This window comes from Oryctolagus cuniculus, chromosome 8 (assembly GCF_964237555.1).
Source record: "Oryctolagus cuniculus chromosome 8, mOryCun1.1, whole genome shotgun sequence".
Taxonomy (NCBI): Eukaryota; Metazoa; Chordata; class Mammalia; order Lagomorpha; family Leporidae; genus Oryctolagus; species Oryctolagus cuniculus.
In genome coordinates this window covers 50332372-50476550 of record NC_091439.1, presented here as the reverse complement: position 1 = coordinate 50476550, position 144179 = coordinate 50332372, and the positions used below count along the sequence as shown (strand labels likewise).

Below are 144179 nucleotides of genomic sequence, written 5' to 3'. Positions count from 1 at the left end.
AGAGGAAGATACAAAAAAAAAAAAAAAAACACAGAAAAATCTTCCATGTTCATGGATTGGAAGAATGAATATCATCAAAATGTCATTACTACTGAAAGCAGTTTAAAGATTCAATGCCATCTCAATCAAAATACCAACGACACTCTTCTCAGATCCAGAAAAAAATGATGCTAAAGTTCATATGAAAACACAGGGGACCCTGCTTAGCCCAAAGTATCTTATACAACAAAAACAAAATGGAGGCATCACAATATCATCTGGGAATTTACTCAGATGAAAAGAAATCAGCTTATGAAAGAGTGATTTGTATCCCCATGCTTATTGCAGCTCATTTCAGAGCAACTAAGATATAGAATCAACCCAGATGTCCATCAACTGAAGACTGGATAAAGAAATTATGGTAAATATCCACTATGGAATATTACTCTGCAATGAAAAAGCCCTGTTTGCACAAGATGGATGCAACTGGAAACCATTATACTTAGTGAAATAAGCCATATGTTTTCCCTGACCTGTGGTAACCAATAGAATTTCTTAGAGGTAATCTATAGGAGTGAATTTGACAGTTTGAGATGGGGTGTTTTTTAACAGCCCTTGACTCTACTGCTGAGGAACATTGTACTTTTTCTTCATACTATTTGTTGAATTCTTTACTTAATGTAGGGTTAATCTTATGAGTATAAAGTTGACTGAAATTGATCTTTGTAAAAAATAATAATGGGAATAAGAGAGGGAGGAGGAAGAAGGTTGGGAGCATGGGCAGGAGGGAGGGTAAGGTGGAAAGTATCACTATGTTCCTGAATCTGTATATAGGAAATACATGAAATTTGTATACTTTAAATAATTTTTTAAAAAGTAAAAGTACAATTCAATGACTGCAATGTTTATAACTATATATAAAACAATATGGCATTGTACATTTTTATATTCTATATATCCCACATCAGAAAGAAAACAGAATTTGCTTTCTGTGTGTGATGTATTTCACTTAGAATAATGATCTCCAATTCCATCAATTTTGTTGTAAATGTCTGAGATTTATTTTTTTATGTGTAATATGTAATATGTGTATGTAATATGTTTATGTATGCTATATCTTCTTTATTCCATCATCCATTGAAGAATATATAGGTTGACTATCTTTGCTATTGTGAACTGGGCTGCAATAAACATAGGACTGCAGGTATCTCTTTCATATAATGACTTCATTTCCTTTGAATGTATTCCAAGACTTGGGACAGCTGGGTCATTTGGTAGATCTGTTTTTAGTCTTTTAAAGAGTTTCCACATTGCAGTTCATAATGGGTTGTACTGCTTTTCATTTCTGCCTACAGTGTATTAGGGATCTCTTTTCTTCATAACCTCATCAGCACTTGTTGCTGATTGAATTTTGTATAATGCCATTGTAATTGAAGTGAGTTGATACCTCATTGTGTTTTTTATTTACATGTCCCTTATGGCTAGTGATCCTGAACATTGTTTCAAGTTTATGCTGGTCATTTTCATTTCTTTCTTTGAAAACTTTCTACTCATATCCTTTGTCCATTCTTAACTGTGTTGTTTGTTTTTGTTGGTGATTTTGTTGGGTTCCTTTTATATTCGGGATATCAAATCATTTATCAGATGCATAGCTTGAAAATATTTTCACCCATTCTGTTGGTTGCCTCTTTACTTTGTTGTGCCCTCTTTTGTACAGAAGCTTCTTAGTTAGATTTAATCTCATTTGTCTATTTTTGGTTTTATGTCTTGAGCATTTGGGGTCTTACATAAATATCATTTCTTATGTCAATGTCTTGGAGTGTCTTTCCTATGTTTTCTTCTAGTATTTGGCAGTTTCAGGTCTTACATCTATGTCCTTGAACCATTTCAGTTGATTGTTGTACAGTGTGTAGGTGGAGATTTTCTTTTTTTTTTCATTTTTATTTAATAAATATAAATTTCCCAAGCACAGCTTTTGGATTACAATGACTTTCCCCCCTATTACTTCCTTCCCACCCACAACCCTCCCATCTCCCGCTCCCTCTCCCCTTCCATTCACATCAAGATTCATTTTCAATTCTCTTTATATACAGGAGATCAATTTAGTATATATCAAGTAAAGATTTCAACAGTTTGCACCCACACAGAAACATAAAGTGTAAAATACTGTTTGAGTACTAATTATAGCATTAATTCACAATGAACCACACATTAAGGACAAAGATCCTACATGAGGAGTAAGTGCACAGTGACTCCTGTTGTTGACTTAACAAATTGACACTCTTGTTTATGGAGTCAGTAATCTCCCTAGGATCTTGTCATGAATTGCCAAGGCTATGCAAGCCTTTTGAGTTCGCTGACTCTGATCTTATTTAGATAAGGTCATAGTCAGTGGAAGTTCTCTCCTCCCTTCAGAGAAAGGTACCTCCTTCTTTGAAGACCTGTTCTTTCCACTGGGATCTCACTTGCAGAGATCTTTCATTTAGTGTGTGTGCGTGTGTGTGTGTTTTTTTGTTTTTTTTTTTTTTTTGCCAGAGTGTCTTGGCTTTCCATGCCTATAATATTCTCATGGGCTCTTCAGCCAGATCGGAATGGGCTGATTAAGGGCTGATTCTGAGGCCAGAGTGCTGTTTAGGACATCTGCCATTCTATGAGTCTGCTGTGTATCCCACTTCCCATGTTGGATTGTTCTCTCCCTTTTTAATTCTATCAGTTAGTATTAGCAGACACTAGTCTTGTTTATGTGATCCCTTTGACTCTTAGACCTATCATTATGATCAGTTGCAAACTGAAATTGATCCCTTGGACTAGTGAGATGGCATTGGTACATGCCACCTTGATGGGATTGAATTGGAATCCCCAGGCACGTCTCTAACTCTACCATTTGGGGCAAGTCAGCTTGAGCTTGTCTCAAATTGTTCATCTTCTCCCTCTCTTTATTTCCACTCTTATATTTAACAGAGATCACTTTTCAGTTAAATTGAAACACCTAAGAATAATTGTGTGTTAATTACAGAGTTCAACCAATAGTATTAAGTAAAACAAAAAAAAATACTAAAAGAGATAAAGTATTAAGTTGAACATCAACAGTCAGGACAAGGGCCGATCAAGTCACTGTTTCTCATAGTGTCCATTTCACTTCAGCAGGTTTCCTTTTTGGTGCTTGGTTAGTTGTCACCAATCAGGGAGAACATATGATATTTGTCCCTTTGGGACTGGCTTATTTCACTCAGCATTATGTGTTCCAGATTCCTCCATTTTGTTGCAAACGACCGGACTTCACTGTTTTTTACTGCTGTATAGTATTCCACAGATACATTCTATAACTTCTTTATCCAGTCTACTGTTGGTGGGCATTTAGGTTGATTCCAGGTCTTAGCTACTGTGAATTGAGCTGAAATAAACATTAAGGTGCAGACAACTTTTTTTCAAACTTCCATATGTGGAAATTCAGTTTTCTCAACACAATTTATTGAAAAGATTGCCCTTTATTCTAGGAATGCTTTTAGTACAATTGTCAAAGGTAAGCTGTTGTAGATGTCTGGATTTATTTTGATGGTTTCTACTCTGTTCCATTGGTCTACATGTACATGCTCTTTTAGTTATAATAGCCCTATAGAATTTCTATTGAAATCTGGTCTTGTGGTATCTCAAGCTTTGGTTTCATTGTTAAAGATTTCTTTGGCTATTTTAGGTCTTTTGTCTTTCCAGATGAATTTATTTTATTTATTTGACAGGCAGAATTGGACAGTGAGAGAGAGAGACAGAGAGAAAGGTCTTCCTTCCATTGCTTCACCCCCGAAATGGCCGCTACAGCCGGAGCTACGACGATCGAAAGCCAGGAGCCAACTGCTTCCTCCTGGTCTCCCACCCTCCACTGCCCTCCTGGGCCACAGCAGAGAGCTGGACTGGAAGAGGAGCAACCGGGACTATAACCTGGCACCCATATGGGATGCCAGCACTGCAGGCGGAGGATTAACTAAGTCAGCCATGGCGCCGGCCCCTTCCAGATGAATTTTAAAATAGCTTTTTCTGGTTCTATGAACAACATCATTAGAATTTTTAGAATTTTTATAGGGATTGTGCTGAATTTGTAAATAACTTTGGGTACTATGGATATGTTAATAAAGATCTCTGTAATAAAACATGTTGGAAAACATGATTATCTACATAAAAATGAAATTTCACCTGTTTCTTATATCATTCCTACACACACACAAAAAAAAAACCTAAAAATCAATTAAACATTTAAACCTTAGTGTAAAACTCCTAGATTTAAATAGGGGAAATGCAGATCATAAACATATTAGTTAAGGGTTAATCTCCAAAACATGTAAGAACTTCACTAATTCAACAACAAATAAAAACAAACAAACAAAAAACAAAATAATATAATTTTAAAAATGAGTGGACAAAGAACCTGAAGAGATATTCCTCCAGAGAAAACGTACAAATGCCCAATGGATATATGCAAATGTGTTCAGGGATGAGCATTATGAGGGTTAAGCTGCCACTTGCAACACTGCATTCCTTTAAGAGTGCTAATTCAAGTCCCAGCTACTCTACCTCTGACTCTGATCCAGTTCCCTTGTAATATGACAGAAAAACAGCAAACAATGGCTAAAGTGATTGAGGCCCTGCCACCCACGCAGGAGACCGAAATGGTGTTCCTAGCTTGTGGCTATATCCTAGCTCAACCATTGCTGTTACAGCAACTGGACAGTGAATCAGCTGATGGAAGATCTCTCTCCCAACATTTCTCTTTTTTTTTCACTATACCTTTTGAATAAGTAAATAATATATATATATTTTCAAAAGTTGTTCAACATCAGTAATCATCAGAAAAAAACAAACAAACAAAAGAACTATAATGAAGATATGACCTGACACCTGTTAGGGTGATTTTAGTAAAATGTCAATGCAGTTGTGGAGCAAAAGGAGTGCTTGTACGTTACTGGTGGGAATGTCAATTGGCACAGCCATTATGGAAATCTATGAAGGAGCTTCCTCAAAAAAATATTACCACCACATGGTCCAGCAAATGTACTTCTGGTTGGAATTATTATTCTGGTTGGAATCTCTGTCTCTAAGAGATTCCTTTGCTCATTGTAGCATTATTAGATATGGAAAAAATCTAAGTGTCAGTGGGATGAATGGATAAAATAATGTTATGTATGCATAAAATGGGAAATTATTCAGTATGCCGAGTGAAATAAGCCAGACACAGAAAGACAGATCCTTCATAGTCTCAGTTTTATGTGGATCCTATAAAAGCTAAACTTCTAGGAATGGATGGTAGAAGGGTGGTTGCCAACTCCTGACAGGTAAGCAAAAAAGGAAGAGGCTGGTCAAAGTGCACAAACTTGCATTTACTAGATCAATAAGATCTGGAGACCTACGGTACAGCATAGTGACTCTAGGTAATGTAATATATACTGGAAATTTGTTAAAGAATATATCTTAAATACCCTTACCATATAACACGAAGGTAATTGTGTGAAGTGATATATATGATTCATTAACTAGATTGTGGAATTTATTTTACAATGTAAACATATAAACCTCATACTGTATGCCTTGAATACACATAATTTTAATTGGTCATTTATATCTCAATAAAGTTGAATACAGGTCCATTAAAGATATAATCATATAAGAATATAGGAGTTCAAGCAAGGAGCATTTAGTTTGATTTGTATAATCCAGAGAATTTTTCCAGAGAGGGCAAATTTCACTGTTATTTACTTGGGAGCAGTGAGGAGGGCAGGGTAAGTCGATTGGAAATTAGCTAGGCAGAAAAAATGAGATCTCATTCTGGGAACAAATAAACATACCATAGGCAAATAATTGCATTTTTGTCCATGAGAAAAGAGGAATTAGGTCCAATTATTCCAGATCTCATCAGACAATCTAACATAGGTTGGATGAGGAAGACAGTAAAATAGGATCAAAGACTCATCAGGTGTCCACACATCTGTGAACTGATCATCTAGCAGTGGAGAATGAAGTCCATAGCTGTGGACCCTTCTCAGTGTCATTGCTATTCGTTGCTCCCCTATGCCTGTGCTCATTTCCATCTAATTCAGGGACCTCAGTCTCCACTGCTCTTTACTCATTTGAATAGCATCCTTGGTAAAATGCCTTCAGTTAGCCCTCTCAGTGCCATTTGGAATTATCTCAAATTACAAAACGAACCAGAATCAATGTAAGGCGATGTAAATCCCCAAGATTTTTTGTTGTGTTGCTGCCCTCCTGTGTGTTCTGTGGAATCTTTATAAATACATGTTTGTTTTCCTGTCATTTTGGAAATTTAAGCTCACTGTTACTAAGGTCATATTTAACATAAATACAATATTTTGTTGATTCTCCCTAAGTGTTAAATACTAAACACAAGGAGATAAAGCACAAGAACAAGAAGGTAATGAAAGTAGATCCTAATAGGCTTGAGCTGCATTAGAAACACAAAGAGGAAAAGGAAACACTTCTCATCAAAATGTAAAACTAAAATTATTTCTAGAAAAGCATAGGTTACTTAAAATCATTAGATAGTTTTGAAATGAAATTATTTAAAAGAGCATAACAAAAAAAGTAGTTTTCAGATGCTCCTGATACAATACTGAGAGTATAAAATGTATTTGACTTATAATATGAACTTTTGAACACTCCTCTATGATCAAACTAGAATGTGAAGTTTTAGTTCCCTTTGTTTTAGATAATCTTTTAGTCAGGTAATGAATAGTACATGGTACTGAAAAAAATACATATACATTTTAATCGTAGGTTTTCTGAAGACCCATTGTTCATTTCAGGCTGTTTTACTGAGACTCCTTGCACTAAACGCCTCTGTTTGCATTCCACTCAAAACAAAGGCATATTTTAGGGATGTACCTCTCACAAAGAGGTATTGATGGACCAGGAATCAGACTTTGGACAAATGAACATTTCATTATAACACAGCCTAATTGTTAAAGCTCTTCTTATTGAAAAGAATAAAAATTTCATTAGTCATCACAGTAGCTCAGCACAAACTCCTCCTCCTTTTCCCCACAATGCACAGAAAGAATGGCAGCTTTAAGCTTATCATTGAACACTTGGAACTTTTGGCCCTTTCTTACTTTTGCTAAATATACCAAGAAACATTTACTAACAATTAGAAAATAAATATACTAATATTTTAAGCTAAATTTTATATATATATATGAGAGGATTTCAAAAGTCCAAAAAGTTCATGGTAAATTGAATTAAAATATATTTATTTTGATGAAAAAATTTTAAAATCCATGCATAGTTTTATTTTAATAATACACATATTTCTATGAACTTTCTGAAGAGTACTCATATTTGCTATACCTGCCCCTCCTCCCCCCTTACAAAAAAAGTGGTATTCACAAGCATGTTTACAAGTTGTCTAGAGGGCATGTTCTTTCATGTTCAGGCCTCTACAATCATTTTACGGGATGATTAAGGATTTATAGGGCTATCCTGAGGCTCAATTCAGATAAAGACAAGAGTACTCTGGAAATTGTGAACTTGATATAAATTAAGGAAATAAAATTTGCACTGGTAACTTTACCACCACAGCAGCTTTTTTTAATTAATTAATTTATTTATTTGAAAGTCTGAATTACACACAGAGAGAAGGAGAGGCAGAGAGAGAGGTCTTCTATCCGCTGGTTCACTCCCCAGATGGCCACAACAGCCGGAGCTGCCTCAATCCGAAGCCAGGAGCCAGGAGCTCCAGGTCTCCCACATGGGTGCAGAGGCCTAAGGACTTGGACCATCTTCCACTGCTTTCTCAGGCCACAGCAGAGAGCCTGATTGGATCTCGAACTGGTGCCCATATAGGATGCTGGCAAGCAATGGCTTTACCTGCTACAGCACAGAGCCAGCCCCCAACAGCAGCTTTTAATTTAAGTATCTTTGCAGCTTCTAGGAAAGATAGATGTTGATCATAAACATTGAAAGGGGAAAGACCAAAGAATAATAAAAACCAGAAGTCCTGTTGTAGATCATTGTATCCAAATGGGAGCAAAAATGTTTAGATCAGATAAGGAACATAAGCACATAATAATCTACAATGCTGGGCCGGCGCTGTGGCTCAATAGGCTAATCCTCCGCCTTGCGGTGCCGGCACACCGGATTCTAGTCCCCTTCGGGGTGCCGGATTCTGTCCCGGTTACCCCTCTTCCAGGCCAGCTCTCTGCTGTGGCCCGGGAGTGCAGTGGAGGATGGCCCAAGTGCTTGGGCCCTGCACCCCACGGGAGACCAGGAAAAGCACCTGGCTCCTGGCTTCGAATCAGCGCGATGTGCCGGCCGCAGTGCACCAGCCTCGGCGACCATTGGAGGGTGAACCAATGGCAAAAGGAAGACCTTTCTCTCTGTCTCTCTCTCTCTCACTGTCCACTCTGCCTGTCAAAAATAAAAAAAAAAAAATTTAAAAAAATAATCTACAATGCTTATACTTGGGCAAACTTTGCTACTTCATCATAGAAGTGTTTCTGACTGAGAGAGGGTTTGGTGTCTGAATCTTTGCCAACATAATACCCTAAATCAGACTTTGCTCACTGTGTTTAGACCCTCTTAACAGGTTGGGACAACTCTTTCAGTGTTTCCTTTTCATGTGTGGGAGGCTACAGCTCTCATCTGTGAAATCAGATAAATCATATCACAACTCTGCTCAAAATCATCCAAGAAACTCAATTCTCATCCTGAGTAAAAACCAAAGTCTTTATCTGCCCTAACACATAACCAAATCTCAACTTTATTGCCCTTTCTCTTTCTCTCCTACCTCCTTCTCTCACACTCAATCTGCTCCACTCACACAGGTATACTGTCTGTTCTTCACACACACCAAACCTGAACCTACCTCAGAAACTGAAATGACTGGTCTCTGCCTAGAATGCTCTACTCCTAAATATTCATATGTGCACTCCCACATCTCCTTCTAACCTCAACCGTTCAGTTATCTAAATGAGGACCAAAAAATTACGCTGTGTAGCCCACAAGGAAGAATGATGTTCACATTTTTAGCTGAAGAACAGAATTTTAAAAATCATATTATACCACACATGAAAATCACTGAAATTTCCTTTTTTTTTAAAAAAAGATTTATTTATTTATTTGAAAGTCAGAGTTACACAGAGAGAGAGGAGAGGCAGAGAGAGAGGTCTTCCATCTGATGGTTAACTCCCCAGATGGCCGCAAAATCCAAAGCCAGCAGCCAGGAGCCTCTTCCGGGTCTCCCACGCGGGTACAGGAGTCCAAGGACTTGGACCATCCTCTACTGCTTTCCCAGGCTATAGCAAAGAGCTGGATAGGAAGTGGAGCAGCCGAGTCTAGAACCGGTCTCCCATAACGGGAAGCCGGCACCTCAGGCCAGGGCATCAACCTGCTGTGCCACAGCGCCAGCCCTGAAAATCACCAAAATTTCAACACTCAGTGTTAGTAAGTAAAGTTGTTGAAACACAATCAGACTCCTTCGTCTTGGTCTATTCTTGCAGCCATAATAAACTACCTTAGACTTAATTAATGTTTAAATAATAGAAAATTCTTTCTCATGGTTCAAGAGGTTGGGAAGTCCAAGATCAAGAAACTAGCAAATTCAGTATGTGATGAGGGCCCATTTCTTACAGAGGGTGCCTTGCTAATATGTCCTCATTTGATAGACGATATAGAAGGGCCAGGTGGCTCTCTTGATGTTTTTTTTAATGTCATGGATAAGGGCAGAGACCTCATGGCTGATTCACCAACCAATGGCACTAACTTTTAATATCATCTCCTTGTAGTTTAAACTAAAATGCAAACGTCTGCATTTTGGAGGGCACATAAATTCAAATCATAGCACCATTTATTTACATATTGTTGATGGCTGCCTTTGTGTTAAAATGGCTGAGTTGAATAGCTGTGAAGGGGCTGGCTCTGTAGTGTAGTGGGTAAAGCTGCTGCCTGCAGTGCTGGCATCCCAGTTGGACACTGTTCAAGTCCCAGCTGCTCCAATTCCAATCCATCTCTCTGCTATAGTCTGGGAAAGCAGTGGAAGATGGCCCAAGTCCTTGGGCCCCTGTACCCACGTGGAGGACCTGAAAGAAGCTCCAGGCTCCTGGCTTCAGATACGCACAGCTGCAGCCATTGCAGCCAAATGGGGAGTGAACCAGCAGATGGAAGACCACTCTCTCTCTTTCTCTCTCTCTCTGCCTCTGCAACTTGACCTTTCAAATAGAATAAATTTTTAAAATAAATAAATATTATTTGGTATTATATGGCATGCAATGTCTCAGATTTTCACTATCTGGACTTATCATTTTGTTAAAACTTACTAGAAGCGTGACATTCGTGATTTCTTTTTTGTCTCAAAAATATTTTTGATGTAGATGTTTTGATATGCCTCAGAAAGTATCTGAGTGTAAATTTGTTAATCTGCTTGGTCATGAAGATACTTTCTGTTCTTTTGTTGTTGTTATTCCATATTTTCATATTTAAATTTGAATTTTTACATTTTTACTACTGTTAATTTAAGTATAATTTGTTTAATGGTTAAAATTGGATTGTCAGTGAAGAAACTTAAAAATAGCCCTCTCATGTAACTGCTTAAGTAAAAACTACATTTTGTGTTCTATTTCATACACTTTTAATGACTTGTATTTCTGTTTAAATATGTGATTATGTTTAGATTTTGTTCCTGTTTAGCAAGGCTTTTTACCATTGATTAAATGAAGGAATGTATCTTTTTGAGGAGATTTATATTCTGTAAATAAAAATTGGTTGAAACAAAAAAGTCAAATTATAAGATTATGCAAATATATTGCATATTATGTATATTTATTTTCTGTCTATTCATAAGAGCATAATTTATATGAAGACAGAGAACTTTGTCCATTTTATTCCCTGACAAAATCCCTAAATAGTATCTGGTACATAGTAGGTACTCAATAATACATTTTTCAAGTAAATTATTTCTATGGGTGATACCTGCATTAAGTAGAAGTAGATTAGATAGATTAGCCAGAGAATACTTCACAAGAAGATGGTATGTGAATATGAAAGTATACTAAGGCTTTAGAATGGTGAAAATTTTTCCTGAAAGGGATACTAAATGAACAAGAGAAAAACAGTATGCAAGAGTCTTCAGAAAACACGTCTAGAGTTGATGAAGTGGATGGGTGGTGAGCAGCAGGTTGAGCCTAGGTTGTCGAGAGTCTGGAATGTCCAATTAGGATTGATACTTGAGTTTAATCCTAAAAAAAAAACAAAATCAATTGGGTATTTTATAAATGTCTGTTTTATAATACATAGAGAAAACATATCCAAAGATACATGGTAATGCCTGAAATATTTCTGTAAAAGTGATAATATGATAATAAATATTTTTTAAAGATTTATTTACTTTTTTGAAAGAGTTACAGAGAGAGAGAGAGAGAGAGAGAGAGAGAGAGAGAAGGAGCTTCCATCTGCTGGTTTACTAACCAGATAATCTCATCAACCAGAGCTGTGTCTGGCTAAAAACAGGAGCCAGGAGATTCATCTGGATCTCCCACGTTGAACTGGCACCCATATGGAATGCCAGCACTATAAGCTGTAGCTTTACTTACTGTGCCACAATGCCAGCCCCAATATGACATAATTCTCTAACTTGAAGAAAAAAATGCATCTTCATTGCATTTATGTAAAATTTTATATTTAAAAATGAGATTTTAAGCTATGTTCTCTTCTCCATGTTTTCTGTATTGCTTGACTTGTTTTACATTGACTATATTATTTTTTACAGTCACAAAGACATAAAGTTGTTTTCAATAAGCTGGAAGAAAAATGGTAGTAGGTTAAATGTAGTACTAAAAGCTATCTAGTTTTGTCTTGATAGTAAAGATAGATTCATGTTACATATAGCAGGTAATGTTCCAATAAGCTTTATTTCATTGAAAATAGGTACTGTGATGGTGGCCTTTCAAGATTAGTTGTGGATTCAATCCCCCAAAATCAGTAATCTGCAACTTGTCTTATCTTTAAAATGAGGGGGTTGGCATGGTGGTGTAGTGGGTTAAGTCTCTGTGATACCTGCATCCCATTTGGGTGCCAGTTCAAGTTCCAGCTGTTCCATTTCTGATCTAGTTCCCTGCTAGTGTGCCTGGGAGAAAAAGGTATCTGACACATCACCTGAATGATGAAACACCAGTTGTGCAGAGAAAGAAAATGTAAGAGAAGGGAATTCTGGGAAGAAGGAATATCCAGTAAAAATTATTTTAGTGCGGGAAAAATTTAGTTAAATGAAGAGAACTCTTTAACAGTGTAGTTAGAGAAACAGAAGGAAGATGGTAAAATAGTAAAGTCAGAAAAGCATCCTCAGTTATAACCTTGAATATGAGTTTCTCATTGTAGCAGAAAATAAAGTATTCTTCCATTTCCAAATGCAAGGGCTTAACTCCATATTTTAGAAAACTTGTAGTTATATACTATACCTAATCATTAATCATGTGATTTGTTTATTTATTCAATCAACAAACATTTCTGAACCACTATCAAGAACAAAGCCTTTATGAAATTTAATCCATAGGGGAGCTCAGGAGTTAGTTCTAATGCAAGCAGAGAGAGATCATATCTAGCTGGGCAAATCTGAAAAAATTTACTGATTGAGCAGGCATTTGCAGTAGGGTGGCTGGACAGGATTTAGATATTTGAACTATTGATGATGTTAAGAGGGCCCAGTAGGAATTCTAGGAACTAGAGTGGATAAAGGCATGGAGATAAGTTGTTTTGGCAATAGCATGTCATTTGAAACTCTTATTTCAAAACGCATTTGGATTTTAAAATTCAGTAGGTCATTGCTAAAGCTGAATTTGACCTCATCACAACTTTTGCTGCTTTTCTTAGCAAGAAATTGTATGCATATTAAACAGAAGGCTGTCAGATACATCACAGGTCTTCTAAATGCATGAGCTTTAGGGGAGGTGTATTGGGTAAGTCCTGTTTAACCTATAGTATTGCTAGGTCTTCTGTGAGTGAGTGAGTTAAGTGCAATGGAGGGAGAAAAAAGGCTAAACATGACACTCATTGACAACAGAGTTCCACAGAGGTCCAGGGGATTTCCAATGCAATAAGTCACAGGGCAACTTGGTGCCCATTTAGTGCTAGTAAACAAAGAAGTGTTGTTAAGAGAATGGAAACAGATTACTTTGTATGAGTTTGTTTAATCTGTTCTCAATTTGCATCAGATGGTCTACTTACAACACACCTGCATTCACAAGTGAGGTTCTTAGTTTATGAACTTCATCTTTTTTATTTTTTGAGACACTGACTGCATATTAACCCATTTACGTAGCAGCCTTCCTAAATCTTACCACTTGTCTCCATAAATTGTCTTCAACTGTTCATAAATTTCATTTCACAACATTACCTACATGTTTGCTCTGTAGTATATCAATTTTGTAGTAGGTTTTCATTGTAACATTTCAAGTTGACTAGTGTGAGATCAAACAAATAGTTGGCCATAAAACTGATGACTTATGGGTAGGGTGGGGCTGCAGAGAGTCACCAGTAGATGAAAAAGCTGAAGACACTACAAGATTATCTTTGTAATAGAGTCACGGAGTCTAAGGTTCCTAAGTAAAAGCACTCCCTTAGATGCATCTATTTAAACAACTTGCCTTCTTCTACTCTCTTGTACTTGCCAGGTACCTATCATATTAAATAATAAATTTTTAATACAGATAGGGCTGATGTTTGTGCCAACTGAATAAGGGAAGTTTTTAAGACTTGATCTTTTGGGGCCAATAGTAAGGGGGCATGGTTTTCATCAACACTATTTTTCTAAAATTTCCTTTTATTCTGTCAGTGGGAGCAGAATTCATCCATTTATAGATACAAGGAATGTTTACAGAAGATTTACATTGTAACATCCGCTAAGCTGGAAGTTAAAGACCCAAAGGGGCAAAAGTAGAGAGACCTTCTATCATTGATCTACAGGAATGTAAACAGCTACAATACAAATGATAAGGTAACTTCAGTGATCAGAGAAGGATCCAATCCAGGTTTCAGGTAACAAGAATGGCATCCAGAACAAAGTATCCTGTGGGCTGGGATATTGATGATCTGATATTTTGATAATCTGGTATTTGTGTGAACTGTTAGATAATGAAGAGTTCCACAGGTGCAAGAATATAGCTCTTTTCAGGAAAGTTGAAGGAGGGTATCAGGTTTGGGTTCCCTGGGTGACCAATCTCAATCATTTATACTGCTCTCTAATATTCTTTCAATGTGCCTTCTACTTTTCCTACACAACATTTTAAAAGTATTTATTCACTTTTATTAACATGAAAGAGAGGGAGAGAAAGAAGGAGAGAAAGAGAGAGAGATATTTCCCATCCACCTATTACCCCACAAATGCCTTCAAGAGCAGGGAACACCATCCAGGCTCCTATATGGGCAACAGGGGTCCAAACACTGGACAGCAGCAGACCCATCATTTGCTGCCTCACAGACTGCACAATAGCAGGAAGCCAGTTATGAAGTAGAAGCAAGACTAGATTCTAGGCACTCCAATAAGGGATACTGGTGCCTTAAGTGGTAGTTTAATTCACTGTGACACAACACCTGCCCTTCCGACACAACATTAAACACAACATGCATTTTTTCTGTCTCCTCATTTCCTGTTTTATTCATCCAACTTTTTGGCATATAGTAGGCCCTCAACATTTGTTTAATCAGTGAAAGAACTAATGTCTGAGAGCAACAGAGCAAAGAATGGAAAAGACTCTAGACATCTGGGTAGGGTTTTCTTGGCTGTCTTAAGTTCTTAATTTTTTCTAAGAGTGACAGGAGATAAAGAAAGGATTAAAACTGAAGTTTGTACTTCATAAACGATTTTAACTACAATGTGAAGAATGGATTGGGAATGAGTGGAAGTCAGTCTGTCAGCTGTCTGAGCAAACAGGGATGCTACCATGGAGAGACAGGAAGAGAAATTGCTAAGGCTTATATGTGAGTTAGATGAGGAGAAGAATAATGGAGTTCTCCAAGATGACCCATAGGTCTCTGAATTGGGCAGCGACATAAATCATGAGGGAAAGCAGTTCTTTTTGCGTTTGCTGATGACGGGAGAAAGAATGACAAATTCAGTTTAGAGCTTGTTGTTTTTAAAGTGCTTGTCAGTCAACTAAGAGATGTCCAAAAGGAAACTGAGAATGTTCAAGTGAGGAGACTTATGAAAAGACCACACATGGATTTCAAAATTCTTTGTGCCAAAATAAAATTATCTTCTTAATTCACTTTTCCACAAACTTGTTGAAGTTCTCTGTGAATTCCTAAAGGTCACAAGAGAAATCTTGGTAGATGCGGGAGATGTGTGGGCCATCAGACTATCTGTGATAATCACAGAGCTTTCACTGCTGCAGCTGAAAGCGCTCTTGTAAAACTTGTCCCTGTTGCCAAACTCGTCAAGGTTTCTCTTCTAGACTGACTTCATCCAGCTCATGAGCTGATAAATGAATCACAGGAGATAGTTTATAATTTTGAAAAATCACATGGTCACTCTTTCAGACATTGTGAAGGTCCGTTTGATGGGAAAACCAATAAAGCTGGACCTACTAGGTCCTTATACCTTCATTCAAAGCCTTAAATATGTTTCATCTATTTTGTTATGACAACAATGTTTTAAAAATATTTTAACTATTAGGTGTTATGCTTGTTACAACACAAGCATGTCAACATCAATTGTCTTTTCATCCTACATTAATGCTTAATGCACACCCTCTGAAACATTTTGTTAGATAAGATCTACAACAAAAACAGAGAAAGGCATCAAAGTAAAAAGGAGAAGGAAAGATAAACTAATGGGTGTGTTGGGTACTGCAAGATGAAATATTTTATCACAACCTTCCTGAAAAGATTTTAAAAAATTTAAATGGGTTTGCCGTATTCCCATGTAGACCAGACAGACAGAACAGCATAACTAAAGAAAAGCATAGATAAATTAAATACTTTCAAGGCTGGCTAGGCAGTCTGGTATTAAATATGTATTTTTTTAGGTAGTAACGAAGAACTTCAAATGCCATGGTAAGGATTTTAACATACTAGGCACTGTGAAGTCAGTCAAGTGTTTGTACCACAGAAAAACATGATTTGGACTTTTGTTTTAGGGAGGGTTATCTTGGCAGTAGTATGGGTCATGGATTTGAAGGCAGTAAAGCCCCCAAAATTATGTCACTTTTCATGGCATTAATATTACTTAAATTCAGAATTCAGAACACTAGTAAAATTCTGATCTAGTGAAATTTTGAACAGAGATTTGTTCTGCTCTTTAAATTCTCCTAGTAAATACAACCCTCTAACAGCACTAATAGCTCCTCAATCTTTCTTATTTGCCAGACCTATTCTTCCTCCTGGCTTTCCTTGAATCTGTATTTAGCCTGAAATACATGGATCAACATTTCAACTGTGACATCTCAGATTCCTTTTCCCTTTGCCCTGAGTCCTAACTTTCTGTCAATTCATAGTTCAAGGTACACTGAACCAAATGTCCTGTCCATTGGCCCCAAAGGCACTATCTTTTTCATCCATTAAATTCCTTACCTGGTTATAAAACCATTTAAAACCACATTTTTAAAACTTTCATTACCCAAGTTAAAATGACTCTCTGCATTTCCCAGAAAGGATTTCTTTTCAGCATATATTTGTTATTTGTTTCCCTGTGTTTTCTATTCATTATTTTCCAATCCATGTCCTTTGAGAGGAGTCCTCTGAAAATAAAGTGAGGATTGTTCATAAAAGCAAGTATGATAATCACTGGGTTACATTGCTCTTTCTCAAACTTGATAAATGAATGCATACTGGTAAAATATCTTATAGTCTACTTGCTTGAAAGTATTTTTTACTACATGTATCTAAATATAGACAAAAATAAACCAAGTACAAATAAATCTACAAATGAATTATAACTGTACTTGAAAATTCCAAAGAAATAATGATATATACTAAAATCAAGTCATGAGTTCATGAGTGCTGGCTTTAATGATAGAAAGATATAAAATCAGATTTAAAATATTTCTGCTTTTCAATTTCAATAGTGCTAACACTTTTTTGGAGCATTTACAATACACAAAGTACTATTCTAAATGTTTTTCATTTATCACAAATTTAAGCTTCACAACAATCCTATGATGTTGAAATTGCTATCATTTTATAGATCATGAAACTAAGACACATAAATGTCTAGTAAGTGATCTAGACTAAAGAGAAACAAGATTTGGGTCCCATACATCCTGATTCCAGAGCCTAAGCAAAATCAGAAAGCTTCATTCCATCACTATGTTTGCTAAGTCTCTGTATTCAAATCTCATGCTTAATCAAACTCAATTGCCCTCGAGCCATCTATAAATGATAATTTAATGAAGTATTATTTGAAAACTGTCTTGGAATATCTTATTCACTTACAGGAGAGTATCATGGCAATTATAAGATCCATAGGAATAGAGTATCTTATCCATAGAGTTCTGGAATAGGGAACAAAAGATATTTTTTGCATGTTTATTGCCTCATCTACAGGCAAAGTAATTTTGCAAGACAACTGCAGAACATGGTGGATAAATAATAAAAAGCAAGACATTAGTCATAGTGCTACCACTTAAACTATTTTAACTTGTTTTGTACAAAGAATTGAATTCAAACCAGCTAAAATCACAATTACAGTAAAACTATATTTTGGCTTCTAAACAGTCAACATACTGAATAGGACTCAATTATGCTTCCAGTTTCCTTTATTTGAACTGCTGCAAAATGTTTCATCCATGGCTTTCTGTGTTATTTGACTTCTGGTCAATGACACACACCTATGAACATAAACATGAACAAGTGAGTATTAACCAAGTAGTGGTACAGGATTAGTGATATTTGAAAACTTCAGAATTCACTAAAATTAATTTTAATTTCTCTTGAGAAATCCTAGAGTACCAAGAATTCATAGCAATTGGAGAGTTTCTGGCCTAGATGGAAAAAACAAATCAGGCCATTCTCAGAAATATAAACTGGTGTTTAGGAGGCCTTAACATCACAGAAGTTATGGTAAAACCAAGGCAAGCAGATGTAAGGAAACAAAGGTCAAAGGAAAGTGTCATGTCTTTAAAAGCTAGAACACAATGTAATCATGTCTTTGCCTTCCTGACTTAGACCCTTCCCGGAAAAGACTCAAGGGATGGAAATATAGTAAAGCCATTCAAAGGGCACAACACAAAGACTTTGATACTTCAGAATCTTAATGAAAACTCCATCTTCAGCAGTTTTCTTTATCTGATTTTCACCATCTCAACACTACCCTTCCTCAATGTGAGTGAAGATGAGTTTTAGGTAGTCCCAAATTACTAGAGCTTAGTGTTTAATACTAGTTAGCCAAAAGGTGTGTGGGTTAGAAGCGAAGACAGGAGTCATGGAAACTAGAAAATAATGCAGTATGTGACTCCAAGCCAACTCAGTTAATTTCTCTGCTTATCAATTTACTCTTCTTTTAAATGTGGCAATTAAGCTAGATCTTAAGCCTATGTTGTCCAGCTCTGTTTTAAGATCTCTTGATTCTCTGAGATGGTTGTAGACTACGATGGATGAAATCATAAATAAGCTTTTCTGGAACTGAGTCTTAATGCTGCCTTGATGTGTGTGTTGTTAGATGACACTGAGATTTGTAGGCAAACTCTCTGGCCTATTGGATAGTGTTATATTTGGCTGACATCCATAGAATATACACTATTCTCATGTGAAAAATTTTACTGAAGTTAGGGTGCTACTTTTTCTTGTTAGGAACAGGTTGCTCCACTGTGAATTTTTAAGAGCTTGGTCAAAGTGATGAATAAGTTGAAATAAGGAAAAGTAATTTTAATCATATACCCTGAAAAATCATCTTCTAGGGAAGTTATATTTTATTACATTAGTAAGTAGCAGTAAATATTATTGAGACAATATTTGTCACTTGTATGTTTAGTCCTTATTTCACAAGACAATGGAAGAGATGCTTCCACTTATCATCTATCTATCAAATATTTATGAATAATTATATGAAACAAATTGATTGGGCTAAGGGATAACTATACAGCTGATAAAACAAAATAGCTGAGTGTCTTCTGGAAAGGTGTTTTTGGGAGGGATTAGAATTTGAATTGGTGGCCGGTGCCGTGGCTCACTTGGTTAATCCTCCGCCTGCAGCACTGGCATCCTGGGTTCTAGTCCTGGTTGGGGCACCGGTATTAGTCCTGGTTGCTCCTCTTCAAGTCCAGCTCTCTGCTGTGGCCCGGGAGAGCAGTGGAGGATGACCCAAAGTGCTTGGGTCCCTGCACCCACGTGGGAGACTGGGAGAAGTGCCCAGCTCCTGGCTTCGAATCAGCGTAGCGCTGGTCGTAGCGGCCATTAGAGGAGTGAACCATTGGAAGGAAGACCTTTCTCTCTGTCTCTCTCACTGGGTTTTTTTTTTTTTTTTTTTAACAGGCAGAGTGGACAGTGAGAGAGAGACAGAGAGAGAAAGGTCTTCCTTTGCCGTTGGTTCACCCTCCAATGGCCGCCGCTGCAGCCGGCGCACCGCACTGATCTGATGGCAGGAGCCAGGATCCAGGTGCTTTTCCTGGTCTCCCATGGGGTGCAGGGCCCAAGCACCTGGGCCATCCTCCACTGCACTCCCTGGCCATAGCAGAGAGCTGGCCTGGAAGAGGGGCAACCGGGACAGAATCCAGCGCCCCGACCGGGACTAGAACCCAGTGTGCCGGCGCCGCAAGGTGGAGGATTAGCCTATTGAGCCACGGCGCCGGCCATCTCTCACTGTTTATAACTCTCTGTCTGTCTCTCTTTCTCACTAACTCTGCCTGGCAAAAGAAAAAAAAAAGAAAAAAAAGAAAAAAAAGAAAAGAAGAGAAAAGGAATTCGAATTGGTGAACTTTGGTGAACTGAGCAAAGCAGATAGCCTTCCCTAACGTGGGTGGCATCATCCAATCAGCTGGCTAAATAGAACAGAAAGTAACTAGAACAAAAAGGCAGAGAAAGGGTGAATCACCTTCCCACTGAGGCTGACATCCATCTTTTACTGCCCTCAGACGTCCTCACTCCTTATTCTTTGGCTTGTGGCCTAAGACCAGACCTTACTCACAGGCCTCTGATTCTCAGGCATCTGGATGTTGAATGAATTTCATAGCTAGCTTTCTTTGTTCTACAGTTTACAGACAACAGATTGTGGGACTCTCAGTCTCTATAACTGAGTAAACCAATTCCTGTAATGATCTCTCTTTCTCTCTCTCTCTTAAAGATTTATTTATTTATTTGAAAAGCAGAGTTACACAGAAAGAGAAGGAGAGGCAGAAAGAGACAGAGGTTCTTCCATCTACTGGTTCACTCCTCAGTTGGACGCAACGGCAAGAGCTGCACTGATCTGAAGCCAGGAGCCAGGAACTTCTTCCATGTCTCCCAAGTGGGTGCAGGGGCCCAAGGACTTGGGCCATCTTCTACTGCTTTCCCAGGCCATAGCAGAGAGCTGAATCAGAAGCGGAGCAGCTGGGACTTGAACTGCTACTCATATGGGATGCTGGCACTGCAGACAGCGACTCTACCTGCTACACCACAGTGCAGTGATCTCTTCTTACATATATCTTACATGCATCCATATCCTATTGTTTTTATTTCTCTGGAGGAAACCTGGATAATACAATCATATGCACAGTCCCTTTATGTGTGGGATTTTCAATAGATTTATGGAAACATGTATTATGAAAAGTCTACACATGGATTTAAAAATTTTTTACACCAGAATAAACTTATCTTTTAATTCAATTTCATATGAACTTTTGAAGTACCATATATAAATTTATAAGTATGTAAAATAAAATTTTGGTTACAAAGATAGGCAGTTTGAACTAAACAGTTTCTTCTTAATTTCTATTTTCAAAAAAAAAACAATGCAAGGCCATCTCCTTGTACTATACATTACGAAGTTAGCCAAATGTGACTGGTTCTTTCCTTAAAAAATCTGAAACAGATACTTATACACCAAATTTAATAGCTTTCAAATTTATATCTATAAGAATCATATATGGCTTTTACTAAAATCACCAGTTTGTGGTCAGCAAATGATTTTGGGAGTCAGCCTAATCAGTCTCTAGCACAGTGGCTCAAAACCTTGATGGCATATTGAATTCACAGTGCTTTAAAAAATAGTCATCCCTGGGCTGTGTGTGTAGATTTTGATTCAGTTTGCAATGTAGCTTGGATATCTGGATTTTTAATGTTCTTCAGATGATTATTAGCAGATAAAGTCAAGAACCACTGCTTTATCAGAGGAAGCCACAAATTGAGCTTGACAATATATCTGGGTGACTCTTATCATCAGTCACTTTTGGAGAACAATGATATATTTGTCAAATGTCTTCAGAGCCCATGTGAACTTAATTTACACTATATTCTATATCGCATATATCCCACATACCACATCATCTGCTGGTTCACACTCACTGTAATATACTGACCTAATCTTCAAAGCTTGAGAGCTTTCTGATTTGTAGTTCTCCTTAAAAAAATTCATGAGACTTACCCCAGACATAATCTCTGAGGTTGGAGATCAGAAATTTGTGTTTCTAGTAAGCCTCCTGAGTGATACTTGGATACACAAAAGTTGCAAACTACAGTTTTTAGGATTGTGGAGTTTGGAGCAGGGAAAGCAATGAATCATAGGAGCCCAAGAAATAGGAAAATCCTGCTCTCACTTCCTTCCAGTCACAGCATCTTTCATAGAGTGAGTGGAGCCAGTGGGTAGTGACATGACCATGTTTAGTGTATGGGCTGTAAGAACTGCATATATGAAATGTAGCTATAACTCCTAAGTCCATGTAATTGCAGTCTGTTTTTCAACAAATGTAGTTGATATATATAGACATTTAAGTTTGGAAGCATGACCTAAACTTAGAGAAGGTATAGCCACCAACCCAAATCACTTTTTCATTCCTTGATCTTTCATAATGAATTTATTTGCTAGAAAAAAAAATTTACAAAGTTTTGCTTACCACCTTTCAGTTGAATATTAGGAGATATTTTCTTATTTTCACCAGAAAAAGAAAATAGCAGTCCAAAAAAGATCTCAGAAAAAAAAATCAACATAAAATTGAATACTTTCTATAGAATGCCAACTTATTTATTTTTATAGATTTATTTATTTATTTGAAAGACAGAGTTATAGAAAAGCATAGACAGAGAGAGAAAGAGAGGCCTTCCATCTGCTGATTCACTCCCCAGATGGCTGCAATGGTCGGAACTGTGCCGATGTGAAGCCAGGAGCTTTTTCCCCGTCTTCCACACGGGTACAGGGGCCCAAGGACTTGAGCTATCTTCTACTGCTTTCCCAGGCCATAGCAAAGAGCTGGATCAGAAATGGAGCAGCTGGGACTCGAACTGGTGCCCATATAGGATGCCAGCACTGCAGGCAGAGGCTTTACTTGCTAAGCCACAGCACTGGCCCCACCAACTTGTTTAATATGCACCTGCCCTGCAAGACTTTAAGGGAATGGACTGCATATCCACTCTTGCTTTCCAATGTATAACCCATAGTTGGCATTGTACCTACGATACATGCAGTTAAAATGTTGATCAAATGAAGGCCATATCTATTACTTACTAAAAAGTCTCCAAATATGAAAATCTCTTATTCTTGCAGTTGGAATGATGTGGAAATCAGTAATAGCAGCAGAAGCAACAACAATCTACTAACTTGAAACCTGGAAATATAAATAAACTCACAATATTAAAATGGCATTTATTCTAAATAGGAAAAAGTATAGACTTTCTAATTAAATGTGTGGTTACATTTCTGACCGCATAATTATTCATTTCAAAGCCCAAGTAAGTAGCTAGCTAGCTAGTTATATATCCATATCTCTCCATTTATTTATATATAGTTACATATTAACTATATGATATACTCATCTCTCTATATCATCTATCTATTGTTATATTTCAGCCAAAAATACTTCAAGAAGTCCATGGTTGCATGACAAAATGCAGATATAAATTTGAGCTTCTAAGTTTTAAAATTAATTTGTTTTTCTTAATGTAGCTCTTTGTTGTCCTGTTTTCTATTACTATTACTTATTTATAACATGGCAACAAGTGAATGGAATTTCATATCCATTAGCTTAGTGATAAGAGTATTTCACAGTAGATAAGAGCTGTGATTGGTAGATTGACCCACACTGGTTCCTGACTTTATTACTTAATAGCTGTACGTATTATCTTGCATGGGTCAAGGTCCAGTCAGGAGTGCTTGTTCATAAGCATGAAGTTTTTAATTAGGTTAGTGAATGAGAACTCTGGCTTTTACATGGGTTGCAGCATCAGGAAACAGGCCTCCTTCCTAGTATTAGGGAACAAAGGTATGGATTTAAGACCTTTAGAGAAGGGCTCCTTGGACATGACACCCAGCCCTCCCAGGAGAGATTTAAGGATACTGGTTGGAATAAGAGTCTCCAAAGGTCAAACAACTGCAAACTGGATTCTCATGCTAACTAGCGAACGGACTTCTGCTGCTGGAGTTAAGAACCAGGTGGGGTTGATTGCACACCAGAAGCACAAGCAGACAGGAAGCCCACCGGAAAGAACCAAGAACACGCGTGCTCCTTCATGGTCCTTCGTGGGCTTGCAGCTGCCCTCTTGCACCCCCTCTTGGCAGAGCATAATACAGACAGATAGAGAAGCAGAAACATGGCTCCCCAATCTCAGAATTCCGAAGCAAATGAGAAAAGGCAGGTTGAAGTTGAGAGTTAAGTTAAAAACTGGTGCAAGTAGCATAGTGATAAGAATTACTTCATGGTCTGTAAGAGCTGGGATTGGTAGATGGTCTAAATTTAGTTCCAAATTCTATCACTTAACAGCTGTGTGAGACTTTTGACTGTTTATGCCTCATAAAAGCAATTTGGCCTAGGAATAGAATGGGAATGGTGATAGTATCATGGAGTTGTAAGAAGTATTTTTAATAATCAGGTAAACTGCTTAGCATACTTCCAGGCACAGAAATGTATGACAAATGTTAACAACTATATACTTTATTTGCATTGTTTTGCAAAACAGTACATTGTCTTGTTTTTTAAGTAAAAGCTGTGACCATATATTGCTGATCAGTGGTTTGCACTTATGAGTCTCTGAAACCTGAGAAATCTCACATTTATAGTAACATGTTGAATTAATATGTATAGTTCATCAGGATGCTGAAAGTAAATCTATTGTCATTCATTAATTACCATTTTCCACTAGACACCATATTTCTGTTATTATGGAGCTTACAGTTTAGAAAGAGATACAGACTAAACAGTTCTAATAATGTAATTTGAGGACCGGGTACAGGGATAAGGCAGAGGTAGATGACCAACCTCTGCAAGGGCTCAGAGGGTATTTTGGGAAGAGAGACTTAAGTTGGGATCTAAGTAAGCCAGCCAGGCAAAGATTCCAGAGAAGATAGACACAAAGCATACTTAGGAAAACCAAAAATGAAGAACTTACAAGCAAAATATTTGGAAACACTAATGACCACAGAGAAGCTAATGTTCATGGAACATATTAAAGAGGATCTTTAGATTGTACAGGGTGAATGTTTAGTCCTAATTCCTGAAGGGTCTACACCAATGTCAATCTTTCTAGAGAATTCAGTGGAGAGCTGAGTCAAGGCTCATTATGACTTGTTAGCCACTATAGCCTCATAGTTTTACATTGTTAGGACTCAGGCCATACGTCTCACGAAATTAGTACACATAATGAAGCCTCGGAATTATCAAGTAAGAATCTTCACATATTGGAACCCTGATTACAAAGTTCAAAAGGATGTGAAATATATTCAAATACTCTATTGTGTGTGTATATGGGTACATAATAGGAGTTTCAGAATCTTATGTCTCATATATATCTTATATATGTCTCATATATACCATATTTTATATGTTTATGTATTTAAATGTGTGTGCATATATATATATATACATACATAACTTTAACAAATAGCTATGTACTGCTACTCACAATAGTTATGGGGTAAAGCTTCAAAGGCTGCTATACTGCATTTTTCCTCTCTGGGTTTTTGGCTTTCATTATACATCCATTGTGTTACAGAGATCAAAGAATGATTGTTATGAACATCTCAGCAGTTAGCATTTTGGTGTGGAATGACTCTAGAGGTTCCTGAGTTCTTTTCACAACTGAAATAACAACTTAATTATAGAACATAATTTCTTATATTTAGTTTTCACACATGATGTTATCTATTGTATAATACCAAAAGCCAGATACCCAATCCAGGATCTATCTACTCTATCATCTTTTTAAAATCGTAGGATTTATTATGTAGTATGAATTTTCTCACCAGGAGTATATCTTTGTTTATGACAGTACTAGGCAAAACAAAAATATAGGTCACAAATAGATAATTTCTCTATTTACTGCCAAATGATATATATTTATTCAACTTATTTGAGATTGACTGTATCACTCAGGTGTCCAACAGCATTGTCAATTGCCTGATGTCTACTAAGCACTTAGGATAAAATGACTTTCACTGGATATCTTATTAAAGATATTTTCAAATGTATGTATTTTATACTGAACTTTATATTTGAAGTTAATACTATTAAAATTGGTTTGATTTGAAGGTAACCATACATATACAAATTGATTTTTTAAATACTTGGTAATTGTTGGGGCTGGCGCTGTGGCACAGCAGGTAAAGCTGCCATCTGCAGTGCTAGCATCTCATGTGGGAGCCCCTTTGGGTCCCAGCTGCTCCAATTCCAAACCAGCTCTCTGCTATGGCCCTGGGAAATCAGTAGAAGACAGCCCAAGTCCTTGGGCCCCTACAATCCCTGCACCCGCGTGGGAGACCTGGAAGAAGCTCCTGGCTCTTGGCTTCAGATCAGTGCAGCTCTGGCCGTTGAGGCCATCTGGGGAGTGAACCAGAGAATGGAAGACCTCTCTCTCTCTCTCTCTCTCTGCCTCTCCTCTCTCTGACTTTCAAGTAAATAAATAAATATTTATAAATAAATAAATGAATACTTGTAATTGCCTAAGTTAATATTATCTTTCAATGATGTTTTAGGATGTCCTTTATCTCTGTTTCCTTTTATCAAAGTAGATTTGGAATTTTCCATTTGGAATTGTTTCTAGAGTATGTTAACAGGCCATACAAGTGTATAATATACTTCTTAGTAACTACTTTCTGGCAAATATATAGCCTTAATCAATTTGAATACTGTGGGGAGCAACTCAGACTAGACTAAGTTACTCGAATTAAGACTTATTCTATGCATCTGCTCTCCCACAATATGGCGCTGGGAGAGGAGGAAACAGCTTCTACACAGCTGCCTCCAGTTCAACCAATAAACAGCAGGACCTGCTCCTGATTGCAGGAAAGCAGCGTACTCAGGGTGTGGGTAGCAGAGTTGGGATTGGCGGAAGAGGACTATAAAGGAGGAGAGAGACAACATGCACCAGGAACATCTATCTGAAGGAACACCTGTGCAGCCCCGGAGAGAGCCGGCCGGTGGTGTGCTGCTCCCCTGCGGAAGTGGGGAAAGTGGCAGGGGGCCCGCCCCTCCACGGAGGTGGAGGGACGGTAGCCAACCCGGGAAGAACCAGCAGCAAACCCGGGGAGGGCCGAGCAGACAAAAGAACAGCGCAGGGTCCTGTGTCGTTCCTCCACGGAGACGGGGAGCGACATAATGGTGCCGTGACTCGGATATGAAGCCTAGGCAGGGTTTAGTGTCGTTCCTCCATGAAGAGGGGGAGCGACAAATACCTTCCTAACCAATTCTCTTGGATTGGCTCAGAATGGCATTTATTTCCACCAATCAAATTAATATATCAAAGACAAAGATATTTAATTACTGAAAATAATCACAATAATTGTGTCACAGACCCTTTCAATTCCTCAGGATTAATTCTGATTTCCTTTGTCCAATGGCTGTGTTAGAAGTGTGCAATTTCCCAAAATGAATAATTTGTAGGAAAACATTTATGGGAATGTCTGAGTGGTATTTCTGTTAAAATAGTCTGTTTCATTAATTTACATACTTGATATAGGCATTGAGGGTTAAGATACAATGATTCCCTCTAAAATTTACAGTTACTTATATAAATCCTGTAAATTAACACAGGTCTCATTATCATTTCATTCAAGCTTTGAAGAATTATATGAAACTAAATAATAAAGCAATAATGGATTTCCTGATATATTTAACAATCATTGAAATCAAGGCCAAAGTATGTGAGTTGTCAATGGCATAATGATGAGAGTATCTGTGGAATGTTAAGGGAATAATGGTCTCCTTCCCCGTTTTTCTATCACAGTTAAGAGAATCTCAATTTTGTTATAGCAGTGAGCTGCCAGCTTTAGTGGGTGACTTTTAATTTGTCTAAATCCATCACAGCAATATCTATCTTCCATATTAATAATTCATCTCTTTTTATTTTTTTAAGATTTTATTTATTTATTCGAGATGTAGAATTACAGACAGTGAGAGGGATAGACAGAGAGAAAGGTCTTCCTTCCATTGGTTCACTCCCCAAACAGCCGCAACAGCCGGAGCTGCACCGATCCGAAGCCAGGAGCCAGGTGCTTCTTCCCAGTCTCCCGTAAGGTTGCAGGGGCCCAAGCACTTGAGCCATCTTCTACTGCTTTCCCAGGCCATAGCAGAGAGCTGGGTTGGAAGAGGAGCAGCCAGGACTAGAACTGCACCCATATGGGATGCCAGTGCCACAGGCAGAGGATTAACCAATTGCGCCACGGCACTGGCCCCAGTAACTCATCTCATAATCTACCTTGGCTAATGATATATAAAGGGAAAACTGCTAAGAAATGTCTCCTTAGGAAAACATTCTTTATAAAAGAGAGGTTCTCAAGAGGATAGTTTTTGTTTCTGTCTGCTCCTAGTTTTCTTGCCTGAGATATTGGACATGCAGCTCTGGCATCCATATTAAGTATGGAAGCAGAAGATAGAGCCTGAATCTATCACCACTGATTGACTACAGCAAACTTGAGACTGCCAACCTCAAGGCTTCTTATTAAATGACCTAAACATCTTATTGTCTAGGCTAATATAGATGGGTAAGACAACATTTGGAGATGAAAGCATCTTAACTGATTTAGAAAGAAGTTGCAAGCAGCAGCTCCAAAATCATTTTAATGAGGTGTAAAGGTTCATCATTCCCAAACTATCAGAAACAGCCATTTCATCTCCCTAAGTAAAGATCTAATGTAAGTTCCCTAATTTTGAGAAAATATGTCTTACAGTAACTGTGAATATTCTTATTATATGATGACATTCATATCAGTAAATTAAAAACACATTATCACAGAAATAAAAGGAAAACAAGAAAGAGGGAAGTTTCACTATGTTCATAGAATCGTATCTATGAAATACACGAAATCTGTTCTTTTTTTTTTTTTTTTTTTTTTTGACAGGCAGAGTGGATAGTGAGAGAGAGAGATAGAGAGAAAGGTCTTCCTTTTGCCATTGGTTCACCCTCCAATGGCCGCCATGGCTGGCGCGCTGCGGCTGGCGCACCGCGCTGATCCAAAGTCAGGAGCCAGGTGCTTCTCCTGGTCTCCCATGGGGTGCAGGGCCCATGCACTTGGGCCATTCTCCACTGCACTCCCGGGCCACAGCAGAGAGCTGGACTAGAAGAGGAGCAACTGGGACAGAATCTGGCGCCCCAACCGGGACTAGAACCCGGTGTGCCTGCGCCGCTAGGTGGAGGATTAGCCTATAGAGCCACGGCGCTGGCCTGTTCTTTATATTAATAAAAAAATCAAAACAAAAAAGCAAAAAAATAGCTATTTGATTCTGCTCAAATGTCATTTTCCCATGAAAGCCTCTAAAACATTTTTAAATTTGATTCCTCCATTACTCTGTTGTTAGCATCCTTGGCATTTTCTCCCTCTGTGGCAATGATTTCCTCTTTTCGTTTTCTCTCCCCTCCCCTCATTTCTCCTCCTTTCCTTTCATTCTTCTTAACCAATTGTGAGCTAATTTCTAGTGACAGTCAGATACCAGTTAAGATCAGGGGGTCCAGGGCCTGCAGTGCAGGCATCCCGTTTGGGCGCCAGCTTGTGTCCTGGCTGCTCCTTTTCAATCAAACTCTGCTTATGTTTTGGGAGAGGCATGGAGGATGGCCCAAGTGCTTGGGCCTCTGCACCCACGTGGGAGACCCAGAGGAAGCTCCTGGTCCTGGCTTCGAATTGGCTCAGCTCAGGCCATTGCAGCCATTTGGGGAGTGAACCAGTGGATGGAAGACCTCTCTTCTCCCTCTTTATGTCTGTAACTCTGCCTCTCAAGTAAATATAAAAATCATTTAAAAAAAAAAGAAAAGATCAGGGAATCTAAACTTTTTCCAGTCTTGGAAAATTCCTAGCTATTATTTTGCATTGCTTCTTGAAATTCCTTTCTTTTTTCCTGAAACTTCAGTTACATGTATCGGTTGTTCGTCAGGTCTTTTAACTTGTACATGTGCATGCACACATGTGTGCTTGTGTGTTTGTATGTATATATTTATGTGTGTATGTGTTCTTTTCCTCCATACTGAGTGAAGTTCTCAGAACCATTCCAGATTTACTAAATTCTGTTCACAGATGTATAGACTACAATGCATTTCTTTTTATTTTATTTGACAGGGAGAGTTACAGACAGTGAGAGAGAGATGGAGTGAAAGGTCTTTCTTCCATTGGTTCACTCCCCTAATGGTCGCTATGGCTGGTGCTGCGCCGATCCGAAGCCAGGAGCCAGGTGCTTCCTCCTGGTCTCCAAGGCGGGTTCAGGAGCCCAAGCACTTGGGCTATCCTCCACTGCCCTCCCTGCCACAGCAGAGAGCTGGACTGGAAGAAGAGGAACCGGGACTAGAACCCGGGATGCCAGTGCCGCAGGTGGAGGATTAGCCAAGTGAGCCAAGGCACAGGCCAATACAATGCATTTTTAAAGGTATCTAGTTTTATATTCAAACTTCTCTTGGAAATTGTTTGCTTTCAAATTCTTAGGATTTTTAGTAGTTGATATTTCTTCATTAAATAAATTTTAAAACCTGTGTCAAACTAGTCCATAAAATCAATTTTTTCAAGGAAATATTTTTTGCTTTTAAATTCTTCTTTTAATAGATGTTGCTCCCTCATTAGGCATATTTTAATACCCATATCAAACTAGTCTACAAAATTAATTTCAACTGCAAAAAATTCATGCTTTGGGCACTGTAGTGCTTGCTTGCTTGTCTTAGCATTAGAGTTCTCCATGAGTTTTTGGAGTTACACATACACGTGGTTCAGACTGGAAAGAGGATGATTTCCTTTTCTCTTTGGCATTGCCCTTCTGGTCTAATGGTTTTCAGGTGCTTGTAATTGCCTTTTCCTGGAACTCCTGAGCTACCAATTCAGATACAAGTTTTCCAATACCATGTTAAGGCTTCTGTTCCAGGGAGCTATTGGAGGTATTTACTTGATACCTAGTTGTGAGTCCTCAGACTCCCATATAGCCAGGGTTCTAAAGAGCCAGGTCACTAGTCTTTTTATTCAGATTCTGATGATACCTGTGGGAATCCTGGTCCTAACCTTAGCTGTAAGCTGTGAACTTAGTCTTGGTTTTTCTCCAGTATGGACTACTATATTAGTTGTTGTTGTATAATGAAAGAACTCAAACATATATTAATTTTTTGATATTTATTTATTTGAAAGGCAGATGAGAGAGAGAGGGAGAGGGAGAGGAGAGGCAGAGATTTTTCTGCCCACTAGTTCGTTTTCCAAATGCCATCAATAACCAGGCTAGACCTGGCTGAAGTCAAGAATCAGGGACTCCATCTGGGTCTCCCACATGGGTGGCAGGGGCCCAAGTTACTTAGGTCATCTTCCCTTGCTTGCTCAGGCATATTAGCAGGAAGCTGTATTGGAGATGGAGGAGGGACTCAACCTAGGAACTCATATATGGGATGCATATAATTGGCAACTTAGCCTGCTGTACCACAATGCCCGCCATACACACAGCAGAGTAAAACAACACACATTTATTATCTCAGGTGTTTGCAGCTCAGTGATCTGGGCATGGATTAGCTGTGCTGTCTGCTTGTGTCTCAAGGCTATAATGAAGGCGTTGTTGGTCAGGCTACTCTCATCTGAAGAACTAACTGGGAACAAATACCTTTTGAACTCATTCATTAACAGAATTCATTTCCCTGCAGCTAAATAATGAAGAGCCCCAGCTGCTTGTCGCCTATTGGATGAAAGTTCCTAGTGGTCTATACACCATTCCCTGCCTTAAGGACTTCCCCAACTGGGAAGTGACTGCTTAGTTCATCAAGACAGCAAGGTGAGTCTCTTCTCTGGAGAGGTCCAGTTTCTCGTTTTAAGGACTTTGACCTGATTAAGTCATACTCACCCAGAATAATCTCCCATTTGATTAGCTCAGCATCTACAGAGATAGGAACCTAGTGACATCTGGAAAATCCCTTTACTTTGTCTACGGACTAGTGACTAGCAGCAAGTCCCAGGATCCACCCCCACACGAAGGGAGGGGATTGCAGAGTACACAGATACCAGGGATGGAATCATAGGGTCACCTTAGGGTCTGTCTGCCATAGCACCTTTTGTCATGAGCCACAACTCCTGGCTCGAGCTTGTATCTCTGCTTTGCATTTCTGTTCTATTTCTAGTTCATGAAAATGTTCACTTTATTTCTTCTTTGTCTTGTTCTTAAATATGTGATACTTTCTTTTACATGTTTGTTTACAAAATGACAGCATAAATGTATGGAGCCATCTCATTCCATCTGTGTTTTCTAAGAATTTTCAGTTGATCATGGTTATCTCAGGTTTCTGAAACCCTTAGTGTGTTTAATGGTAGTCATTTAACCAAATGGCTTGGGGAAGATGATTTTGTACAAAGAATTACTTTTGATATGGAGGTATAGGGAATTGGTAAACATAATTGGGGCATGTTTTAATTAGTCATTACATTTTTAAGATGATTTGTAAAAGCAGTCTACCTGGTTTCCTGTAAGAACCTCAACATCTAATTATACCTAGGGAAGACCCGTGCAACTTTGATGTCTTCACATTACAGAAATATGCTGTACCTGTTCAGGATTTTTCTACCTGGCTCACCCTGTTATATGGAATACTTCTTTAAACAATTTGCTACACTATATGTTTTTAATACTTTAATGAATGAAAAATAAGACAGAAAAGATACCCTAGCAGAATTTTAATGATAAACTAAAATACACAAGAGGTAACCTAAGCAGAAGTTTATGTACTACTAGCAAAGTCCTTAGTCTTTATGAGATCTACCTCTTTGCAGACCTTGGAAGGGTCATGTTTAGGGCTGACACTTATGAACAAACATATAGTTAACAATTTCATCTCAGAACTGCAACTTGACCTGAGAAAATGAATATTTAAGATAACCATATGAAATACTAGTAGAGTCATAAAATATTGCTTACTTTTTTTTTCTTTTTTTTTTGAAAGATTTATTTATCTGAAAGTCAGAGTTACACAGAGAGAGAAAGAGGTGCAGAGAGAGAGAGAGAGAGAGAGAGAGAGAGGTCTTCCATCTGCTGGTTCACTCCCCATTGGCCACAATGGCCAGAGCTGTGCTGATCCGAAGCCAGGAGCCAGGAGCTTCTTCCAGGTCTCCCACGCAGGTGCAGGGGTTGCAGGGGCCCAAGGTCCTGGGCCATACTTCACTGCTTTCCCAGGTCACAGCAGAGAGCTGGATTGGAAGTGGTGCAGCTGAGATTCGAACCGATGCCCATATGGGGTGCCAGTATTGCACGTGGTGGCTTTACCCGCTACGCCACAGCGCCAGCCCCAAGCCCTTTACTTTTAAAAATTATTTTTCTATTTTTATTTGAGAAAGAAAGAGAGAGAGAGAGAGCGAGTTTCCATTGGGTGGTTAATTCCCCAAGTGCCAGCAACAGCCAAGACTCAGACAGGTCAAAGCCGGAAACCAGAAACTCAATCCCAGTCTCCTATATGGATAGGAGATTTTTGGCTATCACTGCTGCTACCTAGCGAGAAGCCGGAATTGGAGGCAGAGCCAAGACTCAAATCTGGGCACTTCAACAGGGCATACAGTTGTCCCAAGCAGTGTCTTTTTATTTTGTTTTTAAAATTTATTTATGTGAGTGGCAGGTGACAGAGAGAGTGAGACATCTAGAGATATTCTATCAGCTGGTTCACTCCCTAAATGGCTGCAATGGCTGGGGCTGCACCAGGACCAGGCTGAAGCCAGGGCCCAGAAGCTAGGAGCCAGGAGCTTCACCTGGATCTCCAGTGTGGGTGGCAGCAGCCCAAGTGCTTAGATCATCTTCTGCTGCTCTCCTAGGCACATTAACAGGGAATTGGATCAGAGGCAGAGCAGCTGGGACCTGAACTGTTGCTGCAATATGTTATGTGATACGGGCTAATCTGCTGTTCCACAATGGAGGCGTCTCTAAGAAGTTTCTATTACTTTTTTCTTGATTGGACTGTAAGTGGAGCAGCCAGGACTTAAAATCATGCCCATGAAGGATGCCAGCATCACAGGCATCTGGTACCCCATGATATCACTCCCCCCAAACTTTCTTACAATTAAATCAATAGAGTTCACCATGAAGTGTTTTGTTTTTTTAAGATTTATTTATTTATTTGAAAGGCAGAATTACAGAATGAGATAGGGAGAGAGACTCTTCCATCTTCTGGTTCACTCCCCAAATGGCCACAATAGGCAGGGCCAGGTCAGGCCAATGCCAGGAGCCAAGAGCTTCTTCCAGGTGTCCCATGTGGGTGCAGGGGCCTAAGCACTTGGGTCATCTTCTGATGTTTCCAAGTGTGTTAGTAGGAAGCCAGGTCAGAAGTGGAGCATCTGGGAAAAGCCTGGAGCTCATATGGGATGCTGGTGTTGCTGAAGGCAGTTTAGCCCACTAAACCGCAATGCTGGACCTCATCATGAAGTTTGGAAATTATTTATGATTCAGTTTGTTGGAGACTAGATTAGGGAACAGATTTTCATTGATAATATTTTATAATCATGCACATAATATTTTTAGAAAGACACATAGAATAAACTAATGATGTCTATTGCTATATAATCAAAATTATTGAAAAATAAAAGTTTTTTTGGTTTTCTATTTTTATGAGATAGTCTTTTAGAGGATTTATTCTAAAAATCTGCTAATGACAATATAGAAGTTTTCACGCAGTGTAACTATCTATATCCTTTCCAAAGTTCTAGAAATCCCTCTTCACTCCTCTGATCCTTCCTCTCTGTTACAATTTGACCCACAAAATCAAGATTTCCTAATGTAGTCTGTAATGCATAACAGACTATACTAAATTACAAAAACTTAAAAACTAATCTGTAGATATAAAATGTGTATACTATAGAATATAACATGTAAATACAGAATGTGTACTGTTGAAACTGAAAGTCAGAAGCTAATGCTTGGGGCTGGCATTGTGGTGCAGCAGGTTTAGCTGCTGCCCGTGATGATGCCCACATCCTGTATGAGAACGCATTCGGCACCTGCCACCCATGTGGGAGACCCAGATAGAGTCTTTATTTTTCAATGATTTTGATTATTTGACAATAGACATCATTAGTCCTAGCCATTGTGGACATTTGGGGAGCGAATCATCAGATGGAGGATCTCTCTCTCTCTTCTCTCTCTCTCTCTTTCTTTGTCCCTCTCTCTTTGCAATTCTGCCTTTCAAATAAATAAAATAAATCTTTTTTTAAAAAAAAAACTAATGTATACATGAAAATAAGAGATGATAGGAAAAGTTAAAAATGAAAGCACATAAGGAAAACATAAAGTGATGCTGTACCTATTTTTAGTATGTGGACTTTGTGCGTGATATTTGTTTGATTTACTCTAAGGTTTAATGTTCAAACTAAGATATGTAGCATACCAGAGTCTGCTATACACAGAAATTTAAAAAAAGGCAAATTATCAAACATGGATGCACAGGAAATTAAAGCCCTATTATCATGAGACATATTTGTCTTGTGATTTATTTATAAAGCCTTTTCTCTGGGTGTAAAAGAAGATACACAGCAAAGCGCACAGGGTTTGTTACACGCTTCCTGAATTTTGAGGTTTCCCCAGAGTTGGGTTGGATTTATGTAGCGCAGCCTTTCTTCTGACCAAGATTTGTACACACTATGGGATTCAGTAGGAATAACCCCAGCAGTTCAAGACATGAACACTGACTCAAACAGATTTCAGTTCAATTCCTGGTTTTGCTACTTTCCCAGCTGTGACCTTGGATAATTTTTATTTTTCAACCCTGTGCTACTCTACCTTATACAGAATAAAAGTAGTATCTACCTCCAGGATTTTTAATCAGAGTTAAACAAGGTCACTCTTGGTATTATTATTCCTGAAACACATTATTGAGGACTCATGTAGAAAACTTAATTTTTATTATTCTAATGGAGAATAGTTTCACACCAGACCTAATATATCTTTGTATATCTTCATACTCTTTATCTGGTCTACATTACTGAGTCAAATGATACAAAAGTGTATCATTTGTACTTGATTTTAGGCAGTGTCATTTTTGAGAATTTTAAAGGAAAATGTATATATTAAGTTATTAATCTATGAAATTATCTTCTGCAATTGTTTCAACATCTGAATAGATCATAACTTTTTTTAGCCCTGATCCACTTACAGTAAAATGCCTAAAACTTGTCTAGATTTTTTTTGATGGAAATTATATTTTTTTATTTTTTTCCTATTCTACTTCAAAGTGCTAGATACAAACCAGTAGTTTGATTCTGTGATACAATGCTGTCTAGATTTTTTAAGCACACTTTCTTGTCTACTATTCTTGTTAGAGGTCTTCATTTAAAACCCATCCTTATCTCATCTCTGCATTCTTCTTCCATTAAAATATGTTAAATGCATTTATATGCATCCAGCAATCATACTGCCTATTTCTCCCCTATATTTTGTCAGCAGGTATTGTCTCTATTATTTCTACTTGAAAATGGAAGAAATAAGCCAAGTAGGTAACTTTATCAGAAAATGTTCAAGTCAATGATAATGAGATATATTATAGGGACTATATATGATAATGGATAATTTATTTAGAGAGAGAAGTATTAACCACTGAACTATTCTTTTTTCTTGAGTTGTCCTCTTTGTTAACTTACTGACTTAAAAACATTATTTATTTATTTGAAAGGCAGGGTTACAGATAGGGAGAGAAATAGAGTGAGAGATCTTCCATCTGCTGGTCCACTCCTCAAATGGCCACAACTCCTGGGGCTTGACCAGGCCAAATTCAAGAGCCTGAAACTCCTGGTTCTCCCAAGTGGGTGCAGGGACCCAAGGACTTGGGCCATCCTCTGCTGCTTTCCCAGGTGCAATAGCAAGAAGCTGGATCAGAAGTTGGGCAGCCAAGACACAAACCAGTGCAATTATAGGATGCCAGAATTCCAGGCAATAGCTTAACCTGCTGTGCCACATCACCGTGCCAACTTACTGACTTTTAATTCATCTTTCAAAACACAACTCAAGTGTCAATTCATTGTGAAGTTTTCCTAGACTCTCTCATAGTTACCCTTCTTCCTTTGCAGTACTTCTGTCCTTTCATCATAGTTGTCTGATTGTATGTTTCATTTATTTACTCTTCCGTCTTACAATACCAACTTCCTGCAGGTGCAGAGGACATCACCACATTCATATTTATGGCTGGACTGTCTTGCAGGGTCTGCTCCTATAGAGCTCAATTTTCTGTTCAATCATGTGAAAAATATAATTGAACAAGTCAGTGTATTTCACGTTTAGGATATTTTTAATATTATATACTTTTAGGATTATCAAAATTGCCCAGAAAGAATAATAATAGATTATTTTATTCTCACCAAGTACCATTTACTTCTACTGAAACCATTCCCAAGATCTTTTTTTAAATCTTTTATTTATTTATTTATTTGACAGGTAGAGTTACAGACAGTGAGAGAGAGAGAGAGAGAGAAAGGTCTTCCTTCCATTGGTTCACTCCCCAAATGGCTGCTATGGCCAGCGCTGCGCTGATCCGAAGCCAGGAGCCAGGTGCTTCCTCCTGGTCTCCCATGTGGGTGCAGGGCCCAAGCACTTGGGCCATCCTCCACTGCCCTCCTGGGCCATAGCAGAGAGCTGGCCTGGAGGAGGAGCAGCTGGGACTAGAACCCGGTGCCCATATGGGATGCCGGTGCCGCAGGTGGAGGATTAACCAAGTGAGCCACAGTGCCGGCCCCCCAAGATCCTTTTTTAACAAGTCTAGTTAGTATTAATCTTCTTTTCTCTTTTCCCTCACTACTTATTGTATTTTTTATGCAACTGATACTTGATTACATTTTAAGAAACTACACTTATACACTCACATTTTTCTATGTTTTTGTAAGCTGATTCTCCTGCCAAGGGCAGAATCTATGAAAGAATTTTGGGGGGTGTAGGAGGAAAATTCTCTACACTGAGCATAAGTTGGGTGATTAAAAAAATACTTGCTAGATGAACAAAAAGAGTAGAACCAGTGAGGTGAGTAAATTGAATCTAAGAACTCTTTGTAAAAAGTACTAACTAGTTCACTTATTATAGTAAAAGGCAAAGCATTAGAACATTGTATGAAAAATAAGTCCAAGAAAAATAGCAAAGAAGCTAAAAACAGGACATTTTCTCCTGTAATAGAAAAATCCCTTATTAAATCTGTCAATAAACACAACAGCCACAAAAGAACTTAATATGTTGATTAACTTCCCCATTGCCAGTGACAGTTGCAGGTAAATAATTTAAATGGCCAAATTTTGGGTCATTTACTAGGTCCAGGTGCTGTTTCTTCTGCAACTTACAATTTAGTTCCTATAATTCTTACAATAACTTTATGAAGTAGATGCTATTATTATTTCACTTTGTATGCAAGGAAATCAAGGAAGCTAGGTAACATGCCAAAGGTCACAGAACTGACAAATGGTGAGGCTGAAATTCAATATGGGGTAGTCTGGTTCCAGAGTTAATTTTTAATGATTACCAGATCAAGTTAATATCTTTCATATGGTTATTGATATTTTCCAATAAAATCATATGAGCTCACTTGTCCAAAAATATCATAACAAGCATTAAAAAAAAAAACATTGAGCATATTGACACATGTAATCTACACGAATAATGAGTGAATTTTAATACCTTTTTCCAGGGGTGGGCACTTGGTGCAGTGGTTAAGATGCCACTTGGATACCAGATGCTATCTTGGAGAGCCTGGGTTCCAGTCTGGGTTCTGATCCTGATTCCAGTTTCCTGCTAATATGCACCCCAGGAGGCAGCTGGTGATGGTTCAAGTAGTTGGGTCCCTGCCACTCATGTGAGGAACATATTGATTCCTTAGCTCTGGTTTCAGAGCTGTGATCATCTAGGAGTGAACTGGGTTTGGTGAGTTATCTGTATCTCTCTGTCCCTCTATTTCTAAAATAAATAAAAAATTAAAAGACAGTGATTGTTATTAATTTCTTGTTTTTAAAATGCCAATGCCAAACTACAAGAATGCAATTCAACTATTTATACAATTGAACTAATTTTAAGTTATGGACAGCTCTTTGTGCAGAGCTGTAAGGAATGGAAGACAATAGACAGATGCTAGATGCACTTGGACAGCTAATACATAGCAATGCCTTTTCCACCTGCAAGTCTGACTAAATCTCATAAGATGGCCAATTTATGTGATTTCACTAATCACAAAGATGTGGCATGCATTTTAGAAAGATTTTCATAAAGTAAAAAAGTTTTTAATTTCTGATGATCAAGTTTTTATCAAGTATTCACATATGCATTAGCAAAACAAATGCTTGTCAGAAGCTTGACATTTAAGAAAATGAATTGTTTTAAATGTGTGTATGTTTTCAGAAGTGCAGTATCTGAAGTACCTGAGCTCAAGAGGGTTCACAGGGGGATATATTTTCAAATGCAGATTTTGGAATCTACATTTTAAATTTTTTAAAGAAAAAATCTTAAGTTCTTTCTTTACTGTTATTTGTTTAATGTTTATTTGGGGCATTTTCTAGTACAATTATTCAAATATTTTCTTTCTTTATTTATTCAAAAAGAGGAATTACAGAGAGGGAGAGGCAGAGGTAGAGAGAGAGAGGGAGAGAAAGTGAATCTTCAATTGATTGGTTCACTCCCCAAATGGCTGCATCAGCTAGGGTTGGGCGAGGCTGAAGTCAGCAGCCAGGAGCTTCAGCTAGGTCTTCACGTGAGTGACATTTGGGCCATCTTCTGCTGCTCTTCCAGGCTCATTAGCAGGGAACTTGATTGGAAGTGGAGCAGCTGGGACTCTAAACAGTGCCCATATGGGATGCTGGTGTTGCAGGTGACAGCTTTAAGGAGCTAGCTGCAACACCAGGCCTTTATAGTGCAAATTTTACGAAATGTACTCATTTAAGTTGTGAGGAGAAAGAGACAGAGAGAAACCCATCTGTTAGCTTACTCCTTAAATGCCCACAGCAGCCTAGAATAAGTCGGGCCAAAGCCAGGAGCTGGGAACTCAACCTGGGTCTACCACATGTATCTAACTACCTGAGTCAACCTTTGCCTCCTAAGAACTGCATTAGCCTGAAGCTGGAGACTTCAGGACACAACAGGCTTGGGACCAGGTAGTCCGAGGATGTACCTGGTAGGTCAAATGGTTATGCTTAGTATGACATGAACAAGAAATAAACATACAAGACCGTAAATTCCCTAGGCCTGGTACAAAGGCCAGAAAGATGTTTTCAAGTGTTTAATCAGCAAAGAAGGGAAGTAGATTTTTTGAAATCTACATGTGAAAATATGTTTCCCTGTGAACCCTCTTGAGTTCAGGGACTTCAGACACTGCACTTCTTAAAACGTACACAGATTTAAAAAATAATAGCAGGTTGGGGCCCGCTCTGTGGCTTAACAGGTAAAGCCACCACTTGCAGTGCTGGCATGCCATATGGGAGCTGGTTCAAGGTCTGGCTGCTCCATTTCTTATCCAGCTATGGCCCAGGGAAAGCAGCAAAGGGTCCTTGGGCTCCTGCACCCACGTGGGAAAGACGGAGGAAGCTCTTGGCACCTGGCTTTGGATCAGCTCAGCTCCAGCCATTGTGGTCATTGGGGGAGTGAACCAGCGGATGGAAGACCTCTCTCTCTCTCCCCACCTCTGCCTGTCTGTAACTCTGCCTTTCAAATAAATAATCTTTAAAAAAAAAGACAAGAAATATTAATTAAAAAATGTTTTAAAAAATAATAGCAGGTGACATCAGTGTTTTATTTATTGTTCCGCAATAACAGATACAGTAAAAACACAACTTCTGTTTTCTTACCTCAGGGAGCAAAGTCCCAACCTGCAGGGAAAGGGCAGCCAGAATTGGCATTTTGTGATTTCCCAAGCTTAAACACACCACGCTTGCGTGCAGTGGGGGCATCTTGGCTCCTGGAACCCATGTTCTACCTGCCTTTTGCTCTCCTCACAGTGGGGACATAAACCACTCAGCTCCAGTCTTGTGTGTACAACGCCTACCAGGCTGAGCGGAAAAGCCAACAGCGCTCTCACACTTCGCTGGTTCCCACGAAGCCCAGGAGCTACCTCCAGACGCCGAAGACGCCTTGGAGCCGCGGTCCACAGGAAGGCCGCCCCACGGAAGCCCTGGGAAGAGCTGCTTCCTGGCCCAGACGCCAACTTGGCAAGGATATGGGGCTGGCAAACACTGATTAGTCAGAATAAAATCACCACAGGCTCAGCCCGGCAAGGCATAAATGGCTCTTTTCAGCGGGAGACCTAGAGGAGGGTTGTTCCTGTACCCAGCAACCCAATTTACTTCTCACGGGACTCCCCCGACCCAAACTCGCGTTCTCCACCGTCCTCCACAAAGCGAAGCCCGCGGTTGGCAGCCGCGCCGGTGCCCGCTCGCCTCAGGGACCCGACCCCCTCCTCTTCCTGGCGCTTATCGCCCCCACCCATTTGCCCAAGTGGAACTTTTGATTGGGTTCGCGAGGAAGCTGAGAAGGTGAGGCAAAGCGCGCCAGCCACACACACCGAGCTCAGGGCGCCGGCGAGAGGAGAAAAAAGGCGGGCTGCCGCCTAGGGGGCGACGGACGCGCCCGCAGGGGGTCGCGGCTTGAGCGCGGCGGGAAGCTCGGCGAGAGCCCCTGCTCGCCCGCCTGCCGCGGCTCCGCGGGCGACTCTCCCGCTCCCGGGACGCCGACCCTGGCGGCAGCCTGCTGGCGCGTGAGCGCGTGGCGCCGAGGCGCGTCCGCGTCCATGCTCCCGCCGCGGGAGCGGGAGGCGCTGGCAGCCCGAGGCGTGTGATGCGAGGCTGAGCGCCTGGCGGCCGGCGTCGTGCCCCGCTGAGCCAGGCAGGGAGGACAGGGGCGCGCTCGGGCTCCGCTGACCGCGCGCGGGGCGGGGCGCGGCTGGCAGGGGTGGGGAGGAGTGTGTGTGTGTGTGTGTGTGTGTGTGTGTAGGGGGGGGTCCGCCCGTCTGCCCGCCCGCGGGGGAGCTGCGGAGGAGCAGGCGCGCTGCGGGCCCGAGGGAGGGCACGGTTAAAGCATTGCCATCAGCCGGGAGCCCAGAGAGCCCGTCCTAAGCCAACGCCGGTTCTGCAGCCTCCTTCACGCCCCCGAACCACCGAAGGCGGCGACACCTGATCCAGCGCACCCTCCTGTCCCGGATACGATTACGCGGCTGAGACACGCTCAAACTCACGCACCGCAGTCGAGAGACGAGGTAAGCGGAGGGACCACGCCGTCCCGCGGCGGGAAGGGGGGCGGGCTGGGAGGAGGAGAGGGGCGTTGTTTTGCTCGCGGCGATCCGGGGGCGGGGTGGGGGGTAGAAATTGGAAAGCTCTGCTGAGGTTGGGCTGAGGGAGTTAGGAGTCGGTGGCGGGGTGGGGGGGGTGGGGGTGCGGGGTAGAGAGCGAGGCCGGAGCTGGAGAAGTGTAAAGGAGGTCTTTGTAGGCGGCCCCCCGGGTCACGCCCGCTACCTCTTCGCTCCCATCTGGCACCCGTTGGAGGGTCCGGCCGCGTCTTGCCTACCCGCAGCGGTAGATTGCAGGGCGCCGATCTGACGGAGGACCTTGCACTTGACCCTGGAGAGACGTGCGCAGCGGAGCCCCGAGGCCCGAACCGGGTGTCCGGCGGCGACGGCGGGGCCCCGGGAGTTGCTTTGGGGACCTCTCCGACTCTCCTCTTCTCGGCCGCCCCAAAGAGGGAACTCGCGCCGGCCGCGTTGGGGGTGGGGAGCGTGTCGGGGCTGCTTACCACACGCTGGCATCCGGAGCCGCGCGACCCGCAGGAATGGACCTGTGGGGCGCCCTTGCTTTGAGGAGAAGCGCGTGCGGGCCCTTGGGGTGAGAGAGGAAGGGAGCGCTGGCGGGCGGGCCAAGAGAAGGGCGCGCGGCAGGGGAGAAGGGCGCCTTTCCCGGGCTGGAGGAACGGCGAGGGGGCCGGGGAAGTCGGTCTGGACTTGGAAAGAAGGCTGCCCGCCTCGGAGAGGGCCAGTCCGCGCGGTGCGCCCGGGCAAAAGGACACCCAGGGGTGGCGCAAGCCGGGTGCTCAGTGTGTAAATACACGTTTACTGTTTTAACTGAGGGCTCATGAAGTTGAGCGAGGGGAGCGTGCTGCACTATGCTCTCCGCTTAGGGAGAGTATAGCTGCTGAACTTGGACCCGGGGTTCCTATCACCCTTTCTCATCCCGGAGGCTGGGGGGTGGGGCTGGCAGTACTGGTAGTGGTGGTGGTGGCGGTGGCCGCCAGGGAGCTGAGCAGGTGAAGAAGCAGAACTTCCGAGAGTCTCATCAGCAAGGCGGCAGGGGGGACCGCGAGACTGGCGTTCTCAAGGGGAGAGCAGGTATCCAGGGGATGGGTGGCGTTTTCAAGCCTGGTGTGATCTGGAGAGTCACCTTTGCTAGGAGCCAGCGTTAGCAGTGGAGAGCCTTTTTCTTTCTCTCTCTTCCTTCCTTCTATCCTTCCTTCCTTTCTTTTTTTTTCCTCCTCTACACTTGAGTTCCAACGGGAAAAGGTTATCAAAACCACATTACTCAATTTTCAGCCCCTTGAGGCTGTCACCTTGTACAAGTTTTGTTTCCAAAGATGAATGACTTGGGATGTATGGTAGTTTGGCTAGATACCAAGTTTGCTGTTGTTTTTATGTCTGACCATTTCTTGTCCCCTTCACCCCCCAAATCTGTATCCATTCAGAATCCGCATGCTTCATTCCCACATATCCTGGGAATACATGCCTACCATTTGCAGGAAGGCTGGGCAGGGCTTTTAAACTGTAGTTAACAGCATTAGGAGTAATCACACCGTGTTCTTGGGAGATTTTTAAATTAGTTGAAAAGCCAGGCACTGCAATAGTATGCGGTAAATTAAAGCCTTAGATTTCTCCGGTAGAAGCTATCTCTTGGTGGTTAGAAGTTTTGTTTAGGATATACTTCAGCAACTATTCTAGGCAGTGCTAGAGAGAAATACGCTAGCATTATTTGGTTTGCCTGCCACCAACAAGGTTAAGTTGACATAAGTGTGTGACCTAGTGCAATAGGAGTGTTTAATACTGTGGTGAAGCATGGTGCCCTGACATTTAGTAAAACACTTGAATCTCTATTTACAACTTGGATACGGCTGAGTAACGCCATACTTTTGACTTTTTCCAGCTAATACTATTCCAGAGGTTCAAATTTTACCTAAATCCAAAATCTCCAGAGCATCATTCTTGTATTTATACGTGGTGCTCATGTTAGGATAAATATAGCATTGTTTTTTGTAAAATTTATTTTTTGGATTTTTTATAGTTTGCCAGTTCACATTTCTCAGTGATTAAATTTAAGTTATAACAACCTTTTGTTTATGTTCCATTTAAATATTGCCAAACACCCCCACTCTCAATCTTCTGACTGCTTTTCAAAATTATTTATGTGCTTAAATATCAAAAATAGATTTGTTACTGTTTTGTTTCATACTCAGTTTCAGCATGCTCCTGGAAAATTCCAAGATAAATGAGCAGAGTGAGAAGTTTTGGTTGTTTATACTGGGTATCTCAGGTTTTTTTTTTTTTTTTTTAACATCATCTGAATTGATGCATGTTAAAATAGACACATTTTCTGGAAAGCTGACCCCTTACTCCATTAATTACTGAAACCTTGAAACAAACAAGTGAAATTTTACTGTGTTCCTTGTTCCCTTGGAGGATATTAGAAAGTTATTTTTCTTTTGTTGGGTTATCTTTATGAGCGTGGATTCATAAAGAATTGAATAGCACTATTCGTTGAGGTGTATAGAGCTGTTTTTTGTTTATTGTAAATGGTCTCAGCCTGCTGGCTTGAAATACTAGAATGGAGACAGAAGTACCATTCTTCTTTTTATGGTTTTTCTGGGTCCTCTTTCTGTTATCAGCTATCACTTTCTAGTGCTGTCAGGCTGCGAGCGGCCCTCCTGCTATATTATCTGTTGTCTCCTTTTCCCTGGTACGATCTGGACTGTTGCCTGAGTAGAAAGCCTATGGATTTTGTGACAGATATTTTGTCTTTACATGCTGTATTTCTGGACTGGATTGTAAGATGTATGGTTGAAGTTTTCAGAAACATGGCTTCTAAATACACAATTACATTTTCTTTTATTATAGAAAATTTTGTCTGTCTTTTGAAAATTGTTCACTTTTCTGTGAAATTGGAGCAGTGCTTTAAAAATATTGCTTTTATGACAGGCCCATATTGACTTCATTTAGGATATGTATTGTATGTTTTACACACCACTTTCTACCGCTGGAATTCTGACCATATGTAATGCTGTTACCATTTCCTTTTCCTGAAAGCTAGAAATGAATAATGTGATCTGCTAACCACACTTGGGACTTGTTTAGTTATTTAAATATTATTTTGCATACCTACCCATGCAGGAGTTGTAATTTAATTTAGTCTCTAAAACAGTGGTGATCATACCATCTTAATCTGAAGCATTTATAAATATTCACGTTTCTCTTCAACAGATATTTGTTGAAAACCTACTCTGTGCCATGCACTGTGCTGTGGGGATGGGAGACAGCTGAGACCCTGAGAAGGCTCTGGGTTAACAAGAGAGAGATGGATAGGAAAGAGGTTAGTTTCCGTGGGTACAGGAGAGTGCTATAAATGGTGCAAGTGCTGTGATAACGATGTGCACAGAGTCCTCTACACAGATATTTGGAAGTGGCCACTTCTGCATGGAAGCAGCAGACTATAAAAGCTTGGAAGAAGGTGATGTAAAAGATGAGTGGTTGTAAGCAGGAGTCAGAACATAGAGGGCTGTTTGCCATACTGAGGAGTGGACCATTTTCTTTCCGAGGTTGTTTTAGGCAATGGGATGATATAATGAGAAGACAACTCTCAGCAATCTAGAAGGATGGATCTGAGGAATGTGAAATGGTAACTGCCATTGAGAAGATATTGAAATGACCTTGGTAATAGAAGATGAGGACCTTACCACTAAAGAGGCAGCAGTAAGCTAAAGAACAAGTGTGGTCATGGAGCTATTCAGGAGGCGGAGTCCTTGAGATTAGGTGGTTTGATGGGGGAGTGGGGGAGGGTGGGACAGGAGGATAGGGAACAGACTTGAGGGAGAGGCAGATTTGAGATGCAGGGGTGACTGACTTCCGTTTTTGACATGTGGAATATGAAGTGCTCATAGAAAAGGCAACAGGAGATCGATGACCAGTGATAATGCTATACAAGTTCTGAGAAGAGAGGTCCTTGGCTAGATAGTAGGTAGGTGAGCAAAAGGATGGCTGGCTGGCTGGCTGGCTGGCTGGCTGAACTGATTTAGCAGCTTCCAGCACATAGGTGATTGCACACAAAAGTTGATATGTTTCTAGGGCAAGTACCAAGATTTAAGCAGGAAATAGAAGCTTGAGGAGAGTTAGCTAGAGAAATACAGAGAAACAGAACAACCAGAAGGTCCAGAGGAAAAGAGGAAGGGAAAAACTAGGTGGGGAGCGGTTTTCTTTCCTTCTTTTCCTTTCCTTTCCTTTCCTTTCCTTTCCTTTCCTTTCCTTTCCTTTCCTTTCCTTTCCTTTCCTTTCCTTTCCTTTCCTTTCCTTTCCTTTTCCTTTTCCTTTTCTTTTCTTTTCTTTTCTTTCTTTTCTGTTTTTCCTTTTCTTTTCTTTCTTTTCTTTTTTCTTTTTCTTTCTTTCTCTCGCTCTCTTTTTCTTTATTTCTCTCTCTCTCTCTCTCTCTCTCTCTCTCTCTCTATTTCTTTGTCGCTAAAGGAAAAGCATTTCAAGAAATAAGAGGTCAGATACTATAATGAGAGGTATTAGAGAGTCCTGGTTTTGTCCCTAATAGTCCCGAGACCTTGGTCTCACAATTCCATTTGCTCATCCACAAATTGGGGACCCAAGTGCTTCTTTTAATCCTCAGAATAGTGCTGCTGTGAGGATTGAATCAGGTAAGTTCTGTCAGGCACAACGTGTGGAAGGTTACTGGTTTGTGTTAATACATGCTAGTTGTTTTTATGAAAACATGACTTGGATCTGTAAGTAGGATGTCCTTAGTGACTTTTGCTTCAAAACTGCTGGTTCTCAGGATTCAGGGCAGTAGATCAAAAAGACAGTTTGAGATGAAAACTTGATCATATACTATGGGTTAGAAGCCAGTAAAATAGCAATAATTGAAAAATTTGAAGGTTGCAGACAGAACAAAGTAAATAGTCCTTGAAGAAAGGGTGGGAGTTGCCACAAATGTTCTGGGGAGAAGTTAGCAAGGTCTGCTAGCCTTTACACGTTTTTTTTGTTTGTTTGTTTTTAATGTTTGTTTGCTTATTTATTTTAAAGATTTATTTATTTGTTTGAAAGTCAGAGTTACACAGAGAGAAGGAGAGGCAAAGAGAAAGAGAGAGAGAGAGGTCTTCGATCAGTTGGTTCACTCCCCAATTGGCTGCAATGGCCCGAGCTGCGCCGATCCAAAGCCAGGAACCAGGAGCTTCCTCTGGGTCTCCAACGCGGGTGCAGGGGCTCAAGGCCTTGGACCATCTTCCACTGCTTTCCCAAGCCATATTAGAGAGCTGGATTGGAAGTGGAACAGCCGGGTCTTGAACTCATGTCCATATGGGATTCTGGCACTGCAGGGCAGGGCTTTAACCCGCTGCACCACAGCACCGGCCCTAATGTTTATTTAGTTTCACCTAATTGACAGGTATAGCAACAGAGAACTGGGAGAGAAAGAGAGATCGTCCATCTTCTGGTCTACTCTTCAAATGCCTAAAAGAGCCTTGGCTAGGCCCTGCTGAAGTCAGGAGCCAGGAGCCAGGAACTCCATCATAGTGTCCCACATGGATGACAGGAGCCCAAACCCTTGAACCATCCTCTGCTGCCTCCCAGGATACATTAGGGAGAAACTACATTAGAAGTAGACCTGCCCAGACTTAACGTGGCAGTCCTGTGTCACACATCCTTTCCTGTGTGATTTTTTTTTTAAAGATCTATTTATTTATTTGAAAGTCAGAGTTACACAGAGAGGCAGAGAGATAGAGAGGTCTTCCGTCCAATGGTTCACTCCCCAGTTAGCTACAATGGCCGGAGCTGTGCCTATCGGAAGCCAGAAGCCAGGTGCCTCCTCTGGGTCTCCCACGCGGGTGCAGGGGCCCAAGGACTTGGGCCATCTTCTACTGCTTTCCCCGGCCAGAGCAGAGAGCTGGATCAGAAGTGGAGTAGCGGGGTCTCGAACTGGCGCCCATTCTGGGATGCCGGTGCTTCAGACCAAGGGCGTTAACCTGCTGTGCCACAGCGGTGGCCCCCTGTGTAACGTTTTAAAAACACTTGGGGGCCTGGTGCTATGGCATGGCAAGTTAAGCTGATGCTTGCGACACCAGCATTCCATATCAGAGGGTCAGTGCAAGTTTTTCCTATCCAGCTTCCTGCTAAGCCTGGAAAGGTGGTGGAAAATGGTCCAAGGGCTTGGATTTCTGCCACTTATGTGGGAAACCCAGATGGAGTTCAAGGCTCCTAGCTTAGGCCTATCTGAGCCCAGGCTATTGTAGCCATGTAGGGACCAGTGTATGGACAATTTCTCTCTTTGTCTGAATCCCTCCATCTTTGTCATTGTGCCTTTTAAATAAATAAAATAAATCTTTAAAAAAATCTGGTAAGCAAATCATAGGCATTTTTCATGTGTTTTTTTTTTTTAAAGTATTCCTGATATGTGTTTCCTAGTTCCTGAGATAATCAAGATATTGTTATCTATTTTCATATTGGAGTTCTTCAAAAAGTTAATGGAAAATATATATTGTGCCAAAATTGTACATGAATTTCAGTTTTTTCACACCAAAATAAGCTCATCTTTTGATTCCACTTTTTCTACAAACTTTCTGAAGTACTCTTTCGGACTCTGAAAACAACAAAAAGACCAGTGGTATCACGGGTTAACAAAATATAATTTAAAAAATATTTTATTTATGTGTTTATTTATTTGAAAGGCAAAAATACTGAGAGAGAGAGAGAAAGAGACAGAAGATAGACACAGAGAGATTTTCTGTCTGCAGATTCACTCCCTAAATGCCTATTAGCAGGGACTGGAACAGGTTAAGACAGAAGCCCAGAGTTTCAGCTGGGTCTTTCACATGGGTGGCAGAGACCCAAGTATTTAAGCCATCAACTGCTGTTTCCCATGTTGCACATTAGCAGGAAGCTAGAGTCAGGAGCAGAACTGGGACTCTAACCCAGGCACTTCAGTGTGGAATGTAGGCTTCCCAAGCAGCTTCTTAGCTTCTGTGCCAAATGTCTGCCTCTAATTTAATATCTGATGATTCAGAAGACAATTCCATATGTTGTGGAGTTTCAAAAATTAATAATGTGAGACGAATTATTAACCTGTTTGTAATAAGGGAAGGATTGATTTCTAGATGTTTGTTTTTATGTTTTTGAGTCTACTCTGGTAAAATTTAAACATACCTACTTTTATCTTAGGATTTTCTGTGTTTGGATGATAGAATACTTTATATTGGAGATAAATATCAAAAATAATTTTCTATTTGAATATGTACATATAGTATTTTAAGAAAATGTCATGTATGAACTGGTTTCTTCAGAAACTCACCAAGTGAGTATAGTACATATTGTTATTAATTGTATGTAAGGCTTACAGGTGATTAATTGGTTATAGATAAAATTAATTATTCTTTTAAAATTCAAGTTAGCATGACTATTTCAGTACATTCTATTGTTAGTCATTATTTACCATTTTAGAGAAGTACCTTTAGGACACTTGATAAATATTTGTTGAGTAAATGAAATTTATTCCATGTATGTAAGGTGAAAGGAAGTCTGTTATGCACGTAATTGTAATTTTTAATATCAAGTTAAATTATTTGTTAATTTATTAACTTAAGTTTAATATCATTTAAACTTAATATGGTACTTAATTTAATATTTCATATGCTGTTCTTGGAATTCTCCAGCCACACTCTTTGCTACCAGCACATCTAGTGCTTTTTGATAGCCATTCTTACTTTGTCATGATATATGGTCCTGTTATTTGCAAAACATAGTGATCTATCCAGGTAATGTTCAGTTTAGGAGTTTTGCCAGTTCCATATTATGTGTTCACTCACTGGCTCGGTTTCAGAGTGTATGCTGTCCAGTACTCCTTTACAGGGTTAACAAATGTCAAGTTGAAATTGACTTATTACTGGGGTGCCACACCTAGGTAAGCGTTGAGGAGTACACAGCCAAAACAAAATGATACCTTTGGGTTTATGAAAGATGACAAGATACGTAAGACAACTTAGGTCAGTTCTTGTACTATGGCTAGAAATTAATGTCAATTTTAAGACATTTGGATCACATGGAAAGAACATATAATGGGAACATTTCAGAGAATATATGTGTTTTGCTATCTACCTGAATAGCTAATGTGTAAGAGCAACTATATTGGTTTTATTTTGAAGGTATCAGTTTGCATGGACTTGATGTAGATAACAGAAATGCTCTGTAAGTAATTCTGCCTAGTAAAATATTTACATATGTAACTGAATTGTTAAATATTTGCTTGATTTGGCAGTATTACATAACAAGATATTTGTAAAATCATTTTGCATTTGTATTGGTTTTGAAGAAATTTAAAACAGGAAATGTTTTCAAGACACCAATAATTTTTTGTTTGATCTTCTTTCTTTATTTTTTATTTTTATTTTTTAACTTTTATTTAATATGTATAAATTTCCAAAGTACAGCTTTTGGATTACAGTGGCTTTTTCACCCCAAAACCTCCCTCCCACCCGCAACCATCTCATCGCCCACTCCCACTCCCATCCCATTCACATCAAGATTTATCTTTATTTACAGAAGATCCATTTAGTATATACTAACTAAAGATTTCAACAGTTTGCATCCACACAGAAACACAAAGTGTAAAGTACTGTTGTGTACTAGTTATAGCATTAATTTACATTGTACAACACATTAAGGACAGAGATCCTACATGGGGAGTAAGTGCACAGTGACTCCTGCTGTTGATTTAACAATTGACACTCTTATTTATGGCATCTGTAATCACCCTAGGCTCTTGTCAAGAGTTGCCAAGGCTATGGAAGCCTTTTGAATTTGCCAACTCCGATCTTATTTAGATAAGGTTATAGTCAAAGTGGAAGTTCTCTCCTCCCTTCAGAGAAAGGTATCTCCTTCTTTGATGGCCTGTTCTTTCCACTAGGATTTCACTCACAGAGATCTTTCATTTAGGTCATTTTTTTTTTCACAGAAGACACCAGTAATTTTTAACTTACAGTATTAGCTATAACTTACCTTAATAAACCATAACAATGGGGCTAATTCTCTTAGACATTCAGTTTCAATATGTGCTCATAAAATTAGAAAATAGAATCAAGTGTACAAATTTGCTTCATTTTCTGTAGTCAGGTGTTCTTGAAAAATTTCTTAGAAATTCAGTTTTTATAAATTGAATTACATTTATGGAACTAGAATTTTTTATTTTTATTTTATTTTTAAAAATTTTTTTGACAGAGTTAGTGAGAGAGAGAGACAGAGAGAAAGGTCTCCCTTCCGTTAGTTCACCCCCCAAATGGCCGCTATGGCCGGAGCTATGCCGATCCGAAGCTAGGAGCCAGGTGCTTCCTCCTTGTCTCCAATGTGGGTGCAGGCGCCCAAGCACTTGGGCCATCCTCCACTACCCTCCTGGACCACAGCAGAGAGCTGGACTGGAAGAGGAGCAGCCAGGTCTAGAACCTGGTACCCATATGGGATGCCGGTGCCGCAGGCAGAGGGCCAGCCAAGTGAGCCATGGCGCCAGCCCCAAGAAGTAGAATTTTTTAAAGATTTATTTAATTTATTTGAAAGGCATAGTAATGTAGAAGGAAAGCCAGAAAAAGAGTTTTTCATCTGCTGGTTCACTCCCTAAATGGCCCCAACAGCCAGGTTTGTGCCATGATGAAACCGGCAGACAGGAACTACATCTGGATCTTCCACATAGGTTGCTGGGGCCTAAGGTTCTTAGGTCATCTTCCCTTGTTTTCCCAGGCACATTAACAGGGAGCTGGATCAGAAAGGGAGAAACTGGGAATACAACAAATTCTGTGATATAGAATGCTGGTGCTGAATGTGGTAGCCTAACCCACTGCTCAGCAATGGTCCCTGAAATTTAAAAAACATACAAGCTGTACAAGTACTTCTTAAAACATAGATGGTGGGTATATAGATGTTTGCTATATTAATATTTATGATTTTCTGTATGTTAGAAATATTTTACATTAAATAATAGATATTAATTTTGAAATACACCATGTTTTGGGGCTTGCATTGAGGCACAATGGTTAAGCTGCCCCTTGTGACATTGGGAATCTCATGTAAGAGTTGTCTGTTTTAGGCCTTGCTATCCACTTCTGATCCAGTTTCCTGCTAATACGCCAGGAAAGGCAGGGGAAGATGACTTAAGTAGTTGAGCTCCTGTCATCATATGTGAGACCCAGATGAAGTTTGGGGATCCTACTTTTAGCCTGTCTCAAACCTGACTGTGGGGGCCATTTGGGGAGTGAACCAAAGGATAGAAGATCCCCCCTGCCCCATCAGTCTCTTTTTGTACCTGTTTTAAATAAGCAAAAACGTATCATATTCTAAATATACCCAAGGACTTTGCTCTTTAAAGCAATATCAAGTTAAGTCTTTCCACAGAAAGAATCCTCCTTTGCAAATTCAGATTTTTCTACTTTGCTTTAGGAACTGCATATGTACACACACAAAACAAACTTGATTCCACCTCTGTGCCACATTTAGAGTATAGGCTTATCCATAGAATGTTTTGGTCTTTTTCATTGAAAATAACGACTTAATCTGATTCTACCTCATGCTTATTGTATCCATCATGTGGAATAGAAAAGGCATCAATAGGAATGACTAAAAATTAGTTTAAATAAGTGCTTTTACTGGCAGTGGTATGAATGATTGGTGGTACAGTGATGTCTGCCTGCACTGAGAGAGCTGCCCTAGGAGTAGGCAGTGCCAGACCTTCAGGCCCTTCCTGTGGACTGTGTTCCTGAAGGAGGCCCTTGTGCTTTACATAGCTTTTTGCATTCATGCTTTACTTGCTGTGCGGTGGTACTCACTAAGCCAATCAGGAGAGCAGGGCTGAGAGGAAAACTAGTCAAACAGGTTTGCCTGTCCACTGAAAAGAGGGACAAAACAGTGAAAGCATAAAGGTTAGAGGGAAAACTATTTTAAGGAATATTAATGCTAATCACCAACTGTGTTTTCTTTTGACCTTGAAAATACTTTGGAGACATTTGTGAGAGTATGTCTTAAGGAAGATAAAGTGAGAGGGAAGTTGAGAAGAAGAGTTAAGACATAAGGAACAGGGACAGAGAAGCAATAGTGAAGGGAAAAAACTCAAGAGAAAAAGGAGTGTTTCAGTGCCATATGTGGGCTTTGTGCAATCTGGGTGTGCCAGAACAGGAAGCCATAGTATGAATGTGATTAAAACAAATGCCTGCCTGTGGTCCCCAACATCCAAAATAGGGCGCACAGTACCGGATCAGGGATGAGGTAGACTAGGAATGCTGGTGGGAAAATGTTGTAGTTACTGTCTCTGATATAAACTTTATCTTAGAAATTTTTCTTTTTCCCTAAACAATAGTAAAATGCTATTTCCAACAGGATTTTTATAGTTTGCAAATCTCTTACACGTTGGGTACAGTTTCCCAAAAGATTTTATTAAAAGAATTTATTTTTTGAAAGGCAGAATGAGAGAGAGAGAGGGAAGGAAAGAAAGAGAGAGAGAGAAAGAGAGATATCATCCTGTATCCACTGGTTCACTCCCCAAATGATTGCAATAGCTGGACTGGGCCAGGCTGAAGCCAGGAGGCTGAACTCCATCAGGGTCTCTCATTTGGGTGGCAGGGGCCAAGTACTTAGGTCATCATCTACTGCCTTCCCAGTTGCTTTAGCAGGAAGCTGGATTGGAAGTGGAGCAGCTGAGATTTGAGTCGATGCTCATATGGGGTGGTGGTGTCACAGATGAAGGCTTTGCTGGCTGCAGCTGCACACAATATTGGCCCCTACACATGTGCATTCTATCATATTGTCTTCATTCTGCCTGTGGGTATTATCAAGTAGGTAGTAGCATTTGACAGACACTGGGGATGCAGAATTCTGAAGTCACTTCTTGAGGTCACCAGGATCATACCCGGGGAATTCTTGGACATGAGTGTTGAGGCACTGTGGGGTTAAGTTGCATCTTGGGATGCTTACATTCTATATTGGAGTATCTTCATTGAGTCTTGGCTACTCCACTTTGGAAACAGCTTCTTACTAGTGCACCTGGGGAGCAGATAATGGCTCCAGTGCTTGGGTCCCTGCTACTCACTCTCTCAAACCTGGGTGCAATTCTAGGCTTCTGGCTTTATAAAGCCTGGCCCAACCTGGCTGTTGTGAGCATTTGGAGAGTAAAGCAGACAATGGAAAATATCTTTATCTGTGTCACCCTGCCTTTTAGAAACATAAATAAGTAAACCAAACAAATTAAAAAAGAGAGAGAGAGAGAGAGAGAGAGAGAGAGAGAGAGAGAGAACAGAACAGAGAACTTGGGCTTCTTGGGGTAATGTACCTGCACTACAGCTTACCACCTGCTTTGTTTTCTGGAAATGCTGAAATCTTAACCCTATTGAAATTACATTTTTAAGAGATTTATTTATTTATTTTAAAGGTGGATTTAGAGAAAGAGAAAGAGAGAGAGAGAAAGAGAGAGAAACAGATATCTTCCATCCACTAGAGAGAGAGAGAGAGAAACAGAGATATCTTCCATCCACTAGTTCACTTTCTAAATGGTCACAACCTCCAGGATTGGGGCAGGCTGAAGCCAGGGGCCAGAAGCTTCTTCCAGTCTCCCATGTGGAAGTGGGGGCCCAAGCACTTGGACCATCATCCACTGCTTTTCCAAGTGCATTAGCAAGGTGCTGGGCCAGAAGTGGAGCAGCCAGGATACCAACCGATGCCCATATGCTACAGGCAGCTTAACCTGCTATGCCACAACACTGGTGCCTGAAATTACTTTTAAACAGTCTCTGTAGTCCCTACCCGTACTCTTTCCATGCCTTTCCCATGAGCTGAGATTTCCTTTCTTCTTGATCTCTGTGACTTGACTTTTCATGTACTCTTAATTTGTCTCTGCTTCCTTCTGGGAATTTTAAAGAACATTGTAGTCCCCACACCTTTCCTCTTACCTCCTTATTCTCACTCCCTTGGTAAGGTTATATATCCTCAGGGACTGGACTTATAACCAGATGGTTCACAGACCTGCAGTTCTACCTCTCACTCATGCTGGAGGACTCAACACTTCGGAGTTCCCAACTCAGCTTCCAAACTCAGGTCTGAAGTCTTCAAGAGACAGCCTTAACATTGGTTTTGATTTTACCTCCTCCTTTCTCTCTCTTCTTTGTCCATTATATCCTGGCTGGTCCCTGACTCAGTTACTGTATTCTTTTCCCCTTTGCTTTGTGCAGTCCTTCATCATGTCTTGACCACTGAGGTCTCTTTCTCACCCTGCCCTTGGCCTGGAATCCCCTCTCAAAGCTGTCAGTTGCTTTAAGGCTGACCCACTTGCCTCCCCAATGCCACATCACTGTTCCATTCATTTTCCTGTGGGGACCCCAAACCGTTAACCTAGCTTTCGGGTCTCTATTGACTGGTGGTCAGTCAGTGTTCTGATCACCCCTGTTTATCTTTTATTTCCCAACAGGGTTCCATTTACCTGTTTTTGAGACTTTCGTTTCAGGATACTCCCCAACTTGGAGTGTCCAGCCTTTCCCCCTCTGTATTGTAAAATCCTTATCCTTCCAGGTTTTGACACCCTCATCCTTCCTTGGACTCTTGCTTCCCAGGCTGTTTCACATTTCCTTGACTTCCACTTTTACATACTTCCATGATAGAATAGCACTTAATTTTGTTCACATATTCCCTCAGGTGAAAAAGTGTGAGCTCTTAGAGGTAGAGTCTCACTTTTTGTCTCCCCATAGTGCCTTGGACAAACAGTACTTATCAGAGATAAGATGTTCAAACATGATTGAATGATATCTTTAGTTTTGCTTAAGGTAGTGAAGGTCGCTAAGTTCGCCAATTCTCTGTATGTATATTGATGGTTTCTTTTTGTTCTCCCCACCTCCTGTCAAATTGCATTATTCAAACTGAAATGTTCCCTTAATGTTTTTTTTTTTTAAGCTCTGTTTATTTATTTGAAAGGCAGAGAGAGAGAGAGAGAGAAATATCTTCCATCTGAGGGTCCACTCCCCAAATGCCTGCAACAGCCAGGCTTCGGCCACACTGAAGACAAGAGCCAAGAACTCCATCTGGCTTTCTCACAGGCTTTTGGTTCACAGGGACCCAAGCTCTTAAGCCATCATCTGCTACTTCCAGGGTACACTAATTAGTATAAAACTGTATCAGAAGCAGAGTAGCCAGGACTTGAACCAGGTACTCTGATAGCAGATATAGATGTTTCAAGTGTTGGCTTACCGGCTGGGCCATGACACATACATACCCATAATATGTTTTTAAATAAAATGCTCTATAAAGGAACAATAGTGCTGCATCACTTAGTTAAAATAGAAAATTCTGATCTGTGGAAAGCTCATGTGATGGTTCCATAGAATTCCTTATTATAAATAAAGTATATTTTAGTAGGTTTTGTTTTGCATTTGGTTGGAGCTTCTAATAGCTGGAAGTACATTTGCAGTTGGTTCTAAGTAACACAATTAAAACAAGAGAGGTAATAAAATGTATTTAGTGTTTATTTTGAATGTAACTATGCCTGATGTCATGAAAGTATGGTTGGAGAAATGAAGGGTTACTCACACGAGGAAGATGATTTTAGATACCATTCTAATGCCTTTCCTCTGCCCATGAACATTTTATACCAGGTAATTCAAAGCTTTAACCCAGGCTGACTTATTTTTTCCCTCCTCTGTGCTTGATTTTTCGTCTGGGTAACTGCAGAAGGGTAGGCCAAAGGAATAAGGACATATTTTAAGAAACCTTAGCAAAAAACGAATAAATAAAAGGAAAACATGCAAGACAATAATAAGGGATGCTTCTCTGTGCTGTTTACCAGTATTAAGTATTTCTTGGGGCTGGCATTGTGGCAAAGCAGATAAAGCCACCACCTGTGATGCCGGCATCCAATGTGGGCACAGGTTCTTTTCCTGGTTGCTTCACATACCATCCAGCTCCCTGTTAATGGCCTAGGAAAGTGGTGGAAGATATCTCAGATGCACATGGGAGACCTGGATGAAGCTCCTGGCTTCAGCCTGGTCCAGCTCTGGCTGTTGCAGCCATCCAAGGAGTGAACTAGTAGATGGATCACCTCTCTCTTTCTGCCTCTCTCTTTGTAACTCTGACTTTCAAATAAATAAATAATTCTCTATTATTTTTATGCTTTTATTTTCATTTTAATTGAAAGGCAGAGAGACAGACAAGAGATATGGAGACGGACAGAGACCTTCCATCTGCTAGTTCATTCCCCAGGTGTCCACAATAGCTGGGGCTGGGTCAGTTTTAAGTGAAGAGCCAGGGACATCACTCTGGTGCCCCATGTGGGTGGCAAGAACCCACCTACATGAGCCATTATTTGCTGCTTGCATGATATACATTAACAGGAAACTGGAATGGAGAGCAGAGCAGAGATTCAAATACAAGCCCTCCATGGATGTGGGCATCCTAAATTGGGTCTTAATCACTGAATGAAACATCTGCCCTTAAATAATTATTTTTTTAGCGTTAGCATTTTTTTAAAGAAATTGCTTTACATTAGATTTTCAAGGTTACAGCAAATGCATGATGATTACCACAACATAATTTTTGAAGACATTTATATTTATATTACTTCCATCTGTTAGACTATGCTTTGGAATATACTTTCTCTTCAGATTTCTACACCATGCATAATGTATAGAAATGGAGCCCTCTGACTGCCCTGATGCTTCCTTGCAGTCTTCCTCTCCTTAGACCTGTCTACCCTTGCAGAGATAATGTTCCTGACTTTCTAGGGAAATTGAAGGGGCTGTTCTAACTGTAGATTTACACACTGGGGATGGGTACAGAGATGTGGATAGAGTGGAGAGGGTACAGAGTCTGCCCTCCAATGTGGTGGTTCATTTCCCTAATATCCTCCACTGCTGGGGTGGGCTATGTCAAAGCCAGGGATCAGAACTCAGTCCAAGTCTCCCTTGTGAGTGCCAGGAACTCAGCTACTTGAGCTGTAACCTGCTGCCTCCCAGGCTGTGCAGAAACCAGGAGCAGAATCCAGGCAGACCAGTGTAGGATGTGGAACTTTGTGCTTTCTAAGCATCATTTTGCCAGTAGAAATACTTCAGCTTATTTTAGTACAACTAAATTACAGTTCCTCTTCCTATCTTCATTGCTTTGCCTAAAAGGAGATGAAAGGGGAGATATTTTGAACTAAACATACTGACTTCCTGGACATTGTACAGTGGGTAATTATCTGTGACATTTAAGAATTAATTCAACCATTCATTCAGTAAACAGCCTATTCCATAGTAAAACTCTCCTACCCCAGAGCTCAGAATCATTGTGCTTTTTTAGTAGTATAAATACATAAGGATCTTATAGTATGAACATTTATGAAGATCATTACTGAAGCTTTTTCAAAGACTGCTGTTGGAACGTGTATCCCAGAGTTCAAGAAAACTCATTCTGTTATCTGACATGCAGTAATGACAGGTTTGAAGAATCCTTATATGGTTCAGGTAAGAGATAACTGGATTGGGACCCAGGAAACCAGAGTGCCAGTTCCAGTTCTGCCAATGAGTAACCACGAAGTAGGTGTGTGATGCTAGGCAACCACTCCCAGAGACTTTGTCCCTTTCTGTACAAATGAGAGGTTGCAGACTCAGATATCTTCAGGTTCCAAACAGTAATCCTGATAAATTTTCTAAATGAAAATGCATGTGTTTTACATATTTGATGTCATTTCAAGCACATATATATAAAGTGCTAATGTTTAAGTAAATCTGTATTTTTTTTTTGCAGTACAGTAACAGTGGCTGTTATATACAATACTGTTTACTTCATCATGTTGGATATCTGAGACACAAAACTGTACTCCTGTGTTAGTGAGAGAGTCTGAGGGAGATGAACTCCATCTTATTGCAGCTCCTATCAAAATTTAATCTTCTGGGTGTTAGTAAGATTTTGCTTTTTTTTTTCGTAGTCTATAACAATAATGATTTATGCTGGAATTTTATGAGAAAGCAATGGGGGAAATTTGTTATTTGTTCACTTGTCAGAACCTCTGGAAATTGAATAAGGAAATACTAGAATCTTCTTTGTTGTTTGATTTTTTTAGTAACATTTGGCCAGTTTTGTCCCTAAAACATGACTGAGACATTGCATGGACATTTATTTTGTGACTTAATGATGATAATGTAGATAATGTTAAAAATCCATTTGACCTGGTGATAATAAATAAAGGATATTCATAGTAAATAAAGGAAACAATACTGTGACCATACGTTTTTGCACCACTGAGAATCTCTAAGTAATTATGCATTGAAAAGCAATTTTCCCTATGCTGTGAAGGTATTTCCCAATGGAATGAGATGAAGATTTAATCCGGATTTCTTCTTCATTCACTGCCTGTGTTCTACCCTTTGAAATTCTAAAATTTCAAATTTGTAAAAGAGTTATAAAAAGTCATTTTAAAACATCTGCCATGGATATTTTTAAGAAAATATAACCTGTGAGAATTTAATGCCTCAGGCAGTATCAACTCTGTGGTCCCTGAAACTTTTTCCGTTTGTTTGAAGATGAGATCAGAACCAACACAGGGAATATCCCTATCATTGGCTGAAATGTTGACCAGATGATACAGATGGATGGTGATAACAAGTGCCAGGCTGGTCTTGGGGAATTACAAAAAATGAAATGCACATCTTATTTTGTAAGATGTATATTATATATGTATCTGTAAATAAAATAGTTCATATGTATACATAAATAAAATATATATGTAGATATAAACACATAATTATATGCACATAGATAAAATATTTATTATATATGTATGATATATATTTTGTGTATGTATATGTAAATAAAGTGCATATTATATATATTTTTCCATGTTGGAAAAAATTTTTAATCATTTTGATGATAAAAAAGAAATTCTGATTGGGTTTCAAAATACTTTCCTGTTTAAAACTTTTGTGGTTAATTTTATAGCTAAACTCGTGATACTGTGTTTTACTAATTATTTATCTATCAGAATAGAAGTAGTCTTAATTCTATATAAAGCACACTTTTAAGTTTATTTAAAAAGAAAAGGTTGAGTTAGTTGTTTGTTTTTGTATGTTTTCTGTGACATTAGATAGTATAGCCCAGTGATTCTCAATTTTATAACCAACTGGTGAACATTACATAAAGCAGAATCTTCTGATTAGGCCTCATCACTAGCAGGTTTATTTTTTTTTGTTTAAGATTTTGTGTATTTGAGAAGAGAGTCACAGACAGAGAGAGAGGTCTTCCATCCATGGGTTCACTACCCAAATGGCTGCAATGGCCAGAGCTGGGCTGATCCGAAGCCAGGAGCAGGAGCTTCCTCTGGGTCTCCCACATGGGTGCAGGGGCCCAAGTACTTGGGCCATCTTCTACTGCTTTCCCAAGCCATTAGTCAGGAGCTGGATCAGAAATGGAGCAGCTGGGATTCGAATTGGCATCTCATACCGAAGGTGGAGGCTTAGCTTACCATGCTACAGTGCCAGCCCCTCATGCAGGCATTTAAAACCCAAAGTTATAAGTTGATTTACTTGGGGGTGGAAATTTTGATGTAATTATGGTGTTTTGTGGGTGGGCCTAGTGGGAGGTACTTGGGTCTTTGAGAATGTGTCCTCAGGAAGTAGTTCTCCAGAAAGGGTTGGTTACAAAAGCTGAGTCTGGCCCAGCCTGTCAGTTTCTGCTCTGTTTTGCCAGGTGATCCTTCCTCTGCCCTCATCAAAGGTCAGACCAATGTAGCCTCCCAATCATGGACTTAAACCAGCAAAACTGTGAGCTAAAAAACCCTTTCTCTTTAGACAGTTACTTTCCTTAGGTATTTCACTGATGAAAAGCTGACTAACACAGAGGTTTTTCAGGCCGCTCAGGTTTTTACAAACTCCACAGATGGTTCTAATTTGCAGGCAGAATTGGTCTGCAGCTATATATGTTCATAGATTGGCTTACCTACTGCACATCATGCCATTAAAAACTTGTATATTATGAGGGTGCATCAAAAAGTTTGTGGAAAATTGGATTAATAGATAAGTTTATTTTAGTATGAAAAAAGTCTGAAACCCAGAGTTTTTTCATCATAAGCACCAACTATGAACTTTTTGAAAATATCTTTTCATGATTTTAAGCAAATTTTGTGTATGATTAAAAAATAATGTGTTTTCCAATAGGTGATTGGCATTGTTTATTGCTTGACCACATTGTACTGCTCTTCATTCTACCTTCTGGCTTTTCTAAATCTTTGCCTTTTCACAGAACATCCAGGTACCACCAGCATCTTTTATCCCTGGAGAACTTGTCTGGGAGATTAGTAATTTGTGATCTCCGCCCCAGAATATTGAATCACAATTTACAGTAACAATGATCAGGGCCCATGTTGTGACACAGCCTGGTTAAGCTGCTACCTGCGAGTCTGGCATCCCATGTAGGCAACAGTTCAAGTCCTGCCTACCTTACTTCCTGTGCATCTCCCTGATGATGTACCTGGGAAAGACCTTGCCAAAATTACAAAAGCCACTGAATTAGGAACCATGGGTATGTGCCATAGTTTTAATATTTACTTTCATTGGAGGCCAATTAATGTGATGTAATTATTATAATAAAGTGTTGTTATTTATTGTAATAAAATGATATGATTTTGTAATTTAAACTACTTGAAATGTAAGCTAACTAAAAAGGCTGTCTTTGGTTACCAAATATGATAGAACTCTCAAACCCTCAAATTTTAAATATTCATTAATAATTATTAACTTAGATAATTAAAATATTTTACTGACACATTAGTATTTCAAAATAGTTTAGAATTTGTAATAAAGTTACAATGGGAAAGTTGAATATTAAACTGAATGAAAATTAGAGGGACTGCCATGTGTCTTTAGTACTCATAAAATACTTATAAAGTACTGAAACTGTGTTCATATGCTCCTGAGAGATGCAGGTACTTTATAACAGGAAATTACAAAACGCTGTTCTGAGACTGTTGGGTTGCTTATTCTGAGTTCTTTAGGATTGGGGGCTGTGTATTACACTCCATGAATTCCTAGGATAATTGAGCTTCTGTTTGAATCTTGATATTTTGGATTCACAGCTCCTTCATTGCATCTCCTCTGTTTCTCTTACTGCACATTTGTATTAAGTACAAGTTTCTTATTTGTCAGTCTGGTGGACATTTGCATCAAAAGCGCCAGGTGGTTTTCAAAAACGCAGAATCTTGAATTTCTCCCTAGACTGCATAACTGCTTATTTGCTGATCAGATCCTGGAATGTGCATTTTTAGTAAGCCCTAGAGATGATTCAACTAGACACTAAAATTTGAGGATTGCTTCTTTTGACGATTTAATTTGTTGTGTGTTTTAGATAGTTAAATTTAAGCACTATCACCAAACATTAATTGGATACAAGGGATACAAGGTGCTATTCACAATGTCTGTTGATATCCATATTATGTCATTTCTCTTTCTATATTCTTGTATATCTCCCTTCACACTTGATGATTGTGAGAAGCTCCTCAGATGCCTGAGCCAGGTCTCAGTGATAAGGGAATAGGGTTGAGTTTCTCATTACAGCTTCACCACCTGTACAGTAGATGTGTGAGTAGAGATAACCACATGTAATTGTAGGTAGAAGTGGCAAGTGCAGCTAACTTAGGATGCAACACAATTCTTTATTACCTCTCCTACCAGAGGAGTTCTTTTGTATGCCCCTTGGCATCAAAGTCCCAGAATTGAATTTTTAGGACGGTGCTGATAATCATCAGTTCCTTTCAGTATCTCATGTGCAGAGGAAGATCTGTCTGTGTAGTGCTTCTAGAGATTTATATTAATCTCATTTTCCATAATGTGACATATCAGTGTGAAGACTGTAATAAAAGTAGGATGTTTACTATCATGCCTTTTCAAAAGGTGTTATGAGACAAAAACTAATTTTTTTAAAAAAAGAAAAAGTGATTGTTTAGAATTATTGACTGAAAGCATTTTTTTAGGAAGCTTCGGCTTAATTTGTTATATTCGTGAAATGGCACCAAATTTGTTCCTTTACAAATTCAGCATTTTAAAATTTTATTTCTGCAATTAAGCAGTGCATTCTTATGCAAATACATTTCTTTAATAGTTCTAAATTAATCAAGACTAATTAAATGAAGAGGTGGATTTTTATTTTTAAGATTTATTTTATGTATTTGAAAGAATTGCAGAAGAGAGAGGTCTTCCATCTGCTGGTTCACTCCCCAAATGGCCATAACAGCCGGAATTGAGCTAATCCAAAGCCAGGAGCCAGGAGCTTCTTCCAGGTCTCCCATATGGGTGCAGGGGCCCAAGGACTTGGGCCTTCTTCCACTGCTTTCCCAGGCCACTAGCAGGGAGTTGGAGTCTTCCATCTTCTGGTTCACTCCCCAAATGGCCACAACAGCCAGAGCTGAGCTGATCTGAAGCTAGGAGCCAGGGGTTCCTCCAGTCTCCCACACCGGTACAGAGACCCAAAGTCTTGGATCATCTTCCACTGCTTTCTCAGGCCATTAGCAGGGAGCTGGATCAGAAGTGGAGCAGCTGGAACTTAAACCAGTACTCACATGGGATGCTAGTGCTGCAGGCCAGGGCTTTAACCCACTGCACAACAGCGTCAGCCTCAAGAGGTGGATTTTACAAATCTGGCGTTATTAACTACTGGCAGCCAACTGGGTAGTTCTCCCATTGTAAAGTTCCACCCAGATTGCAGTCTTAGTTCATTAAAGCTGCCAGATAAGGGTTGGCGTTGTGACGTAATGGGTTAAACCACCACTTGCAACACCAGGGTTCTATATGGGCACATATTCGAGTCCCAGCTACTCTACTTACAATCCAGCTCCCTGCTAATGCACCTGGGAGAAGCAGAGGATGTCCCAAAGTGAAAAGGCCTCTGCCACCCATGTGGGACCAGGTGAAGCTCCTGGCTCCTGGCTTCTACCTGGCTTGTCTCTGGTCACTGCAGCTGTTTGGGGAGTGAACCAGCAGATGAAGGATCTCTCTCTTTCTCATTCTGTAATTCTCCTTAAATAAATAAAGAGCTTTCAAGAAAAAAAAAGCTGCCAGGCATTCCCTTCCTCCTCTGCAGGGGGGAGTATTCAACAATTAATTTTCTAAATTCTCTCTTTTCCGCTGACCCAAGTCAAGAAGTTCCCATTCTACAAAGTGATTTTAGGAGATTTACTGCTTTTAGTACTTTGCTTGCAAATAGCCAGTCATCATTAACTTCGAAACACTAGAAAATAGCTTGATATGAAACATAAAGCATTTAAAACCTGGCTATTTAACAACTATGGAGCAATAAAACTGAATTTTGCCATAGTTATATATTATGTAGCCTTCTTTCCTTCCTGTCTTTACATGGCGGTATAAAAGTGGACAGACTTACTGGATGCCAGATCTGTGTCAAATTCTGAGCTTCTCAATCATAATCTGCAAAATGGGGACAACCGTTTTTGCCCTCATGCATCTCTCAACATAAAATTAGATCACGCTCATGAAACCTGCAATGTGAGAAAGGCGCATAGTGATTAAAAACAGTTGGTGTTTATGCATAGTTGTATCCTCAGACTTGGGGTTGGAGCTTCGGGGTGACTGATTCCTCCCAGTTTTCCCAAGTCCCACATCCATTCTGGGCAAAACCAGTGTGGATGTCTCACTAGTGCTATCAACAGATACAAAATACCATGGCATAGAAAAGGTCATTAGTTGCCTTACACACAATCTTGTGGGCATAAGCAGGCAGGACCGTTGTTCTGGCCTCACAGAGTAGGCCCCAAGTGCCTTCCTTGTTCCACCTTTCCCCTTCTATGCTTTTGTCTGCCTGGTCCAAGATGTTCATCATTACCGTATGCTCCTTCCAAAGCCTGCAGGAGAATGAACTGTGAAGCCTCTAAAGACATAAATTAGCGATGGCACATTTCAGTTATACTTCGGTCTCATTCTCACCGACTAGAACTTATTTCTCAGATTAAAACTAGCTCTTAGGAGAGGCTCACAAATGTGGTCTCTCATCCTTTGGTCTGTGAGTCAAGCTGAAGTGGAAGATTTTATTCCTGGAAGCTGAGGAGAACTTCTGGATGCCATCTCGGTCTCCCATGTGCCTGTGAACGGGCACAGCAATTTCCGGTTTCATTCGTAACCCCACTGCTGTTATTCGTGACAACGATGCCAATTCTCTCCTGCATTTGTGGCATGTCTGTGAATGTATATGTTGGCTAACAGATGAAAGAAGACCCTGGACTCAAGGAAGAACTATAATGAAAACACTATCTTTGTCTTGCTATTTCTTCTGCTTCTGTACCCATTTACTCCAGGGATTTTCTCTGTAGTTCAGGTGCATGGCTAACTTCTGTGCCTAGGACAAACACTTTGGATTTAGAATTTTGTTCAGATATAAGCTGTTTGGTAGTATTAGAAGATTCATTTAAAATTAAAGAAATAAATGGGGCTGAGTGGAGGTGCAGGTGTTCCATCCCTATATCCTGGTTCAAAAACCACAGTTGCAGTCCTTTGTTTAATATGTATTAAACGTTTTCCACATGTTAAGCAATGAAAATAAAATAGTTACCAAATTTTACTAAAACCCCTACCCTTAGGAAGTTTAATTTGTGGTAGGGGAATACTGATGATTTTTTAAGGTAAAATTTATATTTATTTGAAGTGTTTACTTTACTGAAAAATTTTTTTTTTATTTTGCTGGATGGCATTTTCCCAGGTTCACTTGTAGAAGTTGTTTCGAAGAGATGAGTTTCTCTAACAATATTGGATGTAGTACCAAGATTGACCTCTGGTGATGATTGCAGTTGCTTTATTTACTGTTATTACAATCCGTGTAATACTAAATGCTAGGGAAATTAAAAGTAATCAGAACATTAGGTGTCAGCTAGCCTGACTAGACACAGCCTGCGTTAGTTTAACCCACCTATGTTGTTTTTCTGAATAGCCCAATTTACCACATAAAGACATGGTTATAAATTTCTCATTAGCCCTTATTTTGTTTTCTTTTAAGATGATAGGCTATTGGGGAGGGCATTTGACACAGAGGTCAAATCGCTATCTGAGAAGACTGGCTGGAGTCCTGTATCTTCACTTCTTATCCAGTTTCCTGCTATTGCATACCCTAGGAGGAAACAGGTGATGGACTAAGTAGTTTGGTCCCTGACACACACATGGGAGACCCAGATTAAGTTCCTGACTTCTAGTTTCTGCGTTACCCAGCCTTGGCTATCACAGACATTTGAGGAGTGAACCAACAGATAGAAAGTCTGTCTGTCTGTTTCTTTCTATTTTTCTGCCTTTTAAATGAAAATAAATAAAATAAACAAATAAATAAACTGTCAATTTATGACTTGCTGAGCTGTTAGGGTGGTAGGTTGTTAAAAACTGTTCTTGCATATAGTTTATGTGCTTTTTTTTTTCTCCTCCATGTGGTTTATCCTCATGAATACTCTCCAGGTCAGAGTTATTAATGATCTAACATCAAATAGGAAATGCCAGAGCAATGTGTCTTTCAATTAGTGGCCAAAGATTATTTCCATACATTTATTTTTAATGAGTAAGTGGAAATAATATTTTAAAGTAATGTCACCAGGAATCCAGTATGGTATTAGATTAGTGTGTTAGATAGCTGTTCGAGAAAGTATGAAGCACAGGAGATCTGTAAGTCTATTCCTCATATTTAAAAAAAAAATCCTCAGTGTTACATTGGTATGTTTCACATTTCAGCATGTGTGAGCCATTGATGTTCTGTAGTATTCCATTGTGAAATGTACTGTAATTAATTTGATTAATCCTGTACCACTGGATTCTTACTCGTTACTAGCTGTTTGCTAGTGGAAATGAATATGGTAATCATCTGTACATAAAAGTCGATATTTCTGTACAGAGAAATTCATTAATGTAAAATAATGTGCCAGGGGTATTTCAGAACATTTGTATCAGTTGACATTTCCATTAGCTGTTTCATTCTGTGCAATGGCTTTGCAATTGCTGTACCTTTTGAAAATGCTGTGAGTATTTAGTTCCATGTCACACATAAGAATACCTAGGTTTGATAACTATCTGTGGCTCCTGACCCCAGTTTCCTGCTAATGTAGACCATGGGAGGCAGCTGTAATGGTTCAAGTAAATGCATTCTTGTTGCTCATGTGAGGAACCTGCACTGAGTTCCTGGCTTCAGCCCAGCCCAGCTTAGCCTGCCCTGGTAATTGAAGGCATTTCAGGAGTGAAACAGAGGATAAGGGCTATCTCTTTCTGTCTCAAGTAAGTAAAGGTTTTTGTTTTGGATTTTGTTTTAAACCCAAGGCACTTTATAAAAAGAATACCAACAACAAAACCATAAAACAAGAAAAGCAAAAACTGAGGCCAGCATTGTGGCATAGTGGGTAGAGCCTTCGCCTGCCACACCAGCATCCCATAGGAGCAACAGTTTCACTTCCTGGCTATTCAACGTCCAATCCAGCTCCCTACTAATTGCTTGAGAAAAGCGGTGGAAGATGTCCCAAGTGCTTAAGGCCGGCGCCGTGGCTCAATAGGCTAATCCTCCACCTAGCGGCCCCAGCACACTGGGTTCTAGTCCCGGTCGGGGCGCCGGATTCTGTCCTGGTTGCCCCTCTTCCAGGCCAGCTCTCTGCTGTGGCCCGGGAGTGCAGTGGAGGATGGCCCAAGTCCTTGGGCCCTGCACCCCATGGGAGACCAGGAGAAGCACCTGCCTTCGGATCAGCGCGGTGCGCTGGCCGCAGCGCGCCAGCTGTGGCGGCCATTGGAGGGTGAACCAATGGCAAAAGGAAGACCTTTCTCTGTGTGTGTCTCTCTCTCTCACTATCCACTCTGCCGCCTGTCCAAAAAAAAAAAAAAAAAAAAAAAAAAAAAACAGTGGAAGATGTCCCAAGTGCTTAAGCCCCCTGCCACCCACCTACATGGGAGACCTGGAAGAAACTCCTGGCTCTCAGCTTCGTCATTGCTGAGCCCCAGCCATTGCAGCCATCTGGGGTGTAAACCAGCAGATGAAAGGTTTCTTTCCTCTTTCTCTCTGTTTCTCTCTCTGTCTTTCCAACTCTTTGTGTACTGTGACTTTCAAATAAATAATAAATAAAAATGCATTTTTATTTTTAAAAACCTGATTTTTCATAGTTTAATCATTCAGTAAATTTTTAAGCTCTTGTTTCTTGTTAGGCTTGGTGCTGGTCATGGGGATATAATGGTGTGGTCAAAGGTCGGTGGTTTGAGGGAGTGGAAATGAATCTGCCCATATGAAGGTTGTGGAAAGATAGATGCATTCAATGAGTCACAGTGCAGTGACCTTAGAACTGTATTAAAGGGCACAAAACAGCCTCCTCTCCTGGGAAAGCAGAGTTGGAGTGGTCTGAAGAAGGTCAAATGGTGTGCACTGCAGGTGGGGGAATACTGTGAACAAATCGTCTCTCAAAGTGAGTAGGGCAAGAAGCCTGTGAGTGGGGATACAGAAAGCAAGATGGGTGAGACGTGAGGCTGGAGGCTCAAGGAAGGTCTAGGTGGTGCAGGGCTTGGGACACCATGTTAGTTATTTTGTAGGAAACTATTGCAGTGTTTTAAGTAAGAGGAATGACAGTAGCTTTGCATTTGGCAAAAATATTCCAGGAGAGATTAAGGGATGTTTGGAAAGTTTAGTTAGTAGATTGTTGCAGTATATGCAAGAATGGTGGAATCCTTCTGAGCGACTGTGGAGAAGATTGTGATAAATTGGACAGAGTTGAGAGAGTGCTCTGAGTTTACATCTGCATTGTTAGATGATGCTTTGGGTGCACAAAACCTTGCATAGGAGGAAGTGGTATCAGAGATGACTGAAAGCATTTGGGATCTTCTCCCTGGTGTGGAATCCTTGGTATTCTGAAATTGTACCGTGATGTGTGTGGTCAAAAATCTTTGTTCATCCTTTTCAGTTTTAAGACTTTTCTTTTTCAGTCTTGAAAATATTTTTTTCTTTCTTTTTTAAAAACTACTTTTCCCCTGCTTGATGTATGTTGAGTTGGTCATTTGTGTCTGCTAACTTTTCTCTTATGCTTTCTGTCTTGTTATTTTGTTGTACTTGGAGGTTGCTTGATTTTTTTGGTAGTCATTTTGGATTTCCCAATTTTCTCGTTTTTGATCTTTTTCAGAAAAGTTTGTTGTTGTTTGTTTTGTTTTTTGTTTCACAGATAAAAATCTTCCTGAGGACATGAATTTGAATTTGTTAAACTTTTAATTTCCTCCATTACCTCTTTTGTCTTGTGACTAACTTTGAAGTTGAGTTCAAACTGCATATATGGCTGTGGTAAGTTAATGATCAATGTTTTCTCTTTAGGGTGCACAGATGGAAAGCCATATACTGCCTCTAGTATGCCAGCATTAGAAGGGTCTTAGGTCTTACCCTGAGGTACCAGTTCTGATCCCTTCTCTGGCAGATTACCACTTTATTTAGAGAACTGATCTACTTTTTTACTCTAGGGGTAAATATAATTCCACTACTTTGCCCATGTGGGAGTGAGGGATGATTGGTAGATGGAGTGAATTGGGAGAGCTCCTCTTTAGAGAATTCTTCTGCTGATTTTTTGCAGTGTGCCCTATTCTGGTCTCCTCACACATACATGTCAAATTCAAAGCCACCCTTGAAGGAGTTTTCATGTCTGCCAAGAGTTCTCTGTGCATTTTGAGTCATGACTTCCTATACTCTTTATTTTATCACTCAATGAGCTCTTCTCAGAATTTGTTTTCAGAAATTTATCAAAACTTCATTCCATTGATGACTACAGCCCTGACAATATCTGATTACTCATCCCATTTCTCAGGATTATTACGTATTTATTCCTGTTTATATCCCTCAGTCAAATTTCTAATGGACTTTGAGAAAAAAACAATAAAACCACTTGTGTTCAATCTGCTATCTAAAACTGGAGACCTGAGCTCTGGATGCTCAAAATATTCCAAACATAGATAGTGGATATGGAACCAAATGTAATATTTGTTAAAGTGATTTTGTCTTTATTTTAGATTATTTTTCTCAATTCAGGTAATGATTTTAATATCAACACTTTTAATGGGTTTATTTTAAAATAATGTTAATATGGTACCATCTGATTTACTTTGGGACAGGCCTAAAGTAAAACTTTTATGCTGATTTTATTTTTTCAAATATAGAGCCAATTAAAAATTCATTTGTTGGGGCTCGTATTGTGGTGTAGTGGGTTAACCATCGCCATGCAGCATCCCTTATGAGCACCGATTAAAGGCTCAGCTCCTTCATTCCCAGCCTAGGAAAGCAGTGAAACATGGCCCAAGTTCTTGGGTCCCTGCTACTGACGTGGGAGACCTGGATGGAGTTCTTGGCTCCAGGCTTCTGTCTGGCCGAAACCTGCTGTTACAGGCATTTGGGGAGCAAACCAGCAGCTGGAAGATTCCTTTCTCTCTCTGTCTTTTCCTCTCTTTCTGTTACTTTACTTTTCAAATAAATAGATACTATTCCTCCTTTTCTCTCTCTTTTAAAAAAATATTCCTTCCTGTTTAGCCTTCCAAATAAGCATGGGTATAATTTCATCAAATTACAAAAAATTCAAAAAAACTATCTTCTGCAGTTTGAGAGGAATATATCCAGTCTGTCTAAAGTATATGAATGATTGCCTTTATTAGAATGTAGGTTTTTGTTAAAATAATGTTCCTATACATTTTGTGTTGTTTCTATGTATGTATCCTTAGGGAAAGTATGGCCATATTTGCGAGTACAGTCAACAAAAACTTTTTTTTTGGTGATTTAAAAGGTGTTACACAAGGAGACAACATTGTGGCGCAGGAAGTTAAGCCACTGCCTGTGACATGTTCAAGTCCCAGCTTCTCTGCTTTCGATGCAGCTCTCTGCTATTGTGCCTGGGAAGGCATCAGAGATGGCTCAAGTACTTGGGGACCTTCTGCCCAGGTCGGAGACCAAGATGGAGTTCCTGGATCCTGGGTTTTACCTGACCCAGACTTGGCTGTTGTGCTCATCTGGAGAATAAACCAACGGATGGAAACTCTCTCCATCTTTATCTGTATTTCTCTCTATCTCATCTCTATCTCTATCTCTGTCTCTGTCTCTGTCTCTATCCCTATCCCTATCCCTATCCCTATATCATCTCTATCTCTATATCCCTATCTCATCTCATCTCTCTCTCTCTCTCTCTCTCTCTCTCTCTCTCTTTCCCTCTCCCTATCTCTATCTCTATCCCTATATCACCTCTAGCTCATCTCTGTCTCTATCTCATCTCTATCTCTTTCTCTATATCTCTCCCTCTCCCTCTCTCTATCTCTAACCCTCTCCCTATCTCTATCTCTATCTCTATCTCTATCTCTATCTCTATCTCTATTTCTCTCTATCATACCTCTCTCTTTCTCTCCCTCTATATATCACTCTTTCAGATAACTAAATCTTAAATAAAATGTGTTATGCGGGGCAGGTGTTGTGGCACAGTGGGTTAAAGCCATGGCCTGAAGCACCGGCATCCCATAGGGTTGCCAGTTCTAGTCCCGGCTGCTCCTCTTCCGATCCAGCTCTCTGCGGTGACCTGGGATAGCAATAGAAGATGGCCCAAGTCCTTGGGCCCCTGCACCCAGGTGGGAGACCTGGAAGAAGTTCTTGGCTCCTGGCTTAGGATTGGTGCAGCTCCGGCCTTTGCAGCCATCTGGGGAGTGAACCAGCATTTGGAAGATCTCTCTCTCTGTCTCTACCTCTCTCTGTTATTGTTAGTATCAGAAAGATATTTGTTTTTAAATATTTTTTAATTATTTATCTGAGAGGTAGAGTTACAGACAGCGAGAAGGAGAGACAAGAGAAAGGTCTTCCTTCTGTTGGTTCACTCCCCAAATGGCCGCAAGGGCTGCAGCTATGCCGATCTGAAGCCAGGAGCCAGGAGCTTCTTCCAGGACTCCCACTTGGGTTCAGGGGCCCAAGCACTTGGGCCATCCTCTACTGCTTTCCAAGGCCACAGCAGAGAGCTGGATTGGAAGAGGAGCAGCCAGGGACTAGAACCGGTACCCACATGGGATGCTGGCGTCGCAGGCAGAAGATTAACCTACTGAGCCATGGCACCGGCTCCAAAAGATATTTTTTAATCAAGTATTATTTTACAAAATTTATTTCAAGGAAAGCTTTATGCTCACTGTATTTCTTTGCAAGTACATAGAAAATTTTAACATTCCTTACAATTCACACATCCAGAGAAAAACACTTATTTTGGTACATGGTATAACTGTGTGTGTACATATGTGTATGTTTTGCAAAGTGGTGCATGAAATATAGAATATTTAGTATCATAATTTTCAGGAAATTATGATTGTCATATCATTTTCTTTTTACAAGACTCTTCAAGTGTTTGCATTGTATCAGTGAATGTCAACTTATTTAATTAACCTTCAGTTGTTGGGAATTTAATGTATCTTTGCAGTTAAGAACAATCCTGTCTTTTACTTAATAAATTCACTGGAATGTTTATGGAAGTTAAATGTCTAGTATGTATGTTGCATGTTGTCTTTCTAGGATACCATTAGTCACTGTAAAAGGGTACTTCAAAAAGTTCATGGAAAATTAAATTAAAAGATGTTTATTTGGGTGGTAAAAAGTTTGAAATCCATGCATAGTTTTTTCATAATACACATTTTCTATGAAAGGCAGTATTACAGAGAGGCAGAAGCAGAGAGAGAGAGAGAGAGAGAGAGAGGTCATCTCTCCACCGGTTCACTCTTCAGATGGCCACAATGGCCAAAGCTGCTTCAATCCAAAGCTAGGAGCCAGGAGCTTCTTTCAGGTCGCCCATGTGGGTGCAGGGACCCAAGTGCTTGGGCCATCTCTACTGCTCTCCTAGGCCATAGCAGGGAGCTGGATTGGAGGTGAAGCAGCCAGGACTCCAACTGATGCCTATATGGGATGCCCACACTGCCAGCCCCATGTTTCTTACCTTTTAATCTTTATACTTCTTTTATTTTCTAAAACATGAGCACTCGTGTTCAGAATTATGTTAAAAAGTAGAAATGATGGGGATAATTTTTAAGTTGTTACCAACCTTGTAGGTTGGAAAACTAGGTGTAAGAGTAGATTCAAGTGTTTGTGGATTGCTTGGATACGTTATACATAATATCCCATCCAGCTCTGTCCTACTGTAATTATGTAAGAAAAGACAGCTTTTGCTTAAACTTGTTTTAAAAAACTCTGTTCTTGGCATTTTAAAATATCAAGTGCTGTCTGTCATGTGTCATATATTAAAATTATATTTTAAGTTTTAAAATTCTCCTGTGGTGTCTGGAATATTCAGTTTCAGCTTCTAAGTCAACACATGCTTATTTGGATGTGTTAATGAGCACAACATTGAAAGTATTTACATTTTGGTAAGACATTTTGGTGGTGTATCTTGTTTTACAAATAAAACTCAGAATCATAAAAGATCTTAAAAAACATTGGGGTGGCATGTTGCTTAGTGGTTACAATGCTGGTGTCTCACATCAGAGTACCTAGGTTCAACTCCTGACTCCAGCTTCCTGCTAGTGCAGATCCTGGAAGGCAACAGTGATGGCTCAAGGTGTTAGGCTCCTGACACCCATGTGGAAGACCTGGGTTGAGCCTAGACCTTTACAGGCATTGGGAGAGTGAACAGATGGGAGTGCTCTCTTTTGTCTTTCTCTTTCTCTAAAGTAAATTTAAAAAGCGGATGCTAAAATTGAAACCGTGTAACATTTCAGCAAATCATTTTTTCTGATGGACACATTCAGATAATTCTGGACCAGCAAGAATTTGTTTCTAGTTGTGTCAGTTACTCTCTAAACCACCATGATGGTATTTTTTTTTATCTACCACAATGATATTCAATGATATTTGAGATTAAAGCATCTCAGAATTTTTAATTGGAACACAACAACATGCTGTGTAAATGATGCTTCTTTGATGATAATGAGTGTTGTTTCATAAAGAGATAAGAAGATGTAGTACATTTTTTTTTTTTTTTTTTTTTGTGGACAGGCAGAGTTAGACAGTGAGAGAGAGAAACAGAGAGAAAGGTCTTCCTTCCATTGGTTCACCCCCAAAATGGCCGCTACGCCGGCGCTGTGTCAATCCGAAGCCAGGAGCCAGGTGCTTCCTCTTGATCTCCCATGCGGGTACAGGGCCCAAGGATTTGGGCCATCCTCCACTGCCTTCCCGGGCCACAGCAGAGAGCTGGACGGGAAGAGGAGCAACCGGGACAGAATCGGCGCCCCAACCGGGTCTAGAACCTGGTGCTGGCGCCGCAGGCGGAGGATTAGCCTAGTGAGCTGCAGCGCGGGCCGTACATGTTCTTGTGAGAAGGTATTTTGCCATGTAAATTTATGAATAGTGACTTTCAGAATATGTATATATATAATATATACAAAATTTATGCATTTTAAAGATTTACTTTATTGATTCAAAAGGCAGAGTTACAGAGAAAGAAGGAGAGACAGAAAGAGGGATCTTCCATCCACTGGTTCACTCCCCTAATTGCCATAGTGGCTGGGGCTGGGCAAGTCAAAGCTGGGAGCCTGGAACTCCATTTGGATTTCCCTCGTGGGTGGCAGGGGTTCAAGCACTTGAACCACTTTCTTGTGCCTTCCCAGGCACATTAACAGCAAGCAGGATTGCAAATGGACCAGATGTGGAGTAGCCAGGACTAGAATTGGAGCAATGCAGGCAGCCCAAGTAGTAGCTTAACCTACTTTGCCATAATACCAGTCCCTGAATCTATGCAATTTTTAAAAATTTACATATTTATTTATTTAAACTGGAGAGTGGGTGAGACAGAAAGAAAGAGCTCCTAACAAATGATTCATCCCCCAGATGCCCTCAACAGCTGGGGTTTGTCCAGCGCAGAAGCCAGGGACTGAGTACACATCCATATATCTCACATGTGTGGCAGGAACCCAGTAACTTGAGGCATCACCACTGCCTCCCAGGACACACATTAGCAGAAAACTGAAGTTGGCAGCCAGAACCAGACATCAGCCCCAAATATTGTAACTGGTGTCTTAACCACAATACCACCTTAACTACAAATGTCCACCTCTTTTATTTTTATTTTTTATTTTATTCTAATATAATAGCCACCAGGCACAAGTAGCTAAATTAAACAACAGTTACTTTTGAGTTCCTCAGACATATTATCCACATTTCAATTGCACTGTAGCCACATGTGGCTAAGAGATATCGTATTGGACAGTGAGGATCTTTACCAGTCTTATCATAGAAAGTTCTGCTGGGTGGTGCTGTTTTAGAGCATAAGCAGGTGTTCATTTAAAAATTATTCTTTTGGTAATTTTTTAGTTACTGAAAGGAAATACTAAAATAAAAAGAATAAAATAACAGTAAATGATTTGTTTCCCTACTATATTTTTGTTTTATTTTTAGTTATTTATAATAAAGTAGTGATTTTAAGTACAACTGACTGATGTGCCCGCTGTCTCTGCTCAGTTACATCAAAACCTAGTGGAGAGAACAATTGTCTAGCATTGGTCTATCATTAAGCACATTTTCTTGAACATACAAGCAGTGAGACCAATAGGAAGGAGCTTCTAGGATAACTGTTTCTGTGTAAATCTTACCCCTGGAACTCATTGCATGTCCATGGAAAATCCCTAAGAAGTGAACATCAGGGAAACATGATGAGGCAGTATAGTAGAATATTGACCTAGAAGGTATTTTCCAAGATTGGTTGCTTCTTTTTCTTCATTAATCTTGTAATTGTAGAGTGAATTTTGTATAGAAACAGTGTCTCTCTGAATCTATTTACTTTTAAAACCTTTGTAACAATTCAAGCAGCTTTTAACAGATGTTTGAAATGCTCATTATTTTTCCTTCTTTTTTTTCTTTAAAAAAAGGTTTATTTGAAAGGCAGAGTTACAGAGAGATAGGTAGAGAGAGAGAGACATCTTCCGACAGCCGGTTCACTCCCCAAATGACCACAATGGACAGGACTAGGCCAGGCTGAAGCTAGGAGACTGGAACTCCATCTAGGTCTCCCATGTAGGTGACAGGAGTTCAGGTAGGGTGGTGGGGGTCCAATTATTTGGGCCATCTTCTCCTGCTTACTCAGGCACATTAACAGGGAGCTGGATCAGAACCACAGCAACCAGGCCTCAGAACTGACATTCATATTGGTTGCCAGCCTTGCAGCAGCAACTTAACCTGCTGCACCACAACATTGGCCAACCTTTCTCTATTCTTAGTGACACAGTTTCAATTTACTTAGAAGTACTTTGAAACTTTTCTTGGAGTTAGAGAGGGAAAAACGTATCTGGAAATATAATTTATTTTATAGTTCAATGTTGATATTGGAAGAATCCATCACTTGCTGCTGTTGTTTCTTTTTTTTTTTTAGGTTATTTAAAATATTTGAATGTTGAGAAGGTACAGTTATTCAAGTGAATTTAGGTAGTGGGGGTTTGTAGAAGTAGGTTGGTTGAAGTATGGAAATGAATAAAAATAGCTAATGATTTGGCGATACATACAAAAATCTATGTTGAGTTGTTCTTGAAATAAGTGTCCGGATTATGTGGGGAGTTGTTTAGATCTTTTCTTTATTTGAGATCTACTTTAGAGTCTGAGTGTTAATTGTACTGAGCAGGTTAGGAGTGTTTGCTCCCATTTTTAGTGTACTTATTTCTAAACAATGACAGAGGACAATTTTGACTGTTACACATAACCTGTTACCACGAAAGCACAGGAGGTTCCAATTGTACAGCTACCATATGATTTGCCATTCACAGCTGAGCTAAAGCTACATCACAGGAATTGTGGCCTGGGGCATTATCATTTATGGATCCCTTCTTCAGTAAACATTTACTGAGATCTGTTTAGCCTGTTTTAACTTTTCTGTTACATTTCTCTTGTAGATAATGCCTGGAATGCACAAGCAAAATGACAAACGCAGAGACTCTCAGGATATTTATGATATTTAGGTGAAAGAGAAATATATGTCAAAGGTCTTTTTTTTCCCTGTGGGAAAAAGGCATTTTCTACAAATTTTCAAACTCCTATTTGAAATAATTTTTAAAACATAATTTTTTTTGCTATGCTTTGGTTATAACTGAAAATATAGCTACTGAAATGATTTAAGTGACATATGAACATATACTTGAAAATATAAAATCTCCACTTTTCTTCCTGGGATTAACATTAACACTCAATTAGAAAATTAACAAATGTTTCATAGATATTACTCGAAACAGAGACATAATTCATTCAGTATTATGTAAGTTTTATTTCAGATTTTAGACTAGTTTATTGATACAATTATCTGTTCTAAAATTGACCCATTTTTAGTATATTTCAGTTTGTTAATTTTGCTGCCAACTTTATACTTAAATTTATTTTCAAAAATAGAAGACTTATTCAAATAAGTATTAGTATAATTTTTAAAAGTAGTTCCTTAGAGTTTTGGATCATCTGATATGTTAGAGAAAGAGTGAGATTGTTCTGAAGGGTAAGCATTATGTTGTGTCTCATGTTGTTTTCTCATTGTCTTACAGCTATGAAGTCTTACACTCCATATTTCATGCTCCTGTGGAGTGCTGTTGGGATCGCAAAGGCTGCCAAAATCATCATTGTGCCGCCAATTATGTTTGAAAGCCATATGTACATTTTCAAGACACTAGCTTCAGCCTTGCATGAGAGAGGCCACCACACAGTGTTTCTCCTCTCTGAAGGTAGAGACATTGCCCCATCTAATCATTACAGCCTCCAGCGCTACCCAGGAATCTTTAACAGTACCACCTCTGATGCTTTCCTGCAGTCCAAAATGCGGAATATTTTCTCTGGGAGATTAACAGCCATCGAACTGTTTGACATACTGGATCGCTACACTAAGAACTGTGACATGATGGTTGGCAACCAGGCCTTGATCCAGGATCTGAAAAAAGAGAAGTTTGACCTGTTGCTGGTGGACCCTAATGATATGTGTGGATTTGTGATAGCTCATCTTTTAGGCGTTAAATATGCTGTGTTTTCCACCGGCCTTTGGTATCCTGCCGAAGTGGGTGCCCCTGCTCCGTTAGCTTATGTTCCAGAGTTTAACTCACTCCTCACAGACCGCATGAACTTGCTGCAAAGGATGAAAAACACCGGCGTTTACCTGATTTCCAGAATAGGGGTCAGCTTTTTGGTTCTTCCCAAATACGAGAGGATAATGCAGAAGTACAACTTGCAGCCGGAGAAGTCCATGTATGATTTGGTTCATGGGTCCAGCCTGTGGATGCTGTGCACTGACGTAGCCCTGGAGTTTCCAAGACCCACTCTGCCTAATGTTGTGTATGTAGGAGGAATCCTGACCAAGCCGGCCGGGCCACTGCCAGAAGTAAGGTTTGCTAAACTCCTTGGTTATTTTGTTGAAATGTAAAATAGAATATAAAATATAAAAGAGGTAGGATTGACTGTCCTTTGGAAACTAATGCCACTCTAAAAAGCAGTCAGGACTCTAAGATCCCTCTGTCTGTGGATCTGTTAGCTCCCTGGAACACATTCCTGCTTTGAGTGAGCGTCCCTGTGATGAGAGGCCACCCTGCCGATCAACAGAATAGCTGGTAAACGGGGTTTGATTAACAAGCATAGTATATGAAGAGAATAGATTTAGACAATTAGCTTTAATAAGGGTGGTTGATTTTACTTTTAATAAAACATAAATTCCACTGTTTTACACCAAATAGCACAACATAAGTCTGCATATTTAGGCTCAGTGAACTCAAATAAATGTAAGCCAAGAGAATAGAAGTTGTTGGGGAAGTCATCACCACTAAACTTATGTCCAACAAAGAAAATGAAATAGTGACTTTCGTCAAAATAGACAGCCAGCTAATGTAAGTTAGCAAGAAAATCTGTGTTATGGAAATCATATTTTATTGCCATTTCATTCCAAAGAGGGAGTTAATGACACTTTAAGAAAATATATTTGCTCAACTAGTTTCTTAAAACTGGTTGAGCCATCAGTGAATTCTTTAGTGTTCTCTCTTCTAGTTTGCCTTCTCAATAGGTATCTCAAAGTAACGGGGCATGTACACATATCTGTCATTGCAGTGGATTGTCTAATCTTAGTTTGACTCTCTAGATTTAATCTGAACATCTGATGCTGTTTACCAGGATGCTCAGGCTTTGTTTCTGGATTTTCATTGTTGAAACTATTTCTACTCTTTCCTCTGAAAACAGTCACCCTGAAAAAACTGTTGGATTGTTAATTTCTAGCTCTGGGTACTATATGCTACAATGTCTGTCAGGGTCTTACTGAAGGGTAAACCCACATTTGCTTATAGGTATCAGATAAGAACAATTACTGGGCAGATTTTTAAAAGGGTAAGAAGATGATTGTGATATACACATTGAGGACTTTTCTAATACAATTATTAGTGTTATATTTAAGAAATGATACCTTGGTATATGTGGGGAGCAACTCGGACTAGACTAAGTTACTGGAATTAAGACTTACTCTATGCATCTGCTCTCCCACAATATGGCGCTGGGAGAGGAGTAAACAACTTCTACACAGCTGCCTCCAGTTCGACCAATAACCTGCAGGAGCTGATCCTGCTCCTGATTGGAGGAGAGCAGCGTACTCGGCGTGTGGGTAGCAGAGTTGGGATTGGTGGAAGAGGACTATAAAGGAGGAGAGAGACAACATGCACCAGGAACATCTAAGGGAAAGACCTGAGGAACATCTGAGCAGCCCCCGAGAGAGCCGGCCGGCGGTGTGCTGCTCCCCCGCGGAAGTGGGGAAAGTGGCAGGGGGAGCCGCCCTTCCACGGAGGTGGAAGGATCGGCAGCCAACCCGGGAAGGACCAGCAGCAAACCTGGGAAGGGCCGAGCAGACAAAAGAACAGCGCAGGGTCCTGTGTCGTTCCTCCGCGAAGAGGGGGAGCGACAGTTTATTTCATGTAACATGGAAGCACGGAAAGAACCAGATCCATGCACTGTACAGTCCTAGCATTTCAAAGAGATGAGGCATCTAGAGACCACAGGGCACCGGTGCTCTCTGACATCAACTACAAAGGAGAGAAATTAATCATTGCTTATCTCTAATACTACAGTCTCTCAAGGCATCATTCTTCAAATTATCTCAATACTACAGTCATGTAGTATTGAAGCCCATTACGAATTCTTAAATTTTCCCTGTCAGGGTTACTTTGTGATATGTTACTCCTCTGTAAAGGTAAAATCATATTTCAGATGTAGCTTCTACAGTACAAGAGTTAGTAAGCAAGTTTGTCTTTTCTTAACCAAGTCATTTATATTGCTATTCAAATTCACGTTGTTTTCTCCACCTCCTCATCTTTTCTCAACCAGAGCGTGGCCCTTCTGCCCTTTTGCCGACTCCTTTTGGCTTTTATTTTTTCTTCTTTTTTTTTTTGGTTGTTAAAAGCTCATCTTCAATCAGTTGATTGAGGAAGGGATCAGTGAAAAAATGGAACCTTCTGATTGCCTTTTTTTCCTCTTCAGCTCTTACACATTTTTCTTGAGTTGCAGCAACTTGAATGACATAGTATAAATGACATTTTATGCTTTTTTTTCTATACTGTATCTTTCATTCAGATCCATAACATGTGGGAATTTCTTTTTCACTACAATTCAAACTTATTGCTTCTCCCATGGATTCTTTGCCCATTGATGTCCTAACCAATTTATCAGTTTTGTTTTACTTTACAAACATCTCAGGTGGGTTTTGAAGCCTTATGTAAGATATTACTCAAATTGTCTTTTGATTTGCCATCTTTTTTTTCTCTTTTGGCTTTCTACAATGATTCTTTTGAAAGAGTGTCTTTGATTGTGCCAGTTAGTTGGGTAACCTACAAAGATACTCATTTATGCCTGTGCATGTGTTATTTATAATATGGGAACATGGATGAATATATTACTGTCATTGGCAGTTTGTTAGGTTACTGGTGTGAAGAGCTATTTTCATTTCAGCATGACATGCATGATTCTTGAACAGGGAGTATTTTGAAGAATGATGCATCTTAGTTTTTCAGATTTTCCTTATTCTGAGGCATATTTAGAAATATATGTGTTCCTTTTGGAATTTTTTTTTCTAGCGTATTTATCTGAAATAACAACAAATTAGGCCAGCACCGCGGCTCACTTGGCTAATCCTCTGCCTGTGGCGCCGGCATCCCGGGTTCTAGTCCTGGTTCGGGCGCCAGTTCTAGTCCCTGTTGCTCCTCTTCCAGTCCAGCTCTCTGCTGTGGCCCGGGAGTGCAGTGGAGGATGGCCCAGGTGCTTGGGCCCTGCACCTGAATGGGAGACCAAGAGGAAGCACCTGACTCCTGGCTTCAGATTGGCGCAGTGTGCTGGCTGTAGCGATCATTTGGGGAGTGAACTAATGGAAGGAAGACCTTTCTCTCTGTCTCTCTCTCTCACTGTCTAACTCTGCCTGTCCAAAAAAAAAAAAAAAAAAATGTACATTAGGGTTCTAAAAGTTAAAGTTTCTCAAATGCCTGTATACTTAATGGGTGTGATTTGATACTAGAACGAGAAGGTCCAGAAAATAGCCACTAAGAGCACATGATTTACTAATAAGAGCTTCATTGTTAATCACCTGAGTATCTTAAGCTGGAAGGATTAAGTGTTTCAGATGTCTGGAAGTGATTTGACAGTGGGATCTGAGCTTCACCAACTGGGATGAGAGGGTAGAGAATTTCTAACAGACATTTTTTTAGAAGCGTTCAAATTTTGAACCTAAAAAACTGGAGTGTCTAGTACAGCTTCACTCATGTTGTATTTTTTTTTCTTTGAAATATTTAGAGTAGAACGAATAGTTAATTCATTTATCATACTGAGTTGGAGTGGCTCATCCAGGATTGCAAAGATAGTTTGCAGCATAGGTAGGGATAATGTAGATTGCTTGCTATTGATTTTTTTTGTAAGGATGCCTGTATCTCTTGTCACTCATTTTTTTATCACACACTTATAAGTGTGTAGAAAACTATGCAGATATAGCACATTTTCCAGTCTTTGACATCTAAATAAGTGTGAGGGTTTAATACGAGAGTCTAATGAAACCATTTGCACTCTTATATTTTAGAAAACTGGTAATAGGAATCAACCAAAATGCTAATGTTTTTGTTTTAAAGTATAAAAATATTGGCATTGACTGAGGAAATGTTATGACTTGGCTCATTTTAAATCTTGTTGGAAATGTGCCTGGAGAAACGACCTCTAACTGTATTTTCTACTACCTGGTAGGTAGCTCACAGGAGTGGATTAAGAGTAAGCATTCTGAGTTAGATTGTATCTATGTAGTGGTTTGTCTGTTCTGTCTTTGAAGATCAGTAGAGAACATGGATCCATTATTTTTTAAAGGTTTACTTTGGCCAAGAAGGAGTTCTTTAAGCAGGTTCCTATACGAATAGACCCTTTGAAGATTAAGGGGCTCAAGGGCTTGGGCCACCTTCCACTGCTTTCCCAGGCTACAGCAGAGAGCTGGATTGGAAGTAGAGCAGCCAGGTCTTGAACCAGTGCCCATATGGGATGCTGGCGCTTCAGGCCAGAGCGTTAACCCACTGTGACACAGCACCAGCCCCGCCCTGAATTCCTAACAGCACATACTAGGTTGCACCTCAACTGTTGGTCTTTTATCTGACTCTCTTCCTAGATAGAATGTAACTACCTCAAAAAGTAGATATCCTCCCTACTTTGTCTCTTGGGTGTCTGGAAAATGGTAAACATTCAATAAATGTTAAATATTAAAATAACTACATCAAATAGAAATAGTTGCCAAAAGGTAGGTGATTCAGCTTGTACAACAATGTTGTAATATTATAACCATTACCTGCTTATTCTAATTTTATGTCTGCATACCATCCCACCATTAAACAACCTCAAATTCCAGGCTAACTTATTCTGATGAATTAGAATAACAACCTTAATGTTATTAATATTGAAAAAAGGAGATAAGCATATACTCTTCATTTGTTGAACTACAGTGGTCTCTACCTTGCTCCAAATAAGCACATACACAAAGATAATAGTGAAGAATGAGCCAGCTGTCTGGAAAAATAACTTAAGTTGCTTGGCATCATGTGATGACTCTCAAAGATGACTTATTGCTAGGTTAGGAGTATTAAGGGCATCTTGATTTCAGCAGTTTTGTGGACCTTTTAAATTTAGGGAAATTGTCATGTGGAAAATTACAGATAAGACAAGAGATAAACTGGGATAAAGAAGAGCATGGTACCTGCCATGGACAGGGTCAAGAGGTAACTCACTGTCATTTTATCACTTGCCAGAACTCCTTCCCAGAGAGAGATTTTGTAAAGAATAAGACATTGAGCAACAGATTTGTGGAATTAGCCACTTGTGAACAGATCAGACTATGAGAAGAGGAATGAAACTAACTGACAATGGCTTTTTGTATTCAGTTTTCATTGATTCATGTAGAAACTGTGACTTATTATATATAATGATTGAAAGCTGATTTCACCATTTAAGAATGAAGTATTTGGGCTATGGGACAAGCAACCTTAGGGCTAAATGGGTTGGTCTGGAGTTGCAGCAAATGTAGAAAATTAAGACTATTTTAATAGTACATATGAATAGATTTCAAATGTTTTTTCAAAAATAATGTTAATTTCCAAACCATATGCAACGACTTCAAAAATTCATGGAAAATAGAATTAAAAAGTAAATTTAGGGGCCGGCGCTGTGGCATAGCTGATAAAACTGCTGCCTGCAGTGCTGGCATCCCATTTGGGCTCCAGTTTGAGTTCCGGCTGCTCCACTTCCCATCCAGCTCTCTGCCATGGCCTGGGAAAGCAGTGAAAGATGGCCCAAGTCCTTGGGTCCCTGTACTCGTGTGGGAGATGGGAGACCCGGAAGAAGCTTGTGATTCCTGGCTTTGGACTGGCCTAGCTCTGGCTGTTGTGGCCATTTCGGGGTTGGGGGGAGGGTGAACCAGTGGATGGAAGACCTCTATCTCTCTCTCTCTGTCTCTGTCTCTGCCTCTCTGCAACTCTTTCAGATAAATACTAAATATTTTTTAAAAAACCACTAGACTATAAAAATGATAGGTGCAACAGATCATAATTAGTTTAAAAAAATAGTAAGTCTAGTTTCCTGCAAAAATATTTCAAATCCATGATACATATTTCCATGAACTTTTATGTGTGTTTCAAAAATTTTTGCACAAAAGTAAGCCTATCTTTAAATTCTGCTTTTCTGCAAAATTTTTGAAGTACACTTATGCTGTCTCATGAAATTTAAAGCTGGAGAGGATTGTAATAATTATTCCATATTGATTAAATGTTTTTAAAAAGATTTATCTTTTTATTTGAAAGGAAGAATAACAGAGAGAGAGAGAGCGAGAGAGAGAGAGAAAGTGTAAGAAAGGGAGAGAGAGATCATTTATGTTTGTTCACTCCCCAGATGGCTGAAACAGCTAGAGCTGGGCCTGAGTGAAGCCAGGAGCCAAGAACTCAATCCGGATCTCCCATGTGGGTGGCAGGGACCCAAGTGTTTGGGCCATCATCCATTCCTTCAATGGCACTTTTGTCAGGAAGTTGGATTGGAAGAAGGGTATAGGCAGGACTCAAACTGGCTTCTAACAGGGGATGCAGGTGTCTGAAATGGCAGGTTAACCCAACTGCACAAAGTGCCTGCACCCTAAATACATTTTATTTAATCAAAACATAGGTCCTCTTTATCCATAAAGTAATAATATGCTATATTGGTTATGTGTATGAGGATCAGAAAACTGAGGACTGGGGCCAGCGCTGTGGCACAGCGGGTTGAGCCACTGCCTGCAGTGCTGGCATCCCATATGGGCACTTGTTCAAGTACTGGCTATTCCACTTCGATCCAGTTCCCTGTTAGTGTGTCTGAGAAAGCAGTGGAAGATGACCCAAGTTCCTGGGCCTCTGCCACCCATGTGGAAGACCAGAAGAAACTCCTGGCTTCTGGTTTTAGCCTGGCCATTTGGAGATTGGACAGTGGACAGAAGATCTCTCTCTCTCTCTCTGTGTCACTCCCTCTCTCTCTTTAACTCTGGCTTTCAAATAAATAAACCAATCACTCTTAAATAACAAAAAAAGCAAACAGGACAATAGTGTTTGGAAAAGACTAATAACTTAATTGAACCTACTAATTCTGAGTTTAGATATTTGATATAGCATGAGAGCTGGGCAAAAAATGGTAGATTTTTAATGGAAGTTTATTAAATTAAAATGTACTTGGAGATATTTTTGCAGAAATTTGTAGATTGAGTATGTATTTTGTCTTTATTACGTAGTTAAGATACTAGATTACCTTATTAAAAGACTCTATACAGGAAGTAAATTAGGCTGTATTGGAATTATCAACAGCCTGCTGATATAGTAATTTTCCCTTTTTTTCTTTAAAGATTGATTTATTTATCTGAAAGAGTTAGAAAGAGAGAGGGAGAGAAAGAGAGAGAGAGAGAGAGATCTTCCATCTTCTGGTTCACTCCCCAGATAGCTGCAATGTCCAGGGCGGGCCAGGCTGAAGCCAATAGCTTCATCTGGGTCTCTCACCTGGGTGGCAGGGGCCTAGGGACTTGGGTTAGTTTCTACTGCTTTTCCCAGGCCATTAGCTGGGAGCAGGACTGGCAGTGGAGCCTGGACAGACTGGTGTGAGCATTGCAGGCTGCAGCTTGATATGGTAATTTTCTAAGCAGCATTGTAGTTAAAAACAGCTTGTCAGTTGACACTTTAAGAACCTGGGCTTGTGAGAATTTTGAGATAAGGAATCCAAATACACAAACAGATCCAGACAAACTTATTTATAATTGTCGCAAAGTCTAAGGATTTCTAAAGACTTCCCAACTGCTATTGTTTATATTCTATAATATTGTCCATGTAGGTATTGATTCAACACTACCAATGTCAAGGGAAATATTTTAAACTGATAATTTTTACAAATGACAATTTTGTGATTAAATTACTACTGGCACCAGTGTTTTTGATATGATATTCCTCACAAGCAACTCTCACTCTCAGCCAAAGAGTTCTATTTTCAAAATTAAAATCACTACTGCCAGTTTGTCAGGTCTGCTTTTTTAAAAGATTTATTTATTCTTTTTTGAAAAGTAGAATTAGGGAGAGGGAGAGAGAGAGATCGAGATCTCATCCATTGATTCACTCATCACATGGCCTCAGTGAGGCCAGGAGCCAGGCTCTTCATCTGGATCTCCCACATGGGTGGCAGGGGCTCAAGAACTTGGGCCATCTTCCATCACTTTCTCAGATGTATTAACAAGAAGCAGGATCAGTAATTGAACAGCCAGGACTCAAACCAGTGCCCATATGGGATGCTGGCATTACAGATGGGGACTTAAGCTGTTATACTATTCTCATTGCAGATTTTTAATAGAGAGAACAGAATGAGAATGGAATTCTCCAAAAACAAAACAAAAATCAAAACCCAAAACGTTTACTGTTTCCTTCTAAGACTTAGGATGTGCTGACCCAGCCACCAGTGTCTTTCCTCAGCCTGACTTCCTCCTGCATAGTATGTCTTCTCATCTCTTTTGTACTCACCTTCCTTTTCCTGGGAATGGTTTGGTCCATAGTCCTGTGAAACTCATGCTAATATATGATTGTAGGCTATTGGTAGAGCTGGGATGAGACTAATAGTGTCTAACCAGTTCACTGAGGATGCTGGTGTTGCGGATATGAAGATCAACCACTCTTTGAGAATCACTGACAGAGACTCAGACATTACACGTGCTCAGTATGTTTTAATTGTGTTATATATTTTATATAAGAAAGATGGTTTTCTGGTAGTGATAGACTTCCTGTGTTTTAGAAAACGATTTTTATAGAAAATTTTAGCCAAATAAATGCGCATGTTGCTTGATTTCAAAAACTAGAATAACTCTGAATTTCATTGCAGGTCTAGATGGCTCCTTGCCGTTTTGTGAAGTTAAGATGTTGAATTGTTAGTCCTTGCTTGCAGCATAGACCTAAATAGAATGTTCATGTGCAGCATGATAGTAATCCACAGGACACCAGAGCAGCAGCCTTCAGCTCCTCTCCCTGATTGTATTGGCTGCCACCAGGTGCTTTTGGCTTTTTGTCAAGGTGTATTTTTGTAGAGCAGCATTTATTGCTGTGTGTTGAACCATGTTTAGAAGGAGATTCAAGAATCCTGATTCCATCAATTTAACTCTAGTCAATTATCTGGTTGGTTAACAGATCATTAATTTTAGAAAGTGCTTTGTGAGGTAAAAGTACTAAGAGATCACAGAAAAACAGACTTGGATGATGTCTTTCTTTTTCTCAAAGTGTTTATCTAATACAAAGACTTCCAATTAAAGTGGGGATTTATTTATCGTATTACATATGGGTGGCTTTTCAAATTAAGATGGGGTACTTACTGCCAAGTTGTGGTTATTATTTATTTTCCCTTGATATTTTTCTTGGATATTTAATATACTAAGTATAGCTCATCAAAGGAAGATGACCTGCTTTTATTCATCATTGAATATAACAACTACTTAATAAATTTCTCTTGAATTAAACTTTTTATACTCAGGTTCAGAGAAATAGCCTTCTTATAGCACTTGGAAAGATTTCATTTGCACAGGTCTTTAAGAAAAAGACTAGATTCCCCCAAGTTTTCAAATCTTTCAGCAAGAATAAAAGAGGAAGCTAAACTCTTGAGGAGCAGGTGTCTGCCCTGCCCACTTTTGTATCCCACCTCCTTTCTTACCTAGTCTATAGCACTTTGCATAGTGAGAACTTTCATATGTATCTTTGGAATCAATGTAACTCTGAGTTGCAAAAGCTGATGTGCTATTCATTTCACAAAAAGGAGAAACAGTTGTCTTTAAATTCCAAGACCTTTCGTCAGTGAAAAGCAGCTCAAGTAGTGTGACAAACATGATTAAAACCATGAGCCTAACTAAATCCCCTGATCTCCATTTTCAGGCTATGGTGAATAATGGCTAAACTGACTTGATATTTATGTTTTCACTGCAAAATACCTTTAGAACTTTTTCTCATATGTGGCAATGGAAAGGTTTCACAGACCACAAAGGAATGGCTACTCATAAAAAAAAGATGTGAAAACTATATAGACAGTGAAGATTAATTGGGCACCTAGGACCAGCATGGTGGCACAGCAGGTTAAGATGTTGCTTATGACATTGGTATACCATGTTTGAGTACTGGCTTCAGTCCTGGCTTGCTTCCAATCTGTTTCTAAAATGCTGGAAAGGCAGTAGATGATGCCTCAAGTTCTTGAACTTTTGCTACCCACAGGGAAGATAAGGATGGAATCTGGCTACTAGCTTTGGCCTGGCTGGGTCCTAGTTCTAGTAGCCATTTCAGGAATGAACCAGCAGATGGAGGGTCTCTCTCTCCTACCCCTCTCTCTCTATTGCTCTGCCTTTCAAATAAATAAATAGATAAATAAATAAATAAATACATCTTTAATAAAGTGTTGGGTACTGAAATGCAGTGGGTACTGATCTCACAGTGTTAAGTCCAAGTCATAATTCTGTTCTTTGTGCTACTTCTAGTCGAATGGGGAGAAATACAGGAAAGATGTAAAGAGATTGCTAATAGGCATAATTTCAATGCTGAAGTACTGTGAATGAAACCTACAGATGCAGTGATAAAAAGTAGGGAATCTTGGCCAGCGCCGCGGCTCACTAGGCTAATCCTCCACCTAGCGGCGCCGGCACACCAGGTTCTAGTCCTGGTCGGGGCGCCGGATTCTTTCCTGGTTGCCCCTCTTCCAGGCCAGTTCTCTGCTGTGGCCTGGGAAGGCAGTGGAGGATGGCCCAAGTCTTTGAGCCCTGCACCCCATGGGAGACCAGGAGAAGCACCTGGCTCCTGCCTTCAGATCAGTTCGGTGCACTGGCCGCAGCGCGCCAGCCGTAGCGGCCATTGGAGGGTGAACCAATGGCAAAAGGAAGACCTTTCTCTCTGTCTCTCTCTCTCTCACTATCCACTCTGCCTGTCAAAAAAAAAAAAAAAAAAAAAAAAAAAAAAGTAGGGAATCTTCTCAGATGATGAGTGAAGTGCCTCCCAGGTAGCTGAAGCCCGCCAACCTAGGGAGAGCATTGCACTCAAGGAACTTGAGCATACCTTTCCCCAAGTGGGAAAGACATTGCATTTTGAAGACTCTAGAATGATTGGGGGGGTGAAGAACCTATGGGATGGGGCAAGTGTAAGGTGGCCCAGGGGATTGCATGGATGAGCTGAGATCTTATTATACGAGTCCCTGTACGCCATAAGGGATGAGGGCTTCATTCTGAAGCTTTCAGTGGGCTTAAGCCTGGTTGGATTTACTTTTAGAAAGGGTTGCTTTAGTCACTTTGTGGAGAAAGGAGTGTAAGAGGTGATGAGAAGAGATTGGTAGGGCCAATTGGGTGAATGTTTTGATAGCTCAGAGGTAGTTTTGTGGCTGCAGAGATGGCAAAAAGTGGGGTCATTCCAAGTATTTTGGTGAGGTGGACTTGACTGAGCTGAAGTTGGGTAAGGTGGAATTCTTAGAAAACAGCCGGGTTTCCTACTTGAGCAACTGCTGAATGGCATTTCATTGATGGGAAAAGACAGGGGCACAAAGATCTCTGAGGGGAAATACTTGGTTTGGAACATTTCTGAATTTAAGCAGCCTGTGGATATATAAGTAGTCCCATGTCAGGTTGACATGGAATATGTGATATTGATAAGAAAGGTCAAGGTTAGGTTTTTAGATATAAGAGTGCTCTTCCAAGGGATTGCATTGAAGTCATAGACATAACTAAAATTACAGAGGTGTAGAGCCCTTCACCATTTAGATGGCAAACAAAGAGGAGCTTCCTCTTCAAGAATTCTGAATATTTATGACAGAAGAAGTAAAGGATAACCAGAGCAAGTGATGGTTTATATCCACCGACTATTGCTGCTGCTGTGTTGGATGTTTTCCTGTGTTAGCTGGGTATGTATACATGTGGTCATATGTCACTGGAGAATTTTAGTTGTTGCTGAGTAGATAATAGCAACACATGACTGAATTCATACTCTCCTTTAATGGCACACTTATTCCTGTGGTGTCTTCCTGCTGGGTAAATTGACAGAGCACTCACTAGGAGCCAGGTGAATGTTTTCAGGTCTCAGTCTTGGTCCTTAGGAAGATGTCTTTACCTTTATCACTAAATGTTGATGCATTTGTGTTGAAGCTTAGACTGTGTTTTGAAAGTTTCTTATATTTCATGGTGGGCACTGTAGTACAACAGGTTAGGCTACCACTTCAGACACCTGCATCCCATATCAGAGGGCCAGGTAGAGTCCCAGCTGCTCCACTTCCAATCTAACGTCTTGCTAATATGCCTATGGAGGCAGCAGATGATTGCCCAAGTACCTGTGTCCTTGCCACCCACATGGGAGACCTGCATGGTATTCCTAGTTCCTAGCTGTGGCCTATACCAATCCTGTCTGTTGTGGGCATTTGGGAAGTGAAACCATGAATGGAAACTCTCTTCACTCTGCCTTTAAAAAATGTGGAAAGTCCCTGAGAATGGACAAGAAATATAGGAAAGGATTGACTTTGAAGTTTCTGTGCTAGTGAAACTTTGGTTTCCTAGTAAATTGTAAGCAATCATTAGAAATATTGAAGTAATATTTGTGTTTTAAAAAATTAGTGATTGAAAAGGTAAACCATCATTTCTTGTTTTTTCTTTCCTTTTTTTTTTTTCACAATGCACAAACTATATTTTTCCCTACTGGGGACTACAATTGAATTACATTTTTTATTGAAAGATTTAACTATAACTTTAAAGAGAATTTTTAAATGCATTAAGCCATATACATTGGTTTCTTCTTTCTTTTAAAATACTGTATTTTCCAGCATTGGGGACCAGGAAGAAGCTCCTGGCTCCTGGCTTCGGGTTGGCACAGCGCTGGCCCTAGCGGCCATTTTAGGGGTGAACCAATGGAAGGAAGACCTTTCTCTCTGTCTCTCTCTCTCACTGTCTATAACTCTATAACTCTACCTGTCAAATAAAAAAAAAGAAAGAAAGAAAATGGATCAACCACTTTATTTAAAAAAAAAAAAAAAGGAAAATGCTTCAGACCTTTACACGTTTGATATTGTTGTGGTAAAGTTCTAATACTTTTTTCTTTTTTTAAAACTTATAGTTGTTTTTAATTAAGTTGCTTTTTAAATAACTATTTAAATTAAGCTTTTTATATTTTAGTAGACCTTCATGGTTTAAAGAGCAGAAATGTATACTAACATGTAATTTGGGTTAATTTTCTTCATTAAGATAGAAAAGATTCCTTTGTTTCTAACTGTTGAATAGTATTAGGTATTACAAGGAATAAAGTTAGTTAAAGGTGAAAAAGAAAAGTTCATGGAAAAATGGAATTTAAAGATGAGTTTATTTTGGCACAAAGACTTTTAAAATCCATGCATATAAGAGCTCTCCCAAAAATTCATAAAAATGCATTTTATGGAAAAGCTATGCTTAGATTTCAAAGATTTCTGTATCAGAAAACATTTAAGTCCATTTTTTCAGTAACCCATCAAAGTACCCTTGTACTTTCAGTTGAAAGCAAAAAGTTCATTTATCAGAACATATAAGTTTTTGGATATTATGTTTAGTAGAGTTGATATGGTTTATTCCTCTAGAGTTATTTTGTACAGTAAAGTCATTTAGAATTATGGTTTGATAAAAATAATTTATAATATGTTTTATATGTGTTTTCTACTGAGTGAGCTACTTAGACCAGGCTTATATTCTGTGTGGTTCTCATAGCTTTTCAACAAAGGTGACAAACACTGCCCAACTATTAGCTTTATTCACACATTTCATATGGTCAGCAGTTATATTGTTGACTTTACTTCTTACAGCTGAATTAGGCCCCGAAAGTTTTATATTCAGTGTTTGAGCACTTTTGTTATTCTCTTTAAAAACTCAGTATTAGGCACTACTGGTTACTACCAGCTGAAGCCTTACACAGCTGTGTATTTAGCATTTAATCATGCTAGGAATTGCTAATTAGAAAAGCAGACTGGACAAAGCGTACCCAGTGAAGTTGACACAATAGCATTTCTGTTTGAGAAACATAAATAAAATAAATAATCTCTACACATTAGAGGTTTCATTAATAAGTATTTGTACTGAATATGTAAAACAGACAGACAATCGCTAACAAAATGTTTTAACCCATTAGGGATATATCAGTATCATCCTTAACAGAAATCTTTTATCTCTTTAAAGTGTGGACTGCCTTAGTCAAAATTGTTAGATTTACATTTGGCCTTTTGAATTATCTACTTTTCACTTTTCCTATTCTCCTTTTTTTTTTTTTTTTTTTTTTTTTTTTTTTTTTTGACAGGCAGAGTTAGACAGTGGGAGAGAGAGACAGAGAGAAAGGTCTTCCTTTTCCATTGGTTCACTCCCCAAATGGCCGCCACATCTGGCGTGCTGCGCCAAACCGAAGCCAGGAGCCAGGTGCTTCTTCCTAGTCTCCCATGCAGGTACAGGGCCCAAGCACTTGGCCATCCTCCACTGCCTTCCCGGGCCACAGCAGAGAGCTGGACTGGAAGAGGAGCAACCGGGACAGAATCCGGCACCCCGACCGAGACTAGAACCCGGGGTGCTGGCGCTGCAGGCTGAGGATTAGCCTAGTGAGCTGCAGCGCTGGCCTATTCTCCTCCTTTTAAGTAGTCCTTCCCCCAGGCACGCAAGGCTGTCTTGTCCCTCTGCTTTGTTTCACCCCTGATGGGAACCCTAAACCCAGGAACCCCACTGTAGCATCCTCAGTTAATCTTCCTGTGGCTCAGGCTGCTTTAATACTACAAAGTCTCTTTCTGCTTTCCTTTTATCAAAACTATCTTGTTTTTAAACCTCAGATGCAGTTAGCTCTAACAAAGAATAAGGGCAAAAGAAATTTGTTCAGTGCTATGTATTAATGGCTGATAGCAGTAACATATTGCCTTTCTAGGAGTACTGAATATTTTATGCTGAAATCGGAGGTCTAGCGACAGACGTAAGTCAGAAGGATCAATACCTGCAGCATAATTAGCCTGGTTTGTAAAAGCAGAGTGATGAAGGTTCTAGAAGATTAGGGGTGCACACACTGGGTGTCTCTGGTAACAGTTTTTATGACCTGGTCACAAGGAGGATTACATGCTCAAAGAGTTGGACTTTTTGAACAAGAGTGAAGTTATGAGTGTCTGAAATTCCAGAAGTACACACTTAGTTGTGGCCTTTGTAGACAAACCTGTGCTCCTGTAGTAACAGGGAGAGCCTTGGAACTCAGAAGATCTGAGATGGAGCCTCTTGTCTGTCACTCACTAGCTTTGTCACCATGGGACTTGTCACATGAGCTTTCTAGATGCAGTTTTGTTTTTTGTAAAAGGAACTTTCTTTGTCTGAATCAATGTTCATTGAATAATTGTTAAAATGCTTGTAGGTATCTATAAATTACTAAGCATTATTATAAAAGAGAAGTGTTATTGTAGTAATATGTAGGAACTAAGTGTTATAAATTTAAAAAAGTAAACATAATTTAATAAGATGACATGTATTTTAAGAGAACATTTAGTGGAGGGTCAAATATCTGGCATTCTGGTGCCATTTCTGCTAATTCCAGTAACTAGCTTTTCTGGGAGTCTTGCATCCAAATGGCAAACAAACTCTACAAAGTAAGTCAGAAAGACATGGGTGAGGCCAATATCAATGCCAAGATGTCCAGGTACTGCAGGTCAAATACTTGATTTGCAATATGACTTACACTTTCTTTACATGGAACTAGTTTACTCCAACTGTATATCTTCTAAACAGCATGGCTATTTTATTTCCTAGCCCATGGAAGATTAAAACAGCAGAAAATTTTTTGAGACAGGCATGTTGAAAAGAGGAAAAATTGATGATTTAATAACCTGAGAAGGCAGGAACCTCTTCCAAAATAGCTGTGAAAAGAATGCAAATAATTAAATATGCAAGACCTCCTGGATTGTCTAGTGTCCCAAGCCTTGTGGACATGGCACCATCACAGTACCAGAAAACATAATTATGTTCTATGTTACTTGTGCCCAGTGTGATCAAGGAGGGAAGTACAGAGAGCCTCTTACATGGACTTCCATCAACAATAGGCCTTAGCTTTCATGCAAATGCAAGTCCCAGAGTGATAACAATTCTCAGTAGGTTTCAGATAGCTGTATTTGTACTTATGGTAACTGATGCAGAACTACTTCTTCAAAATAGGCCCCATTTATTCATTTGCAGAATGAAGTGTTAGGGTTAACCTAGCCTTTAAGATTAGAAGCTAAGATAAGTAACTTTATGTATACTTTCTACCAAATCAGTATTATGTTTTCAATTTCTGGCAAATTTCTTGAAATAGTTGTACCATGGATGATGTCTGTGTTTAGAATTACATATGGTGCTTGCTGTATTTACTTAACAGTGGTTTTTCAACCTAAGGCCCTTTGATCATTAATATCAGGCCAGAAAATAACAATTAAAAATTTTAAATCATTGATTCATCTAACAAATATATGTTGAGCACTTCCCAAAGACTGCCATCTCTGAGAGGACCAGGATTTAGCAAAAACAGACCTGATTTTTGACTTTAAGGATCTTAATTTTGATAACAGAGACAGACATTAAACTAGTAATCATATTAATTAACATTTAAAAGTGCCAGAAAGGAAAATAGAGGATGTTGAAGACTGAATAAGGAATAGGGTCAATTATGAGTTTTTCACATGAGGGTCTCATGGAAATTCTTGCTCAGTATGGCCACCACCTCATGACAGGGCCCTCTGGGGAATCCCAGTGACTAAAACTCTTTGAAAGGAGTGGAAAAAAAAAAATTCAGATAAAGCAAATCTTAGGGTTGCATTTCTCTGTCCCCCTCCCTCTTTACCTTCCTCTTTTGCATTGTAATTTATTGAAGATCACCCTGTGTGATGCCCCTGTACTCTTAAAACTCATGCTCTTATGACAGGGAGCAAGGATCTGCTTCTGCTACTGCAAGTTGAGCATCCATTATCTGAAATGATTGGAGTCAAAAATGTTTCAGATTTTCAATCTTTTTTGGAATATTTGCATGTATGTACTGAGATATAAATGGGATCCAGGTCTAAACACAAAATTAATGTATTCTTAAACACACTGTGTGAATATTTCATGCAGTATTTTTGGTGCACCTGTGCTTTTTTAAAAAAAATTATGTATTTATTTGAAAGGCAAATTAGAGAGAAGGAGAGAAAAAAAAGAGAGAGATCTTCCTTCTGCTGGTTTTTTCCCCGAATGATTGCAGTTGCCAGGGTTGGCCAGGCTGCACCCAGCAGCTTCATCCAGAACACTCATCTCATGTGTAGCAGGGAACCAAGACTCAGGACAACTTCCTGTCCATTCCCAGGTGCGTTAGCAGGGAGCTGGATCAGAAGCGGAACAGCTGAGACTTGAACTGGAGTTCATGGGAAATACCTAATCTGTTGTGCCACAACACTGGCTCCCATGATTGTGACTGATCACATGAGGTCAGTTGTGGAATTTTCCACTTAGGTATCATATCAACACTCAGAAAGATTTAGGTTTTGGGTTAGCAAAGCCCACCCTGTGTTATGGTGATATTTTAGGCCATTCTGATCTTTGGTCATGCTGGTCACTCTCTATTTTATTAGAAAGTTAGTTCTACGGCTGGCACTGCGACTCACTAGGCTAACCCTCCGCCTTGCGGCGCCGGCACACCAGGTTCTAGTCCCGGTCAGGGTGCCAGATTCTGTCCTGGTTGCCCCTCTTCCAGGCCAGCTCTCTGCTGTGGCCTGGGAGTGCAGTGGAGGATGGCCCAAGTGCTTGGGCCCTGCACCCCATGGGAGACCAGGAGAAGTACCTGGCTCCTGCTATCGGACCAGCGCGGTGCACCGGCCGCGGCGGCCATTGGAGGGTGAACCAACAGCAAAAGGAAGACCTTTCTCTCTGCCTCACTCTCTCTCACTATCCACTCTGCCTGTCAAATAAAAAAAAAAAAAGAAAGAAAGAAAGAAGGAAAGTTCTACTAACTGCTTATTTGGGTGATGAATTATGTCATTTTGTGATTCTAAGTTTTGTGGATTTACTGTGGCCCTTCCACAGTCAAGTCTACTTTTTTATCCCTCTTGAATTTTTTTTTTATTGCATAAAATTTCCTAGCTTCTATCCCAAGCTCACTAGGTTTCACAGACTTCCTTGATCTAATGTAACTCTTAGCTGAGAATATTACTTATCTGTAGAAAAGAAAATACCCAGTCCTTCATACCTATATGCTTGGCTTATTCATTCACTTATTGAGCAATGTTGTTGAATGTGTATCATGTGCCATTGAATGCTAGAAGCACAGATAAAATGTCCCAGTCCATAAAGCTGTTTAGGATCTTACACGTGGCTTGTGTGTTTTCTAGGCCTCTGAGGCTCCAGTGGTGATTCCAGCAGTGAACGAAAACCTCAAATGTCAGTGAAAGGCTACAGTCTCTGGCTCACTTCCACCCTCACTAGCAGACTCCACTCATTTTCATTCACCAGTTTTGTCAACAAATGTGTATTTAATGTAAGATTATATTCTAGATGTCATGGCCAAGTGGTGTTAACTTTGCCCTCATTTAAAGGTACTGAGAGAACCCTGCCATATTTTAGCCTAACCTTGTGGGTGCTCTGATATCCCTGTCTCTTTGGTTTAATGTAGGCAGTCACATTCCTATTTCATGGGGCATAGTTGAGACAAAGAGTTGGAATGGGATTATGTGTCCAGACACTAGCACCAGGCTAGGCTTTAGTTACTTTGAAATGAAGGATCTGTGTCCTGTAATCTTTCCTATTTCCTTACTATGCCCTTTTGTTATTTTTTGACTTCCCATAACATGTGAGAATAGTTTCTTTTGGAGATCTTTTTTTGTATGAACTGACCCAAGGAGATCACCTGGTACTGAAATGAGTGGTGATTTTTGAAACAAGGTGAATAAATATGTCTGTGTGTTTAAAAAACTATTTACTTAATTAATTTTATTTATTTGAGAGGCAGAGATATTGGAATGGGACAAAAGAAGAAAGAGAGAAAGGGAGAGAGGGCACTTGCATCTGCTGGTTTATTTCTCAAATGCTCATAATGACTAGAATTGGGCCAGGCTGAAGCCAGGAGCCAGAACTCAATCCAGGTCTCCTATGTGGGTGGCAGGGACCAACTGCTTGAGCCATCATTGCTTCATCACAGGGTGCATGTTAGCAGGAAGCTGGAATCGGGAATAGAGTCAGGACCCAAACCCTGGTAAAGTCATACAGCATGTGGACCTCCCAACCAGTGACTCAACTGCCAGGCCAAATGCCAGCACAATTAATCTCTGTTGCAATTATTGTTTTCATCATTATTCATTGTAGGTCATTGGACAGATAGTCTAATTTCTCTGAACATCAACTTCTCTATGAAAGAAGAAAAATAATTCTGTCATAGAAACATGGGAAATCATGTTAAGCACCTGGCACACCATAACTTACTCTTGCTTGGTTGCCTGGCGTGGCTTTTCTGAAATGCCCTGGAGGAGAGTTAAGGGATCACATGGAAGCAATGAACTGTAACGGGGATGGTGGGTACTTTACTGCGTACAGAAAACACCAGTTGACTTCATTTCAGTGAGACATTTGTTGCATTTTTCATTTTACTGTTAAGATCTCATAGGTTGATAATTTTTGTAGAAAGATATTTCTGAGGGCAGAATAATTAATCAGATTCCTACTTCTGTATTATTTCTCAAGAATAAATTTAGAGCTATTGACTCTTGTAGACCCACCTGCCATCAAATAAGTAGGTTTTTTCAAAATGCTAACATTAAAAATATATGTATATGCTTCCCAAGGATTAAATATTGTTGGATTTTTTTTAAATTCAATGATCTATTCTAGAAAATATCACCAAAAGAATAGGATGTCTCACCTTAAATGTGAAGCTCGATATTCACAGCCATTTACTCATTGTTGTCAATGTCTGTGGAGAAGTTCTGTTAAACTTTTTAATGTTGATGTGTACAAAAAAATCTGAAAGGCAAAGTCTAAATTTAACAACTAAAATTAGTTCCTTTAGAAAAGGTAAGGCTGAAATTTGAGTTAGTGGTTTGGAACAAATCTTTTTCAACACTTAATCAATTGTTGAGAAAAGAAACACAAAAGCCCTAGTGTTGTTGGCACTGTTAACCTCATAGATATTACCAGAAAAACAGTACATTCCTAGTTTATCCCTTCTGTTTCTTCCAACCATGTCAGGGAGCTCTCCTGAATTTGATTTATATTTCGTTTGAGTCTGGTGACTGCCCTGAATGAACCAATCTTAGATTCTGTTTCCTAGAAGTTCTGAGAAACTTAAAATTTAAAATGTTAAACCTAGAAAAATTTTATAAGTAGTTTAAAAAAAAAAGACTCTCTGTTGTCTACAAACCACCATGGATGGTAGACAGGTTTACTTCTAGGCATTTATGGCCAAGATTACAGCAATAAGATCATAGTGATTGACTGTATTTACTGATTATGAGAGACCAACCATTGCAACCACTGTAGTGATGTGGTTGTGCTGACCAATGCAGTAAACCATTGTAGTACATAAGAAAATGAGGGAACAGGATAAAGAAGAAAAACTGCTATAAGATCTTTAGATCCTGAAACAGATACAAATAAACTTTGAGAAATTATAAGGCCTAAGTTTCTCCATTTCCTGAATTACCCTCTTATTTTTTTTTATACTTTAAGGGAAAAATGAAATGTTTATAGATTTATTTTTCTATCCACTAAAAAATAATCTAACATGGATTTTTTTTAAGAGAGTTACAGAGAGGCAGAGAGAGAGTGAGGTCTTCCATCCCCTGGTTCACTCCTCAAATGGCCACAATGAGGGCTTGGCCAGGCCAGAGCCAGGAGCTTCTTCTGGGTCTCCCATGTGAGTGAAGGGGCCAAAGCACTTGGGCCATCTTCTGCTGCCTCGCAGGGAGCTGGATTGGAAGTGGAACAGCTGAGACTTGAACTGGAGTCCATAGGAGATGCTGGCACTTCAGGCAGGGCTTAACCAGCTATGCCAGAGCACCAGCCTCATGGATGATAGTTTTAAAAGTAAACTTGAAATGTTACAAGATGAAACAATAGTTTTTAAATGTATGGAAGTTTCCGTTAAAGGAAGTAAACATCAATAGAAAGAGGAGATGGTGCTCATTCTCTATGTAAGGTAGTAGAGGTGGTACTTAGTGATACCTATATGCTGAGTAATAGTCTCCTCTTGTTAAAATTGTTAACATGGCCCCTGTGTACTTAATTGAATTATGAGCAGTATTTACTTAAAGATGAGGAGCTTTTCAGATTTACATTAACACTGGTTGAATCTATTTTTTTAATCTTTTATAGCTTTGAGATTTTTGTCTTTTAAGGATAACAGTCTACCTTATAGTGATGTTTTGATGTTTACACAGGATAACAGAATGAGTAAAGCACCGTATTTATTGCTATACCCTGTGCACATAAGGCACTCCATGCTCAGCAGCTTTTACTTATTGCAAGGTGTTCATACAATCATAGAATTTTTTATTGATGTGTTCTTTATAATATAAAACTGTTTGGGTAAAATTGTTCTTTTTTTAAGCTATTTATTTAATTTATTTGAGAGACAAAAACAGACAGAGACCTCTCATCCTCTAGTTCACTCCTCAAATGCCTACAACAGCCAGTTCTGAGTCAAGTGGAAGCCAAAATCTGGGAACTCAATCCAGGTCTTCTGTGTGGGTGGTTTCAGCCCAGCCGCTTGAGCCATTGTCTGCTGTCTCCCAGCGCATGCATTAGAAGAAGTTGCGTTCATAACGGAAAAGCCAGATTTGACTCAAGCAGTATTTTCACCACTATGGCAGACACCTGCTCCAAACCTGTTCTCTTTACCAAACTTTTAGACTTTGTGTTTTGCTTCCTTGGTTCTGTTCTTCTGTTTTCACTTGAACGAACAGCTATGTATGGAATCGCCCAGCACAGACAGCTAAATAAACAAAGCACTCATCACTTCAGTAAATAAAATTCCGTCTTACTGTACTTTTTCCTCTCTCAAGCTGTTTTTAGTTTGTAAGCAACAGAATTTAAGCACAGTGTTTCACTTTTTGTCAGTGTCTCAGAAAAAAAATTTTTTTTTTCAGAAACATATTTAAGGGCCCTTAACATGCTAAGTCATAGGAAAAGAAACAGGGTGGAATTGTTTAAAGAGACTGTTTTTCTCTGGCATTTACAGAAATTATTTTTAATGCCGAAATGGTGCTTTTAATTTATGACTGATTATCTGTGGACCTCTGAGATAAGCAGTGTGATCTCTGACCAGTAACCCGGCTCAACCAGAACAGTTAGAAACACTACCACTCTGAAGGAATATTGGGAAATTACTTTTCTGAAGCTTTGAAGGAGCAAAAGCCTTTTTGGTGATTGTTACTTTAATGATGCTTTAGTTTGTATACAATTTGTGGTTAAGGGCTGAGGTCAAAACTGTGAAAGGACAGCACCTGAGACTTAAGCGGCACAGTAATATTCTCTGTGATATCATTATGTACATTAAATTATAAAAACTGTCTGCAGACAAGACAATGGCAACAGCAGTCCCTAAGTGGTCAGGCCCTTGTGTTCAGGAGAAAAGAAATTTATTAATAAATTCCTTTAAAAACATAATAAAAAAGAAATGCTATCTGCCAGGGCAGGCTTTTGACCCAGCGACTGAGATGCCACTTGGGATCCCTCCATCACCCATCTGAGTGCCTGGGTTCAATTCCAACTCCAGCAGACTGCTGGTGCACCCACTGGAATGCAGCAAGTGATGGCTCAAGTACTTGAATCCTTGCCATCTATGTGGGAGACCCGTATGTAGTTCTTGACTCCCGGATTCAGCCTGGCTCACCCCCTGCCATTGTACAGGCATGCAGGGAATGACCTACTGGATCAGAGATCTTTCTCTGTCTGCTTCTCTCTCCCTCTGTCTCTCTGCCTTTCAAATAAATATATAACAAATAGAAATTTCTTGTAAAGTGGTGTACACCCAGGTTTTCATTTTAATAGGTACAGGTCTGGGGAATGATAAAGCACCTAAATATGCTGGCTGAATTACAATTAGGGCAATTAGGCAGATCTATCCTTGGAAAAAAACAGCACTGAGCCCTAGGGCACCAGGAAAAAGTTGTCCATGTGTCTGTCATTTTCCATTTGATACTGATAAAGCTGAATTTGGTGGTGAGGGGGCGGTTAGAAGAAATGCTACATTATCACATTTTCCTGAGTGAGGTTAATAATACCTGGCCATTAAATAGCTTCAGGGCATTAGTTTAGGGTTAGTTCTTATTTCACAGACAAAAGATAAATCACTGAAGCTATATTTTCTTCCCTGAATGCTGTGCTGAGTTTCTGGCGTCACGCACAGCAGGGACTCCGAACTGTTGGGTGAACGAGTGCATTTGTAGTTTTTACACCGTTTTTTTCAGACTGGGGAGAAACTGAATCTTTCAGCATGTTACATAGCAGTTTTAGAAAGGGAACCATTTTTCCTAATGTAGGCATTCTTCTTTAATGTAAATTTCTTGAAAGCCCATGGCACATCAAAAATTAAATACAGATTTCTGCAACTCTTTCAGTGTTTCCTTCTGATTTCAGCAGATACTGGTGGTTCATCCTTGAAAACGTCACCCATCTTCTGCTCTATTTCTGCTCCCATTTTCTGCACACTGTTAAGACTTCTTATGTGGATAATTACAGAGCCCACTAACCTGTTTCCTGGCTTCACTCTTCAGTAGCAGTGCCTTTCTTCCTCTAATCTAAACTGTGACAAAACCATGACTTATTAGTTTGAATAATACAACACTTGTTATGTCATCTCCCCAACAAATCCTTTGTGACTACCATATACAAATTACTTTGTTGAAACACCTGAGATTTGCAGTCAGGCTTACTTGCTTATTCTGTTCTTACCTTTTTAAATGTGATTCCTTACAATTAATTCAGTGAAACTGACTTGTTCCTTATTTTTCTTTTCTTCTTTTTTTTTCACTTTACTTGAAAAGCAGAGGGACAGAGCAAGACACACAGAGATCTTCCTTCTGCTGGTTCACTCCAAAATGCCTACAACAGCCAAGTATGGGCCGGGTTGAGGCCAGGAAATCAGAACCAATCTGAGTCCTCAACTTGGGTGGCAGGGAGCCAAGTATCTGAGCCATCACCTGTGCCTCCCAGGATGCATGATAGTAGGAAGTTAGAATTGGAAGCAAGGCTGGGACTCACACCAGGCACTTGGATATGGGATGTGGGCATCCGAAATGTTCTCTTAACCATGGAACCATGGGAGCAAATGCTCTCCCCATGTTCCTTATTTTAAACATTGCTTCATTAGAAAGGTTTCTTGGGTCCTTTGATGTTTTTATGTGAATTCCATAGTGTCTTTCAGCACATCACATTGAACTGCAAGGAGGTTTTTATTGCTTTTTTGGTCTTATTATCTTGCCCTCCCTGGACTGGGCTGTGTCTGTTGGTCCCTGATGGGGACCTTTTAAAGTGACATTTTGTTTTATCATTTTTATATCCCTGATTGCTTACAAGGCTGTCAATGAAGGCCTTTTATAAACTTGGACTGAATGAATGAATTAATGTAACTTAAAATTTATAGTTTATTCATTTTCAAGTCTTTCCCTGCCTAAAATGTCTTATTTATTGCTTTTGCCTATTAAAATCCCGCATCTGCTTTTTTCACTTAATTAATGGTTATTGAGTGCTTAGGAACTGTAGGACATGGTGGGCATGTAGTAGTGAGTATGCTTCTCTATATGGTCTTTCTGTAGCTGACAGTGGTATGCTAACCACTTAGGTTGTCATTTTTGTGTACCACTTTACTAGAACCCATCACATTTCAATTATTCATCTGAGTCTCTATGTCTTACCTCTTTTTAGCCTGGTTATTAGCTCCTTAAAGCCTCTCTCAGCTTCTTCTGTAATAGCCACTGCCTGCAAGGCATCTTCAGGGATTAAAAAGAAATAAGGAAGTTTTGTGGAAAAAGTAAGAAAATTCAGTCTGTAATTATAGGTGGAAAAAAGCAAATAAATCAAAAGTCTGAAAATTGGTGAAAGAAAGCTGTAGAAGTTTCTGAATGAGAACAGGCATCAAGAATTTCATTAATGATGATTTTTTAAAGACTTTTATTTATTTATTTGAAAGGTAGAGTTACAGAGAGAGAGAGAGAGAGAGAGTGAGAGAGAGGTCTTGCCTCTGCTGGTTCACAGCCCAAATGGCCTCAATGGCAGAGCTGAGTGGATCTGAAGCCAGAAGGCAGGAGCTTCTTCTGGGTCTTCCATGTGGGTGCAGGGTCCTAAGCACTTGGGCTGTCCTCTATTGCTTTCCCAGGCTATAAGCAGAGAGCTGGATCAGAAGAGGAGCAGCTGGGACATGAACCGGTGCCTATATGGGATGCGGGTGCTGCACGCAGAGGTTTCTCCTACTATATCACATCACCAGTCCCCTGATGATGATCTATACCAGTGGTTACCATTTGGCACGTACTCACTGTGAGGAATTAGTGTCTCAAAAGCACCGTTTCATAACCTTGTGAGATATAGGAAATATTGACAACTTCATTTTTCTTATAAGAAAAGATGAGTACCTTCATCCAAATCAGATAATGAGATATCAAGCCCAAGTTTTTTGAATGCTTGTACTGCTAATTGCTATTTCTGTCCACTATAGAGTTAACTTGATATCACAGTAGTTTGAACCATTTAAACAAAACTAGTAAAAAATTAGTAATATTTTTCATGAATTTTCTGGACCCTTAAAACCAGTATGATGTGATTTGATTAGGCCATTTTACGTATACATGTTATAATAGGTGTGCTATGCCATCGCATTGTTGGCAATAGAAAAAACCTGCAAATAACTGTGCGCTAAAATGAAATTCCTTCTAATACTTTATATAGGATGAAAGAGAAGGCAAGTTCTCTTATAGTCTTCATAGGAAAACCTGCTTACACTAAAAAGAGTTCTCAGTATACACCAGTGGCCTCATGTTAATATGTCAGCTAGGAAAAATACTCTTCCATAGCCTAGATTTGCCAACTTTGTGGACTTGGCATGATCTATATGTGTGTTTTTCTGAGTTATGCACATATAGTTAATGAAATGGATAGACTTTATGTCTTTTAGAACATTATTACTTTAGCAAATATCTATTGAGTTCTTAGTTTGATCTAGTTTTTCTAGGTTTAGGGAACTGAAGAGAATGAAATATCGTCCTTCCAAAAATGTATGTTCTTGAGTCAGATATAAATGATTAAAAATACTTATTTCTTATTTTTACTATTAACTTAAAAGAGACCCTAGAATCAAATATCTTTTGTTGGAAAAAAGGACAACATAAACTATCTGTTTAGAATTTCATTGTGAAAAAAGATTGCTACTAATTTAAGGTACTTTATATAAACAGGTCTATATGTGTGTATGCACATAATAAAATGCTGCAGTGCCAATCCATGTGATGGAAACTATGTAGTGAGCAGAGGAGTTAGCAGCAACAGCAGCAGCAGCATCAATGCTGCCGTGGGACACAATTTCTATTTTAATGAAATAAATTATTTCCCAGAAGTAGCAGTTCTCAACTCTGGTTTGACAAGAATATTAAGCCCTATAGAAAATGATGTGAATGGCTTATTTTTCAGTTTTCCTAAAGTTGCTATAGAGCTATTCCCATTGCACTACAATCAAGAGAAGTTAATTCATTACACACAATGGAAGCCTTAGATGGGATCAGGAAGAATCCAGATCAGCTTTTAATCAACATCCCCTTAAAAATGATCTCCATGCTGTTTCATACTAATAATTCATGACTGGACATGGCATTTTTTGACATGCCCAGGAGTGAAAGTATTTCTTGTTTCAGATAAATTAGGTCAATAAATGTGTGTTTTTGCCAGCATCTCAGTCAGCATTACAGCACTTCAGAGAGTCGTTTGCGTTGTATCTGAGCCAGAGCAGAAAGAAACCTTTGAAGAAATGTGACTACTGATGGAGGGAAAAGAAGCATTTTGCTATCACTGGGATTCATTATGACTTCTTTCTTCTAGACAGGTTTGGTTCTGGCTATAAACGAGTATACAACTAGAAACAGTTCACAATTTCAGTGATAAATAGTTCATTCTTTTTAGAAAGATATATTGGCTCCTGCAGAGATTTTTATAAAATACCTCAATTCTCAATTATAATTTTTAATCCCTAAGTAGTCCCCAGGGGTAATGTCTGAGATGTTATAAAAGAGATGGCAATGGCTTCCTTCCAAGGGTCCGATGTAATAACTTTGTATTTTCTTTTTTTGTCAGTAATTAGATTGTGTTAAACAGTAATAGCTAATGCCCATTGAGTTCTTTTAATTAGCAGTGACGATTCTGAACAATTTACATGAATTACCTGTTTTAAGCCTCATGGCATCCTTATAAGGTAAGGGTTGCTTTTATGTCCATTTTGCAAAAGAGACTTGAACTCCAACAAGATGGAATAACTTGACCAGTGTCACAGTGAATGGCAGAAGACATAATTAGAACCCAAGCCACTGGGTTATACACATCACCCCATCTTCCTTCCTCATGTGCTTCCATTATGTTTTCTTTGTTTGTTAATTGACAGAATTTGGACATAAGCATGTAGTACAGCTCATGGATAATGTAATGTATTTACTTATTACTGTAGTCAACTTATGCCAGTTTAGTGTATTGTTTCTCATTTGGGGAGATTTTCTTATTCCTTGAAGAATCTAACATCCAATTACCATCATTCTCTATATAGTAACAGTAGTTGTAAGCACATGAGCTGTATTCATGAAGAAACAAATACATGCATATCAGTATGATTGGTAATTGTGTGCACCCAGATTTGTGACTGTGAGCATCTGAAATACCATGATGGACAGTCTGAGTCTTTCTGATGGATTAGAAACTGTGACATGCATATGCAGTCTCACTGAAAGCTGGGATCTTGAGAATAATTTTGTCTTTCACAAATACTGCTGTTTCCAAAGGACATCTCTTCATTTACTGAAGATGTTTCAGCATTTATTTTTGTAAACACGATGCTTACAAAGTCAGTGCTTTTTTATGGAGTCAAATTTGCAACAAGTGCGTAAGTAATGCTTTCTGAAAGTAAATATTTTATACCTGCAGTTTTGGAAGTGATGCAAAAATAAAATGGATTGTATAATGAGTTGTAAAACAATGCATATAATTTAAAGCCATGAAAAAAAAAAAACTTGAAAAAAAAAAAACTCCAAAAAACCTAAAAAGAAAATTTGACAATTTTAGGCAATTGTGTTCCAGCCACTGGTGGTAGTCCCAAGAGTTGGCTAACAATCACACTCTCTTAACTCTATTTTGAAATCTTGATTTGCGATGAGTAGCTGCCTTTATTTTTTCTCCTTTTACAGCATGGCTATCCTTGAGAAAATGTTGATGTGTTCATTTTCCATATAGTGGTGTTCTTTTGGAAAATCTCAGAACTTTTCCACCTGGTCCACTCAGTTCACTCACACACTAATCTCCAGAAACACACTCACAGACACCCAAAATAAGCTTTCCCAAATTTCTAGGTATTCATTCTGCCTAACGTGGTGCAGCTATCCTTCATATAACAGAAAACACACTAATTCTTTCCCTAGAATCCAGTTTTTCAAAACTGTTGGTAAATAGCCTTTTCCCCTTAAATGGAAATTATTCTTTTGGTATTTTGGCTTTCTATATTTCAGCATTTGGAATTTTTCTTTCAGGATTGTCATTTTCAGTGTTTTTTACTTTAAGGATGTTGATTTCTTGCAGTCTCAACATTGGGAACTGTGTCTTTCAGACCATGATTGGCAGGGACATAGATATTTTCTGGATCTTTTGTTTTGGACTCTTCTTCACAATGGCATCATTTAGGATTATGTTTTCCCATCATAGCTGAAGACATAGCCATATCTGTTGTGGGAGAGTGGGGTATATATATGTTTTATTCTAGGTCCTTGCCATGCACAAAGAGAAACATTCTAAAAGCTGACATATATAAAGTAAATTTTATTCAAAAGGTGAGAAAGCCAACACACACATACACACACACACACACACACACACACAAGCATAGGTTGCCCCCACAGAGAGATACCTGTCATGAATGGGTGGTGAACCATTCATGTAGTAGGGGGTTAGAAACAGAGAGGGCTCCTCAATACTTCCTCCACTCCTGGTGTCTGGAGGAAATGAGATAGAAAGAAAGAGAGCACCTCCCAGCACGTTCTTTTATAAGGTGGGGGTGGGGTTGCCTCTACAAATATGAAGCCACCTGAGAATTTTATGGTACCTTTAGAAATCCGATGTGGAGCTTAATATACATATTTTCATGACATCACAGATAAAGCAGATGCATCACGGGAAAGAGACATTTTGATTGACAAGTGGGAGGATAGTATTACACATGGGGTTGGGTAGTGGCTTGCAGATACTTCCAGCTCGGGAGGTCCTAAACTGACTGCCTGCCCAGCCCATTTCCAGTGGAAATGTATCTGTGTCACATAAAGGGAGTTCTGAGTTAGAAAGTCCAAGGTTTGTGTCAGCATGGAGAGGTCAGTTGGGACCCATGCTCCATCAATGCCGTGCTTTGCTGTTTTCTGGTGTGTGGCTCTCATCCTCAGGTTCAATATGGCTGCTGCATTCCAGCCATTGGCAGACTCATCCTTGCTTACATCTCATTGTCCAAAAAATGAGTCACATGCTGGCATGTCAGCTAACACTGGAAAATGTAGTCTTTCGCTGCAAGAGACTCAGCTAAAAATTGGGAGTTTGGATGCCAAGGAAATTACTATTGTTAGGCAGCAAACCTTCTCCCCCACATTGGTTTGCCTTTCTTGTTTTATTATTTAAAAAAAAAAATTTAACTTTATGGGTTAAAATGAACATTCCAGGATCAGGTTTTCATCTTATAGCTTTACAGTATGCAGTTACTGGCATATCTTGGTGTTTTTCCACTTTGACAGAGTGTGGTTTATATGTGATTAAACACTAGTTTAAAATTTTATGTGAAGTGTTAATTCAAAGCAACACTGTTTTGGCCCAGTGAGTTTTTTAAACCACACTTGATTGTTACACTGAGATTTTCCCAAGATGAGCTCACCTGGAGGGTCTGCATTTGCCCTGAGGCTGTGTATTAGGATCACTGATTCCCCTCTGTGCAGGTGCCAAATTCATCCCAGTGACTACAGCTGTGTAGCCACATGTGCTGTCTTTTGTTGTTTTTGGAGTTGATTATTTCAAAAATGACTGCCAATTGGCTGGTCTTTGAGTACTTTTTCTTTTAATTTTTTTTATTTGTTTAATTTATTTGAAAGAGGAGGGGGAACAGAGATCAGAATCCAGAGTTCTTTTTCCTGCCATTCTATGTGTGTGCTATTTTTTAGCTATTTTTTAAGGCTCATGTTAGAAACAGTCTGTGTATTACTACAACTTACAAATAAAAGCTTGTTTGTCGGTTTTTACTTAAAAATTATATCTATGTATTGTTACATTTTTATGAAATTCTTAGTCCAATCTGTGACAGTAATTTCCAATTCTATTAAAATAAGTTTTCTGGTGTTTTTGACTTGGTTGTTGATGATCAATCTATTTTGAGGCTTATTTTGTCAGAATAATCTCTCAGGAACGCAAGAAGAACTCATGAGTTCAGGAATTTTTTTAAAATCCTTTGGTCCCTTTGGTTCCTGCTTTCTAATTGATCTCATTCATTTCTTGTATTCCCATGGAAAGGTTTTCATTATGTAGAGGTACAAGTTTTCTTTCTATACTGCAATATCTTTCTTACGACTTTTTATTTTTTTAATCTTACTACTTTTCCCATCAAACATGCATTCCCTTTGCCTCAAAAATCCTTTTTCATCCTTCCATTTCTACTCTCTAGTATCATAAACTTCTCTAGACAAAACTTACCCCTTCAAAGACTCCTGACTTGATTGATCTTAGAAACATCTGATCTCTGCTTTACTCAGCATCCCTTCCTTCTGTAGTTTGGTTCTTAGGTTGCCCTGACTTACATTTTGAGACCATAAGATATTCGAGGTCTTTGCTAGGACACTTGTCTCATATTTTGTAAAGTGACAAAGTTACCTATTTATTTTTCCAGTTTTTCATACTATTGATCAGCTTTCATAACCAGTTTTCTTTTGGAGCCATATAGTAAAATAAAATATATCAAAATATGTAAGTAATTCGACTTAAAAAAACTTGGCAAATTATGACCAATTCCCTTTCTTCTAAGTGAGAATACTTGAAGTGTCTTAGCAGTATATTGCTTAAGCTTGTTTCTTTCATTTCCCTTTTATAAATGTAAAAGTCTCATATCCTCATAATTTCACATGAAATTTAAAGTAATTTGAACATCATAAACAAATACTGACTGCTTTTCTGTATATACCAAACTTTTGCTGTCATGCTAAAATGTTCTAATAGGGGTTTCCTCCCTGCCCTGTGTTACAACCAAACCTCAGATTCTCACATCTTGTAAGAGGCTAACTCTTGAGCATATATAGAAAGAGGAATTTTTTTTTAATGATGTAGCAAGTTTGTCAGTCTGTGGAGGCACTGAAGTCTGTCTTCATCTATCCTAAATTATCATGTACAGCACTAATGTTTTGGGAGAAAGCACAAAAAATAATATTTAAAAATGCATCTTTGCAATAAACTCATTTACAAGTTGATGGATTTTTGCATAGGCATAATTTTTCAAAACAATAGTGAAATATGAATATGAGCTATTCAGTGAATTTTTACTAAATGTATATGAGTTATGGGCAGGTTGAGTATCTCTTCTTAGGAAGAGAATATTTCAGATTTTGGATTTTCTTTTTGGATTCTGGAATATGTACACATACATAATGAGATATCCTGGGAATAGAACCCAAGTCTCAGCATGAAATTCATTTATGTTTCATATATATCCTATACGCATAGCTGGCATGTAATTTTACACAGAATTTTAGTGCATCTGCGTTTTGATCATAGCTCATTACATGAGGTCAGATATGGAATTTACCGCTTGTGCCATCATGTCAATCAATGCTTAAAAATTTTTGATTTTGGAACACTTCAGGTCTTGAATTTTCATATTCGGGATGCTCAGCCTGTATGTTGTTTTGAGTGCCTTGAAATTCAGGGAATTTATTGCCTGCTAAAGGAAATAATGTATGTATGCAAATATTTTATAACAATTTCAAATATGCACAGTACCATAAAAGAGACATAGACACTATCAAATAAAAGAAATGAAGAATAAATTCTTGGCAGGGTCACACAAGTGTTGATATAACAAGTGGTATTTGAGCTGACCTTGAAAGGCCCCCATTGAGTTTGGGTGGAAACGCCACCATGCAAGGGCAATCAAAGTGAACAAAGTCACCAGAGTGGGCAGGGGTGGGTTAAGCTAAGAGGACATGGAATGCTGCAGTACAGTTCAAGTAGACAATAATAACCATGGGCCTTGAATGCCAGTTGGTAGAGTAATGAAGATTCTAGGATTTTTCTTACTAATAAAAAATTTGAAAGAGTTACAGAGAGAGAGAAGGAGAGACAGAGAGAGAGAGATCGATCTTCTATCCACTGGTCCACTCACCAAATAACTGCAGTGCCTGGGGCTGGGCTGGGCCAAAGCCATGAACCAGGAGCTTCTTCCAGGTCTCCCACATGAGTGCAGGAGCTCAAGCACCTGGGCTGTGCTGGAAGTGGAGCAGCTGGGACACAAACTGGCACCCGTATGGGATGCCAGCATCACAGGCGGCAGCTTTACCTGTTGCACCACATTGCTCTCCCCATGAATAAAGATTTTTTACAAAACAATAATTCGTATTTAGAACTTGAGCATTGGATATTGAGTGGGAAATACTTGCATGAGACTTGTATATTGGTTGGGATTGGTAAGTGAACTTTTATGAGGGCCCAGAAATTAAGATAAAAGGAAATTTGTGAGAAGACACTTTTGGGGAAACCTATTTAGGTATACTTCTTCTACAGGCTATTCTGGAAGCCTAGAGATTGACTGTATGAATTGAAAGGAGTCATGGTATTGGAGTATTTGAAGAGCAGGTAAATTCAGACTTTAGTTCCACAGAATTGACTCCATACTGCATAATGTGATGGAGTGCTCCTGTTGAAGCAGAGCCTTCAGGCAAAATCCCAACAAACTCTGATAATTGATGTTTATTCTTGATTTATATGGCATCTGATGGGTTCAGCTAGGAATTTTTTCACATTCTGATTTCCCTATTGTTTGTCCATGCAGAATGTGAGGTTTATAGTAAAATTGTCTTTATATAATGTAGTCCATAGAAGAGTACACAGCTGAGCACACACTGTTTACCATGGCTGTGTGCATGTTTCTTCCCAAGGAACAAATGCTCTACTGAGATGACCAAATACACATTCCACTATTAACACATCATTGCCCATACCCTTCTGGGTCATTGACTTTAGGTCACTGACTTTGTTGTGCAAGAGTTTACTTCCTGAACAGGTGTAGAGATAGATTGCCTAAAAGGGGAGTGAGGTAAAGACAGGGTAGATCAGTTCCAATTTTTAGTCTGTATAGTTACTCTACTGCATTTTTACCACATCCACTACTCATAAACATCAAATAAACATTAGACAAAATGCAAATATGCATATCGTCAAAAGAAATGACCATGTTGTACATTTTGGTCTTTGTCTAGCTTCGTATTACATAGAAATGTGGGAAACCGACTCAGGTACACTCTGATGCCATCATTGACATGAAGGGATCTGTTTGAGTGAGTTACCCTGCAAATTATGAGAATGAGACTGATTTTTCCCAAATTCTATACTTACTGGTTTTCTTTCTATGGATTTATAATCTGGAAATGCTAAGCATCACTAGTACAATATTAGGAAAAAAAGAATTTTTAAAATTTATAATAGTATTTTTTACTTGCTCAGCATTTTTAACATTTAATTGAACTTTGAATTTTGAATTATACATACACAAACGTGTCTGTGTTTCTCATTGAGTTTTTTGAAATATTAATATATAATGTTTAATTGCTTGTTCCTGTTTCCAAACTATTTCTTTGAAAATTTAGTTCAGAAATTGAGATAAAAATGGGATATCATTTATAGAGATTATGTTTAACAGTACTTTCAGAAATTCTGCAGTTTGTTTCCAGGGTCTCCATTTCCCCAGCATCCAGGGAAGAAATATGGCCAAAGCAGTACTGATGTGCTGATGTTCATGCTGAGGGGCTGGAGGCTGAATCGAATTATGACCTGGGTGAGACACTGAATCATGTTCTTTCCTATTCCTAGCACCTAGTGCTTGGCCCGTAGAAGGTGGCCAGGAGACGTTTGTTTAACTGTGATCAAATGATGAAATGAATATACCTACAGATTATGTAAGGGTACTATATTCTGTCCCTGTTTGTCATACCCAAAGACTTCAAAAGAAAATGTGGCTACCAGAATTATTTTGGAAAAATACCAGCTAATGCTATGGTATTGATGAGGGTCATCAGTTCATGAATTGGAACCTAGGGTATTTGCTATTATCGAGCATCAGATTCATCAACTACCTTTTTTTGAAGAGATGACATAGACATGTTTAAAAATCACAAAGCAGGTGTTAGGTTACTGTTAGTTACTTTATTTTCTCCCTGATTTTTTTTTTTTTTCTGAGAATAAGTGTTAGGGACTTCACGTGGATCTCTTTCCCATATTTTAAAAACCCATTTGCAATCCTTGAGAAAGGAACCAAATGAAGATCTCTTGAGACATTCCAGTCCCTAGAGCTGTAAAATCCACCCTAGTGACATTTAAGCAACAATTTATTGTGCCCTTTGGTGAGGAATTCAGACAGGGAGCAGTGGGAATGACTTTTCTGTGCTCCACATATTCTGAGACCTCAGCTGGATGCTGGGATTATCACTGTTCGATGGTTGATATAGGCTGAGACCTTAGTTGGGGCTATTAGCTCTTCTTGACCTTTCCATGTGGCCTGGATTTGCTGATAGCATGATTGGGTAGCCAAGGGTCAATGTTCCAAGAGAGGGAGCATCATATGTAAACAGTGTCCTTTATTATAAAGTTGGAAATCACATCGCATTACTTTTGTTGTACCCTATTGGTTAGAAAAGTCAGGAGCCTGTTCAGATTCTTCGGTGTAGACAGCTTCTCTTGATGGAGTGAAAACACTGCATTTCCTATTTTTGGGAAAATGCACTCTGTTGCAATATAATTGCCATGGTTTTTGCTATAACTTTGTAATTTTAAGGTATGATTATTAAGTAATTTATATATCCCTAGATTGCTTTTTGTAAAAATATTTATTTTATTTATTTGAAAGACAGAGTTACAGAGAGAGGTAGGTAGAGACAGAGAGAGGTCTTCCATCCGCTGGTTTACTCCCCAGATGGCTGCAATGGCCGGAGCTGCGCCGATCCGAAGCCAGGAGCCAGGAGCTTCTTCCAGGTCTCCCACCTGGGTGCAGAGGCCCAAGGACTTGGGCCATCTTCCACTGCCATCCCAGGTCACCGCAGAGAGCTGGATCGGAAGAGGAGCAGCCAGGACTAGAACTGGCACTCATATGGGATGCCGGCGCTTCAGGTCAAGGCATTAACCTGCTGCACCACAGCGCTGGCACCTGCTTACTTTTTTTAGTCATAACTGTACTAGCAAAACTGAAAAAGCTTTAAGGAAAAAAAAAAGAAACAGCAAAATCTTGGTGGATATGGATGAATCCTTCTAATGTTTGCTTCCTTCTGCTGAATGTTTACTGTGTTAATGCAGGCATCTTCTGAGAGTTTTAAGAAATGGAATGATTACATTATCATTATATCACATTACTACTTCAGATTGGATGCAGCTTAAACACTGTTGGGTAATCTTGGAAATCATTTCAGTTTTTCAGAACTGATAACTCAATTTGATATTGCATGTCAAACATCTTTGTGGTATTTTTTGTTTATGTATTTAACCAGCTTTATCTGAAGAACCTAAAACATGGTGAAAAAATATAACTGAGACAAAACATCTTGGTGCAGGATAACTATTTTTTTCTTTTCTCAATGCAGATATCATTTCAACTGTGAGTCAATCCTAGCTATAGAAGATATCAAGGTGATTTGTAATTGACAGGGTTCTTGATGTGTTTGATCTCACCTAATTTTCACAGTGTACTGTGTGGTAGTCTTAGAGATGAGGAAGCTGCACCTCACAGAGATTAGACACCTTGATTAATTTAAGATCACATTGTAAATTTTGGAATTGGAATTTGAAGTAAGACTTTTGCCAACTAAATTGCTGAACACAATGGATAGTTAATATTTTACATGATAACTTTTATATTTTCCTTGATTTTTTCCCTTGCTTAATAAATCCTGGTTATGTTTCAGCAGTAGTCAGTGATCATACTAACATCTCAAGATCCCATGATGTTTTAAATCATTTTTCGTCAAAATGTTCACTGTTATTTTACCTATTGGGTTTTGAAGAATGAATATTTCACCTTTTTGCAGCTCACCTGACCAAAGCAGAACATTTCCTTGTTTTAAATACGTTAAAGTAGGAAAAGAAACCTGCTGATGTTGCTGATGGGAAAAGAAACGCAGCCCTTGTAGGCACCACCCGCTTCTCCCATCATGGTCTCTGTGTGGGATTCTTTCACAGTCCAGACATACATCCCTTCCCTCAGAATGCATGAAGCTTACAAAGTATGCAGTGTTGCTGGACTCCTGGTGGAGCTGCCCCCCTCTCAACACTCCCATTCTGGGGAGAAAGAACGGAGGAGGTTTGGTCACTGGCTACCCTGAGGACATAGTTGCTGCTAACCCAGGCAGGTCAATATTTCCCAGCCCTCAGAAATGTTAAAGATCTCTCTAGAGATCCACACACTACCACATGTCCTCACACTCGACCTGGTGATTACAGAGGTGTGCCTGCAACATTCAGCATTTAATTATTCTTTCTTTGGTTCATAAATAGCTAATTTTTTAAAAAAGTTACGTTTGCATTTCTGGAATTGGGGTGAGTTTTACGTTGGTTTCAACTATAGGAAGTTTCTGTTTGTTTTTGGAAAGGGGTCTGAGTATATAAAAAAGAATCACCTAATGATTGTCTTCTGTAAACATCTCAAGATCTTGCTTTCTATCCCTTTTAGTATCTTCTCATCATCCTTCCTTTCTTGCATAAATTTATTGCATATATTACTTGTGGAACAATTGCTCCAATTCTGCCATATTGCATAGATCCTGCTTCTGCCCATCTGTGCTCACAGAGCCTAGCTCCCATTGAAGAGGTAGGAGACAGAAGAGGACCCCATACCTTTCATAGTTTTCTTCTTCCTATGACCAAATCAAGCATTTGACCTATGATTGCTCGAGAAAAAGAAATCTGATATTATTTTAAAAACAACCCTTTTTTTTTAAAATCCAGGTTCTGATTATTTAAAAAGGCAGGGGTAGACATTTAGCTTAGTGGTTAAGATGCCCATGTCACATTTTGGAATATCTGGATTCAATACCAGGTTCAGGCTCCTGAGCTCATGTTCCTATTAATGCAGGCCTTGGGACACAGTGATAATGGCTCTAGGGACTGAACTACTGCAACACAAATGGGAGACATGGATAGAGTTGCCAACTTTGGCCTGGTGTAGCCTTCACTGTTGCAACAGTTTGGGGAATGAACCAGTGGACAGGAGTGTTTCTTTCTCTTCTCTCTCTCTCTCTTTGCCTCTCTCGCCACTTCTCAAATAAATAATACTAAAGGCAAATACTTTACTGTATATACGATGATTTTGCTAAATATATGTAATATTAATGTAATATAATCAGTACAATTCATAATTATACTACATTTTTCCACAAAGGATTTAACCCTACAAGAAGATAAAGTGATTTTTATTGATAAGATTTTTTTTTTCAAATTTCAAATTGTTGTAAATTTTGTCCATATAAAATTTACCAAAAAGTATAAGTGGATATCTAAATTGATTACTTAAATTGTATGAGACTAAGATTATTCTATACAATAATATTAGGATAACGTAGTGAGGGGAGCACTTACGCATGTTGCTGGTTTTCTGTTTAATATTTGATTCGTGATTGGGGTCATTTGACTTTCATTTGCATTTGGAAAACTGGACTTCTTCCCTTGTGGTTTAGGTTCCTCTCTATGCCCATAGAGATGGACTCTGGGTTGGGCTGGTGAGCACTGTGGTTGAAGCCCAGATGCTGATGCTGAATTCCTGCCCTGCCATCTAGTGGCACACTGTGCGTGCAGAGCTGGCCAACTCAACAGGAATGCTGTATGCGATTTCTAAGGTTGGCTGTTGAGTGAAGTGCAATGTTTTTGTGCACAGACATAGACAAATACCCAGGAAATGCAGAAGAAGTGATTCTGCCAGTAAATGGGATTTGGTGAGTTAAGAAGGAAAAGCAGAGTCCTTCAAAAGTTGCATAAAACACAAAGAATAGCCAGTAAAATTCCCAAACTGAAAGGTAATGAGAGAAATCTAACGCTAGACACATTAAACTATAAATGTAAAATAACAGCAAAGAAAATTCTTTGGAACTAGCAGAGGAATGGATAAATTATCAGTGGAACAGGGTAGAATCTAGACATGGACAGAGAGGGTGGCACTCCAGGTCTTTGAGGAGAGGAGGAAATATTCAGTAAATGGTGCTATTTGTTTAAAAATGAAGCTGGGGAAAAGTGTTGTGGCTCAGAAAGTCAAGCTACCTCTTGCCACATTGGCATGCCATATGGAGTGCTGACTCAATTCCCTGCTGCTCTGCTTCACACCCAGCTCCCTGCTAATGCACCTGAGGAGGCAATAGAAGACAGCCCAAGTATTTGGGCCCCTGCACCCACATGGGAAAACCAGATGGAGGTCCTGTTTCCTGGCTCCCAGTCCTGGCTCCTGGCTTTGGCCTGCCCCATCCTCTGTCCCCCACCTTCTGCGTTTCAAATAAATCAATCAATAAATCTTCAAAGAAAAATACAGAATACCAGTCATATACTTTTCCTCAAAGTAAATTCTAAGCGGATGAAAGGTTAAAGAGTTTAAAAATTACACTATAAATTATTAAAAGAAAATATGGACAATTTCTTTTTTTAACCTAGAAACCTTTTATTTCAGGTATGCAAACTTTATGCATTTCATATATACAAATTTAGGAACATAGTGATTCTTCCCATCCTGCCCTCCTTCCCACAGACACTTGCACCTTTCTTCCTCCTCTCTCTCCTGTTCTCATTCTTATTTTTTACTAAGATCTATTTTCAAATAACTTTGCAAGCGTAAGATTATCCTTACACTAATTAAAGAGTTCAACAAATAGTATGAAAAAAAAAACTGTTCCTCAACAGTCAAGATAAGGCTGTATAAAGTCATTGCATCTCAAAGTGTCAATTTCACGTCTATAGATTACCTTTTAGTTACTCTGTTAATTACCAGAAATCAGGGAGAACACATGGTATTTATTTTTTTGCGACTGGCTTATTTCACAAACTGTAATGTTTTCCAGTTGGATTTCTTTTATTGCAAAGGACAGGATTTCATTTTTTTTTACTGCTGTGTATACTACATATGTACATATCCCACAATTTCTTTATCCATTCTTCAGTTGACTGATATCTGGGTTGATTCCATATTTTAGCTACAGTTAATTGTGCTGCAATAAATACTGGAGTACAGATAATTCTTACAGGTGCTGATTTCTTTTGGTAAATTCCCAGGAGTGGGGTGGCTGGGTCATATGGTAGATCTGTATTCAGATTTCTGAGCTATCTATACTGTCTTCCACAGTGGCAGCACCAGTTTACATCCCCACCTAAGTCAGCTTAGGGTATCTTTTTCCCTGCATTCTCACCAGCACTTGTTTGTTGATTTTTGTATGAATGTCATTCTAACTGGGGTGAGGTAAAACCTCATCATGGTTTTGATTTGCATTTCCCTGATGGCTAGTAATCCTGAGCATTTTTTCATGTGTCCTTTGGCCATTTGGATTTCCTTTTTGAAAAGTGTCTATTCAAATCTTTCACGCATTTCTTAACTGGATTGTTTGTTTTGTTGAATTTCTTGAGCTCTGTATAAATTCTGGATATTAAGCCTTTTTTAGTTTGCAGATATTTTTTCCCATTCTATTGATTAGCTCTTCACTTTGCTGAGAGTTTCTTGTGCAGTGCAGAAGCTTCTCAGCCTGGTACAATCCCATTTGTCAACTTTGGCTTTGATTGCCTGTGCTTCTGGGATCTTTTTCAAGAAGTCTTTGCCTATGCCAATGTCTTGCAGGGTTTCCCCAGTGTTCTCTAGTAATTTGATGGTATTGGGTAGTAGAGTTAGCTCTTTGAAATTCATTTTGAGTGGATTTTTGTTTAAGGTGAAAGAAAGGGGTCTAGTTTCATACTTCTGCATGTGGAGATCCAATTTTCCCAGCACCGTTTGTTGAAGAGACTGTCCTGACTCCAAGGATTGATTTTAGCTGCTTTGTCAAAGATAAGTTGGTTGTAGATGTGGGGATTGATTTCTGGAGTTTCTATTCTGTTCCATTAGTCTACCCATCTATTCTTGTGCCAGTACCAGGCTGTTTTTAATTATAACTGCCCTGTAGTATGTCTTGAAATCTGGTATTGTGATGCTTCTGGCTTTGTTTTTGTTGTATAAATTTGCTTTAGCTACTTGGGGTCTCCTGTGTTTCCATATCAATTTTAGTATCATTTTTTATAGATCTGAGAAGAATATCTTTGGTAGCTTGATTGGTATTGCATTGTATCTGTGAATCACTTCTGGTAGTATGAACATTTTGATGATATTGATTCTTCCAATCCATGAACATTTAAGATTTTTATGTTTTGGGGGGCCTTTTTCTAATTCTTTAATGTTTTACGGTTTTTATCATAGAAATCTTTGTCATCCTTGGTTAAATTTATCCCAAGGTATTTGTTTTTTTTTTTTTTTTTTTTTTTTTTGTAGCTATTGTGAATAGGATTGATCTTAGAAGTTTTCTCATCCATGGCATTGTCTGTGTATACAAAGGCTATTGATTTTTCTGTGTTAATATTATAGCCTGCCACTTCATCAAACTTATAAATTTAATGAGTAGCAGTGGTCTCTCAGTGGAGTCTTTTAGATGCCCTATATACAGAATCATATCATCTACAAATAGAGATAGTTTGACTTCCTCCTTCAACTTTTATCCCTTTGATTTCTTTTTCTTTCCTAATGGGTCTGGCTAAAACTTCCAGGACTATATTGGATATAGATTTATTTGTATAAAGATAAAGATTTATTTTTTATGTATTTACTTGGAAGAGTTAAACAGAGAGAGAAGGAGAGGCAGAGTCTTCCATCCGCTGGTTCACTATCCAGATGGTTGCAATGGCTGGAGCTGCACCGATCTGAAGCCAGGAGCCAGGAGCTTCTTCTAGGTCTCCTACGCAGGTGCAGGGTCCCAAGGACTTGGGCTGTCTTCTGCTGCTTTTCCAGGGCAAAGCAGAGAGCTGGATTAGAAGTGGAGCAACCAGGATTTGAATGGAGCCCATATGGGATGCCGGCACTGCAGGCATCAGCTTTACCCACTTTACCCACAGTGCCAGCCCCTAGAGATTCTTGAGTTGTTGATTTCCATCTTCATTGCATTGTGGTCAGAGAAAATGCATGGTATGATTTTGATTTTTTTTGAATTTACTGATACTTGCTTTATGGCCTAGCTTGTGATGTATCCCAGAGAAAGTTCCATGCATTGGTGAGAAGAATGTGCATTCTGCAACTGTGGGATGAAAACTTCTGCAGATATCTGTTAGTTTCCTTTAGTATATAATGTTGATTAACTGTTGTTTTCTTGTTGTTGTTTTTTTTTTTTTTGTCTGGTTTATCTTTCCATTGCTGAAAGTGGAATATTGAAGTCCTCCACTACTGTTGTATTGGAGTATATGTCTCTCTTTAGATCAATTAGTATTCCTTTTAAATAGCCAGGTGCCCTGTAATTGGGTGCATATACATTTATTATAGTTAAGTCTTCTTTTGAAGTGATCTCTTAATCCTAACATAGTGCCCTTCTTTGTCTCTTTTAACAGTTTTTGTATTAAAGTCTATTTTGTCTGATATTAGGATGGCTACACCAGCTCTTTTTTCCTTTCTGTTAGCATGGAATATCTCTTTCCATTCTTTCAGTCTTCATGTATCTTTATTGGTGAGATGTGTTTCTTTTAATCAGCAAATGGGTCTTGTTTTTTTTAATCCATTCAGGTAGTCTGTATCTTTTAATTGGAGAGGGAGGCCATTTATATTCAAGGTTACTATTGATAAGTAATGACTTGGGGAGCCAGCACTGTGGAGTAGCAGGTAAAGCTGCTGCCTGCAGTGCGAGCATCCCCTATGGGTGCTGGTTTGAGACTGAGCTGCTCCACTTCCAATCTAGCTCTCTGCTGTGGCCTGGGAAAGCAGTGGGAGATGGCCCAAGTCCTTGGGCCCCTGCACCTCCATGGGAGACCCAAATGAAGTTCCTGACTCCTGGCTTTGTGTTGGCACAGCTCTGGCCATTGTGGCCATCTGGGGAGTGAACCAGCAGATGGAAGACTCTCTCTACCTCTGCTTCTGCTTCTCTGTAACTGTGCCTTTCAAATAAATAAATAAATCTTTTTAAAAAAATAAGTTATGAGTTGGCCCTGCCAATTTTTACATGAATACTCCTAATTTTTACTTTGGATTTCCTTTGTACTTTTACTGGGAATTTTTCTGCCTTCACATTCTTTTCATGTTTCTGTGTTTCTGTGTATAGCACATCCTGAAGCACCTTTGTAAAGCTGGATGAGTGGTGACAAATTCTTTCAATTTCTGTTTGTTATGGAAGGTGTTTATTTCACATTCATTCACAAAAAAGAGCTTTGTTGGTTATAGTTTTCTGGGTTGACAGTTTTTTTTTTTTTTTATTTTCCTCTTGAGACATGGATTATATTTTGCCATTCTCTTCTGGCCTGTGGAGTTTCTGATGAGAAGTGAGCTAGCTGTGAGTCTAATTGGACATCCTCTGAAAGTAATCTGCGTTTCTCCAGTGCGTATTTTAGAATATTTTCTTTAAGTTTAGCTGTGGAGAGCTTCACTACAATGTGTCATGGTGAATATCTTTCCTAGTCATGCATATTATGAGTTCTGTGTTCTTCCTGTACTTGGACATCCCTTTATTTTTCCAAATTGGGGAAGCTTTGTGTAATTCTTTCACTAAAAAGGCCTTATAATCCATACCTTCAGAAATTCTTAAGACCTGTATGTTGGGTCACCTGATAGTATTCCATAAATCTCTAACACTGTTTTTAATCTTTCTAATTTTTTATTTGATTGTAAAATTTCCAGAGATTCATCTTCTAACTCAAATATTCTTTTTTTTAAATTTTATTTGAAAGACAGAGTTACAGAGAGAGGTAGATAGAGACAGAGAGATATTCCATCTGCTGGTTCACTCCCCAAATGAGCACAATGTCTGGAGCTGAGCCGATCCAAAGTTAGGAGCCAGGAGTTTCTTCTGGGTCTCCCACATGGATGCAGGGCCTCAAGGACTTGGGCTGTCCTCTACTGCCTTCCCAGGCCATAACAGAAAGCTGGATCAGAAGAGGAGCAGCTGGGACTTGAACCAACGCCCATATGGGATGCTGACATTTCAGGCCAGGGCTTTAACCCACTACGCCACAGTGCCGACCCTCATATTCTTTCTGCTGCCTCACTAAGTCTGTTGTTAAGGCTTTCCACCACATTTTTTATTTGATCTATTGAAATCTTCATTTATAATATGTTGTTTATATTTCTCTTTAAAAATCTCAATTTCATGGGAAAATTTTCATTCATGTCATTTATGGATTTTTTTAAATTCATGGATGCTTCTGATTACTTCTGAGTTATCCTGTAATTATTTTTTAATTCCATTTCCAGCATTTCACCAATATATTCATCTTCGCATCCTAGTGTTGAAGCATTGTTGTGTTCCTATGGGGGCATCATGTTGTCTTCCTTATTCTTGTTCCTTGAATATCTCCATTTATTTTAGGCATTTGTGGGGATATTTGTTTTTCTTTTTTTCTTTCTCTGATGGATTTTACCTTTGGAATAAGCCTCTGTGGCTTAGTGGAGTGTCTGCTCTTTCAGTGAATAGCCAGATTTTTTGCTATATGTGGCCTGGGAGCTCTGTCCAGGGTTGGGGGAGTATCCAGGTTGACATCCCAGTTGGGTGTGGTAAATCTCCTTTTTTTTTTTTTTTTTTTTAATCAGAAAGGAGAGTTTGATCAGCGCTGTTGGTGTAATCTCACCCTCACTTCCTCTCCTCCAAGACAACAAATGCCCGGGGGCTAGCCCCAGTGAGTGCATTATTCATCTGTGCTACCACAAGGACCACACAAAGGATTCGTGCAGTCCTCAGTGTGAGCACAAATCCTGCAGCAGTTACCCACCCCACGCAATTAGGGACGATTAGGGTTCCCTAAGTGTGTGGAGCTTCCCACAGTGACTGCCCAGGGAACCAGCCTGCATACCCTGTGCCCTCCCACATAGCCACAATGTTTCCACATTCCCAACATAGGAGGCTTCCACAGTCATGGGGTGTTGAGGATCCACTGCCCAGCCAGTCCATGCTGTCCACAGAGAGGCATCCACCAAGGCAGCCTAAGCCTTATAGCCTGTGACGTGCTGAGAGGCTGGGGACACCTCACAGTCCTTAGTGGGCACCCAGTCCCCTGTCAGTCCTCCTACCTAGACTCGGGTGTCTTCTTGGCTGGCTGCTGGGCTTGCTGACACAAGCTGACACAGCTATTAAATATGTCCAAAATGGCACCCACCCTGTCACTGCTAGTTGAAGAGTGCCATTGTCAGGGAGTTGGTGAGAGAGAAACATATCTCCCTTTTTTTTTTTTTCCTCTAGGTTGGCAGGTACACTGTCCCCCATTGAGCTCCAGGCTGGCCTCATGGCATGCTCTCCCCACAGCTTTTATCACCAGTGGCTTGGTCTCATTTCACTCTCCAAAGCTGGTGTTGAGGCTCTCGGCTGCTGGGGTCCTGTGTTGTGTCGTATTCATGCTGCACATCCACATGCTCCATGTAGATCCACATTATTCCTCTAACATCCATGGAGTTTCCACTTCAGTTTTCTCCCTAACTCTTCCCTGAGAATGCACTCTCTCTCTCTCTCTCTCTCTTTTTTTTTTTTCCTTTTTTAACTATCTTCCCCTAGACTAGAACAGTAAACTCTCTCCCTATTCCGTCATGTTGGAATAACCTGTCTCTCTCTTTTATTTTTTTAAGATTTATTTTATTCAAAAGGCAGAGTTACAGAGAGGGAGGGACAGAGATCGAGAGGTCTTCCATTGGCTCGTTCACTCCCCAAATGGCTGTGATGGCCAGAGCTGGGATAATGTGAAGCCAGGAGCCAGGAACTTCTTCCGGGTTTCCCACATGGGTACAGGGGCCCAAGCACTTGGTCCATCTTCTGTTGCTTTCCAGGCTATCAGCAGGGAGCTGGCTGGGAAATGGAACAGTCTGGACTCCCATATCCCCCCATATGGGATGCCAGCACTACAGGCTGAGGCTTAACCTACTATGCCACAGCACCAGCCCCTGGACAATTTAAAAGATAAACTTTAAGCTGGAAGGGCTTGCTTTGTAAGATTATCAGCCTTGAAGCCATTTAAGAAATGGTATTTTATCTTTCTGGCAAATGACAAAAAAAGTTGAAAGAAATTTGCAAAATTGTAATACTTAAAAGGTAAATATAAATTTCGGTTTTTAAAGGTTAAATGACGCTAAATTGGCCTTCTGTAATAGACTACTACATAGTTTATGTGAAAAAAGCTTGAATTTGCATTTCCCTGATAAATCATGTGAGGTGAAGCACTTTTCTGTGTTTAATCCATTCTCTTTCCTGATGGGAATTGGGTGTTTCTTAAGTTTTTTGTGGGTTCTTCCCTTGATATTTCAGCTTAGTATTAATCCTTAATTAATTTATTTTTTTAAAGATTTATTTATTAGGCCGGCTCCGCGACTCAATAGGCTAATTTTCCGCCTGTGGCGCTGGCACCCCCGGTTCTAGTCCCAGTAGGGGCGCTAGATTCTGTCCCAGTTGCTCCTCTTCTGGTCCAGCTCTCTGCTGTGGCCAGGGAGTGCAGTGGAGGATGGCCCAAGTGCTTGGGCCCTGCACCCGCATGGGAGACCAGGAGAAGCACCTGGCTCCTGGCTTCGGATCAGCACGGTGCGCCAGCCGCAGCGGCCATTTGGAGAGTGAACCAATGGAAAAGGAAGACCTTTCTCTCTGTCTCTCTCTCTCACTGTCCACTCTGCCTGTCAAAAAAAAAAAAAAAAGATTTATTTATTTATTTGAAAGGCAGAGTTACACAGAGGAGAGGCAGAGAGAGTGTGTCTTCCATCCGCTGGTTCACTCCCCAATTGGCTGCAACAGCCGGCGCTGTGCCGATCTGAAGCCAGGAGCCAGGAGCTTCTTCTGGGTCTCCTGCACGGGTGCAGGGCCCCAAGGACTTGGACCATCTTCTGCTACTTTCTCAGGCCACAGCATAGAGCTGGATAGGAAGTGGAGCAGCCAGGTCTTGAACTGGCGCACATATGGGATGCCAGTGCTTCAGGCCAGGGTTTTACCGCCCTGCGCCACAGCGCTGGCCCCAGTATTAATCCTTAATTTATATATTAAACATTTCTGCCAGTCTATTTGTTGTTCTGTTGTTTTTTAAAATGTGTCTGTTAGACTCTAGAAGTTTGTTACATAGTCACATCTGTCTGTCTTTCCTTGATGACATTGGAGTCTGTGGCTGGATGAGGAATTCTCTACTCAAACTCAATGAAAGTATTATTTTTTGATTCTTTCGAGGGCTTGGTGTATTATAGTTCAAGCTAACTCTGTAATCTTTCTGTGATTTATGCTAGTGCATGGATCGAACCTCATATTATTTCCATAGCTGGCAACTGAATGACTCTTTCCCCTGCTAATGAACATGCTGAGTTCACCTTGGCTCAGCCATTGTGTCTGTGGGCACCTTCCTTTCTGCTCACAATGAAAATTTGCAATGTAGTGGCTTTAAAATCGAGAGCACATTTTAGAATCTAGAATAGTAAACTTTGCATGAGCTTTCACAAAATTCACGTGGTCTGTCACATTTTCTTTTCAGGATGATTTTTAGATTAATTTTCAATTTCTATATCATGGAAGGTAGGCTGGGACTATATTCCCTTTAATTTTTATAAAAATTAGCATCTTGATAACATTAATATTTCCTAGTCAGGCACAAGTTATATGTCTCTGTTTATTCAGGTTTCCTTTGCTGTCCATCATACAGTTTTTTTTTTATTTTTGTGTATGCATTTTTTGTGAGTTTTAAGCACGTTTTCATTTTCTTGACATCATGAGTGAATTTTTAAACCTAATTTTTTAGATTTGGTGTTTCCTGTGGGCAGGAAGATTCTAAAATATCTTTATTTGTAATGAACATGCTTATGTATTTTTTAAAGATTTATTTATTTATTTGAAAAGCAGAGTTACACAGAGTCATAGAGAGAGAAAAAGAAGTCTTCCATTCATTGGTTCACTCCCCAAATGGCTGCAATGGCTAGAGCTGAGCGGATCTGAAGCCAGGAGCCATCCGATGGTTCACTCCCCAGTTGGCTGCAACAGCTGGTGCTACACTGATCTGAAGCCAGGAGCCAGGAGCTTCTTCTGGGTCTCCCATGTGGGTGCAGGGCCCCAAGGACTTGGGCTTGGAGCTCTGCAGATCCAAAGTCAAGAACCAGGAGCTTCTTCTGGGTCTCCCACATGGGTGCAGAGGCCCAAGAACTTGGGCCATCACGATGAACTCATGGCAAAGACTTTGAAATTTGAGCTTCAGGAAAAGTCTGCCTATATAGCCAATTACCTAAAGGTGCTAGTTCCTATCTCTTCCACATAAAGTATTTTCTGGATTTAGGGTCCCATCAATTATAAATTGATTTAATAACACTTCTTCCCCTAAACTCCTAAATAAATGACTTCAAGGGTCCAGCATTGTGGCATAGTGGTGGGTAGGGCCGCTGCTTGCAGTGCCGGCATCCCTTATGGACACAGGTTCCAGGCCCAGCTGCTCTACTTCCAATCCAGCTCTCTGCTATGGCCTGGGAAAGTAGTAGAAGATGGCCCAAGTCCTTGTGTCCCTGCACCCACATGGGAGACCCAGAAGAAGCTCCTGGTTTTTAACTTTGGATCTGCACAGCTCCAGCCATTGTGGCCATTTGGGGAGTGAACCAGCGGATGGAAGACGTCTCTCTCTCTCTCTTTCTATCTCTATCGCTATCTCTGTCTCTGTCTCTACATCTCTCTGTAATTCTGTCTTTCAAATAAGTAGAAAAAAAAACTTTAAAAAACTGTATCAGGCAGAACATAAAACATACAATTGGAGAAGTATTAGATGGTCAATTGAAACTCAAATACCTTTTAAGTCCTCGTGAAGTAAAATTTAAGTAGCATTATTAATCTAAGACCTACCTGATATATTTGAATATTCAGTGTTTTGTAAGTAATATGGGCTCTGGAAGTTTCATCTTTAGAGAACTTGGTAGTAGATAATAATTTATTTGAAGGAAAGCAAACCCTAGGGATGAAACATCATATATATTCAAGTTATTGCATGTATAGCATTTCTGTTTGTTTTAAGTACATCCAGCTTAGGGTTGTACATGAAATTACAATTATAAATCAATTTGCTCCTGATTCTGTGAATTCATACTTAATGCCATTAACATGTCATCACATGTGATATTCTTGGTAAATGTAGCAGAATATAAATTAAAAGTTGATATAAGATAGGTGGGTATTTGGCTTAGCAATTCAAGATGCCAGTTGAAATATCTGCATCCCATATCTAAGTATGTGGGTTCAAATTCCTGTTTTATTTCTGATCCCAGCTTCCTGTTATTGTGTACTCTGGGAGGCAGCAGGAAATTGCTCAAGTACTTGGGAACTTGCCACACGTGTGGGAGACCTGGATTGAGTTCCAGCTCCTGTCTGTGGCCTGGACCATCTCCAGCTATTATAGGCAGTTAAGAAGGGAACCAGAAGATGAAAGTGCTCTGTCTCTCTCCATTTTCCTTTAAAAATTTAGTATAGCCTTTATTCCTCTCATATATTTATAAATGAGTTTCCTTGAAAATAAGACGTTTGGGTCAAGTTTTGTTTTTTTTTTTTTAAGATTTTTTTTTTTATTTATTTGAGAGGTAGAGTTACAGACAGTGAGAGAGAGAGACAGAGAGATAGGTCTTCCTTCCGTTGGTTCACTCCCCAAATGGCCTCAATGGCCAGAGTTGAGCCGATCTGAAGCCAGGAGCCAGGTGCTTTCTCCCACTCTCCAATGCGGGTGCATGGGCCCAAGCATTTGGACCATTTTCTACTGCTTTTCCAGGCCACAGCAGAGAGCTGGATCGGAAGAGGAGCAGCTGGGACTAGAACTGGTGTCCATCTGGGATGCTGGTGCCGTAGGCGGGGGATTAACCTGCGCCACAGCACCAGCCCCTCAAGTTTTCTTTAATAAATGCTTGTAGCCTATTTTACGCACTCAGTAGTTGGAAAGCGTGATGCATCTTCATAATGTAGCGATACTATGCACTGATTCACTTGGGGCCCCCTTGCTAAAAATGAGTGTGGTAGTTAATAGAAACCTAATTAAGTGATGAAAGGATATGGAAAGGAAGGGAAGGGAATTTAGGCTTAACTTTCCACTTAAATAATTAAGCTGTGCAGTGATACAGTTGTGGCAATATGTATTCTGTAGTACTCCTGAGCTACAAATCAGGTTATGCTAGAAAGATTATGCTAGAACCATAGGTGATGTGGCTGTCACAACTCATTTGACTCAAGCAAGAGACCTGTGTGGTCTGTGAAATGGAACTGTGACATTTCACTCTGCCAGTTAGGAGTATGGAGTGGGTCAGAACCACTCTCTATGACAGTTATTTATAGGAAAATGTATTCTCTTCTTTACCTCTTAATTGTTGAAGGCTTTTGAAAAGCAGGATTGTTGACAACACTGATTATGAACTTTATTGATCTTCATAAGATTACCTGCCACACTTTGACTTACAGGATCTTCAACAGTGGGTAGATGGTGCTAATGAACATGGCTTTGTCCTGGTCTCATTTGGAGCTGGTGTCAAGTATCTGTCAGAAGACATTGCTAACAAACTGGCAGGAGCACTGGGGAGATTGCCTCAAAAAGTGATTTGGAGGTAAGGCAGTAATAAAGCTTCTTTGCTTTGATTTTTCCATATCCCTTTGTTGAGTGCACAGGTCTCGCTGAAGCACAGCACTTTGAGTCTTCTGGCAAGATTCACAGGATGCTCCTGACTCTTCATTTGGTTTCTTAGTGAAATGGAGTTTAGAAATTAATTCATAAGACTCTGGGATTGATTAAAGAGACCACTGGCCTATTGTGTAGAAAAGAATTTGATTCAGAATGATTTATTCTAGATTCAGATGCATTTGTAGTCGTCCTGAGATTTTTACCCTTATTTACTCTTGCATGATTTATTATCATTTTAAACATTTTAGTTGTAGTTGCATGATGCCTTTCAGTATGGTCTTTTAAATCAATTTGTAAATTTTTTAATTTTAATTTTTAATTAGTTTTTAACAGATTTAATATAGTTGGTAGATACAATCCTAAGAACACAATGATATTCCTCTCCTCCATTTATTCCCCCTCTTTCCTTGCTCACGTTTTTTTTAGTTCTTGAGATAACTGTTCTAACTTATGTGTGGGAGATAAAATTTAAAAAGCAAACAAAAAAGAAAAAAAAGGAAATGTGTGTGTGTATCAGTGTTGGTACAAATATAGTGAATAACTAGTTAATGACAAACCCACAGATTGGCATCAGCTTCCTTTGAGAGACACTAACAGGTGTCTGTGTACAAGGTTTCCAGTCCCATGCTTAAAACATAGATCTAAATTCTTTCTTTAGCATGTATTTATTTCGTGCCTGCCTCCAGTGTTGGGCTCTGTGATGTGGTAGTGAGCACTGTCAGCCCCACAGTGCTCATACAGTTAGAAGGGTATCTCTCAAGCCATTACAAGTAGGCTGTGAGTAATAAGGGTCTTTCCTTTATAGCAACTTTGTAGATTTCAGCCTTCATGTGTCCTGAGCTAAATTGAGATGGAAGTGCACAAGTATTTTATTCTAACTTTTCAGGACTTCTCCCTTCAGATTCTGGTCTACTAAATTTCCTCTTTGGATTTCACCCAGGAAGCACCTCTTCTACTTTATTTAGGATGGTTTGTGTCTGTTCAGCAAGTTCTCGGCATACTCTTAATCATGATTCACCCTTATGGTTTACCTTTTAAAGAGCAGGCAGGGAATAGCCTAATGATGTCCTTTGCTCCATAGAACTGCTGTCCTTGGGGCCCAGCTAAAGAGATGCACTTTCTGGTTTCATACAATACTTGTACCGTCCCTCAGCTCCAGGTGTTAAGGGTAGGACCCCTGACTGCCCAGTGAAACTAGCCCTTTGTTTCAGCTTCTGGGACTGGTAGGAAATGACTTGATTTCCATTATAGTTTTTTTTTGGTTCCTTCCCTCTCTATCTCTGTATAGAGAAGCCAATGGAATATATATCTTCTATCTAAGCAAATTATTTCTGCATCCCTCAAAGAAATATCTTTGGTTCAAAAGAAGCTTAATTAAATGCTTGTTGTTACTGAAGCATGGTTTCACTCTAAGACTACCAATTGTTTGAAATATAGTTAAACCAGGTAGTTCATACTATGAACTAGGATTTGAAGTCTGAAAAATAAATTGTCTGGTGTGCATTTCAGATTTTCTGGAACCAAACCAAAAAATCTAGGAAACAACACTAAGCTCATAGAATGGTTACCGCAGAATGACCTGCTTGGTAAGTCCATGATGTGGGAATGACTACTTGGCTATTGGAGTTTAACTGTGTAAACATGACTTTTGTACTTGAATGATTCATACTATATCTGTGTATTTTATGATACAGTCATTGTGTTTTCTCTGCCATCTCAAGTCTCAAATTTCAGCCCAAAATTCCACATCTTTATTGGAAAGCAATTTGTAAAATAGAAGCACTTGAGTTATAAATTAAAAGCATTAGATCAGTCACCAATTTGAATTATCTGGAAAATATAGGTTAACTGTATAAACTGCCAGTGAATAAAGCTATACCTGATTAATCTCATTGTGTGAATGTAATAAAATTAAAACAATGAACATACGGATTTGTATTATAGTTTTATTACAGATGTGTCTCAGAGCCAAGGAATATTAGAAGTTACTTATTTGTTTGAAACCAAAGAAAAATAAAAGACCAGGGAAACAGTTGATTTATTTTTACTTTTAGTCATCTGCCTCAATTTCCCCATGAATCACCAGGTGTTGTGGAAGCACATTGTTTCTTCTGATTTATTTCTTGGGATTTTTATGCTCAATTCAAAATTGAAAGTACTTTATATAGATCATTTAATTATATTTGAATCTAAATTATTTAACTCTTTATTCAGAAAGCAGATAAAATATAAATTTTTGTTTTTTAAATTTATTGAAAATATGTCACTATCCTTTAATGTAATATTTATTAAGAAAATTATAGGGCAAGTGCCGCAGCTCAATAGGCTAATCCTGCACCTGCGGCGCCAGCACACCGGGTTCTAGTCCTGGTCGGGGCGCCGGATTCTGTCCCGGTTGCGCCTCTTCCAGTCCAGCTCTCTGCTGTGGTCCAGGAGTGCAGTGGAGGATGGCCCAAGTGCTTGGGCCCGGCAGCCCATGGGAGACCAGGAGAAGCACCTGGCTCCTGACTTCGGATCAGCGCGGTGCGCCAGCTGCAGCGCGTGGGCTGCAGCAGCCATTGGGGGCTGAACCAATGGAAAAGGAAGACCTTTTTCTCTGTCTCTCTCTCTGTCCACTCTGCCTGTCAAAAAACAAAAAATACTAATAAAATAATATACACATGACTTTAAATTAAATTATATTTTTGAAAATGGGCTTTTAAAATGTATTTATTTTTATTTTCTAAATTTTTGAAAGGCAAAGTGACAGAGGCAGAGACAGAAGTAGATCTTCCATCTCCTGGTTTATTGTCTAAATGGCCACTGTGGACAGGGGCCAAAGCCAGGAGCCAGCGGTTTCATCCAGGTCTCCCATGTTGGTAGTAGGGGTCCAAGAACTTGGGCCATCTTCCACTGCTTTTCCAGGCGCATTAGCAGGGAGCTGGATCAGAAGTGGAGCATCTGGGACTTGAACCAGCACTTTAATATATGATGCCAAAGTTGGGAGAGAGTAACTTAACCTGCTGTGCCATAACACCAGCTGTACTTTCTAGAAACTATGGTGATCCTTCTAGGCTGGCGCCGTGGCTCATTAGGCTAATCCTCCGCCTTGCGGCGCCGGCAAACCGGGTTCTAGTCCTGGTCGGGGCATCGGATTCTGTCCTGGTTGCCCCTCTTCCAGGCCAGCTCTCTGCTATGGCCAGGGAGTGCAGTGGAGGATGGCCCAAGTACTTGGGCCCTGCACCCCATGGGAGACCAGGATAAGTACCTGGCTCCTGCCATCGGATTAGCACCGTGCGCCGGCCGCAGCACGCTGGCCGCGGCAGCCATTGGAGGGTGAACCAACGGCAAAGGAAGACCTTTCTCTTTGTCTCTCTCTCTCACTGTCCACTCTGCCTGTCAAAAAAAAAAAAAAAAAAAAAAAAAGAAAGAAACTATAGTGATCCCTCTAAAAATCAGCAAACTGGACTTCATGACTTTGAAATAGTAAAGAATTATAGATATATATATATATAATATACACATACTATGCTTATAATATATGCATATGTATAATATATACATGTGTTATGTATATATCATATATACTATATACATAATAAATCTTTTTCATGTAATTATTAATATGAGAAAACATCAACAATTTCATGGAAAATGGAATTAGAAGATAAGTTTATTTTTTTATTTTTTATTTATTTTTTTTGACAGGCAGAGTGGACAGTGAGAGAGAGAGACAGAGAGAAAGGTCTTCCTTTGCCGTTGGTTCACCCTCCAATGGCCACCGTGGCCAGCGCGCTGCGGCCGGCGCACCGCGCTGATCCGATGGCAGGAGCCAGGAGCCAGGTGCTTTTCCTGGTCTCCCATGGGGTGCAGGGCCCAAGCACCTGGGCCATCCTCCACTGCACTCCCTGGCCACAGCAGAGAGCTGGCCTGGAAGAGGGGCAACCGGGACAGAATCTGGCGCCCCGACCAGGACTAGAATCTGGTGTGCCGGCGCCGCTAGGCGGAGGATTAGCCTAGTGAGCCGCGGCGCCGGCTGAAGATAAGTTTATTTTAGTGAAAGTTTTGAAATCTATGTATACAAGGAGGCTCCAAAAAGTCATGAAAAAATGTGTTTTATGAATAAAAGTGACTTTCTCTGGATGATAAAACTGAGAAAAAAGGAAGACAAGAAAATTTCCATTTCTTCACATTTATATTTTTCTTTTTCTGTTTTTTTCCTGTATGTTTTTACAATTATGACTCAGATTCCATAGAAAGTAGGAAAGTAGCAAGAAGTTTAAATTTGATGACTCGACTCTGGGCTATCACAAAGTCATAGTGTGGGGGCCGGCACCGTGGCTCACTAGGCTAATATTCTGCCTGCAGTGCCAGCATGCCATATGGGCGCTGGTTCCACTCCCGGTTGCTCCTCTTCCAGTCCAGATCTCTGCTATGGCCTGGGAAGGCAGTGGAGGATGGCCCAAGTGCTTGGGCCCTGCACCCGCATGGGAGACCAGGAGGAAGCACCTGGCTCCTGGCTTCTGATGGGCGCAGCGCTGGCTGTAGCAGCCATTTGGGGGGTGAACCAATGGAAGGAAGACCTTTCTCTCTGTCTCTCTCTCTCTCACTGTCTAACTCTGCCTGTCAAAAAAAAAAAAAAAAAAAAAAAAAACAAAGCAAAGTCACAGTGTGACCCTGTTATTCATGATCACCAAAGCTTCTATGACATGGAACTCTCCGGCAAGTGCAGTACTCAGTGCCCACTCCTGAACACCATCCTCAAGTCTCTCATTCTCTTGGTTTCCACAGTCTCAGCTCTCTGACATTTCCAAGATTAATGTCCTTTAAAATGTTTTTATTTGTATGAAGGGAGCAAAGTTCATGCATTTTGTATATACAGTTTTAAGAGCGTAGTGATAATTCCCACCCTAACCTCTCTCCCTCCCTCACTTGCTCCCACACTCTGTTCTCATTGTTTCTTATTTTTCTTTTATAACTTGCAATGGCATACTTTGTTTGCTTTTTTTAAAAAAAAAAGTTTATTTATTTATTTGAAAGGCAGAGTTAGAGAGAAAAAGAGACAGAGAGAGATCTTCCATCTGCTAGTTCACTCACCAAACAGCCACAATGGCTGGAGGTGGGCCAGGCATCTCCCACATGGAAACAGGGGCCCAAGTATATGTGGCATCTTCCACTATTTTTCCAGGCCATTAGCAGGGATCTGGATTGGAAGTGGAGTAGTCGGGACTTGAGCCGGTGCCCGTATGGGATGCTGGCATTGCAAGCCATGGCTTTACCCTCTACATCATGGCACCAGCCTCTCAATTTACTTTATAATCATAAGCTTAACCTTCCACAAAATAAAGAATTCAACAAGTAGTAAGTAGAAAAGGGATTGTTCCTCAGGAGTATAGATAAGAGCTGTAAATAATAATCAAATCTCAATAAGTGGGATTAATGTCCTTTTTAACTCTAGGCTGCATGTTTGTGGATCCCCTAGTGGTTTTTAAGCATGATTGATACATTCCTTCAGGATAGGAAGTAGAAACCAAATCACGTTCTCTCCCTCATTCCTTGCTACCTCTCTCTCTCTCTGCATGACAGCTTGGCTTTATTCTTACCAGCCTTGACATTGTGGTTTTGTTCAAGGAAAGGGGTTCTACTGTTAAAAAGAAAGCTTGAAATCCACATGTGGGACATATCCTTTAGTTGGACCTAAGACTCTTGGAAGCCGTTTGTGAGCTATATCTAGTGACAATGACTGACGCTCCCCACTGGGCTTTCATACTGGAGCGCTCTGGGTACCCCGTGGAGGCTGTGATTAACACACAGTTTTTGTACCTGGTGTGTATATGTTTAAAAGACTTGTGTTTCTACCAACTATGATTTCTTTTTGGCCAATAACACATTTCTTAAGTACAGAGTTTGCTTTTCTTACACTTAATATGCAAATCTTTCCATCTTTTATAAAATATATGGTATTATGTAGGAAAGCAAATCTGGGTTTGGAAATATCTCATTAATTTTGACAAACCCCCTCTTTTATCTCCATGACAACTAGAGGTGACATGGTATCCCATATATTAAAAGATTTTTTTTAAAGATTTTCTTTATTTACTTGAGAGGTAGAGTTACAGACAGAGAGACAGAGAGAAAGGTCTTTCATCTGTTGATTTACTCCCCAAATGGCCACAGCTACCGGAGCTGAGCAGACCTGAAGCCAGGAACCAAGAGCTTCTTCAGGTTCTCCCATGCTGGGGTAGGGGTCCAAGTACTTGGGCATCTTCTACTGCTTCCCAGGCCACAGAAGAGAGCTAGATCAGAAGGGGAGCAGCTGTGACTAGAGCTAGTGCCCATAGAGAATGCCAGTGCCAGAGGCGGAGGCTTACTCCACTATGCCACAGTGCTGGCCCCACAACTGATTTCTATAAATGCTTCTCTACTTATTTGTATCCCCAAAATATGAAATTAAACTTTAATGCCAATATAACTTGAATACTGCAAATAGTGACTACTTCACAATGTTTCTGTATAGATAAACACATAAATTCTAGAATCCTGTACTAAATTGGTACATAACTTTTTTATGAAGAGAATTTGACTTTAACATTGATAAATGCCTGAGTAGCCACCAAATAGGTGTCTACTTTTAGTAGAATGTGGAGGTACCTTGCTGTTTTCTGATACTTTTTTGCTTTCTTTGACTTCCTATTAGTTACTGGCCATTTAAATATGTGATGCCATTCAGGTGATGTGATGAAGAGAAAGAAGGAACATTCTGTTTAAAGCTACATTTTTAAGTGTTTAAAATTCTTTTGATTAATATATACAAATCTATTATTTTTTAACTTTTATTTAATGAATATAAATTTCAAAGTACAGCTTATGGATTACAATGGCTTCCCCCCCGTAACGTCCCTTCCACCCGCAACCCTCCCCTTTCCCGCTCCCTCTCCCCTTCCATTCACATCAAGATTCATTTTCTATTCTCTTTATATACAGAAGATCAGTTTAGCATACATTAAGTAAAGATTTCAACAGTTTGCTCCCACACAGAAACATAAAGTGAAAAATACTGTTTGAGTACTAGTTACAACATTAAATCACAATGTACAGCACACTAAGGACAGAGATCCTACATGAGGAGTAAGTGCACAGTGACTTCTGTTGTTGACTTAACAAATTGACACTCTTGTTTATGGCCTCAGTAATCACCCTAGGCTCTTGTCATGAGCTGCCAAGGCTATGGAAGCCCCCTGAGTTCACTGACTCTGATCATATTTAGACAAGGCCATGGTCAAAGTGGAAGTTCTCTCCTCCCTTCAGAGAAAGGTACCTCCTTCTTTGATGACTCATTCTTTCCACTGGGATCTCACTCACAGGTTTTTTTGTTTTTTTTTTTTTTTTTTTTTTCCCCAGAGTGTCTTGCTTTCCATGCCTGAAATACTCTCATGGGCTTTTCAGCCGGATCCGCATGTCTTAAGGGCTGATTCTGAGGCCAGAGTGCTGTTTAGGACATCTGCCATTCTATGGGTCTGCTGTGTATCTCACTTCCCATGTTGGATCGTTCTCTCCCTTTTTGATTCTATCAGCTAGTATTTGCAGACACTATTCTTATACAAATCTATTATTATGTATATAATAGTGTAATAAGTATAGATAAAAAGTAGTGAAATTATGCTTTAAAATTATGTATGTGCAATGTATTTTACTATAATGTAGACTTTTAAAAAATATTTATTATATTTATTTGAAAGGCAGAGTTAGAAAGAGACATGTACACAGAGAGAGAAAGAGAGAGAAAGTGAGAGGGAGAGAAAGAGAGGTCTTTCATCCACTGTTTCACTTCCCAAATGGCTGCATTGACCAGATCTGGGCCAGGAGTCAGGAGCTGATTCTTCATCTCTCACGTGGATACAAGGCCAACATTTGGGCCATCCTCTGCTGCTTTCCCAGGAGCATTTGCTGAGAGCTGGATTGGAAGTGGAACAGCTAGCTAGGACTAAAACCTGGGGCCATGTGGGATGCTAGCATTGCAAGTCATGGCTTTCCCCACTGTGCCACAATGCTGGTCCCAGTGTAGTGAGGACTTTTAAGAAATTTCTGGAAAATTATTATATAATGTTATAATACATGTTATTATAAATTATTATTATAGAAGATACTCTGTCTTCTAGAGTGATAGTATTGTAAGTTGTTTTTTTTCTTATCCTTCTTAAGGGCATTCAAATATTAAAGCCTTCCTGAGTCATGGTGGTTTGAACAGTATTTTTGAAACTATGTACCATGGTGTGCCTGTAGTGGGAATCCCACTCTTTGGAGACCATTATGATACTATGACCCGGGTCCAGGCAAAAGGCATGGGGATATTGCTAGAGTGGAAGACAGTTACGGAAGGAGAGCTCTATGAAGCATTGGTGAAAGTGATCAATAATCCCAGGTAAGGTTTCAATTAATATCAAATATCTATGATTATATCTGTCACCTATACCTATACAGTATATTGTCAGCACCCAGTTATTATCAACAAATTATTAATAAGTCAGTTATGGAAATATCCTTTGGATTCCCATGATAATGTATTTTCCGTGAACTGTGTAATTTGAAAAATATAAATAGCAGTCATGTGGCTAGCTAGGTTATGATGACTCTGAGTAATTATCAGTGTTTGCCACATTGAGGACAGAGAACGTGTAATGGAAAAAATCATTAGATTCCTACAGTGTGTCAAATTCTATGTCCATTTTAATTTAATACTCATAGCAATTATAAATCACAGTTTTCATTATAGACATTATAAAGGACTTGAAACTCTAAGAGCTTTAGTAATTTGCCCCCATTCACACAACTATGGAGGTAAAATTTGCAGCCGGGACTGACTGCCCAGCTAGTGTTCTCTGTAGTCTGCAGTAAGGCAGCTGCTGCTGGGTGGTCCTAGCACTGGGTGTTCTTGAAATGCTGAGATTTAGTTAGGTGAAAGGTGAATCAGAATTTTATTTTATTTTGTTTTTTAGATTCTTGATGGGTCCTGAGTTAATCCAGTTCATAAATGAATCTGAAAGGTTGGAGAGCTGGCCTGTGTAGTTTCAAAACAAAGCAGCGGTTTCTGCCATTTTTTAAAAAGATTTACTTATTTATTTGAAAGGCAGAGCTACAGAAAGGCAGAGACAGAGAGAGCAAGAGAGGGGTCTCCCGTTTGCTGGTTCACTCCCCAAATGGCCGTAACGGCAGGTGCTGCACCAATCCGAAGCCAGGAGATCCTTCCAGGTCTTCGACATGGGTGCAGGGACTGAAGGACTTGGGCCATCTTCTGCGGCTTTCCCAAGCCACAGCATAGAGCTGGACCAGAAGTGGAGCAGCTGAGACTCCAACTGGCATCTATATGGGATGCTGGTACTGCAGGCAGTGGCCCTACCCACTATGCCACTGCGATGGCTCCAGTTTCTGCCATTTTTAGATACGATGTTTATTATCCATTTCAATGACATTAAAGATTTGAAAACAGCAAGCTACTTCTGTTTATACCTGGAGGATATGGCTTAACACAGAATTAAGAAACGCTGCTATATTCTAAAGAACAATCAATAAATTTTATATAAAATGATGCTGTTGGATTCAAATGAGGCTTAATGTTCTGCCTTTATGTGGGCTCAGAAGTGGTCTTCATGCTGTAGCCCTATGAAGGACTCTGTTGCAGGACTCTGGTTACAGCTCTGGCACTTGGAACAAAACAACAATAGCAACAACAACAACACAACCCTCCCCCCCCATGCACACACACACAGAGCTCATATAGTCTTTTTTAGGAAAGTTTTATAATGTATAGTTCTAGAGTAGAGTTTCTTGGGTGGTGTAGAATTGCACAGTTGCTGGAATTCAGGCCCATGAAAAAGAAAAGAGCAAAAAGTGTGGTTATTTACAGGAAGTTAGTGTGACTGTGTTTTGTTAGGTATGAGACAGACTGAATCAAAGAGAGAACTTGTTTTAACCTTAGATCACACTGCTGTTAAATTCTAGCAACAGAATCTTGAAGTAAACCTAAATTTCAGAATTTAAAAAAAAATTATATAGTGAATAAATTCATGTTATTTCAAAAGTTTATATATGAACCATTGTTTACCGTAGAAAGAGAGTTATGATGACATCTTAATACTTGGGTTTTGTACTTTTAACAGCTGGGTTTATTATTTAACAGTAACCTGGTCGTGAGGCATTGGTGAGAGAGAAAAAGTGCCTGTGGAAAATCACTTTCTTTCATCTTATGTGACCCACTAGAAAGAAACCCATAAGAAAAAGCCTTCACTTGATCTCTCCCTCAGTCCTAACACACTGCTGTTCACACTTCTCAAATTTGTTCTCATCTGTTAGAGCTTAATGTTTAGGGCTAAAATCATAAAAAGAGTCATCCAATCAGTTCATAAATTCTGAGTGGATTTTTCATTAGTCACTGTATTCTCACTCCTGCCTCAAATTTCTAGCTGCTTTCTGGATCTTTCCTTCCACTCCATCACAAACTGTCATGACTGTTCCCAACACTCCTTGTGTTCTGTATCCATGTCCTGTTAATTGGCTCTACCATGTGAGCCATGCAAGCTGGAAACATTGCAATTACATTTGATTATGATGTCATGTACGGCTTCACAGGTTGGAGCATTTTTCAATTCTTTTTGTATGTGTAATAAAGAATATGTGCATGTCATCATATGGGATCTGTCCTTAATGTGTTATCCAATGTGAAGTAATGCTATAACTAATACTGAAACAGTATTTTACACTTTGTGTTTCTGTGTGGGTGCAAACTGATGAAATCTTTACTTAATGTACACTAAATCGATCTTCTGTATATAAAGATAATTGAAAATGAATCTTGATGTGAATGGAATGGGAGAGGGAGCGGGAGATGGGAGGGGTGTGAGTGGGAGGGAAGTTATGGGGGGGAAGCCATTGTAATCTATAAACTGTACTTTGGAAATTTATATTTACTAAATAAAAGTTAAAAAAAAGAAAATTAAATGTCACTGCTAAAAATGGTGGAACAAAATTCTGCATTTTTTTCTCCACCCTCTCTTTTACAATCTAATAACTACACTCCCCTTCCTGCTTGATACTACTGGATGAATAGTATTTAAAAGCTTATAGAGAGAAGGACTATGTGTGAATAGTGAGTAAAGAGAGTAGAATTTGGGGTCTAAGTTTGAATCTGAATTTCAGCTTTGTAGTTGTAATGCTTTGATTTACATCTTCCTTGCCAGTATGAAATGTGTAATATTGGGTAATAAATATAATAAGATAATGTGTTTCAGGCACTTAACACAGTGCTTGGAACAGAGTAGGTGCTTGATAAAGGATCGTTTTGATTTTCCCAGAGATACAGAAATAAAGAACTGTGTGTATACTTGACCACCCTGTGTTTTGTCTCCACCCCATAGCTACCGTCAGAGGGCCCAGAAGCTTTCAGAAATTCACAAGGATCAACCTGGTCACCCTGTCAATCGAACTGTCTACTGGATAGATTACATTCTCCGCCACAATGGAGCCCACCACCTGCGTGCCGCTGTCCATCAAATCTCCTTCTTTCAGTATTTTTTACTGGATGTTGCTGTTGTGTTTTTGATTGGTGCTGCCTTGTTTTACTTCCTGTTGTCCTGGGTGACAAAATTTATCTACAGAAAAATCAAAAGTCTATGGTCTAGAAATAAGCATAGCGCAGTTAATGGACATTACCACAATGGAATACTCAATGGCAAGTATAAAAGAAATGGCCATATTAAACATGAAAAGAAAGTGAAGTGATCCAACAGCCAGGGTGTTGGAATCAAATCTGTTGTCATTGAATTTTTACTGCTATAATTTAGTCTAACAGCTACTAAAAGGAAAACATCAGTAAAAGCAATTTTAACAGTCCCTTATCAGATCTTACTAATGAAATTCTGTGGAATGAAGATGGCTGTAAGAAGCACAAACCTAAAATGCAAAAAAAAAAAAAAAAAAAAAAAGGAAAGAAAGAAAGTGTTTTTTCCGAACACTGATGCAGAAAGTTTTGGCACTGAAACTTTTAGAAGCCTTAATTATTTAAATCAATTAAGTGATTGTGTCAGACCTTAGTTTTAAATCTTGTTATCTGTGTGTGTCCCAGATAAGGAATGGTTTCCTTCCTCTAAGTAATATTTGTATGTGTGTGTATGGGTGGGTGTGGGTGTGGCTGTGGCTGTGTGTGTTTCTCTTAATAGAGAACATATATCCTGGCTGCTCATTACATTTGTTGAGGGTAAAACATTCAGAAATGAAGTAAACACACAGGTTCCAGATGTGTCTCTTGCAGCATTTAATCTGTGTGAATTCAGAACACTAATATGAAAGAACACTTTTCCCTCAAAAATGAATAGAGGAAGAAAATGAAGATATAGGTGGTATAGTTTTTTTGTACTTCTTGTTTGGTTCATTGTTTGTGTTTTCCTTTGCTTACAGACCATGAATACTTCTGTGGGGAAAACATGTAATAAGCAAATGTATGATTGCTTGTCACATTTTACTTTTGTTCTCCTTCCAGTAATTTTCCTCTAGAAGAATTTTAGTTTTTTTTTTCTATTCATTGTAATGAGAGCCATTATGTTAACTGCGTCATTAAGACAAAGCAAAAGGCTACGACTTTTGTTCAAAATACTAAAAATTATCATTTACATGACATTTTAAAACCGGGCCATTATTTGTTTATATAACTATTTGATGGCTTTTCTATAATGTAACTTTTGAATGTTCAGGTGTTACATTTCCAAAGTTTTAACTCTAAGAAATCATCTCATCCCTGTGTTGCCTAAGCCACACAATCTATGTCACATAGGTGCCAACACTTTTCCTGGAACATTCACAGTTCTCCATCTTGGTACCTGCTTTGTCTGGAGAGGTTTGAGATTCTGTTAGCAAATCAGACTTTACCGTGATACACAGATGTGACAGAGAAATTGTACCACTTGTTCATGGGAATGAGTTTCTCTTACTGCCTTCTCCTCTGCTGCCCCCACCGCAGCAGCCTTTTCCAGTCGTTGTGCAGACATGGAGCAGTGGCAGTATTCATATGAGAACAGGGATGCAAGGCACAGGCATCACAAAACCAGGACCTCCCTGCTGAACCGTTCACTTGTCGGCAGCCATGGGTTTATTCCATGTCATTCTGTTTACTTAGCATTTGCACTACACGTGTTGAGTGTATGCTTTATTTATTTGTAGTTTGAAATCCCATGTCTGACAGCTGAGAACAGAAAAATACAACATTTACCTGATATCATTCACTAATATGGAGGAGTTGTGAAAATTCTAGAATGTTATAAATCCTTGTCATACACTATGACATACAATTTCATTACACTCCCACCAGGAGCCTCTCCCTTATATCTAGAAATAATGTCACAGGTAGTTTTCTAATGTACAGTGCAGACAAATGTACTGCTCTCTGAATACTTGAAGAAATGGTATTATACATATAAGTCTGTTAGTTATACCTTTTCACAATCTTATCATACTGTTGACATTAAAAGGGAAAAAAAGACAGGCAATGAATGGTGGGATGGTAACAGGACTTAGAGTGTATGAATGAGTTGATTTTACTTTTTTGGAATTTGATGAATTTGACAGTAGGCACTGACTGGATGATTAAGCATAAGGTAATCTCCACTGTGATAAAAATTTAATAAACATGATTTAAAATAGAGAAATGTTGTTGGAATAAGATTTTATTTGACAATATTATTTATATTTGTATATATATCCATTATAAACTTGTTTCTAAGACAGGTCTCACAACTTTTATTTGTATAAATGAGTGTGAAAACAATGTATTAAATGTGAGAATGTTTTTTATTCTTATTAAACAAGAGGATTTACCTAACAGGTACATCAACATGGATCTTAAAATTCTGTCCCAGAACTAAGAATGTTAACTGTAGGTATTTACAGATCACTGTTTTTTTTTTTTTTTCTAGTAAGTTTATTGTTAGCCAGTTTTTGATAAATAGAATGATTTTAAATTTTCCACACGTGGGCTAGATTCTCTAATAAAGTAAAATTTTCAAGAAAGTATTTATTCATTTATTTTTCAGAAAGAATCTTTGCAGTTATTTAAATATTTCTTTGGTTGGTGTCATCATGTCAGACAAAAATGAGAAGTAATATATTATCCCTTTAGTTGTGGATGTCGAAGACTGAAGAGAGCTCATGTTTGGGTTAAAGCAATTGTTTAAAGTTGAAGTTGAGAAAAGATCTCTAAATATTCTATTCTCAAAGGCAGCTATGAAAATTCAGTGATTCCATATTGACTGCTTTAAGAATACAAGAACCAAAATAAGTTGAAAAACAACTGTAAGAGATAATTTAGTGTGTTTTATTGAAAATATAATTAATTGATTTTCATTCTTCTACATAATTCCACTGGTTTGTATATATCAAATCACATCAGAGAATGCTTATTTGCAGCTTATATAATTGAAAATAATTTGAAATAGAAGATATTTCAATCTTATGTGATGAAGTTTGAGAACTATAGGCACTGTCTTTTTGAAACATCTCCAAATTGTAAATTAAAGAATTTCTTATCCTGTTTCTGAGATGGTAAGATTCTTAGCTAGCTTTTAAAGCCATAAATTTCATACAAAGATGCTATTGATCATTGGCAGACAGCAAAAACTTTTTTTCAGCAAATCCTAGTTAGAAGTGCCTTAGAAGTCCCACACAATTAAAATATCCATATTGTCATTTTTCTACAAATCCTGCCAAAGTTAACAACTCCCCAGTCATTTGCGTGTTTGAGTTGCTAAGTTGGGAGGACTAGCAGGAGACGAATGGCATGGGTGCTGATACTCGGTTTTTGTAATATGGAAACCAAAAAGATTCATTGTAATTACATCATTCATACCTTTACTTTTGGAATAATCAGGCATTTTGTAAGAGAGCATTAATTTATAATGCAACCTTCACAATTTCTGATAATCTGCCTAGTACGTTAAACTACTGTTTTTTTTTTTTTAATACAGTAATATATAGCCCAAGTTCAGACTGGAAAATCAGAACTGTAGGTAAAATTGTTATTCAAATAATTAATAGTGTCTGTCTACTCAAAGCAGCCCAGCACCAACATTAATCTCATTTACGGTAATATTTCAGGTATTACAGTACATTTTCTTTATTAGCCATGGAAACTTGAAGTTCACACTGAATTTTATAGAATTCAAATTATTTCATTCTCATGTTTCTATCTATAATGTGTTTTAACATTTTCAAAATGTGATGTTATGGATGGGCATTGTGAGACAGCAGGATAAGCTGCCTCTTGGAACACATCTCATATTGGAATGCATAGGATTCAGTCCTGCCTCTGCCTCTACCTTCCATCTAGCTTCCTGGTAATGTGTCTGGGAGGCAGAAGATGAAGGTCCAAGTACTTGGGGTTCTTGCCACCCCTGGGGGAGACCCAGATAGAGTTCCTGGCTCCTGGCCCCTAGCTTCAGCCTTTCTCAGTCGTGGCTGCTGCAGGAATTTGGGGAATGAGCCAGTTGATGGGAGATCCCTTCTCCCCCACATGTCACTCTGCCTTTCAAATAAATACACTGAAAGAGTTAAGAGTTTTTAAATTGACATCTTTAATCCAAATAGATTTTGTTTTTAATTGAAGGATCTGTTGTGGTTTTACTTAGCAGAACACTGCACTGAAGTATCTAATGTGTTTGAAAGGATAAATTTTATATGTCCATGCTAATTTGATTTCCATCATACAACTTTGGCTTGTCTGTGTATTCCTCACTTTTAGCAGAAAATGGGAACTTGAAGGATGCAAGTACATTAGGTAAATTGTATGTAATATTGCCTATCAAGTTAGTAATGCTGTGTGGTGGGTGGACTATGCCTTTTGTCCACAAATTGAAGGAACTGGCAGAGCCCAGAGATCTAGAAAAGGCCAAGTATATAATGTCTTGAAAATCAATTCTGCTTCTAGTCCTGAATATTCTCTTTAGGTATAACAAGAGGCTCAATGTATAAGTGAGAAGACAGTGCTGCAGTACTTAAAAATACCAATGTGAACAACTACTTTTTCTTTTCTTTTTTTTTTTTTTATTTTTTTGAAAGATAGACAGTGAGAGAGAGAGAAAGAGAGAAAGGTCTACCTTCTGTTGGTTCACCCCTC

At 39.4% G+C, this 144179-nt stretch overlaps 1 protein-coding gene across 5 annotated transcripts; it reads left to right on the top strand.

Moving 5' to 3' along the window:
* Positions 1-41569: 41569 nt before the first annotated feature.
* Positions 41570-142078, top strand: UGT8 (UDP glycosyltransferase 8). 5 transcript variants are annotated; one of them, XM_008267465.4, is made up of 7 exons: positions 41572-41709; positions 68906-69021; positions 77244-78067; positions 127828-127970; positions 129554-129630; positions 136226-136445; positions 139435-142078. In XM_008267465.4, exons 3-7 carry the CDS (start codon positions 77246-77248, stop codon positions 139796-139798), a joined length of 1626 nt encoding a protein of 541 aa, XP_008265687.2. In that variant the 5' UTR covers positions 41572-41709; positions 68906-69021; positions 77244-77245; the 3' UTR covers positions 139799-142078. The 5 variants fall into 5 exon arrangements, with proteins under 5 accessions (XP_017202830.2, XP_008265687.2, XP_008265690.2 ...); XM_070047679.1 differs by lacking the exon at positions 41572-41709 and adding an exon at positions 42223-42331; XM_017347341.3 differs by lacking the exon at positions 68906-69021 and having other exon boundaries at positions 41570-41709.
* Positions 142079-144179: the final 2101 nt, after the last annotated feature.

Bases quoted from the DNA above. Each gene is read 5' to 3' on its own strand.
- UGT8 (XM_017347341.3), top strand. From the start codon at position 77,246: ATGAAGTCTTACACTCCATATTTCATGCTCCTGTGGAGTGCTGTTGGG. The intron at 78,068-127,827 runs GTAAGGTTTGCT...TTTGACTTACAG, and splicing joins CGGCCGGGCCACTGCCAGAA to GATCTTCAACAGTGGGTAGA. The intron at 136,446-139,434 runs GTAAGGTTTCAA...TCCACCCCATAG, and splicing joins AAAGTGATCAATAATCCCAG to CTACCGTCAGAGGGCCCAGA.